This window comes from Lutjanus erythropterus, chromosome 5, assembly GCF_056507025.1.
Source record: "Lutjanus erythropterus isolate fLutEry1 chromosome 5, fLutEry1.hap2, whole genome shotgun sequence".
NCBI classification, from domain to species: domain Eukaryota; kingdom Metazoa; phylum Chordata; class Actinopteri; order Lutjaniformes; family Lutjanidae; genus Lutjanus; species Lutjanus erythropterus.
Window position 1 is genome coordinate 27,919,690 of NC_139321.1, and position 135,374 is coordinate 28,055,063.

The 135,374-nt window shown below is 38.4% G+C and overlaps 7 protein-coding genes across 8 annotated transcripts in view; 5 read left to right on the top strand and 2 right to left on the bottom strand.

Annotated features, from left to right (window-relative positions):
- sash3 (SAM and SH3 domain containing 3) overlaps window positions 1-3,033 on the top strand; it is a 14,916-nt gene extending 11,883 nt beyond the window's left edge. Inside the window, exons 6-8 of the mRNA XM_084719511.1 lie at window positions 39-251; window positions 665-809; window positions 2,228-3,033. Coding sequence (XP_084575637.1) covers window positions 39-251; window positions 665-809; window positions 2,228-2,511 — 642 coding nt within the window. The 3' untranslated portion in view covers window positions 2,512-3,033. The remainder of the gene's footprint in view (window positions 1-38; window positions 252-664; window positions 810-2,227) is intronic.
- A 6,780-nt stretch (window positions 3,034-9,813) lies between these two features.
- Window positions 9,814-49,373, bottom strand: zdhhc9 (zDHHC palmitoyltransferase 9). Of its 2 annotated transcripts, none has more exons than XM_084719513.1 (9): window positions 48,551-49,373; window positions 31,134-31,294; window positions 23,945-24,103; window positions 21,000-21,137; window positions 20,543-20,591; window positions 18,576-18,678; window positions 13,014-13,117; window positions 12,752-12,866; window positions 9,814-10,395 (listed from the first exon to the last, which is right to left on the bottom strand). In XM_084719513.1, exons 1-9 carry the CDS (start codon window positions 48,712-48,714, stop codon window positions 10,216-10,218), a joined length of 1,173 nt encoding a protein of 390 aa, XP_084575639.1. In that variant the 5' UTR covers window positions 48,715-49,373; the 3' UTR covers window positions 9,814-10,215. The 2 variants fall into 2 exon arrangements, with proteins under 2 accessions (XP_084575639.1, XP_084575638.1); XM_084719512.1 differs by having other exon boundaries at window positions 9,814-10,416.
- A 4,391-nt stretch (window positions 49,374-53,764) lies between these two features.
- Window positions 53,765-58,203, top strand: tyw2 (tRNA wybutosine-synthesizing protein 2). The gene is given in 7 exon segments (XM_084718287.1): window positions 53,765-53,923; window positions 54,117-54,285; window positions 54,376-54,574; window positions 54,664-54,814; window positions 55,453-55,562; window positions 55,799-55,956; window positions 57,796-58,203. Coding segments are annotated over 7 exon segments (1,248 nt in total). The 5' UTR covers window positions 53,765-53,870.
- A 3,215-nt stretch (window positions 58,204-61,418) lies between these two features.
- sytl4 (synaptotagmin-like 4) lies at window positions 61,419-79,050 on the top strand. Its single transcript, XM_084719515.1, has 18 exons — window positions 61,419-61,579; window positions 61,669-61,733; window positions 63,182-63,369; window positions 66,096-66,311; window positions 67,202-67,311; window positions 67,514-67,625; window positions 67,738-67,905; window positions 69,624-69,705; window positions 69,801-69,891; window positions 69,997-70,094; window positions 71,944-72,036; window positions 72,540-72,718; window positions 74,090-74,192; window positions 74,695-74,856; window positions 75,779-75,884; window positions 75,968-76,076; window positions 76,163-76,371; window positions 78,195-79,050. The coding sequence occupies exons 3-18, from the start codon at window positions 63,251-63,253 to the stop codon at window positions 78,335-78,337; spliced, it is 2,100 nt and encodes a 699-aa protein (XP_084575641.1). The 5' UTR covers window positions 61,419-61,579; window positions 61,669-61,733; window positions 63,182-63,250; the 3' UTR covers window positions 78,338-79,050.
- A 1,793-nt stretch (window positions 79,051-80,843) lies between these two features.
- Window positions 80,844-93,522, bottom strand: srpx2 (sushi-repeat containing protein X-linked 2). Its single transcript, XM_084719514.1, has 10 exons — window positions 93,248-93,522; window positions 88,383-88,460; window positions 87,797-87,988; window positions 86,909-87,085; window positions 86,466-86,589; window positions 86,256-86,377; window positions 85,324-85,503; window positions 83,923-84,056; window positions 83,716-83,837; window positions 80,844-81,051 (listed from the first exon to the last, which is right to left on the bottom strand). Exons 1-10 carry the CDS (start codon window positions 93,291-93,293, stop codon window positions 80,871-80,873), a joined length of 1,356 nt encoding a protein of 451 aa, XP_084575640.1. The 5' UTR covers window positions 93,294-93,522; the 3' UTR covers window positions 80,844-80,870.
- Window positions 93,523-95,694: 2,172 nt separating this feature from the next.
- On the top strand, window positions 95,695-106,125 carry tspan6 (tetraspanin 6). The gene is made up of 9 exons (XM_084719517.1): window positions 95,695-95,724; window positions 95,866-95,973; window positions 100,429-100,617; window positions 100,703-100,777; window positions 101,595-101,693; window positions 102,993-103,148; window positions 103,250-103,333; window positions 105,158-105,237; window positions 105,479-106,125. Exons 2-8 carry the CDS (start codon window positions 95,887-95,889, stop codon window positions 105,224-105,226), a joined length of 759 nt encoding a protein of 252 aa, XP_084575643.1. The 5' UTR covers window positions 95,695-95,724; window positions 95,866-95,886; the 3' UTR covers window positions 105,227-105,237; window positions 105,479-106,125.
- A 3,682-nt stretch (window positions 106,126-109,807) lies between these two features.
- On the top strand, window positions 109,808-115,344 carry mid1ip1l (MID1 interacting protein 1, like). The gene is made up of 3 exons (XM_084719518.1): window positions 109,808-109,943; window positions 110,892-110,997; window positions 114,077-115,344. Exons 2-3 carry the CDS (start codon window positions 110,918-110,920, stop codon window positions 114,636-114,638), a joined length of 642 nt encoding a protein of 213 aa, XP_084575644.1. The 5' UTR covers window positions 109,808-109,943; window positions 110,892-110,917; the 3' UTR covers window positions 114,639-115,344.
- Window positions 115,345-135,374: the final 20,030 nt, after the last annotated feature.

Here is a 135,374-nt window from a genome sequence, read left to right on the forward strand (position 1 = left end):
AAGCCTGCTGGTGTTCATGCGTCATCTCTGTCTTACAGAAAGGAGACATCATTTACATCATCGAGAAGCCCCCTGTGGGGACCTGGACCGGGAAGCTCAACAACAAAGTGGGCTCCTTTAAGTTCATCTACGTCAACCTGCTGCCTGACGAGAGCCCCCCAGCCAGGAGGAGACACCGTGACAGCAAGACCCCCCGAGGAAAATCCAAACCCAAAACCCTGGAGGAGGTGCTGGACAGCATCGGCCTTCACGTAAGATAACACTCTGATAACACTGTTTGTTTGTAACACTGCAGCAGGACTTGTTGTCACTTTGCATCATAACATAAGTTAGAATTTAATTAATCCAGAATGAAATTCTTGTGCCAGAAATTTCTGAAATATTACAGTAACATGAGAATAAAAAGAATAGAGTACAATAAAAGTAAGATAGAAAAAGAAGTGGCAGTGATGAAAAAAGAAAAAATGTTGAAAGTGATATTGAAAAGTAGTAAAAGTAATATTGCACATGATAATGAATGTAGTAATGGACATGATATTGAAAAAGTTTATATATTTATATTATTGTTCTCATCGTCCAGTTTTTCAGCTGTAATTCCAGTGACTGTTGACATCTAAATAAATGTTTGTGTTTATGTAAAAGTGTTTATGTTCTTGTGTTTCAGGAGCTGAGTTCGTTGCTGTCCATGCACGGTTTCCAGAGTCTGGAGGACTTTGCAGGACTGAAGGAGTCTCACCTCAACGAGCTGAACATCACCGACCCCGAGCAGCGCTCAAAGATCCTGAACGCCTCTGAGCTGCTGAGAGACTGTAAGTTTACATGCTGAGAAGATGCAATAATCTGTCATAATGATGCTGCTCTACTGGGTGGCAATAAAAATACCTCTAATCCAGAATTTCAGTCAGATCTGAGATAAATGTCCCAATAAAACACAGTTGGCTGCTGCTGCCAATCAGACGTCAGGTTTACTCAGTGTGACAAATGTGTCTTTGGGGAATACTTTATGTTTCCATCATACTTCTTCTGCCTCAGCTACATAATGAGGTGCATTTTATGGCTCGGTTGCAGAGTATTGCACTCAAAATTTGCAGTTAGGCTCAGTCGCCTGTAAGAAATCGTCTTTTCTCCTCATATCGCGGCTCATCTATGTTCCAGACAAATCATTTGACGTGATTTCAAGCCACTGGAATAACAGCTATATGCTGAATACAGTTTATGCATATTAGCGTTCTAATTATTTGTTTGATGGTACCATGCTTTCTTGTTGATTTCCTTGATCTCAGTATATCTACTGTATTGAGATATATATTGAGATCAAGCAGAAAGTTTTCTTAACTCAGTCTGACTGTGGAGGTGTTGTCAGAGAGGAGAATGTTTAATCAAATAGCATTAATAGATTTAATGTGAATTTCTCTCATTAAACGCATTTTTATCTTAGCTACACCAAGCTCATCTTTTGACTGCTCCAACAATAATAAACTGGTTTGGAGGAAATAAACCCATAATTCATTGTATTAGATGTGAAAATGTTCTGGCTGACCACGCCATTTCTCCTCGCTGCTTCTCTGATGTCTTGCTCCTCACCTGATATTTTCACATCTAACGCAGTGAATAAAGAGTTTATTTCAAGGAAACCTGAGTTTGTGACTATTGGAACAGTGGAGAGAAGAGCCAAAGTGTTTTGGTTAGTTTTATTTTGTCTGTCCAGTTTAAATAAAGATGAAAATGTTAAAATTAGTGATTCTGCAAAGGGAGTCTGGTATGGTTAGCAAGAGTGATAAACAGGTGTTTCTGGTTAAACAAAACATATCTTACTCTTTTAAAAATTTATCTCTGCAGTGATCTTTTCCACAATGTTGTCAGACACTTAAAACAGTCTGAGCAAAACCAACACTTGAGTGGACATACTTTGACGTTGCACAGGATTACACTGTCAAAAGCTCAACTGTTGCCCCTGTTATTTCTGTTAGACACAAAAACATGGGAAAACAGTTCAGGTTGAAAAATACCAAAGTTACCCCTCAAGACCATAAACCAAAATAAATAGTAATTTGAGCATTTACAGGATTGGTGGTTTTGTCATTTGTTCACACAGAGTCTGACTTTAAAGTTTCTCTCTGAAGCCGAACAAGATGAACAGTCCTCTCAGAGTCCAGGAGGAATTAAAAAGAGGATTTGTGTTGAGCTTTTACTGTATTAAAAAAGTGATTCTCTTTGCCCTGTGTAGCTGAAGACGAGTCTGAGCCAGAGGAGGTGGACAGATCTGGGGAAAACGCGAAAGAGCCGAGGGATTCAGGTTGTTTCGAGAGCTCAGAGAACCTGGAGAGTGGGCGCGAGGAGCCTAAGACAGAGGAGGAGGAGGCACTCAAAGATGAAGCATCAGAGGAGCAGACGCACCAGGAGGCCGTTGAAAAGGAGGAGGAGACAGAACAGCAGGAGGAAAACCAGACAAAGCAGCTGGATGCTGTGCAGGAGCAGCTGGAGGAGCTGACGGTGGAAGAAGGATCCTGAGAGGTGGTGGACAGAAATACTCAAACTTCTTTTATTGGTGGATCTCTGGGACTCTGGATGGACGTTTAATGCCATTAAACAGATCTCTTCTTCATAAGAGAGAGGACTGGTGACATAATGTTAAGACTGAAATACTGTGTGAAGATGAGTCTATTTTCTTCAGTGTGTTTGTGCTGCTCAGCAAGCAGCAGTTTCTCTTCATCTGCCACAGCTGGATTTGACTGAACATGTTATACTGTCTGAATCATGTTTGTTGTTGTTTCCTGAATTTGTGATGTAAGGTACCAATGAAGCATTTTAAAGTTTTCTTTCTCTTCGTTACGAGTCTTACATGTTTTTATGTTGTACACTCTGAATATGAATGTAAACTATTTCCAGATGTTTTTCATGTAACTTGAACTTGACTGTAATTTTCAGTAGTTGTGATTTTGCTTGTGTTACGAGGTACACAGTACACTGTCGTCATGAAGCTGTGACCCATGCTATATAACAGAATTTAAATAAAACTTCATTCACTGAGAAGTTGTTGCCAATGTAGTCTATTAATTTTTACAATTTTAAAGAGGAAACAACATTTTGAGCGTATTTAGATTCTGTATTGTGATACATTTATTATTGAAGTGAAACTGGATAGGCAGGCAACACATAACGTTGGGAGGGATTTGATTTTAATGTTATAAAGTGGGTGTCTGTCATGAATCTTATCTCTGTGCCACTAAACTGAATGATTGATGCGTGGATGTCATGATATTATTGGTTGGTTTTATCCCATCCATCCATAAATGCACTTCATTTTGTTTCACAGTAAGAAAACATGATTACATTTTCATATTAGACTACAAAGAAATAGATTTTTTGTACATTCTTTGGCACATATTATATATAGATGCAAAATATGACCGGGCATGTCATCTAAAAGAGTTAAAAAGGCATTTTTCATTTCATCTCTTCTTTACATGCTTTATCTTAAAGTGCACCTTTAAAATAAGGCATATAAAATAAGTGGTTCTGGAGAAGAAACTTGTGAAACAAAAGCACTGGTATTTGATGTCCTGGGGATGAAACTCAACAATCAACCATCTTACTGACCTGTGATTGGCCAAAGTCTCCTGTCATGGGCGAGATTTTCTAAAGCTTGAAAACAAGAGGTGGACCACTTGAGTTACATTATTTTTGGTGTCATTCAGCACAAGTCCCATTATATATAACTTTTAAGCATAAACTGTTCACCCCAGCCTTAACCATGTTAATGAAAAATATCAGCTAACTGGAATAAATATTATTATAAGTCTGTCTGAATGCTGGATAATTAATAGTAGTTAGTAGACTATAATTCTTAACTCATGATACATTTACTAGCTTTTTTCCAGATAATTCGATGCTGATTTTAAGTAATTAAACATGTTCACAATCTTAGTTTAGCTTGTTAGCATGCTAACATCTGCTAATTAGCCCTAAATGCAGCTGAGGCTGATGGGAATGTACATTAGTCTCTGTCTGTCTGGTCTGTGTGGGTTTTCATTCATCAAAAAAATGCATGTTATGGTTTGATTTCCTCTACAGACAGTGATCTGACAGACAGTGGTCTGTTCTAATTAGAACTGGAGGTGGTCCTTTGGTGCTGCACAGTGGCTGCCTGCTGCTCCAAACACTTAGGGTCAAATAAGAGAACTAATTTTTACTCTATCTCTGGCTACAACATACAATATTTAAGAGCAACTTTTACCTTGAAGCAAAGAAGGAGGCAGTAGGAAGGGTTTGCAGAAAACTCATTTCACTACACATTTACACTGATCAGCCACAGCATTAAAACCACTGACAGGTGAAGTGAATGACATCGATCATCTCGTTACAATGGCGCCTGTCAAGGGGTGGGATATTTAAGATGGACGTGAGCAGTTAATTCTTCAAGTTGATGAGTTGGAAGCAGGAAAAATGGGAAAGTGTGAAGCTCTGAATGACTTTGACAAGGATTTCCCAGTATGTAGTGTTTAGTACCTCCCATTAGTGGTTAAAGGAAGAACAACCAGGCTGCCCAAGGAGGGCGTACAAAATATTAGACAAGCTGTTTTAACATCATGGCTGATCTGTGTAACTGTGAATGTGCAAATAAATTTGATTTACCTTTTTATTTCAGTCTGGACCAACCGACAGACTGACAAATCATCATCCCTGCTAGCATGGCTAAAAAATATACAACATTTAACAGCAAATTTCACCTTGAAGCAAAGAAGCAGATTGATGCTGTTTCATCCAGCTGTTTGTGTTTCCTCTTCTGTAAAACCCTCCTGTCCCTCCCAGAACTGCACCCTGCAAAAAGCTGTTAAATATAAAGTCATTGTTTTGAAAGATGACTTCTGGAGAAAATTGAATTCATGCCACGGTCTGTAATCATCCAGGGGTACAAATATACTTTTATACAAAACAAGTGCTCTGTTGAATATTTAATAATACTGGATCACACAGAGCCTCCTCAGTGTTTCTCACCACTGCCTCCCATCTAAAGAAAACCTCTTTTAACAGGCAAATAATAATAAGACAATATTGTTTATTTACCAGACACATTGATCATGTAAAAAGAAGTGAAGTAAATTGAATGAAATACATATAGTCACAGTGTTGATACTAAACAAAGTGAACATAAATAAAGAGTTCCATCAGTGGTATATTACTGTATCTGTTTACATAATGCAATGTAATAGATTGATCAGAGCATTCAGATCTGATCACGTCATGGCATCTTAAACACAGGAAGAATCATACATACAAGAGCTCAGCTTGTCTGCAAACTTCTACAGTTTAAAAATCAAAAAAGTTCAACCGTCCCTTTAAAATCTGCTCTGAAACCATCACACAGGATTTCAACACAAATGTCCCTTCTTCTTCTTTTATCAAATATCAATCACATACATTCTGGCTTCTCGGTGACAGCAACGCAAAGCGATCAAAAACACCAAAACTGTCTTCAAACACAAAGAAACTTCAGGTTTAAAAACCACTCTGGATTTCGCACCTCTCATCAGAAAGTTTTCCAAATGAATACTCAGCAGTTACACTTTTTATTACTTCACAGAAACAATACTGCCACACACTTAACGGCCTTCATCAAACGGAGATGTGTCGCTCATCTCTTTTTCTCCTCAGAGTGTAGAGACAGTAAACACAGATAAAGGATTAATCTAGAGCTGAAACTTAGTGTATTAACTGATTAGTCAATCTGCAGAAAAACTGATTGTCAACTATTATTATTATAATCATTATTATCATTATTATAGTTATTTGTTCGCAATTCTTTCAGAAAAAATGCCCAAACCTTGCTAGTTCCATCTTTTCAATATAAATACTTCAATCTCCTGATAGTAAATAGAATATTTGGGGATTTTGCACTATTTCATGACATAATATAGACCAAATAATTCATTTTGAGGAATAGTTCAGCAAAATGTATTTTGTCCACCTAAAAAAAAAAAAAATTTCAGTTCGAGTGTACGCTGTATTTAAAATATTTTCACAACTTTACTTTGCCATCAGACAGAAAACCGACGTTATACAAACCAAATATCACTCTTTCTCTCTCAACTGTAGTTTTTACCAAAACAGTAATTTTACCTCACAGAACACCAGAGTTGTTGCCTCAGTATTTATCTTTTTTGTGCAACTGTGTGACTTTGGGGAATCCAAACTAAACTTTTAAAACAAAGAAGTCACACAATAACACAAAAAAAACAAAACAATAGATCGAGGCAGAAGTAGTCCAACATCTCCTGTGTTCTGCGAGGTAAAAAAGACTGATTTTGCAAATGGAGTTTGGTTGGTTTGGAGAAAGCAATACTTGGCTTTATATAGCAGCATTTTCCTGTGACAAAAGGCTGTATGACAGCAAAGTAAAGTCATGAAAATATCCTAAATATAGCGTCTACTTAAACTCATTAATTATTTTCAGGTGGCTAAACTACATTTTGTTGCTGACCCCGTCCACAGCAGTACACTGCTTAGCCTCCTACACTGGGACTCTTTCTCCAAATTGCAACAAAACATCCACAGATGAATCAATAATTAAATAAACTGTTAGTTGCAGGCCTAGATTAATCTTTTAGATATCTAAAAAATATCAGTCTAGAGCTTTAAACTACTTAATGGTTCAATGAAAATAAGCATACAGCTGCCAACAACCCAGCATCCTAAACTTCTCTTTCCACTCTTTGTTTGGCAAATAGTTTTGGAGTTTTAAAGGAGAAATTGTGACCATTTTGAGTCGTATAATAAATCATCTCGGGCAGATTTCAGAGTCTGATACAACACTGTTGACACACTAGAATTTCTACACGAGTATATTTCACAAATACTAACTCTGTCTCGCATACAACACAATCACTATTACAAACTCTCGCTATCAGCTAACATCATTTAAATACTAAGAATAAGCTTCACTTTCTCTCAGTTTTCTCTTTGTGTGGATGCTGTCCCCTCAAGCAATCTGTGTGCCCAAAACAAAAAATAAAATCTCAAGCCACATTACAGGCTGTGCTCTGTCTGAAATACACAGATGTGTGAAAAGAAAGTATCAAGTGTCTGTCTCTCTCTGACTTAGATTTCTTCTCTGCAATAACGAGACGGCTGCAGTGGAAGCGGCCTCAGCCTTGGGCGTACTGTAGGAATAACTCTCAGAGCGAAGTCGCAAGGAGAAGAAGAAGAAGAAGAAGAGAAGGAGTTGAATATGAGAGAGAGAGAAGGAGGCAGGAGGAGAGAGGACTTGGAGGAAGATCAGCTCTGGTGTGATTTGCAGGAGGAGGTGCTTAAGCTCACAGGCAGCAGAATTAACACTGGAAGAAACAAAAAAAAAAAAAAGCCAAAAACAAAACAAAACCTTGCTGCAGTCGTTCCTGCTCACCAATCAGCTGAGAGGTTTTCAGTACGTCTTCACCTGCTAAAACTATGTACAATTCAACAATGGCTTTTCTCAGTTTTTGCTTCACGAGGTCTAATTCAGTGGTTCCCAACCTGTGAGACCAAAGACCTCTTAAAATCACCATTACCAGCTGTGACCACTTTTTACCATCTCAGGTTATAGTTTTCAATCATTTCCAGGGTAAAATTCACAGTATTTCACAAGAAAAATGACATTTGTGGTATAATTTAGCAGAAATATGTTTTTTCTACTTTCCTATCGTTTTAAAAGGAATACTGAGAGATTTTGAGAAATACATTTTTTATTTCCTTTTTGCTTTGTTAGATGAGGAGATCAGCACCACTCTCATGTCTGTGTGTAGCCTGCAGCGGGTTAATTTAACGTAGCATAAAGTTGGCAATATGTGTCTGCAATACACACTTTATTAATAGCAATAAGAATATTGTTTAATAGATTGTTCCATAATTATACTTAAATACATTAAATGTAAACTGCCATGAAAGGAATAATGAACAGCCTGTTATATCCCGTCATACTGAAGTAGTTAAATTCAAAGTAAGGCGGTTAAACTCCATATTTTTTCATCTTCAATTAACTGTGCAACCCTAATGATCATCTATATCAATTGAAATGATCCATTTTATTATGATAATGATGATTATTTTCAGCTATATCATCAAGCCCTCAAATAAAGGCAACTATAAGAAACTGGAGGAAACAACCAACCTCACTCTGTACAATTTTTAGAAATACACCTACAATTATTTTGTTTAATCTGTACAAAACCCCAGAAAATAAAGTATGACTGTGCACAATAATCAAATGCAATGTAAAATTTTAGCTAGTGAGCTTAAGAGGTGCTGACAGGCTGATCACCTTTGGACAGAGCCAGGTTAACCGTTTCAAGTCTTTATGCTAAGCTAAGCTAACTGGCTGTGGCCTCATATTTACAGCAGACACACGAGAGTGATATCAATCTTCTCATTTAACTCTTTAACTCTCTGCAAGAAAGTGAATAAGCTTTTCCCCAAAAGTATTCCTTTTAGGGGTGTCACGATTCTCAAAATCTACAATTCTATTTTGACTTTCACTTTTAAAGTCACAATTTAATTAGGTTTTCTTTAACCCACCCCCAACACCACCCCCCCCCACCCCACACACACACACGGAGAGCGACGTCGTTGTTACACTATGAAGTTCTCACCTGCAAAAGGCCACCGAAAAGTACATGCTACAAGGGACAGTTACGCCATATTAGTTCGTCACAACGTGGCTAGATAAGCATATAGTAACAGTTACTGAAACGACTTGTATTGTGTTCACAGAAAATAAATTAAAAAGTCCCTGTTCATGCAACGTTATTGTGGCGTCCTCCTGCATTCTTCACAGCAAAGTTGTCTGAAATTTTAATTAGCACAGATAAATGTTAGCAGCGGAGACACTGAGCAGACCGCTAGGTAACCACAGCGACAGTGGAGAGCGAGGTCAATTAAAGAACTGGATACATCCGCGACCCTGTCCGCTGGACGTGTGCAAGTAGGCTGAGGTGGAGAGACAAAAACAAATATTGGGTGAAAATGATCCTGCTTTTGATTTCGATTATAAAAACTGGAAGCTCATTTCAATCCGTTTTTGATTTAGAAGTGAAATTGTGACACCCCTGATTCTTTTAATCATCTCAAGACCCTTCAGATTTGTCTTGTAGCCTCTTGTGGGGGTCTCAAACCTCAGGTTGCAAACCACTGGACTCATTAGTGTATAAAGGTTGGCATTCTCATTTAACACTGGATCAGTGGTTAGAACGGATTTCACGGTCTCTTTCTGTTGGTTAACCTCAGCTGCATTTAATGGTGCAACTGTTACAATAAGGCACTGTTACTACTAGTGTCTACTATCATCTGGAGTCAGGCCTTTTCTCACACACGCTGGGACTCTGGCTAAATGTCTCCTGGATACTTGAACTGTGCGTAAAGCAATTTCATCTATTTTAGAGCACCAACGTCGTACTACATCCTGGATTATATAAAAATGGAAGGACAGGCGTTGGTCTAGATCAAAAAAAGATGCACGTTGAGTAACAACAGTACTGAATGCAGCAATATCAGAATACAAGGTAGATTTGGACTTGCCTGGAAGGAGCCTTTAGGATATCTCAGCTAAGGATTTGCATGTCCTCCCCCTGCCTGGACATCATGTGTACTGACAGACTTAGAGCTGGAACCCTTCTTTCTAAACAGCTGCTTGTCCAGCCTTCTCATGTTTGCATAGGGCATGTAATGTGCACACAACAGAAAACTGACTGTATGTATGAAGGTTTATACATGTCCACAAGTTAATATCGTCTTTGCCAGACACTTGCAGGGAGTATATTTGACTGGCCTCTCACAATAATGCAGTTTTAAATGAAGAACAGAAGTAGTACTGACGATCAGAGCAGCCATCAAGTGACCTGCGGGGACGTCATACTCTGAGAGTTTGTTTTTTCTGCAGCTTCTCCTCCTGTGTGTCTTTTCCATGCAGTGTTCAGGAGACAGAGGAAGCTGCTGACTTTCCATTAAATCACTCCCCTCCTGCAGGAGTCAGTGTCAATCAAACCGCTCTGCAGCTACCGGAGGGGAGAGGAGGGAAGAGGAGGAGCTGCTGCAGAAGCTCTGCTCCTCTGGTGGAATGTAGGGCAGGAGAATAACCGAGTCACCTGCACGGAAATCAAGACGTCGATTATTAATGTTTCGGTTACTGACCAGGCATGATCAGCCAGAGGGAGGGGCTACGACGGGAGCCGCCCCCTCATGCAGCTAATGGGACTTGTCCTTGACGATGGATGTCTCCGCATCAGTCTCGGGTGAAGCCAGAGGTGGGACCTTTGTTGGAGGGAGCTCCTCTTTGGGGGAGGGGCTCTTCTCTGCTGAGTCAGCAATGCTCGGCTTGGCATCGTCAGGTGTGTGCTCATTTGGGATAAGAGGAGCCGTGGTTTTCTGTAGGCAGAGGACAGCATGCTGAAAAGACGCAAAGAGCCACTGATGACAAACTGAGCTGCAGCAAATAAATACATGCATGCCTGCAACAACCACACAGGTCTGTCATACTGTCCCAGAAATAACTGCAATATTCTCATTTTAAGGTCATTTCATGTCAGTGATGTAATGATAATATAATAGCATAATAATGGAGACAGCAGACAGAAAGAGGGCAGAGGCAGGGTGACCAGAAATTACAGTAAAACATGTCTCAGCAGAGTCTCTTTCTGTTTGTTAGGTTTCAACGTACTGTGAAAAAACACATAGACACTGCACCAACATCCTACAATGAAAAACCCAGCTCTTTACTCTGGCATCATTTTGGCTAAAACGCTGGTACAATATAAACAAATGGCCAATACTTTATATAGGCAGGATTATAACATATAACATTATAACTCTATTTTATCAAACATAAAACAAACTCATGAGACAACAGAATAACATGAAAAATAGGCCACTGGGTGTTGCTAAAACGACAGCAGTAGCTGTAATATCAATCACACCAAAGACAGTGTGACCAAAAATCACATTTCTTGGTTCAGGTTCATGGTGACTGAGTGTCAGAAGATCATATACAGATTTAAGACTTAAAACGACAGACTTAAAGAGAAGTAGAGGTTATTAAGATGTTATTAAGACTGAATCTATCCCATTTAAGTGTGAATTGCCACAGCACAGGGATTAAGTTTTATATAAAGAGTAAAAGTTACAAAAAGTATAATTAGATTCCTCTTCTCTTCCTTGCTGACTGACTGCTTCCTATAAATAGCTCCACAAGATATCAATTTCAGTATGGCTACTGCTTCAATGCAAAGGGATTCAGCAAAAAAAAAAAAAAAATGCTGCATTGTTGTTATTAATGTTACTTTCTGCCTGTCAAGAGTGAGAGAGAAAGTCCAGCTGCCTGACAGCATTTAGATGTTTCACATTAATTTTACAGAAAGGTCATGTTTTCTGATGACTTGTATCAGAAACGTATGCTCTTGACTACTAGTAGAATATGGTGACAACATCCATGCACGGCGTCCCTTGTGGTCCCACATTACAATCGTACTACTTTTATTTACTTTTTAAAACACAGGGGCTGGTTTTGGTCTGAACACCCAGGAACTGAAGATATTTAAAATTCAATGAAATACACTGTTTCAATATGAACTCATTTAATGAGACCCTGAAACCAAAAACCTGGTCTAAACAATTAATGAAGGTAGTTCATATTGGCAAAAGGATTACTTAATTGCAGTAAGTGGAGTAAACTATTTTCTTACCAACCTCAGGTAAAACAACTGGATTTTCCCTAAAAAACATTCTGCAGATATAAAATGTTTAAAACTATGATTTCTGCCATGCAGTTCTTAATAACATTAAAATTCTGGAGAACATATGAACCTTGCGGGGGGAAGCTACTTCAAAAGCAGAGCTGCCAATTATTTCACAGTGGATGACGCTGAACTCTAGCAAAACTATTCTTGGGAGAAATGTGGTTTGGTTAACTTAAGCTGTTTAGAAAAAGTAGTTCAAACTAGTTTGTAAAAAAAAAAAGTCAGATTGCATCATGTGATTCAAAATTATAACAAAATATAATAAAATAAATATCTAATGCCAGCAAGAAATGCCGCTGATGAGAAAGTGTGAAGAATGTCAGCTTTGCAAGTTAAATTTTACAACTTCAGATTCAAAATATTTTGCACATCCACCGCATGCAAAGGGGCATGACTGATCAAAGGAGGTTCAAACAGTCAACAACACAAAAAATCCCCAAAAAGTAATTTGACTACTATCACTATGCAAATATGAATTTAGTTTAAATACCAGCAAGCTACTGCAAAATATAGTTAGACTCCAGTTCAATTACATGTAGTTCATGACTCTCCAACACTGTTCATGTGGCAATGGAACATTTTGATGTCAACAGGATTTACAGCAATGCTGAGGAGAGTGACTCTGTGTTTTTATTTTAATATGCTAAAGTATGCACAGCACAAACATGGCTAATGATCCAGCTACAAGCACAAAATACAGTAACTGAACTATTATAAACAGATAAACAAGCACAACTATGTTAAGAGCCACAAAAAGGCTCCATGTGTCAGAGGATGGATTATCGATAAGAAAAGTGCTGTGCACTTAGAGCACACTTCTCCTCACACACATCCTTTCTTCTCTCCAACACTCTCTGTAATTGGTTTAGACTCTGTTTTATGTCTGCTCTCTATTCACCATTCTGCAGCCTCAATCTACTTTAATGGAAGTGTGTGAGGGGGGAGGGTACAGTGTGTGTGTGTGTGTGTGTGTGTGTGTGTGTGCTCACTGTGGTTTGTGGCACTGGGTTGCTGCTGCTGGAGGAGGAGGTGGAGGAGGGTGCAGTGGCAGTCATCGCAGGAACAGACAAATCGTCCTGCATCAGTCCTCGTCTGTCCAAGACGCTGGAAGACGAGACAAGGCGATCAGTCACTAACTGCATCCTGCTCATTACTCTCCAGAACGAACAAACATGAAAGAGAGGGATCTAAAAGTGTCATTTATCACAAGCACCGATACAGAACTTGCTGACAACAGTGGGGAGAATTTACCTCGGGTACGTCGGCCCACAGAGCACCTCACAGCAGTTTTTGATGATGTTCTTGTGGCTGTATGGGTTCTGGACTCTGTTCTTTCCCGACCAGGATCCTTTAATCTGAGCAAAACAAAATGGACACAACACTCACCACCGGAGCAACAAACCTTCAACCAACATCTCAAACACACCCCGGTTTGGTTACAATCTCGCTTAGTTCTCTTTTTCACAAAGATTTTCCCTCTGCTTCATACCTTATTCAAAAGCAGAGCTCCATTTTTAGATGTTATTCCCACAGGCTTGGCTTTGACCTACTAAAGAAGATCTTGTCAGGGATTTAATGATTCCTGGTTTAATGGGAACTCTATGTGCCAACGGGCGCCAACGAGCACAGCAACTACAGATTACAGCCACTTTAATAATTCATTGAAAAACCTGAGAATTCATACAAAGGATTCCCCAGCAGTAAAAACTGCACTGTACTGTATATAAACTCTCAGTATGCATTATTTAGCAGCTAACAAGAGGAACATTTTAACCCCTAAAAGTCCAGTTTTCCTATTTTGTTTTCCATATTCACATTCTGTATTGGCTTGTTTCATATTCATAGGATGTTTACAGTCAGTGAAATATTCATTGCTTTTTATGGCCGCACAATTACATCAGATGGGAATATTCTGAATGTCTTGTGCATCGTTTGTTCCACAAACTTCAGCCTGACATATTTCGTATCTTAAAACTTTAAGATCTTCACTCCAGCAGTGTTTTGTCCTGCTCATTTTTTTTTTTTTATCATTTAACCCTGATGTTCATCATTGAGCTTAAGTAGCAGCACCGAGTGCAGTTTTCAGAGATTTTTTTTGTTTGGCCCCTGGCTTCACCTCTCAGGTTACATACAGGTTACACTACCTGTTGCACATGGAGGACGTTAAACTACAGGGCAGAAATCTTTATGCCAGAAAGCCTTTCTCACAAAGTTGTTTTAAGATCAGCTTGTTACGAAGTTGCTGCCTTCTGCAAAGCACTTTGTAACAGGGATTTAGAAAGGTGCTCTATAAATAAAGATTATTATTATTATATTATTATTACACCATGATCTTTTCCTAAACCTTATCTAAGTAGTTTTGGTGCCTAAACATAACCAAAGTTCAATATATATATAGTTCAATATTAATATCAGAATAATGGATATTTGTGCAAAGACTTCCTCTTCAGTCATTGTTTACAGTCTGATCAGTAACTTGAGAGGTTTTAATGAATGACTGACCACATTTTGGCCAATCTCTCTCAACAGATATCTGCATATACATTTTTTGTAGTGTTTGTATACTATTTGTATTTCTATATTTGGTATAGTGTGTCCTTGAATATTATTCTTGCTTTTTATTTTAGTATAGTTTGTTCTTGTATTTATTTTCTGTCATGTCAGATATTTATCTCTAATATTATAGCGTATGCCAAGGATTATCTATCTATGAAGACAGATACATTTTATAAAAGCTTAATTCTCATCAAATGATGGCTGATGGATTCTAAGTTTGCATTTCAGCCAATGTGTTCAACTCAAAGGTCATCACTCAATACGTTTTGGACTACAAACAGAAACCAGAACTCGTCCAAAACCAGATACTGCATTCATCTACAGATATCTGTCTAAAGAGATTGTACCATTAATATGGAAAACGCAAGACCTAATTATTTAATCATATTTTTTTACGTGCTATATTAATTCAAGTGTAACTGTAACTAAAAATACATTTCACATTTTTTATTTACCAGAAAAACATGCAGAAGAAGAAAAGGTCGATTGATTGATTGACTTATATAACTGACCCCAAAACTAAGCAAACTTTGGCTGCACTGTTTTTAGAGACGAGTGTTTTGTTTTGTTTTGTTTTTTTTTAGTTGCAGCAGATATAGGTCAACAGTCTGCCCATGAGGCACTCCAGTACTGCTGCATGCCTACGTGTACTGTGTGTATCTGTGCATGTGTGAGCGAGTGTGAGTGTGCAGGAGGCACAGTTGACAGAGCATGTGTCATCCTAAGGGAGACCAGAGCAGCTACAACACTCAAGGTGCCTTCTCTTGTTCGCCCTTATTCCGCCATCTTTATCCTCCTCCTCTCCTCCTCTCCCCCTCTCGTTCTCTCACCCCCCCCCCCCCCGCCCCCAGCAGCAGTATTTCTGGCAGCGAGCCCAGCCCCTGCAGGTATCGATGCATCTATTATTAGGCCAATCACAGATATTGAAACGGCCGGGCTGACAGCCATTGTTTCAACTCCTGGAGCAACATCACACAGTAGGTGCACATTGCAGAGCTTCATTACTGATGAAATGAAAAAAAACGAGGCCAGCTGTCCCACAGGAAGGAAAAAGGGGAATTATAAATTAATCATTACAACAAAGTATGAGTGCACTCTCTTGCTTTCAGCCATCTAGAACCTCCCACCATCCCTGCTGCTGCTGCTGCTGCTGCTGCTGCTCTCTGCTTCCCATCAGAGCCTCTGCAGTCAGATGTGGGCTAACAAAGCCTCCAGTGAAGTATACACACTGTTAATGCTGGTGTACACAGACAAAATATACACCACCTGCATCCTCTGCTTTAGATCACCCTGAATATGTGTGTGTGTGTGTGTGTGGTGACTAATTAATGACTCAATGGTAATGAGATCAAGGAATCAATACTTGTTTTCCTCATTTAGCCTCTCAAGCTTCCTCTAAATGTAGCTGACAAGTCGAGAGCCAGAAACCAGCTACTCTGTTTTGTTCTTATTTCAGCTCAGTTCTGTCATCGGTTTATTAAGAATAGCAGCAATTCATGCATATTTTTAGATCATTAGACTGTCGCCTTGGTGAGCAGAGACTGAGAGTCCAAGTGCTGCTTTTAGCATTCAAAGCGTTTACCAGCCAATTTGTCATATGGCTCAGACGGAGCAGCAGAAAACTGTTCCTGCTGTATTATAGGCCACATCCCCCTTGTAAAGAGGGTTTAGTCTCCGTGTGGCTGAACTGGATGAAGAGAGGACGCATTAAAGTTTAAAATACAGGCAGTCAATACTGTTCTGTCTCATGTGAAGTCTGATTAAAAAAAAGGAACAAATGTGTTTTCGCTGCGGTTATAAAAAGACTTCCTAGCCTCAGTCAGGATTTTGTTTTCTCTGCTTTCTTTTTATTTGAGCTCGCCACAGTTTTCTGTGTTTGCTTTACTTTAGTTTACAATATAATGGTGTTGTTTAACAAGCTACAGTTTACCAGCCCTTTGTCCTTCTGTACTGAACCAGGCAGTGCTGTTGTCAAGGAAACAGCTCTGTAGTCTTATAAATTGTAATGTTTACACCTCTGTGGTGTATGTTTATCTTTCCACTCGTGTGAGGCCGGGCTGCCAGAACAATATTTACACACATATTCTTAAATCTTTATCTTCATTATGTATCTAACTTTGACAGCTACATTAATCTAAATCTAATTTCAAAACAAATCATCTTAAACACACCCTTCATCTCAACCCTTAAATCTGTGAGGACTACTGCACTAAATATCTGCGCTTAGGTGGATTTTCTTCATCTTTTCATTTAATGTTATTTGTAATTGATCAGAGTCTATTATGGCATTTAAGGTGCACTTATGAGTTGTCTGTTTAGTTCAATTAAAGCCCTCTTTTCATGGGACTAGTATTACCTGAGGACATCTAGTAATGTGTGATAATTACGGAGGTCGTCTGTGATCGTAATGCTGTGTGTGATCATGTGTTTGTAATTTGGAAAGTAAAAATTCCACCACTAATTACCATATTTCACCAAACACAGCTGTCCTGTCATAATAGTAATCCTGTGCGAATTGGTATCTCAGCGATTTGGGGTTTGAATTTTTTAAACATCTGTTTCTGTTGTCAGACAACTGAACAATTATGACATTAGATCTCAGATCATAAGATACTGAACAGTAGTAATAGCTATGAGATCAGCTATACTGACACTGATAAAATGAGTGAGGATGACAGAGGAAGTTAGCAGCAAATGTATATTTAACCTTGCAACAAATGCAAAAAGTGGGCAAAACAACTTTAAACTATGTTATTAATGTGGCTGCTGAAGAACAGATTGACTGACTTTGCTTAACCTGTTTGAATGAACCACACAAAACACAGACATGGGGAGTTCATTTCGAAATCACATGGGGTCATCTACTAATACTAATCCTGTGTGAATAGGACTTAAGATTTAAATAATTTTCTTTCTTGTGTTTAGATCATTTAGGTGGAAATAATGTTGGAAACTCAGGTGAGCATCACTCAGCAGTGACAAATGTGTGTGAATATTTGGGTCACAGTTCTCATCTATTTACACTTCATGTGTATGCCACGTCATATACCCCAGGCAACTTGTAGGATAGTTCTACCAAAAATGAAAATTCAGTCTTTATCTACTCACTCTTGATTGAGGGTAGGGTTTAGTATTTTAGTCCATAAAACACTGCTGGAGTTTCCCAGGAAAACAGAGTTGCAGGATCTCCCAAACAATGTAAGTGAATGGTGACCAGTTTTCAAACATAAAAAAACAACGAAAAACAAAAAAAACCCATAAAACACCTCCATATTGTTAGTCTGGTGTAATCCAAGTCTCTTCATTTTTGGGTGAACTATCACTTTAAAAAAAAAAAAAGCCAAATGCCAAGGCACCCAAGAAACATTTCAGTGCTTCTAGCCAGATGTTGAAAAGTTGAAATGCATGTGTCTCACTATATTGATATTTATAAACTACAGAGCTGTTCTGGTGTTTTTGTCAGTTCCCAAACAGCCTCATAGTACATTATCATCACCTCTGAGCTTTAGTTTACACTGGAAAAGCTCAGCATGTAAAGTCCAACTTGAAGTCTTAAAACTGGGGTAGACCATTTGCTTTTGGTGTCATTGGGCAAAAGTTTCAAAATAACCTTTAAATATAATGAAATTCAAGTGGCTTGAGAGAAAACTAGACATCTCCTCCTACTTTCGTCTCTGTTTTCAGGCTTTAGAATAATCGACCTTGTGACAGGAGAATATGGCCACTTACAGGTCGGTAAAGTACTTGATTGTTGAGTCTCATTCCCAAAATGTCACCATTTCTTGAACGAGACTCAACAATCAACCTTCAAGCCAACAATCCAAAGAGTCAGTAAATTTGATAACCTGAGTATGAGGTTCAAAAATCAACTATCTTTCTCCAGAATTACTACTACACCTATCAGAACCACCAAGACAAATATAGCCTATATAAATACAGTTCAACAGAGCATTTTTAGAATTTCAGCCACTGGAACAAAGATCTTTGATGGTAATAATGTCACAGAAAACCACCAAAGAAAGAGTTAATCTTGTTAGCCTGTGTGTTCATATGTCATGGTTCATTTGCATGAAAACAGTGTGAACTCTACACAAACTAGATGCAAAGTACAGCGCAGAGCCTCACAGCATGATTCAGACATCAAACCGTAGAAATGACAACAGCATTTGTCTGCAGTTTGAATGGATCCAAGGACAAAAAGCTTCAGTGGCTTTAAATAGAACACATTTAACTGAACATGCAAAAAGATGCACTCACATCCTCGTTGGTGGTCTGGTTGAGAGAGATCAGGTAGGTGTGGAAGCCGGTCAGTCCCACCACTGACCACAGGGTGAAGAAACACACCAACACCTCCAGCACAGTGAAGTCCAGTTAAGAAAACAGCAACAGATGTTTTCTGCCTGACACATGGTCACTGATTAAACAGTGGACAGCAGGTGATGACAAAATGGCACAATGACAATTGTGTAACATGATTACAGCAAGTGACCGTCAGCAGAAGGTAATGAAGTCTAAAAAAAAGGGGTAAGATCCAAAGGCAGGAGGTTTTTACCTTTTTTACTGTGCAGAAATGAAACAATTTTGTTCATTCATTCAGTATCCCCTGTTCCTGCTGCTATGAGTTTTTTGTAGTTTTTGATTTTGCTTAGTGAAAGGACAACTTATCTGATTCACCATAAAAATTCTTAGACAAAAGCAGCTTCTTAGTTCTAGCTGTTGATTTAGCCTCTAGCATATTTTATCTAGCTAGCTAGCTAATTAAGCTAACAATAGCTCCATGAGTTGGTTGACAACACTGTCCAGCTGATTTGATAAAATAACACACCTGATGGTTATATATATGTGCTATCATGCTAAACAACTGATGCTAAAGCTACATGTACCACACAAAATGTCAGTATCATCACCAGCTATTAAGGAAGACAATAAAGCAGTGTTTCTCAAACTTTTTACACCGTGTACCACCTCAGAAAATGTCGAGCTCTCTAAGTACTTACATTTTACCTCCACTTACTATCTTGCCATCCCAGTTTAGCTCATAACGTCTGGTAAACATGGATGGCTTGTATGCACACTGCCTCTACGACTGTGATTACATAGCAGGCTGACATAGCGGAAAGACAAAACTTATTTTAAAATTATTTATATTGTGTGTAGCTTCATTGGGACTCTTCTAGTATTTTGACAGCATTATGTTTTTAAATTAATTTATTTCATTTTGAAAAATACTTCTGACATTCCTCCATGTATCACTAGAGGGAGCTTGTGTACAACCAGTGGGACAGGAACCACAGTTTGAGAATCTAGGCACTAAAGAAACAGGCTTGTCCTTTCATTGCAGTGCGGAGCCAGTTTGCTCCAGTATTATGCAGTATGACAAAGAACATTTTTAAGATGGGACTGTGTAGTCCCTGCCTGGCTGCATAGTTTATGTAACTGCATTTTCAAACAATATGTTTTCTCTTTCGATGATATAAGGGAAAAAACTGACAGTCATTGAACTAACAACTAGTGGCAGAAGTGTACTTTTCTTTTCTTTTCTTTTTTCTTTTTTGGAGCAATGGGTGCTTGTTTTTGAGATAGCGAGCTGTCAGACAAATGGACTTTCATTCCAATATATATTTTCTGGACTACTGGGGTTTGAGAATAATGGGCTATTGGAACAACAGCATGGCACCATCTCGGGTAATGTTGGCCGGGGTTACTGTATTTCCCCCCAAACCAATAACAGCAGACCAGAGTCACTAATGTTAAGCTCCAACAGCAGTCAGGACCGCCTTCCACAAAGTGTGAAATTCTACAGTGTTTGAGCTTGTAACATAACAGCCTACAACCCCTAAAATTAATGTAGTTAGCTGTGCTCCTTGGACTGTGTACTAATTAGCTGTACATGCAAATGACTGCATCTTAGACTGTAGATGAGCATAATGTTTAATCCATTCCTCACACTTTTGCGCTTGTGTTTTTGGTTTTAGAAAGGCTAAGCAAGGACTCCACTTCATCATGCTGAGAAAAACTTGACAGGCCCGCTGTGCCTGGTTACGGATGCTAAGCTATTATTAGAAAGTCACCGTTCAAGGAGAGGTTTTGGTCATTGTTGGGGTATCGTACTTGAAGAGTATCCTGATGATTTTCATTTTCTATTCTCGGAAATCTGGCAAACAGAGCACTCACACAGCTGCTGTTTTTGTGGTATATTCTGTGGTCAGAGCTTAAAAGGATATGTTCCAGGTGTTTCCTTCAGTGCATTCAAGAAGCCATTATCCACTGAACCTGTGAAGACAGAAACAAGTTATTCATATTTTTCTCTACTGAAAAGGCATTATTCTTACACATTACCGCAGTATTAAGATAACAAGCCCTGAGCTAATTATCCTGCCTAGAAACACTCCAGTTTCCTCGTCTCTGTCTTCTCACTGTCTGCGTTGGCCTGAACTAGGAGGCAGGAGGGTGAGGATGAAAGAGGACTCATGTCAAGCTGTCAGTAGCTGTAGCGCGTCATGTCACACTCCAGGAAAAGTCTGGTCTGAATTAGGTCATAGTGTCGGCACATGTGAAGCCACACTAGACGATGCTAGTGAGGTTGTATAACCGGTTGTTCTTCCTGTTTTGCCAGATTCTTTTAAATCATCCATCCTGTCTGTTCCTTCTAATTGGTTGAATGACTGACAGAATACTCACGCATGACCACGTGGACGATGTCGAAGGTGAAGATGTAAATGGTGAGGAGGGAGAGGGACATGGTGAACAGGTAGAAGTAGCGGTAGTTCCTCTTGCCCACACAGTTGCCTACCCATGGACAGTGGTGATCAAAACGGTCTGCGAAAGAGAAAAAAGGTTGACGTACAAATATGTAAATTGAACCAGCGACTGAAACAGACACTTTTGAAAATCAAACAAGTTTTAAAAATACACCAGTATCAGCTGCAGCGTTTCAGTCAAAGACAGCTTTGTGCATCAACTTCTGTAAACCTGCAGTCTAAATATAGTGATCACTTCCTCTTCTATAATTTGAAGAGCCAGATGAAAACAGGGTAGTGTCAAACGGACAACAGAGGTAAACATCTAGCTTTACACTTTTCTGTACAGCAGACACAACGCCGCTCTCCCTGGATGGAGTTTCACAACAATACACAGTAAACACTGATGCAGAAACGCAAGATGTGAAATGGCTTGTAGATTTAAGGTCAAAATAAATGGGTCACTTTAATATTTACAGTGGAGTTGAGAAGGAGCCTTTTTATAGAATATAGTTTTCACAGTATTTTCTAAGCCAGGCTAGCAACATCGCTCCAGGAATGTCAGTGTCTGTCTGTCGGTTGGCTGGTGGGTCCACAAACGATTCATCATTCCAATGAACTAGATGGATTACTTTGGACTTTCATCTAGTGCACAACTGAATCAAAATTTCACTGTGTACACCTGAGAAACTAATGACCAACCTACGGGGTGAAAGTACGATGGTACGGTCCAGTACAACGACCTGCCATGATCACCTTTCCAAAAAGACAACAGCAGTTAGTTTTATCATAAATTTTCCAGTGTGTTTGTGCCCTGTGTAGACCTATGGGTTTTTAATCCATGCTGGAGGAAACTTTGCTCTTTTTCCACAACTGATCAGTTACTGCTGACTAACACCAGCTTCAGTTGCAGGTTAATGGTCTGATATCGAGTGCTGTGGGATTTTGGCAAGCAGTCATGTTTCATGATGTTCGGTTTTATTCCAACAACATGGACAGCAGGTCAAATATGCATCTTCCATGGGTCGTTCTGTACCTCCAGTATAATAACAGTATGGTGTCCATCTATGTTTCTGAAACACACACAGAGCCTGGAAGATTGAGTTTAATTTACTGTTCCTACACTTTCTATTTTTAAGACCATTAAGACCAAACCAACACCAAAGTGTTTTGATTTGTTTAAAAAAAAATGCTAAAAATGTCATCTTTCATTTTAATCCATATGTTGTAAAGGACATTTTGAGAAATTTTATTATCATCATCTCTTCTTTCATTTATGTAAGCAATAATAATTTAGTTGTAATTCTCTTTTAATTTCAACACAACAAACTGTTACGATTTTGAAAGTTTTGTCAACATTCACAAATTATTGTGAGGCACGATGTAAATTAATCATTCACTACACATGATCTGCTTTCTCTACACCATACAGGTGTTAAAAAAAAATGAATGTGTGTGTTCAGGGATGCATGAAGCTGTGAGCAGGAGGAGACTAATATGAAGCGAGAAAGACTGGAGCTGTAGAACTGGCATGAACTTCAGTCTACTTTCACCCCTGGATACCTGGAAAATGTTAACAAGCTAAACTAAGATGGTGATTAGACTAAACATTATACCTGCTAAACATTAGCACTGTCATTGTGAGCATGTTGTCATGCCGACGTTTGAATTTAGCTCAAAGCACCACAAAGTACAACCTCACAGAGCTGCTACAGCTGTACACTCTTTGTCTTGTTATACACAGTCCCTCTACCTATTTTTAGATTTCATACGGAGTACAGCAGGACAGTAATCCTCTACCTAGTTCACTCAATATGGACGTAAAAACCCTCAAATTACAGCTGAAAGCACTTTGCAAGCTTCATAATCAAACTAAATTGCCTTTTTGGTCATTTTGAATCACTGAAAAAAGACATGAGTAATTCAGAAGCCTGGAACCAGACTAGCACTTTAGCCCAATACTTATTGTTTTATTTCAACTCCTATGTGCTACATATGGAGCTAAAACTACTATCCAAATACTCACAGGCTATCGTGTGCATCAGACGTCTTATAATATATTAAACAGACAAGGCGCCAGGTATAAACAAATGTAATTTGTGAAATGGTTTGGCTGTTATTTTATTGCTGCAAATTCAGTGACAGACTTTAACCACCATAAACAACATCCAGTGGAGGAGAAAAAGATATGACTGCAGTAAAAGAGGGACTGAGGCGTGCTGCTGTGTCATGCCTGGACTGTGTGTGTGTGTGTGTGTGTGTGTGTGTGTGTGTGTGTGTTTGTACAGCAGGTGGACACAGATGAACCAGTGTTCACAATGACTGAGCGCTTATTCCCTCACTGAGCCTCCACTGTCTCCTCTCATATCGCCCGTGAGTCTACGCTCCCCTCAGACGCATTCCTCAATCATCAGAAGCCAAATCACTGTTATTCAGCAGGGCTGAGAGACGACACAGCTACACACACACACACTACAACACACACACACACACGCAGTTCAAACCGCCTTCAAAATTCAAAGCACATTCCATTAAAAAAAAACAAAAGAAAGAAAATCACACCCTGTTAAGTTTTTGTCCCATTTGTTTTAGTTTCCTAAAACTTTTTTTGCACCTTGTCTTCTCAGTCCAGCATTTATTTATAAAGCTCTAACTTTTATATTATTTAATTATTGTGACAAAAGAATGCAGAGAGGTAATTAAAATTGAGGCTACAGGAATAATCATCACGTCAGCAAGCTATTTTTCCCATAGACCACTGTTCACCTTTCTATTTCTGAAAAACTGAAATAAACCGACTTCAGTGAGCTGTCGTCTTCTCACTTTGTAAAGCCTTTTGTTTTGAGCATTGTAAGAACTGACGGCTGAGCAGAACAGGTTTCTCACCGACGCAGTTGTCACAGATGCTGCAGTGAGAAGCTCGAGGTGGTCGGAAGATCTTGCAGGTGTAACAGTACTTGAGTTTGACGATCTGGTTGTTGATCTGAACGTTGCGGATCCGAGGCGGAGGTCGCTGACCTGCAGGGACGTTCCCATTGGCGGCCTCTGTAGAGACAAACAACATGAAATTCTTTAGTAGGTGCTGGTAATCGTGGTCACACAAGAAATTATCCTGATGATGCCTACTGACTGTAAGATTTCAGCATTCTTATATGTTTATTGCAGCCATGCTGGGACACACATCTAATAAACTTGGGTACAACATCATGTTTGATGAATAGACTGTGCAATGATAACACAGAGTGAATCACAAGTCAGTATACAACAATATACACAACTTGTCTTTTTTTTGCTTATACTGTTCTATAATGTTTTTATACAGCATACACTGTTGTATGTGAACTTCAGCATAACTGTTAATCACTTTGTCTACCTCAGTCACCTTTTGTACAGATTTTTATACTATTTTTATTCTGGTTTTACCGCACATATTGCTTTTTACATTGTTTATCACCATGTCATCCTCTGTCATCTCATCTGTCTTTCTTTCATTATTTTTATTAAACTTACATTTCTTGTAGATTTTTATATTTGTAAACAGAATGATTAATGGCTCCAGGTAGAAAGACATGACTTATGAGTTTTGTTGCCCTGATGACTTTGAACGTACCTTATACCTTACCTTATATACTTATACCTTTGAAACTTTGAAAACATCATCAATGAGAGTCATCCGTGCCGCTATAGTGGTAAATAATATAGCTAAGCAAGAGTGTTTGCAAAAGTGATATTTATGTGTAAGGAAAAATCCAAAAGAAAAGATGAGGAGGAGGAGGAGAATGTGGACCCGGTTGTGGCGAGAGAAAAGAGGCCAACTTGGGATGCCAATTTTGCAAAGAGAGCTTGAGGTAATGTTAAGCATCTGTAGTATGCTAAGTATGCTAAAATGACTTACATAAACAAACGTTCATGCATGCCTGTTGGTTAGTTAGTAGACGTAGGTCATAACAGCAGTCACATTGTGAGATGGTTATCCTAAATTTCTCCCATGTAGCACTATGTGATATTTTGCCCAAATGCCAGTGTGCAAACTCTAGTTTTTCTTTTTTGACATGTAATTATCCCAGCCATGTCCTGAACAGTGGATACAGATTGTTACCATCGAACTGGAGGTTAGACTGAAAAATCATTTGTGCATCAGTCAATCTTAAAATTAAATATGGAACTCAATTCCAGATCAAATCTTAAAGGGTCATGGATGTCATCTTCTGTGTTTATATTGATAAATGTATTGTATCGTTTATCTCAGCTTAATTTTTGTGACTTAATGTCATATTAAATGTATGTATTTTGTTTCTTGAAAACGGAGCTGCTATGATGCAAGACAAATTTCAGATTTGTTCTGGTAGTAACAGTATAAATCAATCAAGTACTTTTGTCCAGCACATAGTATTTAACACATTTGGATGTGCATGCTTTTGTAAACTTTTTGATATCTGAATTTTCTGACAGTGTCAGACTTTTGTCTCAGGCTCAAGACTGTGACAAGAGCCATCTTTGACCCGCTCTCACAGTGTGACAGATTTCACCATGTTTCTTTCACACTGATCATCTTTTCTCTGGAACAGCCCAAAATCGTACAGTGTGTACCCGGCTTAAGAGATCAATGCAAACAAATACAACAACACTGCAAACGAAGTCTTCAAAAATCATAAACTAACACCTCTGACAACTTTTTAATGAGTATTACAAGCTTTACAAAAGTAACTATTTCTTGAAGCTCTGTTGCAATGGATTGCATTAGACTACAAAGGAGGGCTGCACAATGAAGCGGATATTATCAAAATCACAATATGGCCAAGTACAATATCCAAATTCAGAATTTTTTTTTCAGTGAAGGTAAAAAGTGTGACCACACAAAATTATGTCGTACTGTGCTACAGAGATGCCCTGGCCCACAAGTCCTGTTCTCCACATGTAAGAAAACAGGTTTGTTTAGTCCCCAAAAAAATGTCACACCATCATGATATTAATAGTTTTTTTCTGTCAAAATAATCACTATATGATTTTTTTCCCCATACCATGCAGCCCTACTGTACAATCTTGGTTACAGAGGAAATTATTCTAAAACCTGTTACCTAATCACAATCCAATACAACAACACAAAAACTAGGTCTTCAAAAATCATAAATTAACACCTCTGATAGTGTGTTCACACGTAACAAACACTATAAGCTTCACCAAAGGTACCATTTCTTGCAGCCCTGTTATACTGAATTGGATTACACTATAAAGGTGTTCACAGTATTGTGTTCACCTGCTGTATATTTCTCAACCAGGCAGTGAGAAATGTGAGATTCAGTGACAAGGACAAGAAAAAAATAAGACGTAAATCCTGACAGCTGAACCTTGAGGATGTCAGTGAATGACGACGTTGGCTCGATACAGTATTGATGATGCTGGATTTATGTGTAATCACTGCTGAGCTGTTAATATTATTTATCAGCAACACTATAGTGTAGAGTCCCGCTGCTCTATTGAGGCATGAACTAACCTTCCTTGCACTGAAGCGACCGTATTTCACAGTCGCATCTTTTGTTTCTGCAGCCAACAACCAAGTGAAATTCTCATGCATTCACTTTTCTTGGCACATTCAGATTTTTCTGATTATGTTGCACTGCAGGAGCCGAGAGGTTGGGGAGGCTGGCTAATGACCAGCAGGCTGCTGGCTGGAATCTCTCAGGAGAGAAACTGTTAGGAAAAAAAATCTACCATTAACATGCTGCAGCGAGGGGAGGCATGAACGTGGAGTTAATGGAAAAGAGCAAGCATGTTCATTTGACTTTCAGGGGATAAATTAAGATGAAAAATGTGGTATTTGTGGAAATTAAATTATCTGGACTGGGGAGAGCATTAAGAGATGAATCAAGGAAGAATACTACATAAAGTAAGATGCATATTTATCATTTGTTTAAAGGTCTCAATGGCCATTCTCTATTATGTAATAAAACAAAACAGTTTCTGCATTAATAAATCAGTCAAACTAGCAGGTTTACAAGGCTGTGTCAAAACCATCCAAAATACATTAACTGACATGAGATTTATTTTATCTGACAGCACAAACCGCCCTGCATTATGAATCTACAGGATGTTAGGATTAGTGGCTTTCAGGATAAACCAGCGGAGAATAAATTAATGAGTCATCACTCACGGGGAATGATGCCACTCCCTCGGGTAGCAGAGCCCTGTCTGCTCGTGGCATTATATATTCCAAGAGGATGCCTCTCCTCGTATTAGCATTCCCCCTCGGGACCAGTCGCTAACAGGCTGAGGGGACAGAGCATCGAGGCAGCGGCGGGCGGCTTCATCAACATGCCTGCCTCAGCCTCAGAATGAGATCAAACATCCAACATCCTGCCTCCTCCACTGGCTGTTATCTATTAGAATGCCCACATTCAGCAAACAGCTACTCGAACACATTGGAAACCATACTGTATGAGAGCTGTAAGTGTTGCATGGAGGGTGTGAGCTAAGTGGTTCGTTTAAACTGTTGCAGTGGATATTCTTTACATGTGGTCCATGTTAGCACTGACTGTGAGTGATAACGCTCCTATTATTATGGGAGATTTGCTGAGATGTGGAATGTGAAAAATTAAATAAAAAAAAATCATTTGATTTAAAGGGTGGGCCCATTATTTATTCATTTATTTATTTTTAGGTTTTTGTATAATTCTGTAGCTCCACAGTAATGTTTCTTATTAATTTAAATCTGAATGCGACCCTTCAAGGATAAGGGTTTACAGATAATGGATGGGACAGTCAAATCTGGGTCTAAGTATATATGTTATAGCATTGAAATGCTATTTTCCCAAGCATTTCTACAAACTTTTTCTTAACACATAATCTGACCTAGGTTTTTCAAAGGTTTAAAGGTTTGACATGTTGATACGACTCTCATATCCGTCTGGAAATAGACTGGAAACAAAGGGAAACAGCTCGTCTGGCTCTGTCCAAAGAGTTACATCATTATGCTCCTTTTACCCAAAGGAATTATGTATAAACAACACATCTTAATTGAAGGACTGACTGTGACGCACAAAAAACTAATCATGATGTCCATTAGATGATCGTATCTAAAAACATGTTTAACTATATTACTGACGCAAACAAAACTTTGAAAGCCTCCTAAATCATTTGGAAGTTAGATTTACTAGTTGTTTGGTGTTAGTGTTTGCATATAACACCCTAAAAATCAATCTGGGAGTGAGAACAGGCTTAAATCCTGCATCTTAATTTTTCTGGGTGAGGCATCTGGATCACAGATTGTGCCTTTAGGTAAAGCTGCATTCAGGGTCCAATCTGTAATAGAATGAACTGGTACGTTTTTTTTTTTTTCTTTCAGGTTTAATATCGATATAGTCACCATTCATTAGTAATCAAGGAAACAGATAATCAATTTTTTTTAATCGATATACATTTGCAGGGAAAACAAAAATCTTGGTATCAAAATTTAGAATAGCACAAACTCCAACACAAAACTATGTTGAAATACCTTTATGTTTAATTCAAATCTAACTTTTCAACATTCAACCAATCAGATTGTTGTGTTGTGGGCGGGACATTGAGTGAGACAGCAGACTGCATCTTATTGGCAATAAGATTTAACACACACACACACACACACACACACACACACACACACACACACACACACACACACACAGACAAAATCAGTCACTCCCTAATCTATAACTATACATAACATAGGATTTAGTATAAATTGTTTGCATTCAATGGCTCTCCTTTTTCCTTTGTTTGTTATCTTTGGTTTCATGATGACTGACAGGACAGGTGAAGGTGAAGGTGTGTCAGAAAACGGGGAGAGAGAGCAGGAGGATGACACACAGCAATGGATCGTAGGCTGGAACCAAACCCACAGCCCCAGCACATGGGGCCCATGTTCCAACAACTGAGCCACCAGGGACCCCTTGTAATGGCATTTCTTATAATTATCTGACTATTAAAAGACTAAGCAATCATTGGAAAAAACATAATCAAGAATAGATTAAAAAGATAAAATAATAATTAGCTGCAGCTGTATTTTCAAATAAATTGCACAGAGATTTCCTCATATAAACGTGACCAGAGCTCGTCAGACCACTGAGCTATTGTCATCCAGCGAGTGTTATGAGTCACAGTCATGATGAGAGAATCACTGGCTGCCAACCCATTCTCAGAGGACCAAGTGCCTCAGCTTTCTTATTACAGCCCTCCTCCGTCATGAGCTGGGACCAGTCCCCACCCATGTCTCTCGACTGGAGGGACAGAGAGCACGAGTGATGGCTGAAGGACACTGTCAATCTTTAACAGAGACAAAGAGCGAACACTGATGAGCGGCCACACAGAGACGGAGGGAGGGAGGAGTGTAAGCATGTACGCAGGGAGGACTGGTGCAGAAATATTGCAAATTAAAAGCTTATTCCTCCAGATACAAAGACAGTCTGGACAGCCCGGGGAGAGAACATAAAAAAGACAAAAACGAACCGCTTGGTGCTTGTTTATTTTTAGTTGGCAGAGGCTTTGTTGTCATCATTATACAGTGTATAGTTTGTTTTTGTGTAATGAGACAACAGGATCCCTTGTAATGAATGTGAGCTCTACCTTCACAGAAGAGCTCACTCAACCTTCAGCAACATAAAGAACAACAAACATGAATAAACCAAACAGGACTGAGGCTGTCTGCATATATACTGAAGTATTTATGCATCCAAAATACAAAGTTTCAGTCCACATCTCTGGCTGGATATTATTCCATACATAAAACAGCAGCCTAGAAGGTGATGGTGATGTAACAGCACATGAACTGAAATAACCATTTGTCCTCATGTTGACTTAACATTTAAATGGATGTAGATAAGGGATTAGTGCCTGGTGGCATTATCAGTGCTGATTGCGGCGTATAATAGCTGTGCACGCTTCGAGGTGAAGAGCTGGACTGTAATCACACTAGAAGAAGTGAGACGACTTCGAACTTGGTAAAAACCTTCAGTGGATCTGAGAATAATTGCTGAAGTGCATGAATGCCTGCTGCCCTGGCTTTACTCTTTTTCTATTATTATTAGCAATAAACTGACATTTTAGCAGATCCACAATCACAAACGTTATCATATACACATGTATGATTAAGAAAAGATTCAGATTGACACAACCATTGTATATTTCTTACTCCTGTCAAAATTCCAACTTTTGTATAGAAATAAAATATTATATATATTTTTTTCCATTTGATGTAATGGTGGCGTAGATGGTGCAGACATAAGGAATGTCATCATGGATTTGAACATTTCAACAGATTTTTTTCGGCACTTGAGGGCAATGAAAATAAGTTATGAACACAACATTGACATTAACACCTCTTATGCTGATATGGTGAACTTATTTATACATCCAGCGGTCACAGACAAAGATTTTCATTCGTTTGGAGAGCTCTACTTTTGTAAATAAAACACATTTTATTGGATCACTTTGTTTCATTAGCATCTTTAAATCTTTAAAGGTTTCTAACAGAAAAGTTGTACCCACTACTGACCAGTTCTGTTTTGTTTCTGTCCCTCCTGGAAACTTGTTTGTTTTACATAAAGCATGGAAAGAATATATTTACTTCAGCCAGGGACACAAAATCAGATTAACTGTTTACATGGTTATTATTTTCCTGTTGAATAGATTACTGGATTACACCAACCCTCTCAACCCAACTGAACAATCCTTCTGATCCAGCTGAATCAGGCCAGTCTTTCTTGAGATGGCATTTTTATTCTAATTGTGCTATTATTCTGCTTATTACTAGTGGAATATCAGGGTCCATGTAAACACAGTTTATGTGAGAGTGATGAGTGAATCAAAACAGTTAAGTTGCAGGCAACACAACTAAACAATGAGCTGAAGCTCACTGTAAAGCTCCATAAAGCCAAGAGCAGTTTGTCTTTACACTGGTCTGAAAAAAGAGAAAGATCTGAAGCCAAGTTTTAAGGGAAATATTGAGGAGACCAGAGCAGAAGTGGATCAGAAGATAAGTACACTGAAACTAAAGACAAATATTTCTAAAACTGCCTGTAAACAAATTCCTGTGACTCACCGATTTCCATCTCGATGAACGTGGCCTCCTCTGGAAGGGCCCGCGGCAGCACCCCGGGGTCACTGAAGCTGGTCCTCAGTAACATGGCCATGACGAAGAGGAAGAGGAGGACAGCGAAAACTGGGATGGCAGGAGACAGATGGACAGCCAGGTATGGACATCTGTAAAAAAAAAAAAAAAAAAGATTCAGTCCAAAAGAAGGTAAAGAGGGAAAACCTTTTTTTCCATTCAATGAGAGCTGTCAAGCCACAGTTTTGGTTTGGTTTGTTATTCTGTTTGGCCTTATTTTACGTAGGATGTAATAGAACTACAAATGAAACATTTTTGTGTCTTGCTTTGTCATGATTTTATCACAGTTCCCGTGGTTAATCGATTAATTGATTGTTCCATTAGACTGTCACAAGAAAATTAATCAGGACTTGTTTTTACAACATAATAAAATTAATTTTTTAAACATTTTCTGGTCCCAGATTCTCCAGTGTGAGCTTTTCTTTGATTTTTTGCATCATTTGATTGCCTTTACAAGTAAAACAAAAACATAACATCAAAACATACAGCTGCACAGTTTACAACTATTTATTTGGTTTACTTGCTTGGTACTTTTTGTCAATAATTCACATTATTGTCAATAAAATTATACTGTGTCAGTGTCTTTATTTGTAAACATTTCCACATTTCTTTAATTATTTTTTAGATTTTTTTAAACTCATCATCAAAAATATTTTCTTTATTATATCTAACCGCTGTCTATGTCTGGGTGGGTCCATTTCAAGCCAGTTTCCTGTAATGGCCTTCCTGCTATCTAGGGATGGAAATCAAGAACCGGTTCCAGATGAGAACCAAACTGTTCGATCCATCTGAACCATATACCTCCAAACAATGACATCAAACTCACGCTGCTGGAAACTTGCAACAACAACATTCAGACTCAGAGATAATAAAACGGTTGCACTGGCACTGAACACCTGTGTAGGTCTAGATTGTTTTCACATAATTGATCAGGAATCAATAAAGGAACTGATAAAAAATTGGACCCATGATGGCACTGGTATCAGTAAATCCCATCCTGCCACCCATTGCCAGCAGTGAGCGGCATTTTGATGGAGTGATTATCATTCTTCTGCATCACTTCAGTTATATTTCCCAGGAATTAAATGAAACACTTTTTGGCAATTATATATCCTAATAGCTCATTCAATACTGAATTCATTCTGTCTCAAAATGACTCTATTTTTGGACAACTCCAGAAAATACAGTATGTTCATGACAGGCATCTGTATGGCCACATTGCCACCAGCATGTTTGTTGCCTCAATTTGCTTTCCATAATACATGTAATTAAGTTTTTTCTTTTTTTTAAGATTAATTGAAGTGCGGTTGTATGAAGTACTTATCCATAGTCAGTGTATTACATACAGTAGATGGCTGTCAGCACGTCCCCAGTTAAGAGAAGCAGAGAGGGGAACCAGCATGGAAGCTCAGCAATGTACTGCTGTGGACAGAGTCAGCAACGAAACCTGTTTTTGGGATATTTCCGCTTTACTTTGCCATCAGCTGACAGCCCTTTCTGACAGGAAACCGCCTTTATACAGGCCAAATATTGCTCCGTCCAAACCAACCAAACTCCATCGGCAAAATCAGTCATTTTACTTTGCAGAACACAGGAGATGCGAGTCCACCACTGCCTCAATCAGTTTGTTTGTGATATTGTGTGACTTCTGGGAATCTGAACTACAAGCTACAGTGTTCTGTGAGGTAAAATTACCAAGTTTGCCTTTGGAATTTGGTTGGCATGGAGAGAGAAATATTTGGCTTACATAACAGTTTTCCATCAGAAAAGGCTGTCTGATGTCGAGGTAAAGCAGTGAAAATACTGTAAATACAGCATACTTGTAAACTGACATATTATTTTAGGTGGTACTTTTTTAAGTGCATAAAAAACATTTTGTTGCCGATGCTGTCCACAGGAGTTAATTTCTTAGCTTTCGTGTTAGAACTCCTCTCGGTTTCTCCAAACTGGGAGTGTCACCATCTTCTGTAAGCAGCTAATACACTGACTATCGGTACGCACCTCATACAACCCCATATTAAATAACCCAAACTGGGCAAATGTGATGGCGAGTACTCAAATTTTTTTAACATATTATTAGGTGCAGCCCTAGATTTAATGTCAAAAGAATCAAGAAAACATGACGACTGCGGACGCCAACCTGAGCAGAAATGGCCCTCTCAAAAAGACCACGTGCAGAGAGGTCATGACATGACAACATACATATTCTGAACTGGTGTTCTGAGCATAAGGTCACGAACTGCGAGAGCAGCCTTTTCTCTGGACCGTGCCGGAGTCATGGTCGTGAATAAATAACACCGTGCCACGCTCCCCTCACCTTCTGGAAGAGCGGAGACACATTAGCATAACTCCTTTAGCCAGGCCACTGAGATTAGAGCCAGCAGGGCCGCTCCACCAAAAAGGCCTGCTGCTCAGCGTGATAACAGATGTGAGCTGTAGAGCAAAGTGCTGCGACAGAACAGAGCAGCAGCAGCAGCACAAAGGCTGCTCCATGCAGTTATTAATAGTTTAACTGCACAGCCTCATCTCCCTCCCATGTGGCCCGAGATCATATATTCATAATGCAACACGGGTGTTGCAGTACAGGAATGTAAAAGTACTGTGCCATACATATACTGTACAGGACTAACTTGCATGGATAATGTCTGCTCACACAGACAACATACTTTCTCCTTCATTCTATTAAAGATGTAAATTCGGCCCATTGAAAGTCTGTGTGGACAGAACAAATGTTCAAAACTTTTCCTCTTTTCGCTGAAGTGAACTGCACATATTTAGTACGAGTAGAGCTGAAATAGTAATTAACTGAACATCTTTGGGTCCGGGACAAAACAAAAGTCACCTTTGACATTTTTCCACTTTTTCTTTAAGGGACCAATTGATCAGTCAAGAGAAACTCAAGAAAAAAAAAATCAGCAGATTAATAGATTAAAAAAAAGTCATCAGGCACAAGTAAGATGCATTCGTATGGAATGTAATATCCTATATGGACAGCAGCCATTTTTCTGTATCACATATCAGCCACAACACTGGATATACTGTGACAGAAATGAGTGTGACCTATAAATGATTTTGGGTGAACAAAAGTGCTCTAAAGCAGCATTAAGGCACAATTATGTTTATATCATTACCTCCACCAAGGAAGCAAATTTTTTTGTACCATTTCTTCGTCTGTGTGTCAGCAGGATCATGAAAAAGCAATTTTTCATGAAACTTGGTGGAAGGATGTAGCATGAGCCAACAGGGAACTTTGGAGCAGGTTCGAATCACGAATCACTTTCGCTGACATTGCGAGACGGCACATTCAACCTTGGTGGCCCTTCTATGACTGGTTCTGAATGTATGACCATTGTTAGATTAGTTAGAACTTGCACTTTTACACTTATAGCATTTTTTATTCCAAAACCAATGTGCTAAAGTACAGTACAACAAAACAAGATGTGCAATTCCCCTGGACTTTGGAACAACCTGCCCAAGGAGATAAGGCTTGTAGAATCAGTAACTTTTAAATCACTTTTTAAAACCCATTTTTATAGACTTGCTTATATGTGATCTTGTATTTTAAACAATTTAAATCTTTTTATTCTTTTGCTCCTTTTATTTGTGTTCATTTATATTGACATTACATGATGTCATCTTATTATCCATTCCATCTTTGTTTACATCGCCTAGACATTCTGTTCCCTTTATTTTTATTTATTCTTTTTTTTTCTTTAACCTTTATTTATTCCGGGTAGGTACACTGAGAGTGATGCTCTCTTTTGCAGGAACACCCTGATCACATTCACACAGTTACACAATCACACGTGGAAGCTGCCCAGTACAACCACAGTCTTATCTGCCGGCCACTGAGCAGCTCCATCGGAGCAGCTGGGGTAAAAGGCCTTGCTCAAGGGCACCTCAGTGGTGGTCATGAGGGAGGGGCAGGTGCTGCCTTTCACTTTCCCCACCCAGATTTATCCTGCTGGTCGGGGGATTATACTGAAGCACGCTTCTCTAAACTTTAGGCCACCACTGCTCCTATTTATGATATGTTTTTATTTTTATTTACTCTTATTGACATGTTTTGCTTGTTCTCATTTTCTGTCTTTTTTGGAAGCTTCATTGCCACAAAATGTCCAAAATGATAAAGATTTAGAAGATGTAAGCAGACTGCAATAGCTTTCGTTACTGATGAAAAAGAAAACTGAGAGCAGGGATCATCAGAATTTAGTGTGAACTGACTGATAACTTGCTCGACTTATCGCAGAGACTTGATTTGCTTGATTCTCACCGCACTAACTTGAGACTTGAAGGTTAAGACTTGAGACTTGCACATGTGCGACTCCCACCTCTCTTTCAAACTTTTTCCGTCACTTTCTTCCATCATTTGCGAGGCAGAGCCTACATTTTCCTCCTATGACACAGACCTGTTACTCTGACATCAGTGCGTCTTTGATACAGCTCTGCTTTAAAAACCACAGTGTAAATAAAGATAATTAATTTATTTGTTAATTCATCAAGCCAATAAACGCGTGTGGCCTATTTGGAAAATTCAGCAGTTTAAGTGGACTTTTTAATCTTTACTGCATAATCATCAAACCGCTGCCACCAGTGTTTTCTGCTGTTTACCGAAGTAGCCCGTCTAATGAGGATGTGCCATCTGTGCAATCAATGCAATTCCTAATGTGTTTTGTCATCAATTATTTCACTAATATTTGTCAAACACTGCAAATGACTCTTCACTCTCTACTCGGCAGGACACAACCTCCTAGCTGAGCATGCACACACACACACACACACACACACACACACACACACACACACACACACACACACAGAGCATGTGGGGGCAGGACTGATACAGAGAGGCTCGTCTCTATCATTATGTTTACATTGTTTTTATGCAGAGGTAGTGGTTTTACTCTATACAGCATAGTGAACCACAACTTGTTTGGGAGCTGCAAGTAATGATTATTTAATTATTGATTAATCTGTCAATTATTTTCATCCACAAAATGGGTGAAAATGTTGACCAGTGTTTTCTAAAGCCAAAGGTGACATCCTCAAAGATCTTGTTTTGTCCAAGATACAGAGATATTCAGTTTGATGTCACAGAGGAGCAAAAAAAAAAAAAAAAAAACATAAAATATTCACATTTGAGAAACTAAATTCTTTTTTTTTTTTTTATCTAAAAAATGTTGGATTTATATGAGTTTCCACAATATTGTCTTGTTTTCTCGTTTCATCCGCACACACAGCTGACAGGAAGTTTAAAAGGGAAGGCATGTATCTGACTTAAAAAAAACAAACAAAAAAACTGCCAGTCAGTCCAACATGGCAGAGAACAATGTTCACCTGTTCAGTCTCAGTATGTAGATGAACCAGGTACGTCAGCATACCTGAGCAGTGACAACACTGACACACACACACCTGCCGGACTGGTCTGAGCAGTTTCCCTGCAGTGTTTTTTTCCACACTAATGGAAACCAGGAGCAGAGATCAAATCAATAGAAGTTTCCACTGGACCAGGCCTGTGAAGTATGTTTGGCCCATTTGTCAATGCAGAGAGAGCAGCCAGTGGATTCAGACTGAGGGCAGGCAGTCTGTCGATGAAGTGTAATTCCCGTAATGATGACTGGTAGGTATTCGAGGCGCGCTCTATCATCGCTTCCCATCAGGCCTCCGCGTCCTTCCTGGATGTGACCATTTCCTCTGCTGTTGAGGAGCAGGGTGGTGCTGGCACTGTGACACACCATGTTCATCAGTCACAACAGTGACAGCAGAAAACTGGACTTAATCAGGCTCTGTGTCCATGCGGGAGAAATGTTTTCATCTGTGCGGCGATCAATCAGACCACCAAATGACAGTGACATGCCATTCCTACGTTCCCTCTCTTTCTACTCAACTTTCTGCTTCCCCATGGAGGCTCATCAAACACTAGGCCTAGTGCTAAAAACTGCATTTATTAAAGTACTGAACTTTACTTGTTTTAACTTGATGCTACTAGTACTTGTACTTCACAAAATTTCAATTTTTTATTTGGCAACGATGCATTGCACACAGTCCTGTCAGCCTGAACCTGAACAGCCAAACCCTGTTCAAAAATCTGGCAATTCAAAAAAGCTTTGCTTGATAGTCTATGTGAAAAAATGAACAAATAGTAAAATATTCATATGTCTATGACAACCTTTGCTACGATACCAAGACCTGGATGACTGACAGACATGTTTACACAATGTCACAACTTTTTTGGATTCAGGTTTACTTACTTTATAATATCAATATGCTTTATAATACTGACTATAATAATAAAAAGCTGACAAAGGCCATTTTGCCTACATTGGTAGTGCTATTACTTTTACACGTTCTCAAGAACATGTTGCTGATAATACTTCTATAATCACACACAGGTTTTTACTTGTATTGGAGTATTTTTAAATTGTCTTATTGCTACTTATACTGAAACAGATTAAAGAAATAATTGCAAAATTTGATGTTGCAGAGACCAAGATATTCTGACTTTAAATTCCTGTATGGGTGAAACACTGGATCCTACATTTCCCATAATACAAGTCAGTTGTTTTATGTTTTTTCATTATACCTTACATATATGCTCACATCTTTCAAACTTGACATCCAAAGTTTGCAGTGCAGGGTTTCTGTTATACATTTGTAGTCTCAAAACTGAAATGCCTCAGGTGATGTCACTCTAGTCATTTTTTCAGACTTGACAAAGCTTGTACAACTTCACAGGCCGCATCGTACCAACCACAATGAGTAAACTGATCTTCTTGTGTAAATTCAGTGGAGTGCCACATCAAGTAAAGGATCTAAATATGGCTTTCATCACTGACTGGTGGGAGCTACTGCTCAACACCCACACATCCACAAATCTGGAGCAAAACTTTCTGATTGGATTTTTTTCCTGGAAAAAAATTGCCTGAATTACATCAAGCACCAGAAGTACAACTCAGTAACAACTCATACTATTTACTAATTGGCACAGAGTGCGCTTAGAGTATATTTAAGGGATTTTTATATTTATTGTAACTTTGTTTGGACCATCAATTCAAAACCACGGAACAAAAATGTCTTTTATAGTTGTCTACTTCAGACTTAAGGCTCATTTATGCGTGGCATTAGATATGCATACAGATACGGACGGCACCTTCTGTCCATACACTGTCTTCATCCCACCCATATTTGTGCACTTTTTCTGAGAGCTTCCAGATGTGGACAAAAAGGCGTAGTACCACCGGTAGCCAGGGGGGGCAGTGTACAGTATATCCAATAGGCTAGTTCAAGTGAAACATGACCAAAGGACACATCAAAGAAGTTCTTTAAAAATAAAATATTTGTGATCAATTTCTCTCATTGGTAATATTAGTGGAAAAATAATTAACCGTCTCCTCCAGTGTCACCACATTTGTTGTTGTCAAGCTTGACTCTGACTCTTCATCTTTGGAGTAACGTTTGATTCTGAGTGGTGCCCTCTGGTGGATGAATTGCTTAACAACCATGCTAACATAAAGTGGGCAGTAATGGTAACATAATTTATAACAGATGCATCTATTTTTGGTCGTAAAGGAGGCATAAATGAGCCTTTAGAATGCAAATTAAGTGTGTCTGCCATATGCTACACTCCGCTGCTGCTATCCACTGTTTTGTTTACTAAAGGTGCCCCGACAACTGTCATAGAATCATTGAAGAGTGATCATTAGGCCTCGAGTTCATGGAAGAAAATGGATTGTTTATGGTTTGATGGAGGGATCAAATTAGCTGAAAAGGACAATGATCGCATTAAACATATAAAACAATTTAGTCACATTAGAGAGTGAAATAAGCTCCCTGCAGTACTGCTTATTCTGTATGGACAGTGTGAAGTTCACTTAGCTGTGTTTGCATTGTGTGTGTGTGTGTGTGTGTGTGTGTGTGTTTAGGGCATGTGGGCATTAGATGCATTAGGGCGTGTCTACTTTACTGCAGACTTTGATCCAGAGGATTTCCCCTCTTAACTCAGGATGACACGAGCTCAAAGATGAGAAGCTTCTAAAGTAAAGTCGGGTATATTGAGTGAATTAAAATCACTTCAACTTCTCAGCAATAAAACCACTAAACTCAGGATTAGTATGTCACCATGTCATGTCTTGGTGAGTCATGACATTCTACCTTTGTTGAACATTTCACATCCTTCCTTTATTAATACTTAACAGTTGTAAGCTGTTGCAGATCTGCGTGAATCATACTACAAATGAATTATGCACCGACTATGCAGGCAGATGGGCCTCAGGAACAGTCCTCCGTCACACAAACATCTGTACACTCTGCCTGTTTCTAGGGCACTGCTGAAAAAAAAACAAAAGCTCTCAAACTCTACTTGCCCTCTCACGTCCTTTTCACACACTGATAGAAAGCCACTCCATGACTGAACTTAGTAAATATTCTGATTTGAGGGCGATTTTGTCCTTCTGCAGTCCTTCTGCAGCAGAAATCTTTTTCTCAAGAGGTCTTTCTCAACTTTTAGCCCTTTTCTGCAGATGTAATCCTGCTTCTCCGGCCTCTCAAGTGTTACCATTACATTTGAGTCACAGAGCTATTTCTCTGTAAAATAAACACCAGAAGGTTGTTTAACAACATTTTTCACTGTTCAGAAGGTTTTTACAGAAACCTTAAAATCTTTTCTAACCATCTGGATGAAAAAAATTATTCAGTCTGCTGCACAATAGAAAAGATTTTCAACCTGTTTCTCAAGTTGTGACTGTGTTTCCTCGCCAGACCGGACAAATAACCTTATGAGCAAGAAGATATGTCATGTCTAGCTACCATCTTCGATTGTAATAGTATACCTATTGCAGAAAAGTATGGGCATATTATAGGTGAATCAGTTGTGCTTATACACACCACTACATTTATGGGGCAGCTGGTTAATTTAAAGAATAAGATTTTAAATGAAATGCATTGTTAAAAATTAAATCAGTGGGTCCCAACTTTTTTCGCTTGAGGCCTCTTCCAAAACATCTGTGGTCACTTGCGACCATTTGCCATGTTTCAGATGTCTATGAGTCGTTAACAACTCCTCCACACAGATTTCACCTCCAAGCTTCTCAGATTGATTCTTTTTCTTTCTTCCCAAAGTAGTAAAATTATCCTCAATTTCACAAAAACAGCCAAATCAGATCAAATTTCATTGTTCCTTATTTCCTTACACATCAATCATCTCACAACTCCTTTGATTTACCTGGTGACCCTTTGGAGGAGACCGGTCCCTCGGTTGTGAACCACTGGGTTAAAATACCTGACTGTATATAAAGTAGTTAAAACTAGCTTCACCTGGAGCAACTACAACAGTAAAATGCTGTTTCTGCACTGATGCGTCAGGATTACCAAACAATAGTCAGTGGGGGAAAGTTTTCCATTTTCAGTGAATACATTTAGCTTATATTACTTTTGTGCTTTTACATAAATGGGATTTCAAGTGATGGATTTCTACTTAAAGGCCCAGTGTGTAAGATTTAGGGGTATTTACTGGCAGAAATGGAACATAATGTTCATAAGTATTTTTTTCATTAGTGTATAATAACCTGAAATTAGATTTGTTGTGTTTTCATTACCTTAAAATGAGCCCTTCCTAAAGAGTCCACCATGCTGCACCACCACATTTCTACAGTAGCCCAGAACGGACAAATTAAACGCTGGCTCTTGATAACGGCTTTCCCATTTTTCACAAATTTCAAGGCCACCATAGGTTCTCCCACAAGCTAGGAAAAGGAGGGTAAGGCGGCATGTTTGCAATCTGCAAGCCAACTGCTAGATCCCACTACATCCTCCACACTGGTCCTTTAAAATGTCGTGTTTTTACTCGGCTGTATCTGGTACGTTTTCTTAAAGGACCAGTATGTAGGATTTAATGGCATCTGGTGGTGCAACTGCAACCACCTGAATACTGCTGGCCTCATCCTCCCCTTCCTATGTGAAAAACCCTAAAGGCCCTCTTTAGAGCCAGTGTTTGGTTTGTCCATTCTGGGCTACTATAGAAATATGGTAGTGCAACGTGGCGACCACCATGGAAGAGGACCAACACACTCCGTAAATAAACTGATCATTCAAAGATAACAAAAACATAAAAAATCTTATATTCAGGTGATTATATGCCTATGATATACATTTGCTCAGGAATATTTTATTCAATTTCTGTCATATTCTTCCAATAACCCTAGTGGACCTTAAAATAAAGGATCTAAGTAACATCCACTTGTTCTACTTCAACCAAAATTCAAAAAAATATCATGACTTATAATTAGAAATATTAATACTACCTTGCAGTATTTTATATTTTCATTCAAAATACCACATTCATTTTTTCCCCCTTTCCTCCATGTGTTTTAAAAAAAGAGCAAGGACATAGTGGATGTGAGTTTTGGCTACCTAGACTGGAAAATGCAGTCGCAGCTTGGGAAATGGGTCAAAAACCTATTTCAGCGTGTAAAAAATATTATTTTTTCATCCAGATGATTAATGGTGTGTTTATGATGAGTCTGAAAATATCTTCAGAACAGCAGTCAGTGTTGTTAAAAGACATTCTAGGTTTTTCAAAGATTGCTGGGTAGTTTTACTTCTCAGGAAATTTAATGCTTTGCTTTGTTACTCAAAATATGTAATACAGGCCAAAATATCTGACCAGAAACATGTCCTTTAAAAACTCTTTGGAAGTTGATGTATGAGTGAATTTTAAAAGGGGTTACACTAAAGCTCCAGAGGGTGTAATCTGTTTTCTGGTTTAAATCAGTCTTCGTTGTTATGCAACACTTAAATACCATATGAGAGAGATGAAACATGAGAGCCAAGTCATGGTCCCTTTACTGGGATTAAAGCTTGGATTACAGATGTTGCGTCATAGAAAATTCACTAAGTGAAATTAAGAATGATGATGATTTAATTTCAGCAACATGAAAAACGATGCTTGTGAATTAACAGCATAATAAAACAAGCAGCCACTTCCTCCAAGACAGCATCTTTCAAATCAAGCAGATGAAGACAAAGTGAGAAGAGATGTGAAATGTGCCTTTCTGTACGGTTCACGATGTGGTCAAAAAAAATATCACTTCACCCTCCACAGAGAAGCAGCCCTGTCCTCCTGCCAGGGAAGCTTCCAGAGAACAAAGCCTGTAGATCACTGTTACTGTAAATGGAGCATGGACTCTGAAAAGAGCATAAATCATGTTATTGCTCATTTAGCCAGGCCCAGCAGCCGCTTTCTGATTGGCTAACAGAGAGACAGGGTGGGGTTAGATGCTGAGGGAGGCTCAGAGGTCGGTTACAGGATCTCCTCTAACTGCAGCTGATCTGTCTGCAGAATCAGCCCTGTACTTCTCCTCCATACATTTTCACATTTTATGTGAGCCGACTAGAGGACAGGCAGGTCAAGTGGAAACACTGAATGCCTGTACTTTGCAGAATATGGGTTCTTGACTATTTTCAGCATTGATATTTCAACATTTATATGTGGGCTATAATCATTTTTAGCATTGATATTTGGTTCCTTTCAATTTTTTTGCATAAACATAGGGTTCTTAAGCAATTTATGCTTTTTTAGCGTTGAAATTGAGGCTCTTAACCATTTTTAGCACTGATATCTGGGTCCTTAGCATTGATATCTGTGTTCTTAACCATTTTTAGCTTTGATGTTGGGGTTCTTTATGATTTTTAGCAATAATATCTTAATTATTAACCATTTTTAGCACTGATATGGATATAGAGAGAGTGCAAACACATGCACAGGCAAATAGAGAAGGTCAGTTTGTAACATGCCCATATGCTTCTCTGGCCTCGTGGATCAGTATCCTGGGGTGGACAGACAGATGACACACTGTCCTTGTGTTCCAGTTTCTTGCTCCTTCAGCCAAGCTCCATAGGTGTCTATCCACATGCACATATTCATGCATACACACACACCACATACACATTTATGCAAACTGGAACCAAACCAGTGAACATCCAACTGTGAGGAAGCCTTGTGCGGATACATGTTTGGCAAACGACTACCAAAGCCTTTTATACATCGTGGGTAAATGTAATTATGTAAAATCCCATTTAAAAATGAGATCAGTGCATTTTAAATGGGCACAAAACCAACAGGGTAAGAGCACACAGTCCTAAAACTGATGCAGCCTGTAAAAGAAAAAACAGGGCAGGCCCTCTTCCTCAGTGAATAATTTGTTTAGTTGTTCCTAATGGGTCTTTCCATTTGTGTATTTGGCTGCTCGTTTCCGCAATTTAGCACAAATGAAAGCACAGAGAGGACTCCCTGCACGGGTTGCCGGTGGTTGGTGATGAAAGTGAGATGTCTGCTCGGCTGGTGCTGGATGCAAGCCAGCCCACGCCAGGACACTGCCCTCTCTGTTCTCATATCAATGCCACAGTGCGGCTCAAACTCAAGACGACACGTGAGGACTGGACCCTCTCAAACAATGAAACTACCTGACAGTGTATGTGATAGCAGAATGATGAACTACAGCAAAATGCACCAGCATTATCTGACACAGAAGCTTTGCTTCTTAAAATTAGATTATAATGATGCTGTGTCATGCATATTTTGTGTGCAATATATTGTAGTGCAATTTCTAATCAATCCTATGTCTAAAAAATGAGGTTTTTGATAAATTATGGACACTGTACTGTGTTTTGGAACACTGTGCTACTATAAATCATATTAGCTAGAGCTGTAACAATTAGTTAATTAATTGATTAGTTGATTGACAGAAAAATAATTTGCAACTATTTTGATAAAGATAAGAAATAATCCACTCTGTGTTAGCTGACACAAGCAGCCAGTTAAGAAGACTTCAGACTAACAGCTCTGTGAGGCTGTACTAAGACACAGTGGTGCTGTGAGCTAAATGCTAATGTCGGCATGCTAACATGCTACTTAATTTTCCACTGCTCGGTACTCTGTAAACATAGGCGGAGCTGACTGTCATGGCAATGTCTTTGCAGCATTTGGGAAACAGTACACACACACAGGTGTTTTGGTCTTGAGAGGCTGCAGCCTTGGTAGCTGTAACCTACACTGTACATTTACTGCCAGATAGACAACTTCGCTGCTCACCTTTTCCTCATCATCACTCAGAATGAGTGGCAGTCACTCTCTCTTGTTCAACCACACAATTACTACTCACACTAATAGGAGCAAGTGTACACTACTCTTATAACTGAGGATATGAAGGGATGATGCTCTTAATACATCTGCACTTCATCAGTTGATCACTGCGGGGTTCTGCAGGCTGCCATTTTGGAAAAAATTCTAGTCACTATTGATTGTAGCTTGGCAATTTTGACATGTCAGGCTTGTGCAGGATGTCCCATGTTGTACAACCAATCAGTGGTCTACAGCGTTCAGTATTGCCTCAGCTCGCTTGGAACCTTGGAGGTGATATCACAAAAAGTACCAGAATGCTGTAAGTACCAGAATGGAAAACCAAAAAAAAAGCGTTCGTGGAAATGTAGGTAATTGGTCAATGTTTCATGATGTTAACCAAGTCCACAATCTTAATTAAGTGTGTTAACATGCCAAGATTTACTAATTAGCACTAAACAGAAAGTAGCTTAGCGTTCAGGCTGATTGGGATGTCATTATTTTGGCTGGTAATTAGCCATAAACCAAAGGACAGGACAATTAAAATTCTGACCTTTTAATGGCACTAGATGAAAAGTCAGAGGTTCACCAAAGTGAGAACAGTTAATGCCAAACTGGGCATGGATGGCATGGATCTCTCTCTACCCAAATTTCATGGCAGTCCATTTAACAGTTGCTAAAAGTCCTGCGTGTAAGATTTACTGGGATTTATTGGCAGAATGCGATGGGAATATAATATAATATTCATGTGAATATTACATTCATACATACATTCAAGTATGTTTTCATTGGTGTGTAATCGCCCAAATATAAGAACCGTTCATATCTACAGAGCGAGCAGATCCTCTTCCACGGACATCGCCATGTTTGACCACCATGTTTCTATAATAGCTCAAAATGGACATGCAAATCACTGGCTCTAGATACGGCCTTACGCATTTTTAAGAGTTTCGCGGTCACCATAGGTTCTCCTTCACATTTGGAAAGGGGGAGTGAGGTAAGGTGTCTAATCTGCAAGCTCACCACTAGATGCCACAAAATCCTCAACACTGGTCCTTTGAGACATTTATTTCTGGGCCAAAGTGGTGGACTGACTGACTAACATTACTTTCCATGATTTTGCTGTGGGATATTATAATCAGACATTTTTCACTATTTTCTGTCATTTCTAAAAACAAAAATAATCTGCTGATAAAATAATCAGCAGCCCTAATCCTGGGTAAAGATATTCTATTCTACAATATTCATACCGAGACAGACTGGACTTATTGTGTTTAGTGTTTCTATTAAACATAGCTGTAAATAGGCAGTTTGTGAACGCATTAAACCTCTTGTGCAGAAGTCAATTACTCTGTCAGAGGTTTAAATCAGATATATATCAGCATGCCGTGTAATGGCAAGTTTGGAAAATTACCCCCATGTTGTCTTGGTCCAATCTCCACGTTAATATCCACCCCCCCCACGAGAGATAATTATGTTCCACTGTAATATGAACATAGTACGCTAACAACCCTCCAGCCATTAGTCACCGCAATGCCTCCTCTGGGCTGTGGACGCTCAGTGTGAGCAGTATCATCTCTCCCTCTCTGCTCCGAGCTGGACAACAGCTCTTTCTGTCCGGGCTCCGAGGAAAGCTGGAGGCCATTAAAGTGCACAGCAGACTAGAGATGGGAAGGGCCTGGCACTATGCAAGAGCAGCTACTTCTCTTCTCTGCTATGCTCCAAATCCATTTGGCCTGGTAGCTGCTGCATACACGCCCACAGTCAAGAGGGGTTACTGTGTTACAGAGCAGCATTTTCTGCTAAATCATTGTGCCTGATTTTTCAGGCAAGAGAAGACAGAGGGAAGAGGAGACATGTGGGACAACAACAGAAAATGAGCGCAGTCTAAATGAGAAGCAGCACCGCTTCATGATTATCATTTTGACTCATGTTCTTCATTTTAAAAACAATCCTCGCTGCAGCCTCCACTGACAGGATCTGGGTTCACATGCTGCAGCCGTGCCGACCGCCAGTGTTTGCAGTTCTAATGAGTCCATCGGGTTGTGCGAGTAGTGGGTTGAGACAGAACTGCTGAGACAACAGAAACAGGCAGCTTTCCTTTCTTAAAGCAGAGGAGAAGCTGGACAGTGAGGGTTATGAAATATTTAACATCCCAGTATGTGGTCAATCATCAACCATTTCTCTGATGAGGACCGAATTTTGAGCAACAAGACATGGATCCACCACGTCTTAGAGATTATCAAAACAAATATACACAAAAAAACACTAATCCAAAGAGTCACATAATGTTTAAGTACAAATTAAAAGCTTTCAAACATCAGACACTGATTGATAATATTCTACACACATCAGGTAGATCATACATACGACAGAAATGGTTGAGATGAGACTAAAACTTGGAGTTGGAACAACTAGAAGCGACTAAAACCAACTATTTTGGTAAATGATTAATACTTCCAGGGATTTTTTTGTGCAAAATACCAAATATTTGCTGGTTCAAGCTCGTTACATGTGAGGCGTTTACCATTTTTTGTCATATAGGTAGGTAGGAACCTGAATATTTTTAGGTTGTGGATAGTATTTGGACAAAACAAGCAATTTCAATGCATCACTATATACTGTATTGGTTTACAAGGTGGTAGTGGGCCTGTCACACATGACATTAAAAAATGACAGCTTGTGATGATTGGCTATGAGCAAAACCATAAAAATAGTATTTTTTCTCTCGATCTGGGTATAAAAAGGATTGAATGCAGGTATTGCTGTACTGACGAAGTCCATGGTCAATGACTTCAAAGGATCTGATACAAAGAGTGTTAAAATTCATTACTAACTCAAAAATCAATCAAAATTAACTTTCAATTTCAGTAATCGAAATCAAAGGCAGAATCAACAACCCTCCTAGTATTTCTTTTCCTCTCCACCTCCGCCTACTTGTGAATTCTGACGCATGTCCAAAGAAAAAAAAAACAACTCTTCAAAGACAACACAGTGTACCTTATGAACCATTATATCACACATGATAGTAGGGTTGGGTGATGGCTACCAAATTGGATTAAAACAATGTCCACACTGAAACACCACAATGGACAAGGATATCATTGCTGGGTCTACAAGGGTCTTTATCTCAGCACCGCACGTCCGTAACTTAGTTGTGTTTAAAAAGAAAATAATAAACAGAAGATTGAGACAAAGTGTCATGAAAACCAGCAACAGCTTTTCTGGTTTTGTCTCCCACATGACAAAAACTCTGAGGGGACACACTATCTCAAACACAGAGGACTTTTAATTCACAGTGTTATGATGGTAGAGGACTCAGTGGTCGATAACTGTCAGCCATCGGCCCAACTCCACTGTATAGATGATCTTTGTAAAGAAAATGATGTACTGTAACTGTAAATGTTCAACAGTTGTCAGGGCATAAAACCAATAATCTGTTGATATTCACAGATCAAGACAGGATAGTCTTACAATAGCATGGCCATCTTGAATTTTAAAAAAAGTCAAATCAATTTGAATCGTGAATGTAAAATCAATTGTCAAATCAAAGCGTAGATTTTGAGTATCGTGACACTCAAACTATCTAGTACTGACACCCAGCCCTATAGGGTTAGGATTTAGTATATTGCGATATATTGTGATATTGTGAGCAGCATGATCTATTGCTTTTAAATCTAATTTCAGGAAAACTGTCACAGTATTAAGAACAGGACACCATATATGCATCAAATCAGACTAGGGCAGCACACTCAAAATCTTGTTCTCTGGATGAAAGAAAAAACATTCAGTCAAAATGAAAATTGCAATGCAAAGATGATCATTCCCTTTCATCATCTTGCATGTCGCAGTTTCAGTCAAAAGAATCAAAATTACTTTTTTTTTAAAACCATACTGCGCAGCCCTAAATCTGAGTTTATAAAGTTGTTTTTTTTTTGCATGGAATCAGAACAGTGAAAATAGACAAAAAACACTGCAACCTAGGCATCAGATTAAAAAACACCACAAAATGAACCACTGCCATAAAAACATTTATCACGATACAGTGTTTCTGAGATTTGATATCATAAAAACCAAACTTGATATCGTGATGTTCAAGTGTATCGACACTTTCTTACACCACTAATAGAAACACTGGGGATTCTGGGAGCAGGACCACTGACTTCTGAACCCTGTCTGGAGCAGATCATCGTGGTTCATGATGATCCAGACGGAGGAAATGGAAAAGACTTACTCGAAAGCGAAGAAGAGGGCGCAGGTCCCGACGATGAGGAACAGGGTCAGGTAGAAGACTCCTTTCTGTCGGGCCATCATCACCCGACCGTCGCAGCAGAAAGTGTTTTTACCCGGGAGCTTCTCCCATTTTCGCACCTTTCGTGTTATCATCACGGCCGACATGGTGCCAGATCAGTCCTCGGCGCTTCTTTGGGTTAAAGTCAGCTGTTATAAACGACTCACACAACAAAACGGTGGGATAAATGCTGCTCAGTCAGTGTGACACAGTCCTTTGGCAAAAAACAAACGACTTACTCAGATATATTAAAGATTTCTGCACATGTTGACGGCTGTGGATCATTTTTTATCTTGGTTTTAAAAGTGTCGCAGTCACATCATCGATGCTTTCTAATCCATACCATGTCCAGTTTCTGCTCTTTACCGCAGCATGTCATCCTACAGTGAGGCTCCCACGCTGCTCAAACAATCTCTCGGTCCTCTCGCCGTCCTTATCGATATCGGGAAATGATCAGAAATTCATCCAAACGCTTGCGGCATATGTTTCCCAGCAGAAGCAGCTCGACGGTCCGGCCGAGGCTGTGACATCGGCAGAGGAGCGGACCTTGACCGATTGACATTCATATCATCTCGATAAATCATAAATGATCGTAGAGGCGAGCTGCTCCGTGTCCTCACACATTATACTGTGACCAGGCTGTTAGGCATGGTCACTATGCCTTCATTTAAATAAAGAAAAATCCTTCAGAAATGAGAAATGATCGCCTATATGGAGGCAAACGTGTAAAGCTGTTTGATGTGTTTTTTTTCCTGCAGGATGCCAGCTCTCGGTTTTAGTCAATGGCAGCAGGAAACACGCCTAGATTGAAATGTCTAATCTTAAAGGGGCAGGGCAGGTAAAAGAAGAAGGAACAAAGGACACAGATAAAGGTCCTATTTAAGATCACATTAATATGCTAAATCTGCAGCCTGTGGTATTATTTCCTCTGGGAGGAAGGTGTGGAGGAGTGTATTAATGAAGATAATTGGTTATAGAGAGCTGATGCATTAATCCCTCCTGTGTTGCTCCATGTGTAGTTTAAAGGCTCCAGAGAGCAGAGGTAAACACTGCAGAGCTCCTCACAGGAAATCACTTCTTACTACAAGACCATGGCTAAAATAATGTGCTCACCTTTGGAGTTTTTTACTGTGCATCGACCTTCAGTTTTATGCATAATGTATTTCTTGTGTTTCGTTCTATTTAGAGATTATTGATTTAGTGTGTTTAAAGGACCAGTGTGTAGGATATAGTGTCATCTCGAGCAGGGGCTCTTAACCTTTTGTAATGTGAGTCCTACCGCTGACATTAAGATCCAAACACCGATCCATTTTGTGGCACTGCATCCGAGGGAATGTTAACAAGCTTGTTTCTGCCTGATGATGTGTCTTATTGGTGTGATGACATTAAAACTGGTCACTTCAATTATGCAAATTTATTGCACATTTGGATATAAAAATAATTTGTGAACTAATTTTGTAAATGAAACAAAAATGTTTTTAATTTTATTCTAACCCTTTGGCCACACCACTGCCTCTGAGGCCCACAAGATGGTGCTCAGAGGCCCTCCTGTGGGCCATGGCCCAGTGGTTGAGAACAGCTGATCTCAAGGTGAAATTACAAACAAGCTTGCAAACAACTCACATATGGTTTAACGTTTTTTTAAAACATGTCTAATTGAGAGTATTTGGCTGATATTGCAATAATTGATGAACATTTTTGCATCATTATTGTAATTTTCATTGAAAAACATTAAAATGATTCTGTTGTCATTTTTGTTGGGATCTGTACAAAACAAAGATGTTTTCTTAAATCTGTACAATGTGATGTGTAGGCCAGGACATTTCTACAGCACGACTATACTGCATTTAAAATGGTATTTGACACACATTTTACACTTTAACACATATTGTGCCACCTCCTCGACTGTTCAGCCCCTCCCTTCCCAAGTGTGTAGGAGAAGCTGTGGTGGCCATGAAACGTGCAAAAAATGCAAAAGGCTGTGTCTAGAAGGACTGCAACTAACAATTATTTTCATAGTTGATTAATCGCTGATTATTTTCTCAATTAATAGTTGTTTGTTTTAAAATGGCAGAAAAGCCCAAGATGACATCCTAACATGTCTTGTTTTATTCAGACCTAAAGATATTCAGTGTACTAAACAAAATCAATATGTGTTAGTATTTTTCAAATAATGAATAGTATTGCCCCTACACATCACATGCTGGTTTTCACATATGAACATTTGAAAAGAGTTTCATTTCTGTATTGTGTAAAATTTCAGTTTCCATGCATGAAACAAATGTCATAGAGTATGACAGGTGAAAAAAACTGTGTGTGTGTGTGTGTGGGGGGGGGGGGGGGCGGGGGGCAAATTGCAAATGTGCAAAAGTGCTTTTGGTTTTTGTTTGTTTTAAACAGATGTTGGTCACTGTAGTGTGTTTATGGTCAGTTAGAAGCAAAATATATGAATTAAAATAAAAGTATAAGCTTTACCAGATGTAGATTTACAGTATTTACAAATGGAAATCTACAATTAATAAAAAATACTACAAAATGATGGCAAAATATGCACAATGTCTACTAGGGCAAATCTTAACAAAAGTGCCTTCATATTATTATTTAGTAGAAAATTTAAGTCTTGGATTATAATTTAACATACTTTACCTAAAACTGACATAAAGCCATTTAACAGATATGTTGGGGGGTTTGAATCTAGGTTGAATTATGAAGATGTCAAAAAAGTTGCTTCCATATTTCAGAGTTGAGATAATCATTAAGAGGTTATTGTTATTGATCTTGTATTAACGATATCTATTCTTAAGCAAGAAGTCCCTTGTGTTGTGTTTCATTTAGCAAACACCAGTCTATCTTTCAGAAAGCCACACTGCAGCCACCAAAGAAATAGTACGTATCTCAGCATTAGCCATTTTTGGGATTATAATTTACAATCTGGGTGGTTACGTGTTCATGATGAATACTAATAATGATATCTACACTGGTCACACAAGCTATATAAGAGCCCATCCTGCCAAGTCTCTTTGGGTAAAGACATAAAAAGTGATTATAATGGTTTCATTTTAGCTCAGCAGTCATGCAGCCATTATAGGCTCCCTGTTGCCACACAGAGGAGAGGAGATGGCACTTTATCAGACGCACAGGGGAGGACCAGACGATAAACGAGCCAGAGAGTGAACCAAACATCCTTCTCTCTCAGTCAGTCCTGAAGTTATAGACCAGAGGTGGACAAGTTACTGTACGCCTCCATCAGTCAGGATCCCTGCTGCGTTGTATCTATTCAGAGGAAGTCATTATTAATACATGACCTGTCAGATGTTGCTTTGACTAACCTGCCAACTCAGATTCAAATATACTAATGACTGCATGACAGCTAAAAGTCAGAATTCAAAATTTGGTGTCACTTTTCATTGCATAATTACAGATCAGGGAGGATGACGTTGTTTGATCGCAGAGCAGAAAGCTTATGACTGATCAGTGCAGCAGATAGATCAATTTATCCCCAAAAATGAAAACGATTTGACATATGAAAAGATGTACCGGTATATGTTTACCATAGTAACCTTAAATTAACACATATTCCAAGAACACATTAGCATAGCTCAGGAGTCAGGTGCAGTAAATGATTCTAAAGAAAGATAATTTTTTGTTGATGTTACAAGGAGGAGTGAGGTTGGTATTGATGACGTATATTGTGCAAAACAAGAGATGTAGTTCACTAAGGGGTTTCGCACAAAACTAAGCTAAACGCCAACAAACCTACCGCAAACTCTGACCTTTTTGACTTGTAAAATTATCCTTCAAACATCATAATTCATGGCATAATTCAAACAGGATTTAGAAAGTGTTTGTTTATCACTGTTGAGTACAGTTAATATTTTTCCTACATAAGGCCCCATGGGGCATACTGGAAGCAGAGGGACTTCGCCTCTCAATGAGACTCAACAATCAACTATCTTACCGACCTGTGATTGGCCAAAGTGCCACAACCTAAATTTTCTTTTTTAAATAATAATTTTATTGGGGACTAGATTTTCTAAAGCCTGATATTAGAGCCAAGATGAGGACAAGAAGTGTAGCTTTCTCCCAGACCACTTGACCACAAGATTTACAGGGATTTATTGGCAGAATATGCCAGAAATATATTCATAAGTATGCTTTCATTAGTGTATTATCACCTAAAAATAAGAACTGTTGTGCTTTTGTTACCTTACAATGAGCTGTTTATATCTAGAGGGGGGGTGGGTCCTCATCTATGGAGGCCTTCATGTTGCACAGCCAGGTGTCTACAGTAGCCCAGAACAGACAAACCAAACACTGGCTCTACAAGACATTTCAAAAGTTTTCAGCCACTGTAGGTTCTCCTACATGATTGGAAGGCGAGGGAGAGACAAGGTGTTTGCAATATGCAAGCTCACCGCTAGATGCCACTAAATCCTACACAGGGGTTATTGTCATTACTATTCTAGAGCCTTTGCCCAGTGATGTCAGAAAATAAACTGCCCTCCCCAGCCTTAACAGAGTGAATACCTAGCTGACTTAAAATCTCTGTATATCACAAAAGTACTTTATCAACAGTAGAGCACAAGCGACTGAGCGATTTGGGTTTTGATATAATACAAATCCTAAAATACATACAAAATTAATACATACTGCTGTACCTAAATGATTTTACTGGTCCCATCGGACACTAAGTCAAACTGTCTTCATAAATCTTTCAGTTTGACAGCAGTCACAAACTGCCAAATTAACTCAGTGATATGATACACCAGATTATAACTTAACTGACAAATGTTTTCCCGTTTTATTGCGCGGATCAACTGATACATCTTCGTCATTGTATATTAACCTTCATTTTTTTCTAAAAGCGTTAACCTGTCCTCGTGGGTTTTGAGCTGTTTGTCTCCATCTATCGACACTGGTGGGTAACTTGTAAATAGGTTTACACCTCCTTATGATTTAGCAAAAGCTGTCGGTATCTAACAAATATGTAACATCAATAAAGTGTGACAATCACCTTTTAATAATACATTACTCTTCTTCGCCGTCAGGAAACTTTAAACTGTGGCGGTAACCGGACCAGTTTGGTACAATAAAGTTTTTTATTTTAAATCGTCCGTCCTGAATAATAGTCCGACTAGAAACACGCGCTGTGTTTTGTTGAGGAGCAGTTACCGGTTAACGTTACCTGTCATTTTTATTTCGTTAAATCAGCACTCTTGAGCTGTCAAACATCAGTAGAGTGGATTAGTTTGTGTGTTTGTAAATGGACGGAGTGCCTTGCCTTCGTGTGTCGCAGTGTCAGGCACAGAAGTTCAGGTAATCAGTCATTAAGTGAGTGAATATATAAGCTAAGCTAGCAGTTAGCATGGGAACCTTAAGTTCTTAGACTTTGGCAAGAACTAAGCATTGAACATAGAAAGATTCTTTGATTAACAAGTTAGGCTAGATATGTTTACCGTGTCTGTCTGTGCTATTGTTATATCGTTTTTTAAAATGTTTTATCTTGCAGGAAATATCTACAGTCCCAAGGAGCTCTGGACCCGAGTTTGTGTTTACTGAAAGACACAGATGAGACAGTCCTCCTACCCATTTTACCATCCTGTCTGTCGCAACTTGATTTGCTGTCTCTCAGATCCATGGTGGCCTCAGACAGTGCCTGTGAAATTGTCTGGAGTCAGGTAATTAAAGCTGAGTTTCATCACAAATACTATTAAAATGTAGTACTGTGCTGCAGTTTTAAAGTGTTGTCTGTCCTGTTTTCACCACAGTCTCCTCTGCAGTTAAAGAAAGGGAGAGGACTGTCACGTGGTAACAAACTAGAGAAAATTCTCCAGGAGCTGTTGCAATCTCATGGTGAAAGATGGGCAGAGGAGCTGAGAGGGGACCTCCCTCGCAGTTTCCAGAGACATGGAGACCTTGTCCTGTTGCCGGACAGTTGTTTCTCCTCGCCAGTATGGAAGAAAATGGGTACTGCTCTTGAACTCAACCCCACCTTTAGTACAAAGTGTACAAAATAATTAATTAATTAATTTGTTTATTGCTTTTTACTTTTTCAGTTCAACAGCTGTGGAGTGCAGTAGCCAAAGGACTGGGGGCAAAGCGCCTGGCAAAGATGAGTCGAATATCCAGGGATGGATTTAGGTCACCTGTGGTGACAATGCTGTTAGGAGAGCACAGCTGGGTCAAACATGTGGACAATAAGATAAGGTAAGTTTCAGTCCTCATCACTCAGAGTCATTTATTTGCTGATGATTTGCTCACTGAATAGTAGAGCTGCAATTATTTGTAGATTGATCTATTAGTCATCAGCTATTAAATTCATTTCCAGCTATCTTGATCATCGAAAGCAGTGAAAAATACCTATTATACTATCAGATGCCAAAGAAAAGTCAAGTTCATAAGTTTGAACTAGAATATACTTCATAGTTCTTAAATATTTGTATGTTGATATTCAATTAATCATTTTATTTAGGCTTTTTTTTAAAAATAAAATTCAAAAGATAAAGTTCAAATTATCTGATTTTAGCTTCTGAAATGTGAATATTTCCTTGTTTCTTTACTCCTCTATGATAGTTAACAGAATGTCTGTGGATTTTGGACAAAACAAGACATTTGAAGATGTTACATTGGGCTTTGTGAATCAGTGTTCAATATTTTTCTGAAATGTTTTGACAGTTTATGGACCAAACAATCTGTTAATCAAGAAAATAGTAGAAATATTAATCAATAATGAAAACATGACTGAATGAAAATAATCATTAGTTGCAGCCCTACTGAAGATGTCTTTGACCTGTGAAGGATTACATTGAAGTATGACTGAAACATGTCTTCACTTGTTGTTTCAGTTATGAGTTTGATGTTACCAAATGCATGTTCTCAGCTGGCAACATAACAGAGAAGCTCCGGGTGGCCGAATTTGACTGCAGGGGGGAGACTGTGGTGGATCTGTATGCAGGTAAGATAACTGTGACAATATGTGACAGATTTTTTACATTGCTAAAGATATGGTATATAATTATTTTTTATTTAAACATCATCAAAGAATAAACAATAAAACAAATGTCCCGTATCATATAATTGTCATGTATTGTTATTGTGTCTAACCCATGTACTCTTCAGTAGTAATTAAACATAGTTTCAATCATGACAGGTTTGTTTATGTGTAATTATAAAAACTGTATCTTGCTTCAGGCATTGGATACTTCACTCTCCCATACCTGGTACACGCGGGGGCCAGTCATGTTCACGCCTGTGAATGGAATATCGATGCTGTTGAGGCTTTACGGAAAAACCTTGTGGCAAACGGGGTGTCTGACCGCTGCACTGTTCACCAAGGAGACAACCGACAAGTAATGTCTTTTAATATGGATCCCATTCTGTTGATAGGACACAGATTGTTTGCACACAACAACAATATTAGCTCAATATTAATTCAGTACTTCACCATCGGGATGAAAGCATTGACTTGTTTTTTAGTTCCCATCTCCACTGAAAATCAATTATTTGGTGCCTCCAGGATTTTTCTTAGTTATCTGTAACTGAAAAAAAGAGAACCAATAAAGGTTCACTTGGATATAAGGGTATTGCTGAGGTAATATTACAGTAATTAAATATTATAATGTTAGATTAGAGAAACTCAACTATTACAGTGTGTCTATCACTATTATTATATCACTTAGTCACCTTTGTAGAAGGTTTGCAGTGAATCTTTTATTCTTATATTTCAGTGGAAGCATATTGTGATGATACAATCATGCAATATCTTAATGCACAATTCTACCTTTTAAATCACATTTTATTTGAAAACACTGACAAATTGATCTATGAAACATTATTTTAAATATCCCATGTGTAGGATGTAGTGGCATCTGGCAGTGATTTTTCCGCTTTGAAACACCTGTAGGTGCTGCGAAACTTGTAAAAAATGCCAAAGACTGTGTCTAGAGCCAGTGTTTGGTTTGTCCATTCTGGGCCACTGTAGGAACATGAGAGTACAACATGGCAGCCTCCATGAAAGAGGATCTGCACCCTCTGTATCTCTGTACAATAAGATTCTAAGGTAACAAAAACACAATGATTCTTATTTTAAGGTGATCACACGCAGATGAAATCATACATATGAATATTCTTTTACATTTCTGCCATAATCTGCCAATAAATGCTCCTTCATATTACACACTGGACCTTTAAGATATATTTGGAATATACCTTGTACATTTTTGACCTCACACTTATTTCCAGTGTGATGAATATTGAATTGTTTTGTTTATTTCTCTGTGACATTAATGCCTTAATCTGGTAAAGAGATCAGTTATAACTTCTGTCAAGAGTTTGCATTTCAACCCTTTCTCAGATTTGTATGTGTATATTTAGTATTTCTGTAATTTATGCCAGTTATTTTCTTCCAAAACAATTTATGTGACAGAGACAGACTTGATTTCAAAGTCTAGAGATATTTTTTTTTTTGCAGAATCAAGAGTACACTTAAAATTGGACATGTTCCAAGTGCAGTCTGGTTGTTTTGTTCTTTCTCTTTGTAAATTCCAGGATAATTGCAAGCACATTTCTGTCATTACAGTGGTGGAAAACAATCGAATTGTTATTTTCTGAAACGTCCACAGAGTGCACCACGTTGGAGCAGTGCTTCTCAAACTCTGGGGCCTTGAGTCACTGCAGGGAGGACAGGGGGAATAATATGGAATTAAACTAAGTTGATTGAATATGATTTTGCAGGGAAAATAAATGAATGAGTTTGCTTCCACGCTGACCTCTGTTTCACTAAAATTCAAATTGGATCCTTTTTTTATTAATTTCTTCTCCCATCACTGTTAATGATTGATAAAAATGTGCAGTGGGAGGCATGAACCTCTTATGGCTTCTGAAGGGGCGCATGCCAGAAAAAGTTTGAGAACCACTGCATTAGAGGCAATTCAACATTCTGTATCATCTCATTTTGCACAGTACAAGTTTATTAGTTTTAAAAGCCTATCGGCCATACTTTGATCTGCATCTTCTTTCCAGCATACAAAATATTTCACAGGTAATATCAATGTAAATCATGGCCTTTAGCAATAGCCACAAAGTCAATATGCCTTGATATTTTGTGCACTAACTGTAGCTTTAAAAGTTTAATCGGCTCCATTACAAAAAACATTATACTGAAGTGCATTTTTACTTTTTTTTTTCAGCTCCAGCTGTGTGACATTGCTGACAGAGTGAACCTGGGTCTGATACCGAGCTCTGAGGACGGCTGGCGGGTCGCCTGTCGCCTGCTGAAGAGAACAACTGGTGGCATTTTGCACATTCACCAGAACGTTACCTCACCATTACCAAACACAGCAGCCATTCCAGCAATCGATGATGCCACCCAGAGGGTTTCTGGGAAGACTGCTGACAGGGAAGCGTGGCGAGCCTGGGCCAGTGACACAGCAAAACGCATCACTTCTCTTTTAAAGGACATCACTGGTGCAGCGTGGATAACAAACATCCAGCACATCGAACATGTGAAGTCATATGCACCTCATGTTCACCATATTGTGCTGGACTTGGAGTGCAGACCGTCCTGAGCTGAAGAGACAAACACAGATACTGGGTAGACACTATGGCAATCAAGATTTTAAAGGGATGGTTTGGATTATTTGAAGTGGGGTTGTATGGTATAATTGGTGATACTCTGATATAATATTTACTGATATACTGACATAATATTTTGCAGCTTTAACTCACTTTTCCTGATAGGAAATGTCTGTTATAAAAGCCAAATATCACTCTCTCCAAATCCACCAAACTCCATAGGTGAAATCAGTAATTTTACCTTGCAGAACACAGGAGTTGCTGCCATGATCTGCATTGATAAATTATGGCTTAATAGTTCAGAATTTTATTGAAACCGCAATACGGCCTGCTGCAGTTTTCATATCACAGGAGGGTTAAAGGCAAATATAAAATATTGTCATGCTTCAGAGATGCCCTGGCCCACACATAATATTCTACAGACCTAAAGGTGCTACAAGAGATTCTTGAAAGATACTTGATTGTTGAATCTCATTTCCAGGTCATCAGATACAGACACTTTGGACTGGTTACTCACCACCAACCCAGAATCACTTGTAGCAGCTTTAAGAAAACATGTTTGTTTGGTATCCCCACAAAAATCACACAATAATCATTTTAATATGTTTGTCAATGAAAATGAGAATAATGATGTAAAATTATCATTTGCTGAACTATCATCATACATTGATTTTTTTTTTTTTTTTTTTTTAGATGGGACTTTTTTAAGTTAAGTCTTCTGTGGTAGTTCTGTTCCCTGCTTCTCCAAACTTTAGGCGTACTGACCGGCCAGTACTACAGATATAACACAGACTATGGAGAAGTACCTCATACAACCCCCCTTCAAATAATCCAAACTATCCCTTTAATGTGACACTTTATTCAAGAGAAAGACTGTACGCTCCAGAAGTTTCCATTGTAACCAAAGCCTACACCAGCTGTTACACCAGTTTTTATAAACCTTTATTTATCCAGGGCAGGTTCACTGAGCACAAACGCCCTGCTGCCTCACACTAATGTAGTTATAATCACATGTGGAAGGTGCCAAGCCATACCACATCCAAAGCCTTATCTGTTGGCCACTGTACAGCTGTGGTTTAGGTGCCTTGCTCAACCCTATATGCTCAGTATCTCCCCCCCGTATTTAATCTCTAGACCCCTTGTTGCTCGCTGAAATGAAAAGCTGAAGACTGGAGATATGAATCACACCTACTGCTCACGACTCTCACATCAGTGTGCTGGTCACTTCTAAAACCAATATTACGACTTGATATGCTACAGGATTCATATATTTGGCATGGCCATGAGGCAGAGGCAGCTTGCTTTGCCCGAGGGCCACTTTTACTAAATGACAGGATGCCAGGGGCCAGTTGATAAACAAACATTAATTAGGCTGTTAGTGAATGTGTAGGCTAAGGGGTTACAGCCAAGGTACGTTAGTGAACATTTGTAATTTGGTGTAAACAAACTAAAAATTCCCAGTTTGAATCAGTGTATTTTCATTGTGAATTAGAAAATGATCTGCATGAGTATCACTGCTGTAATATCTACAAAAAATTTGAACAGAAATCATATAAACACACAGTTCTACTCTGCCTTTTCAATATATCTTTGGAGCTTGAGAGGGCGAACGACTGTTTTTTGCAAAAACACATGCTACATACTACATGACCGTGTTGCTTCTGAGCTGTAGACAGCTGACAAATGAAAGGAAAAAGGCTGAATAAATGAGTGGAAAAACAGAATGCAGATGCTTCCATACAAGGATCTCACTGAATGGTTTCATGAGTATGGAAGTTATGTGAATCATATGATATGGCCCTCACAGTCATCAGGTGAACAGCTATGGGAGTTTGGACCCTAATAAGGGAATATCTTCTAGATGAATGGTGTTTATCCTTCCAGGAGAAATCCATGCCAAGGAGCACTGAAGCTGTTCTGGTGGCTGGTGGTGGATCAACACGTTACTAAGACAGTTAATGTGTTTGTTTTTTCCCTTTGTCACCCATCTGTGTCCGCTGCGGAGGTGGTGAAAGCACAAAATCTGCCTTAGCGCCAGTTGCCAAAAGAGCCATTTTCAACAGACTCAGCTGGATGTTCTTGATGGTCAATAATACTTTAAGGTTTCCTCTTAAGTGTAGTATTAATCATCTGAAATACAAAGTCAGCAGAACCATCCAAAACCAACTCTTATCCATTCCCAGTCAAGCTTGACACCTCAATCTGTTAATTCCTGGAAGCACCTGGTTGGAGCTGTAAGCTAAATGCACATTAATTTTTCTTTTTCTTTTACCTAAAACGAGTTCTATTGTGATTATATATATATTGTATATGTACAGCTGTATACTACTAACCTTGTATGGATGTGATATAATTGTTGTCATTCTTGTATGGCCTGGCTCAGGTTAAAACGAACAAATACAGAGAATGAATTCCATAGAACTGACTTCATCATCCTGGGAGAAAAGATGGCATAAAAGACACTGCTGTGAAGTAGCAGGGTAGCATAGTGCTGCATAGTTGTTGTGCACTTGCCTTATTGATGCCAGCATTTTATGTCATATGGGAGGCCTAGTCTTAGAGTCTGGATATTGTTATATTATATTCAATAAATGTTGTCTTTCTCTGCTTTTAAAAGCTGCATGTACTTTTAATATTTTGTGAAAGCACCAGTAGTCATCCCCAAAAATATGGTTGCAATATCAATAAAAATCGATATTGAGGCATTTGGTCAAAAATATTGTTTTTGACATTTGTTTTTGTCCATATTGACCTCGACCTCAGTGACATTTTAAGATAGCAGAGATTTGTTGTAAATTAGCACCACCTCAGGAAGACTTGCAATTACTTTTTATGAGAGTAGTTAATTTGTTTTACAATGTAGTTATGTTTCCACATCACTTTGCATACACCCTGACAATAAACAATGGTATAGTCAGTGAGGGAACTACACATAGAAACCATCTGTAGTGTGTTTTTTGTTTGTTTGTTTTATTTTGTTTTTCTCAACAGCATTAAATGGTTCATTGTATTTGTGTTGTATTTCTAATATTTACTATTTTTCTTCAGAGGCAAGACAAAGTAAAAGCCCTTCACTTCCCGTTGTTCAAATTTCTGCTCTCATTAAAATAAACTCACCTGTTTGTTTGCGTGGGAAAAGGGGAACTGGGCTGCTTACTGGACTGTTCAGTGGGTTAAATTTTCCACATCCAGCCCTTCTGCGGTAAATAAAGCTGACTAAGGAAATGCACCTGTCATGGAAAATGTGGAGAGGCGCTCCTCTCTGTCTGTCAGCCTGCTGCAAACTTTCCTTACCTTCCGGTACTCGGGACTCCTCTAACACAAGTCAACAGTTTTGAAGACGGGAGGCAAGGAGAAAAAGAAGTGGCACGGATATTATGGTCATAACCGACGAGGAAAGTGAGTTTACAGGCAACATGCGTCAACTTAATTAACGCTAGCTAACTTCAAGTCTGCTACTTTTAACCGTTTTGTTGTGTTTCTATCAGGAATATCTGGCTGTCACCGTGGTGACGCAAGCCGTTAGCAGGGAGAAGTCGACTTTTAACAGCAGGTGTGTGTATTTAATTATCTGTTATTTTGTATTGTTAATTGTTAACCGGATTTCAGACTTTATCAACGCAGTAAAATGACTGAGTAGTTATCCCAAACCTTTCGCCTTTACTTTACAGTCGCTTGAAAGTAAACTGTTTGTCAAAGACAACATGGAGTGAATGTGGAGTAACGTATTAACGTATTAATTTAAATTTTCAGTTGGAACGTTACTTGCGCCAACGTTCGATTCCGTCCGTTAGAAACTGATCACAAATCCAACAGCTCACCGCGGATTGGTGATTTTAACAACTGTCATCTCACACACTATCTGGTGTCTTGGGATTAAGTGTTTGTTCAGTTAATTCTGTTAATGTCATTTGCAGTTTACAAAAGCCTCCATGCTTTAAGTAAACTACGGCACCTTTTCAGCTTAATTAGTTTTTAGTGCACGATTTCCCTGTTCACTGTTCCCTATTCAAGTGTTTGTAAAAGATTATTGCAGTATGTCTGTCATCTGGTACAGACGCATGCGCCATTTCCTTGAAGGTTTAGTTTAACTTGACAAGTTGTCTTGCAGGTATATTATCCGATCCCTGCGGCATTTAAACAATGAGGAAAAAAAAAGGTGCAGGTTTTGCATGCAGGGTTGAAATGCGGCTTTCCCACTGATTAACCACTACACATTTTCACCTCACTCCTATTTCCTTTGAGGCTTTTCAGCTGGAGCATAGAGTTTCAGCTGGGAACACCACTGAGGACAAGCTTGATGTTGTCCTTTAACAAATGGTTTAAGCTTCCCAACTCCACCCGGTTCTCTGTATCCTTAGAGGGTGGGAACCAACCAACTTAATGGCCAAGTTCATGTTGTTTTTGCCTGTCCCATTTAAAACAACCTTTCACCCGGGCGCAGGCTTTCTGTGGGATTTTAAAATCCTCTAGCATCCTGGTTCCTATTAGTCATTTATCATTTCTGGGAGTGCACGGTTTGGCCAAAAGGTTCCTCCAGAAGTGTACACTAATTCTTGTCCTTCCATGAAATGGAAAACATGCTTCAGTTTGTGTTGGTTTTGTGGTTATCTGGATTCCCACAGGCAATCATTTTTGACACACAAAGAAAGAGGCTACAACTAGAAAGCCATCGCTCAAAAAGTTGCTCAGAGTTGCATGGGGGCGAGCAGGAAGACAGACACATCACTCAGTCGTCTATAATTCATTTGATTAGGATCACACAACTTTTTCATCCCATCGCCGCACAGCATCCTCAAGGTTCCTCTTTTTACTCAGGTTGATTTACATGAAGTTGTAGAAAAAAACAGGCTCTGCAGTAGTTAAGAGTGCTGCTTACCTCTGTAGGTGTGTTTGATGTTTAAGTCTGACGTTCTTTGAAATACAAGTTTTGTCAGTATTTAATCAGACTCAGAGTTATTACAGTCTCAGTGAATTCATTATGTTCTGTTTTATCTTTAGGAGACCTTCTCTATGTGTTAGAGAGCAGGGTCAGTTAATCTGCGCTGAGGGTTTTTGGTTAAACGCGCCATGCCCCAGGCTGCAGACATGATCAACCTGGGCTTTCTGTCTGAGGCTGAGCAGGAGCTGATCCTGGAGGTGCTGCGACGGGACGAGGACCTGAGAAAAGCTGAGGAGCAGCGTGTGCGGTGAGAAGAGAGCACTCCCTGTGTGAACTGTACTAAATGTTTATCTTACTAAGAGATCAGAGCTGTGACAATTAGCCAACCAAAAGGAAATTAATTACCAACTATTTTGATAATCAAGTAATTGTTTCAGTGATTTTTCAAGCAAACATGCCAAACATTTGCTGGGTCCAACTTCTTAAATGAAAGGTTTTTTGAAAGTATTATTTTTCAGTTATTTAGATTGTGTGATTTAGGCTCTTGCTGCTTGCAGGGCTCATTATTGAACCTCAATACTTTTTGAATACTGTCCAATATGTGTTCATAGAATCAAGTATTAAAAAACTGTCAAGTATCAGAGGCCTGGTCAGATTTTTAGCCTTGTTTACTTATTTGTGGATGAAGGCCAAGATATCTGCTTGTATTAAGACACTGCATTGAGAAGTTTGACATATTTCGCCAAATAGAAAAAAAGGGAACACCACTAAGGTAGTGAAAGTAAGCATAATTTTGGTATCAGTGGCGATACCCACTTATCTTATTGGCACTGGTATCAAACGATTCAAACAATACCCTGCCCTCGTTCCTGGGTGCCAAAGACAAATTTACACTAGAGGCCCTGCAGTGGACTACATAGATACAGCAAAGCTTATCTTAATATACAGGTTTTTTGTGTTGCAATATGCTGCTCTGAATTACAGCTGGGAGAAAATTATCATTATTGATAGAATTGTGTATGATCATATTCTGTTTTCATTTACAAGAATCCGGCAAAATTGGTTTTTGAATGATTTGCTTTGCTTTTGAAAAAGAGGTTTGTCTGATGTAGTGTATAACAATGTCAACTTTCTTATTTTTCTGAGAACATTTGCCATATTGTGATGCATGTTGGGGCTGCAACGTACAATTAATTTCACTTTACCTGGTGATTATTTTGTCTATGAATTGATAAATTGTTTGTGCTATAAAATATCATTAAATAGTTTAAAATCATCCTAGTGTCCCTGAGCTCAGAGTGACATCTTGCTGTTGCTATTGACTGGCTGTCTGTTTAAAAAAATCCAATACATTTTATATCCAGGAAGACTATAAAAAAAAACAGCAACTGTTCACTTTTAGAACACGAACAGAAGCTCGAACAAGTAAATTTTGGGTATTTTCGCCTTAAAAATAAATTGTATCTGCAAATACTGTTGTGTTAATTAATTAATCATGTAATTATTTCAGCTAATGTATCATACATCCTAAAATGTGCCCTATAACACATTATTGTACAATATGTACGATCAGTGTTAACCATACATTCATTTATTTGTGGCAACCGGCCACAATCAAAACATCAGCCACCACAAATTGATTTTTTGTTTTTAGAGCTGTGCACATGCCTGTCTCGTCTTGCCCTGAAGGGAGCTTTTGATTTGCAAAACTTTTGCAGGATTTGTACTTGTTTCTGTTAAAATGATCACTCTCTGGTGATCTCTCGTGGGTCTGGGGTTCCTTTCTTTACACGACCCTCTCTGTCTGTCTCACTCTCAAATTCATGACAGCGGACCTTTCAGCATGATGTGGTTTGAGTCGTGGATCCACCATCCATGATTGAGAGTGAGAGGAGTCTAACTGCACATTTTCTCCACAGAGATAGAGCCTCCTGTTTAATGTATTTGCCTACTTGTGTAGTTTTATAAAAGCTTGTATGTGCACCTGGAAAGTGTAGATGTCATTCTTTACCACATTGGTTTAGATTGTTTTAGGCGACATCATTAACAATGAGCCTGCTGTACATGCAGCTCACTGTTTGCTGTAAATTGAATCGTGAAAGAACCCAAAACACAAGCTGTTCGTGTTTTGTGACTTTATAAAACATCCTGCTGATGAAGAAGGTCAACAGATTAGACACAGACAGTGCAGGAGAAGGTAACAGACAAACAGAGAGAGGCAGGAGAGAGGTGCAGGTGTGTCATGGGAGAAGAGAACTGAAGAAAAGAGCAAGAGAAGCAGATTAAAGTTTTACAGTAGTTGTAATGATTAAACAGTCAAATACAGTGAATAACTGAGCAGAAATAAAATGAGGAAATAAGAAATAAGCTACTAGAAATGGGGTAATTTTTTCTCGGTTTTCTTCTTCACTAAAGTACTTCTATAGGATCAATAAATCCTGGAAAGAGTTAATTTGTGCATAAATAAACAGTCCTGATCATTTTTACTGGTATTTCTGCCTCACCTTATATTATGTTGATTATTGGAAACATATGTTGGATATTTTATAAATGAGGAATAATGCAATAAGGCTGAGTTAACAGGCCATCTCATGTTGGACACTTTAGCCTGCTTCATAATTGAGACATAATAAGTGCATTTAGGTGTAATGAAAGCTGTACTGCACTGTAAATCTTAAATTTGCAGAATTTGTTCTATAGTCTTTTATTTATTTCAAACAAAACTACCTGTGAGCCACCTGTGGGTCATGACCCAGTCACTGGGAACGACTGTTTTAGATGATTGGCCACCGTTTTTCCCAGTTACTATATATGTAAAACCCCAAATTAATGAGGTTTATGTCATTCATCTAAGTGGGAAATGTAGAAATTAGGTCATCACTAGGTGGAGTAGCAGAACTTGACATAAGGTTGCACCAAAAAAGGACAAATTACAGAAAAAACTACTATATTTAAAGTAACTTACAGACACTAGGTCACTTAAGTATCTTTTCAAATGAGAACGTCTGAGTTTTTTGTTTTGTTTTATCTTAGGAAGTTGAAGACGGAGTTACTGGATGTGAAGAGGAAAGGGGCCAAACGTGGCAGTGGCAGATACAGTCAGCGCAGTTGTGCCAGATGCCAGGAGCCTCTGAGTCGACTCACTCTTTTCTCCAGCCAGTGTAAGATGTGCAACCACCACGTGTGTCGCAACTGCCGAACAGTCCTCCCCGAAGGATCCTGGCTGTGCAGTGTGTGTGCCAAAGAGTCGTAAGAGAGTTTTGTTTATATGCCCCTTTAACTTGCCATAAGAAATATTATGTCTGGATCAAATCAGTGGGTCATTACCCATGGAGTCAAAATAAATTACAGTGCCCATGTTCATGGTAATAAAGGAACATGACACTCAGCTTAATAGTGCATTTACATGGACAGTCATTTTTCACTATTATTCTGAATATGAAAACATTCTGAATTTGATGCAGGTCATGTAAACGGCATGTTCGTTTTAGATATTCCTAATTAGTCCTTATTCACAGTGTAACATTTTCTGTTGAAGTCATTTTGGAAATGCTGATATTAGTCCTTTGGACATATACATGCTATGTATTTGGAATATGCGTCCTATTTAGAGTTTTTACTGTCAGCTCTTTGCATCTTAAACAAACCAACTATCAGTTTGTAAGGCTGGTGTAAAGTTGCATTCACAAAAGAATCACCTACATTTCTGGTTGTAGGTAGAAATGCACCCACTTTTACACATTATGGATTTGGATATACTTTTGTATGCTGTGGATATGATATTAAAACAAAGTAGTTCTGGTAGATTTTACTGTTGAAAGAAAGCATTTCTGACATGGAAATGTTCACAGAAAGCTCTGTGGATTATCATGACTAACGGGGTCATGATTCTTATTTCCAAAAACTATAGGCCAGTGGGAAAATATGTGTTTTTGATTTTGGGGTGAACTGTCCCTTTAATTTAAACTATGTATCTATACAACAATCAAAACATCAGTTTAAAATAAGTTGCAAAATATTAGTCAGCTCGCAGTATGATGGGTAATCAATAATCTTTTTTAAGTTTCTCATTTAACTGATGAATTAGTATAAATGCTGTTCAATTTAGACCTTTAAAAAGTATTTGTATTGGTTTGTAGGGATCTAAAGAAGAGGACAGGTGACTGGTTCTACGATCAAAGGGTCAACCGTTTCTCCACAAATCCTGGACACGACCTTGTGAGAGTCTCCCTGAGAAAGAGGCCTCTGTGTGAGTACAGGAAGAGGAAGTGGGTATCAGCCGTTCAGCCAGGAATGTAAACAGCTCTCAGCCTGGCCGAATGAAATGTCCACACAGGAATGTTTTCCAGTTCAGCAGTAGAAGTACAGCAATGTTAAAAACTTCACTAACTTGATAGAGTTCTGTTCAACTGGAATGGAAGTGTGATTCAACTTTTGTTCTCTGTATATAGTGAATAAACGTGAGACGACAGGAGAAGTTCTGTTGAGAAGTACTGAACCAAGCCCAGATCTCCCCACTCCTGTACCTCGGGCCAGGCAGAAAAATCAGACGACAAATAAAGGGTGTGTGGTCATTCTTCACATCGGTTTGTCAGTTTTAGTAATTTGTTCATTTCTGGATTTCCTGAACACAGGTTAAGGCTATTTTAACCTGTCGTCATATTTTGTTTGACAGTCATTCAAGCGAAAATTCAGGATCAATCACTTCAAGGGAATCATTGGAATCAAAGGAGGATGTTTGGTCAAAGCCGACACGCAGCGACACAGAGTCTGCAGAAAACGCCAGTATAATTAGCAGTAAAACTGAGTCTGAATCTGGCCGTGTGACCCCGGAGAAACCAAGGTAAACTCACCTGTAGTTCTTTTAAAGGTACAAACACTGCCTGCTAACTTCAAAGCAACATTTGAAGCAGTAAATCTAGTGTTTGTCCGTCCTCCCCCACAGCTGGTCAGGACACTGCACTAGTGGACTTGAAAATCTTTTAACTACCAGATAAATTAGTAGTCTGTCAATTTCAGTTGTACAGCACCAAATCATAACTCCTTTGTTAGGGAACTTCTCATATAGAGCAGGTTTACACGTTAATCTTTATAATATTATTTACAGAGGGACAAAAGTTCAGACTGAGAGAAAGCACCAAGGCAACTTGCAAGGAAAAATTTTTAACAGGCAGAAACCTCGAGTAGAACTGGACTTAATGGTGAGCTGCCATCCACCACGGCGGGTTTGATTGAGAGAGGGAGAGGGAAAGAGTACATACAGTAGCCCAATGCAAGTTCCACATAAGGGTTTAATTATTTCTTACATTTATTTTAATATGTTTAAAGTAATAGTAATGGTAGTGGTAAAAATAATGTTAACAGGTGTAATTAGAGTTACTGTACATTTGGATTAGATGACCTCCAATTCTAGATGTCAGTCATTCCAGTAAAGACAAAAGCGTGATTGTGGAGACATAATTAAAAAGTCAAAAATATATAATTTAGGAGTATCTTTGTAGCCAAATGGTTACTGCACGTGCCACATAATGCAACGCCGCCATTTGAATTCAAGCCACAGGCCGTTGTTGCACGTCATACCCTCTCTTTCTCCACATGTCTCCTGTCTGTCTCTTAGCTGTCAAACTGTCCAATAAAGGCAAAAATACCCCCACATCTTTTTAAATGGCATTGAAGTTGCAGAATATGTAGTTTTTAATAAAGATATGGGAGCTGTGATGGGGAGATGTGCTTACTTGTTCACGTGAACTTTTACTTTGCAATTGTATTGTTATAATGGACAATAATAATTAATCAGCACAGTCAGTGTCATTATATGTAAATGGTTACTGAATTCTCTGAAATAAAGAGAAAAATCCAAAATAATGAACAGGACAGCCCTCCAGTTTAGATGATTATTTTCATTATTGATTACTCTGTCTATTATTTTCATGATTTATTGTTTACTCTTTAAAATGTCAAAAAAATTCTATGAAAAAATGGTCATCACAATTTTCCAGAGCCCAAAGCGGCTTCTTCAAATTGCTTCTTTTCTCTAATCAACACTCCAAAACCTAAAATTCTTAATAAATGACAAAGAAATGGAGCACATCTTTATATTTAAGCCAATGGAACCAGAAAATGTTTGACATTTTTATTTGGAAATGACTGAAATGATTAATCAATCATCAAAATAGATGGCACCTAATTTTTTTTCAGTCCATGAATAGACTAATCATTGTAGCACTACTCCAGTTTAATTATTAGCTTATGCAAGGACGTTTTGGGCTTGGTTATAACACTGTCCTGTTTGCACACTGAGGAAGGTCATCTGCCTGAAATGTCCATACATGAATAAATAATGTTGTTAAATTGCTGTCCTGCTTGTGGTGTGTACTGTTAATGTAAAATCCGCAGATGTCAGACAAAACCTGCTGTGACGTCCCCATTGTCGGTTTCAGGCTAACTGGGATGAGGATTTAGATGCCCGTTCACACACATCATTTGAAAAACACTATTTTATATGTATTTGAATTTAAAAAGGTGTAGCCATGATTAATAATGATTTGTGTCATCTCACAGGAGAGAGGATGACTCAGGTCAGCCCAACCCAGCAGGGTCCACCGTCCCAGTCAAAGCAGAAGCCAACACAGAAGCTGACAATGTACGATGCTCTCAGGTAACATGATCATGTTTCTGTCTTGAGCCATTTTACCTTCTTTTCTCTGACTGTAACTCCTTTTTTTTTTGTTATTTCAGGCTCCAGAAAGAAAAACAGTGACTTCGAGCCCAGAGCTGGATGTTGATAGACTCTTTAAGAAGAGTGTCAAACGAGACCCAAGGCCTACTGGTTTGTCTCTTTGTATTAACATGTGCTGTGCTGTTGGTTTTCTTGCAGAATCAAATGAAAACACTGTGTGTATTACAGCCTAATTACTGATCTGTCTGTTTATAGCAGAGTGTGTATCAACACTGGACCTGCGTGATGGACCTGACTCGTCAGAAGCCTCGATGGGCAACAGGAGCCGTTCTGTACCAGGCTTAGATATAGACGTAAGTAGATCGCGGTCGGCACTGTCCCAGTTTGGAGAAGCAGGAGTACTGGTAGAGGAATATAAGTAAGTTGCTGTGGACAGGGTCAGCAGTATAATGTATTTTAAATCTCTCTCTACCCCCTTTCCTGTCATGTCTTCAGCTGTTCCTATCTAAAATAAAAAGGCAAAAGCCCAAAAAAATAATCTGAAAAAAAATCTGAAAAGATTGTCTAATGACAATGCAAAGTGGTGAAAATCTAAATTTACTCGTTCACTCAAACGGATATTGTTTTTTTGTTTTGTTTTTAGGTGGTTAAAATATGTTTTACATCATACCACCCGACTTCAAACTGTTCCTTTAATGTTGAATAAATAAACTGAAATGTCTGGAAGTGGATTTTGCCATATTAATTTAACATCGGCCTCATTGTGGGGATACAAAGCTAATCCTTCTTCCATTTCTTTTCTTTGTGATGTTGTAACTTTTCAGCAGCCCCAACACTACTGTATATGTCAGGCAGAGGTTTTCTACATGTCCAAGAATGATAGTACATATAGATATGAAGCAGTAGTAATAGTAAAAGGAGCAGAGCACCAGTTAAAAAGTGAGATTCATGCTCAAAATGAAACATCTTTAGTGGCTACATTTAATTCTGCTTCACTGAGTCTATTTTTGCCTCCTCTGTGGTGGATTATTTCCTGTCTCATTAGCTGAGCATTACTGTCAAATGAATCAAGACAGAAGCCCATCCAGCTGATGTTTCAGTTTACTTAAAATGTTTTTGCTATTTAAACGAATTTTTAACTGTTTATGAAACAGTCTCACTGTAAAAGAGGTGGCAAAAGTACCCACATTTTCTACTCAAGTAGAAGTACAGATACTTGTGTAAAGAAAAAAAAAAGACTGCGGTACTAATACTTCTACTAAGTACTAATTCAACTTCTTTACTCAAGTGAAAATGTATAGGCTGAAATGTACATAAAAAAGGTGGGGAGGTGGAGTAAAAAGTAGGACTGGACATCTGAAGGACATTTCTACCAGCTGTCTCTGTGCAAAATTAACTGAACCTCATGTCATATTAATATGAATCAAAAACTATTAAACTTAAACCATTGTAACTTTATATAAAAATTAAAACACAATATATATTGCAATATACATACAAAGAATATACACTGAAACATTATGATCCACACAAGAACACATTTAATTACACTGATAGAAACACCAAGGAATCATTTTCTGTTATTGTCCCATCCATTTAAGTTGAAATCAGTCTTGATGTTGGAAAGGCAGCAAATAAAAAATATTCAATAATTCCCCTCAAATGCATTAAAAATAAAAAATAAAAAATAGGTCACAAGCCTGTTTTGCAAATGTAAGGAGTAGAAAGTACAGATATTGGAGTTTAAATATAGGATTTAAAAGTAAAAAGTTGTCAGAAAGATAAACACTAAATAATAGATACCTGAAAAATCTTAGTGGAGATTTTTCTTTAAATAATTTTATTTTTAAGGTTATATTTTGTATTTATGGCCATGGAAACACTAACACTTTTCTTCACGGGTTCCTCCAAAATCAACAGAGAATGAACGTTCCCTGTAGCTGTTTTAAATTTACTGTAATTGTATTGGCTAGTTATGGGACTTTCAAAGCCTGTCCTCAGTGGCCTTTTTGACACTGTTGGTGTTTTAGGATAGATTTTTTTTTCAGTCATAATATCTAACTGTTACACAAAGAGATCCATCTCTTGGAAACCATATTTGTTTGATTATTTCTTTAATCACACAATCCTTATTATGGCTGACAAACAAAAGCCTTCCTGTGTGTCTGATCAGCTTTCTAAACATTTATTTTGATGTTGCAGGAAGACGCAGAGGAGGAGGAAGATATCGACAGCTTGGTTAGCTTTCATAAAAGGACAATGGCTTCGAGCTCATCCAGCCTGCGTAGCTCAAAGGTAAAGTATTGATATGTCTCATATTAGTCCTCTAAAGATGCTGTGAAGAGCAGCTCATTATGTCTCTCAGTCAGAACGGAACTGATGCTCAGTAATCTGGATGAGCATCTATGACCTCAGGATATCCTCCAGCGAGTTAAGAAGTGTGAAACTGATGTGCTGAAGTCTAACAAAATGCTTCTATAGTTACCAAAGCCTCAGGGAGAAACAAAGCTGAGGCCAACATGACTTTCATGCTGTCACTCTGGATTTAGACAGAAGCATCCTGATCTCTAAATTGTTTGTTTTATCCCTGACATACTTTCTGTTAACCCTCCAGTATATATTTATTTTGTATGATATGACTTTTTAATCTATGATCTGCAGCATTAAGCCTTTAGAGCATGTCTGTCCAAATGTCTGACATTTGGATATCTTAAATGTCAATATTTGGTATTAATGAAACAAAGAAAGGGCTCGTTAATGATTATTTATTCAGTTCAGGTGTATGTCTGTTTCTGCAGAGCACACTGGGCAGCATGATGAGTATTTACAGTGAAGCAGGAGACTTTGACAGTGTGGAGGTGAGCGGAGACGTCATCTTCTCTATGACCTATGATGAAAACACCCACAGCCTCCAGGTCTTCATCAAGGAGTGTCAAGGGCTGGCCTGCGGCGATATCTCACGGCATCTGTCCAACCCGTAAATATCATAAACTAGCATAATTGTAATGTCAAGCTTTATGAGGAGTCCAGCTAACTAAAATTAATTGATAAAAATGAAAATGAATTGTGTGTGTGTGTGTGTGTGTGTGTGTGTGTGTGTGTGTGTGTGTGTGTGTGTGTGTGTGTGTGTGTGTGTGTAAAAAAAAACTTTTAGAAACTGCTGCATTTTTATTAAGTATTACAAAAATATGTTAGTCACAGAAACAAACATTTTCTTTTCTCTTTTGTCTTTCTTGCAGTACTTGAATGGTAAAGTGGCCCCAAGCCAATTTGAGCTTTAGACCCCTGTCTTAAATGATAAATACCTGTGTGTATTTGAGTGCACATGCATGAGGCTTGTAAATTAGCACAATTAACGCCCCAATAATACCATATGAGACTATGATTCCTGCCCCATATATCAGGAAGTTTATTCATGAAAAGAGCATCAAAGAGAACAAAAAGAACTTAATGAGTTTGGAGTTTGACGTCCTGCTTTCAGAGATCCATAAGGGAAAATCTGTAATTTAACAGCATCAGCAGTGGAATTAAAAGACCCGCTAAAGAAAAGAAACAGGAAAAGCGAGTGCTGTTAATGTGATTTTACTTGAGGGTCGGACTGTCACTGAAATAAAGAAGAAATGTTGATATGAAAATGACTTCAAAGAAAAAAAGGACTTGCTGCAGTCGCAGGAAAGGGCAGTCAATAACTGCAGCGGGAGGAGGGGTTCAAGGGGAAGTTTTCATCATAGACAGAGTGAGGATGTTGTGTGAGGAAGAATAGCAACTTCATAAACCTGCATGTGAAGATATACAGCCAGTACACCTGGCAGTAGGTAATAATGAATCATTGAATGAATGATGATAGGAAGGAGGAGGATAAGAAGATTTCCAATTATTATTATTTGAAATGCAGTCAGACAGGATAATATCAACAGAATTATGACGATTTATTGTGTCATTTATTTTTCAAAGTCAAAATATCTTCAAGCTAATGAAATATACAGTCATTAGTGAAAATCTTTATCAGATAATTTGTTATCATAAAGCTCCACTAGTTAAAGCACATAATTTGATGTTTGCTTAAACTTTGGACACGATTATGGCTCTGAAACACACACATTTTTCTACTGCACACATCCCCCTCAGTGATGTTAACACAGCTTTGATCAGTGTAGATAAGAGGTTACTGTGTTTACAAAGTCTCTATAATCACATCCCAATGGTGATTACTTGAGCTTCACAGGAAACTGAATGTCAACACATATTTTTCTCAGCATTTTTTAGTCAGGAAAAGCAGCAAATGGCCAGTCGCCCTGCCCGGGAGGGGAAACGCTGCCTGACATATCTTTCTGTTTCTGTCTTTCAGTTATGTCAAATGTTATCTACTTCCTGACAAATCTCGCCAGAGCAAAAGGAAGACGAGCATCAAGAGAAACACACTGAACCCCGTCTACAATGAAACGCTGAAGGTGATGGTTTTCAAGTGGCACCTTGCTAACTGAATCTGTCGACCTTATCCTGTTGACTTAATGACACTCCCTGATTAGTGACCTTGTGCTGTGCCTGCTGCAAATAATGACCACACCTACAGAGACCTTAAGATTGATATTGACTCTGCAGATTAGAATAGCTGTTGTCAAATATTGATTTTGGTTCAGGTCTCCAGTGTAGAGTCACTTTAAATACAGTGACAAACCAACCCGCTGCAGGAAATTAGCTGTTTGAATCAATTAGTAACAAATGAACGCTCTGCTAGTTTGGATTTGCTCTTTAAAGGTTAAAAAGAAGGTAATCACTTTAAAAATTTTAGCTGCAACTTTCAATAAAAATCTGAATCCATCTTTTGCTTTAATCTTCATTTCATGACTTATTTAAACCTCCTATCACAGCATGAAAATTATCTAAGACATTTTCACCACTGTATCAGGATTGAGGCAGGTCTTTGATCCATCCCGTCTTCTCCTCCAACAGTACTCCATCAACCGTTCTCAGCTGTTCACCCGCTCCATGTTGATATCAGTCTGGCATCATGGTCGCCTCAGCCGCAACGCCTTCCTAGGTGAGGTGGAGATCGCTCTGGACTGTCGAGACCTCAGCTGCGCCGACATAGACCGTGTAGCTCTCATGGGGAAGGTAGAGAGAAACTGAATTTATTTTACTTGAACTGCAATGAACTCTAAGCTAAAGGTGCCCCGTGGAGTTTTCTTGTAAACAAACAAAAGTTATGTTTTAATCCAGTTTTACTCACCAAAACGTATCATGTGTAAATTTGCATTAAATCTATTTTTAACACTTTTTAGAGGCTGCATGCTAGTGCACATATAATACCCTAAATTACATAGTTAGAAGGCTAATTTGGATTTAGGTTTTCAGTAGCTTTAAAGCTGCCATAGGAAGAACCTGTGTAAAACATGACTCTCTCTCTGCTGCCTCGTATCCCTCATGCCCCTCCCTCATAAAACCACAAGTTTGAAAAGCAGCAGAAGAAGTCAGTTGCTCTGTGAAAACAGCCAGAACACTTTGAAATGACCTGTGACTGGCCAAAGTCTCCTATCATGCTTCCTCTCAGATCACAGTTATTTTGGATTTTTTGGGCAATGATTTCAAAAATAAACAGCCTTATATACTTATACTTACATATATACTTACACACTGAAAATCAAGGATGAGACATGCAGTGTAAAATGATCAGCTGTTTATAACTGTCAGTTGTCTGTCGATGTAAAGTTAAGCCCGTTATCCTGAAAACTAAAGCTCACTGATCTGAAATAGGAAGCATCAGGTGCAGATATGAGTGAACTGTTAATTAGGATATATTCAGCCACTGCACGCTTCCTAGTTATATTTCTTATAACCAGTTTATTAGTTGTTATATTGTTAATACACTTAATTTTCACACTCAAATATGGACATTTGTATCAGGCCTAGAAATCCAGATTTAGACCGGTTTTAGTGTGGAGGCCTGTATCTTAGTGGGAGTAACTTGTTTGCTGTGATGTTTTTTGTGTTTCTTGCATTTCCTATATACAATGTACTTTTGATGTACCTTCAACAGGCCGCCTCTGCTTTGCCGACTTCAGCTTTTGCTCAGTACAAAGGAGAGTTGGTGATCTCCTTGAAGTATATCCCACCTAAAAAAACAACAACTGAGAAAATCAAAAGTAAGACTATGATAAGAAAGCTGCATTCAGCTCTGGCTGTGTTTGGCTAAGTCTTCTAAGTGTGTCCTTTGTCTTCTCCTCAGGCAAAAAGGCAGGGACTGAGGAAGGAGGAGAACTGCACATCCTAATTAAAGAAGCAAAGAATTTGATAGCAATGAAACCAGGAGGAACATCAGATAGCTTTGTAAAAGGGTTGGTGATAAATGTATAATCTCACTGTGTTTTTATACCTGTATTTCTCTTTTCAAGACTAAGACTCTGTGTTTGTGCTTCTGCAGGTATTTGTACCCAACCAAGGCAAAGAGCACAAAGAGGAAGACTCCAGTTGTGAAAAAGAATCTGAACCCCCACTATGACCACACATTTGTGTACAAGGATCTGGCTGTGGAGCAGCTGAAGGTGATGTGTCTGGAGCTGACGGTGTGGGACAGAGAGGCCATGTTGAGTAATGAATTTCTGGGAGGAGTCCGCCTCAGCTCAGGAAAAGGTAAAATAATTCAATAAATCCTCATTTATTTTATTAATTTCATTTTTTTCCACCTGGCTTTCAGGGCAATACTATGAAATATAGTTTTGTGTTAGTTACTTTATGTGTCACAGTTGCTGTTCTGGGAGATCTTGCTAGCCTGCTTCTCTAGTTGTAAATGGAATAATCCACTTTTTATAAACAATACTAAGACTGGAGGTGTGATTTTAGGCCAATTTTTCACAAGCTTAGGGTCACAACCCAAAATGGATCACATGGATCATTTTTATAGGGTCCCCAATTAGCCGAGTAAAATGCATACTGTATTTCCTCAAATACTGACTTTGGCCTTTATTTACCTCAAATGCAAAAGGGAACAGACCCACAGCTGAAGCACACTTGTGTTAGAGGCAAGGATTTATCTCTAAGTCCTCCGTTTGATAAGCGTAGCTCCATATGTTGTGGCAGACAGTGTCAGGAAGCAGCTCTCAGCTATGGCAACCACAGGAACATTCAAAACAGGGGACAAGGACTCTAAAAGGCTGAAGCAAAATACAGCCAGAGTTAGACACTCTAGTTTTAACCAGTAGCGGTACAGTTCTTAAGTCACACCCCTTCAGGTGTGTCCCATGGGGCCTACGTTCAGAAAAAATACTAACAGTAGTTTATGGCAAAAGACATGTTTTTTAATATTGTTTCAACTGTGCCACAAATTACACGTTGTTTATCAATTTAAAACATAATTTCAAGAAAGTAAGTCAAGAAAGTCTCAGTTTCCTACAGGTTTGTTGTAATTTAGTTTTACGTGAAACTGCTTAGTGAATTACATTTCTTGTCTTGCTCAGTATACATCACAGACACCAGTCTCGCTCCCCCTTGTAACATTATCTTACCTTAAGTGTTTTATCAAGCGACTCCTGGTCCTTTTTATCAGTCGTGAAGAGAAAGAATGAGTAAGACCCACTATTGTGTGACTACATCCCAGTATGAAAACACCCAGGCATCGTAGCTTCAGCAGCTAACATTAGCTTTTGGAGGGAGAAAATCATGATGCTCTGACATTATGCTTGGATGATGTAGCTGAAAAGTCTACGTCTAAGTTTCAAATCGGTAGATACTGATAATTATCAATTATGATAGTGAACCTCTGTCTTGGGGTCTTGGTTCTAATGTAGGGCTACAACCAATGATTATTTTCATAGTTGATCAATTGGACAATTATTTTTTTTGATTAATCAATTAGTTGTTTGTTCTATAAAATGTAAGAAAATGGTGAAAAATGTCAGTCGGTGTCTCATTTTGTCCATAATTCAAAGATATTCAGTTTACTGTCAGAGAGGAGTAAATAAACTAGAAAATGTACACATTTAAGAGGCTGAAATCAGAGATTTTTTTTAAATTGCACAAAACTGATTAATTGATTATCAAAATAGTTGGCAATAAATTTAATAATTGATTATTCAATTCATTGATGCAGCTCTAGTCTAAGTAATGTATTTTTCTGTTTGTAAAATTTGCCATGTTGGGCATTATTTTATACCTTGGTAATAGCACTGGGGTTTTGGGAGCAACCTTTTACCTTTTATGTGGGTATGAATTGAATTAATCTTCATAAAGAGAGAAAGTACCATATCTACTCTTTTCTAGTTGAAATAGTTTCATTGTCAAAGCTTAATTGCCTTTGTGAGAGAGATGTGCTTAATTTTATATTAATGCTGAAGCACCCACAAGGCTTCCATGTTCTTTATCCTGTGTGAAAATTAAGAGAGCAAAAGGAATTTGTCGTTGATAGTAACAGACTCTGCACTAATTCTGCATTCACTGTGTAATCTTCACCCCCGCAGGCACTGTAAAAATAGGAAAAGAGGAAGTGGAGAAGGACTCAGTTGGAGAGGAAGTCAGTCTGTGGGAGAAGATGATGCAGTACCCAGATTCGTGGGCAGAGGGCACTCTCCCACTGCGCTCCACCATGCAGAAGGGCAAATGAGGACAGCACAGGCCTGCACCCTCAAAAAATGACTGTCATGGGGAGAAACTGTGAGGTCAGAGACAAAAATGAAGTTTTTTTATTTTACTTTGCAAAATTATCTGACCAGAAGCTTGTCTACTGAAGTGTATCAGCACACATCCGATTGGCTGTAAGCAAGACACACATTTCCTTGGCCTGTTGAACACTAAACATCTGCATACACCTGCTTCTCTGTGTGGGGTTCATCTTTAGCACGACTCCCCTCAGACTGCAGACTGTTGGAAATGTGTCAAATTATCACAATACTAAATTCTGGATTTATTTTAGAGCATTGACACAGTCATTTATGTTTTTATAATCAGGATGTATATATTATTGCAGTTCAAATTCATGCACAGCACTTAACACAGAAATGGTGTCATAGGTGTCACCTTTTTCTTTTTAATTGTGTACAGAATTACACATGGATGTATGTGGGATAACAGTTCTTTATAAACTGGTATTAGACACAATTTCTGGTGTTGCATCCAACAGTTTATGCTTAGTTTAATCTGTACTACTGGATTTTACATTAATACTATCATAAAAAGTATATTTATATAAGTTGCATAAATATTTGAAATTATTAAATGTGTCTATTTTCAGATATAAATGTAGATTTTTAACTTTTAACTCTTCATCAGAGTGTGATCAGAGTCTGTTCACCCAATAAAAACTGACTAAACACAAGACATGCCTGATTGTCTCAACTCTGTATTACTTTCAAATACCAGCTTAATTAGAAAATGATCCATCCACTGGAGTGTTCCTCAGTAGTCTTTTGTAGAAGTGGTCGTGGGTTTTCCCATTAAAGGAACAGTTCACCCCAAAATCAAAAATACAAATTTGCCCTCTCACCTGTAGTGCTGTTTACCCATCTAGATTGTTTTGATGTGAATTTCCAAGATGTCTGCATTCTTTCAAATGTAATAGAAATAGATGGCACTTCGGTTGAGGTGGTCAAGGAACCAAAAAATACATCTCTCCATGCAGAAGAAAGCATGAATGTATGGTGTGTTCCATTTACCACAAAGATAGGAAGTCCGAGCTGGGAATGATATCACACCTGAGTTGACCACGTTCCAGTACAACAAGTCAGGGGGGAAAAACCTTTTTGCATTTGATAACAATGGATTATGTGGTATCTTGCATATGCAAACATCATAGCTACGTCCACAAATAGAACTTGGACAGTGCTGTGTGTATGACAGGTTTGATGACAAAAGACAGGACTGCTAGTTAACAGCTTTCACTACTGTTCATGCACACAGTAGCCATCTTGCATTTTGAGGTTGGGGTTGGTGACGTTCCTCCAACTTTCCAAGTCAGAAATCCTACTTCAAGTCGTGTTCCAGTTGAAATTTCCAACTGGGAAGTCGGAATTTCCAACCTCAAAGTGTTCCAGCTGCACTACACCAAAAGTAAACAAAAAACGTGGCTTGTTGTTAAAAATTGATTAGTGTCATTAGCTAGTAAACAGACAACTGAACACTCAGCAGTGCAGCCTCCTTGCATAAACAACACTGAGGAGGCACTGTTTGAGGTAATACACCACTATACATTTCATTTTACAGCATCCAATAACATCGGCGAAATATTTTGGCATCAGTTTACATACATAAAGAGTTTTATGTATTATTTTAGGCTTTGATAGGTGCTGCCATTGTTGTGTGATGTCAGACAGCTGCTTTCCCATCAAAGAGGTAGATGGATTTACACCAAATTCACAAGTAGGAACTCCACCTTTGAGAGGCATTTCATTGTAGCTTTTCTAGTAGCGGGTCAGTAATTTTTGAGTTCCAAGTTGCCTGGAACGCAGCACTGGATGAGAGATTACAGCTCAGCCGAGGAGGATATCATTAATGTTTACATCCTGCACTGTCACGAGCACAATACTCTCATCCACGTGTGTACATGCACACTTATTTCTGCATGGTGATACGGTTGGCTGCTGTAGTTCAGTGGAACAAAAATAGTTTCTACATGAAACTGCTCACAACAAGGTCTGTGGATTATCTTGAGTGCCATGTATTTTCATTACACTGGAAAGAAGGCAGACATCTGCAAAACTCACGCAAATACAATAGATGGATAAACAGCACTATAGGTAAGAAGAGAAATATGTTTTTTCAAATTTAAATATTAGATGTACTAATGGACTCCTTGACAAAGATGCTAATCCACATCATGCATCCAACCTTTTTGTATTACGGGTATTTCTTCGTTCTAACATGTTTTACTTAAGCTTGTCTGCTCTCTTCTCTGTAGCTGTGTGTAGTTTTTTCTGGCCTCCTCTGTGTCTTTCAGATAATTTAGTATTGAGAAAACAGTGCCAGCACTTCAGTGTTGTATAATGATCACATTTAAATATGAGGAGCATGGGCCTCTTGTTCTCTTTTCCCTCCTCTACAGTCCCTCTGGACCTGGTTTCTGGTTGTTTGTCCTTCTTCCTCTTCTTGTGCTAGTAAAACTGATGAGTTTATCACTGTGGCAACCAGGGAGGTTTATTAAATTAGTCACAGAAGTCTCTTCGGAGCTCCAGCCTCTCTCGCTCCTCCTCGTCCAGCAGGAAGCTGTCGATGTAGGAGAACAGCTCGTCAGACGCCATCGGGGTAATGAAGCGCTCTCGGTCCAGTCCGAGCTCGTCCAGCAGCACCATGCTGAAGTAGGACCTGGAGATTCTGAATGCTTGCCTACAGAGGGACACAAATCAGCAATTAGATTATTAAAGGAGCCATCAAATACGTAGATATCAAAAGAACTAAAGTCAGTATTTTTCTAATAATAATGGATTCAATTACTGTGTATTGTGAAGGGAAATGCTTGAAGTGACGAATCTACATTTAATTATCAGCCAGTTACCCTCAACCCTACGGAGCTTTATAGTACTTCAGCACATTATTTTATTTTCTAGGTCGGTAACTTTACTGGTGTGGCGTGGAGCTTTTAGCAGCTAAAAGGCCAGATATTTCTCTCAGGGGCTGGTGGTGACCCAAAACTGAGCTAAAAGAAGATGAATATTGGATTTAGAATCATCAGGTGGCCAGAAACACGACTGCAAATGGATGTTAATGTCCTCCTGGATCTGCTGAAAGTGTAAATAAGCTGTTTGTCTAAATTTGCCATATCAGCTTTAAAGATTATATGTGATCAGATGCAAGATTAAATCTATTAATTTTTAATTTTAAGAAAGAAAAGTATTCAGTTGGCCACAATACTGAAATAGGTCTATTATCACTCCATCAGGTTAATATGACAGTTTTAACCACCTAACACTAGATGTGACCAGAACTCACAGGATAACTGTCCCTGTTACCTGAGCGTTTACAATCATCCCACCCATGGACAGCAATTATATTTGTCAGCTGTTCAGCACCTAAGACTTGCCAATTGCAAAATTCCCTGCTGTGGCACTAATAGAGATGATCTTATCTTAAGTAATTAGATAATTGCCTTACCAAAATGAGGGAGGCTGGCATATCTTTCCACACATCAGTATAATGTAGATGAGAAATCTGTTTTTTACAAATAGGTCATACTCAGAGAAAACTTTTCTGTCAGCTACCAACAGCTGACTTCTAACCTTAAGTCAGATAACCAGGTTAAGTTATAACCAGGAAACACAGTTTTTAATGTTAGCTATGATAACTTTGCATTAGAGGTCCTAGGTAAAATTTTATAATGTTAATGTTATAACAAGCTTATTAATATTACCCTAACATTTGAATGCTAAGCAGCTGATTCCAAGCCAATCAGGTGTAAGCGCAGAGTAAACATACAGCATGTTAACAAGGAGAAGTTCTTGTTTTCACACCTAAATACCCTAAATACCCTCACTACCCTCCACTATGTTCACCAGCAAGATGCTAACTTTGTCTTTCTGCTGTTTGATGCTGAGCACGTAGTGTACAATTTGTTTACCAGCTAACTGCGAACAGAGAGTGAATCAAAAAAGTAAAGTCAAACCAAAATAATAAGCTGAAAGATGCTGGAACACTCGATGTACACAGAGTAATGTTGACTGTCCCTGTCTAAGGTGTCTGTGGGTAACCATAGTGACAGCAGCGCCAGAGGGCATAAAAGCGGATGTTGTGCCACGGCCAGGCTGTATTTTTTGCCGGTTTGAGTATGAATGAATAAAGAGTGCACTGAGGTGTAGCCAAAAGTTGCCGGCCTGGTTGATCCCAGCAGCTAATACAGCATTTGGCGTATTCAGTAGTTCAACTTTAATCATAAATTGGGTAAAGTGGAATTACCTTTTAGAGTTTTTACATTTATTGATTATTGAATGAGCAAATTGGCACCTTAGCCTTTGTTAACTAGGCAACAAAACTATGGAATACACTGCACAAGGTTATAAGAGATAAAAGTTCTGTAACCATTTTTCAACAACAAATGAAAACTTATTTATTCAACACTGCCTTTAATTGATGCCCTTATGTTTTACATAATTTAATTCTGTTTTTTTACATATCTTATTGCTTTTAGTATACATGTTCATGATTTTTGCTGCCTCCTTTACTTGTTATTTATTATTTATTTGTCATTTGATTGCTTGGTTTCCTTTCACAGTATTTGCACTTGTTTTAAATTGCTTGTTTTTATTCTCGTCTATTTATTGTAAAACAGTTTGAGCAACAGTCCAGGTGCTATATAAACAAATTATCATAATAATAACAGCAACAACAACAACAATTATTATTATTGTAATATCATTTGACAAGCCCTTAAGAGTGTCCCTGTTTAAATGAGTAAACTTCTTTGTCTACTTATACCTTGTCTGGTTGCCTACATTTCCCAGAGTGCTTTCTGTTAGAGTCAAAGAATGTGCTGTAAGAAACTGCCGTCACTCAGTGGTGGGTGTCAGTGGGGAGACGAAGGAAGAGATTTTCCAGTCTGGAAAAACTGAGCAGTGCCCCTTACTCAGATTGCACAGTTGGTGGAAAAATCTATATCTCTGCCTCTTCTGAGATGAATTAGTCCATATATGTATGTGTCTACGGTGCAAAATGAACTTTAAAAGAATCTCACTGATTCTCATAAGATCCAGAGCCAGATGTTTGCTATTGATGTTCTGTCAGTCCTGTCAAAATCCCATTACCACTACCCTGGAATTATGTTACTATTTTCAACAGTCTTAATCTTTCAAGTGCATTTTTACCTTTTAAAGTCAAGTCAGTTTTATTAGGAGGCTCCTGACATTTAAATAGAGTGATGAGAAACAAACACCTTATTGTTAATGACAATGGGAGTCATTTAGAGCCACTTCGGGATGGATTTTTCAACTAAATGAACTTATTTTTCCTAGAGGGAATCATAAAACTGCATAACTAAGTGATGAAGTATCTCAGTATTACCTCAAACCCTCGATGACTTCAGAGCTGAGCAGACTCTCTTTAATGCGGCCCGTCTCACGAGGCGGGGAGCCCAGGAGCTCAATCACAGTTACATGTCGCAGGTCTAATCCACAGTCTGATTTCTGTTTGGAACAAGGAAGACAGAATTTGAGAAACTGACATTTCTGGGGAGATCCAGGTGAAGTCGGCAGTAAAAAGTGTCCTCACTTGTATCATGATGTTCTGCAGCTGGTAGTCAGGGTCAGAGATGTTGGGTGCAGACAAGATCAGCAGCCTCCTCTTTTCATAGAACTGATCCAGCAGAGCAGAGGTTGTCTTCACATCTGATTTAACCTCCATCGCTAACAAACACACAAAGTCACAATCCTGCATTTATACTCTCTTACTGGACACTATTATGTTTATGCAGCAGATTCATGAGCATGATTTAGCCTGCAAGAGCAAGCTAAGTCACCTTTCCCATTCTTGTTTTCTGTGTTTAGATACACTGCATGCTAGGCTCAGTTGGATTAAAAAGAAAACCAGATTTTAAATATGGTTAAGAGATGTTGCTAGGGGACCTCAAACAGCAACATATAAAATTACATCACAAAAGAACTAGTTTTAGCGAAATGCCGGCTAATAAGCTAGCTAATGATTGATTAATTAACTAGCTGGTTAGCTGGTGCTTTGATAATATGTGCTATCAAAAACCTAGCTGGCTAATCTACATCAATTGTTACCTACAACTGTTTGCTACAAAGCAAAATGCAAGCTAACTAGCTAGCTAACAATTGGTGTAGATTAGCAACAGGCATATAAAAGAACCGAAACTGGGTATTGTCACTCAGCCTTGTTTCCAATTTTTCTTAGTGGCCACTCGTGGTATTGCAACAAAAAAATATCTCTGTAGCCCAAAAAGTATTTTCCCCATAAGCAACAATTATAAAACAGTCGTCTGCAAAACTGTTGAAAGGACACCTCGAGCTGCAAACAAGGGGGTAAACACTACTGTGCAAATTCAGTGGGCCGTATAACCAGGGAGTACACCTTTTTTTGGCGAGAAATTCTCAGGGGACTGAACGGGCACCATCTTTGCGTCCTGTGTCTAGTTCATGTAATACATCAATGAGATTAGCTGGGTATCTAGAGCAGCCATTCCCAAACTTTAGAAAACCACGACGCAAAATCTCTTAAAATCTTGTGTGGCCACTCAAACCTTATGAGATACATTACAGTATTAACTGTACTGTTAAACTAGGTCAGATAAATTAAGAATAACACATAATTTAACTCCTATGGCTTTGTTTGATTGATAAATCATAAATATTTTATGGTAAACTTATGAACTTATGCTTGAAACTTAAAAACATTTGGGAATCGCTGATCTACAGCGATGCTCACATTAGCTACTTATGATGTGACTATATACATGATATTTTTACAGTTCCCCCAGCAACATCTTCATCATCATTCAATCATCTTCAAAATTAGTTTTTTCTTTTCAACATGGATGAGCTGAGCACATAGAATATCTAGGTACAGGAAACAGGGAAGGAAAAAATCAGCTGAGTTTCCAAAAGCGGCGGGACTTAGGAAGGGTCTATTGGCATATTCATGCAGACTCACGAACACACTCAGCAGGCCCTCCATCCCAGTTGCGGTTGAACTGGCAGACACGACTAGATACGCCCCTCCGTTCATATCCTCCCTCACAGTGATATTCACATACTGCACCGTAGTTATTCCCATCAGAGGAGCAGGTGAGGTAGCCATGAAGAGGTGGATATAGAGGCGGACATCTTCTCACTGGAAGAGGAACACAGTCGAAATAAGAAAAACAATCCTGTAAGATATAGTGGCATCCTCAAGTTAAAGGGACAGTTCATCCTAAATCACAACTACATAATTTTCCCCATAGGCAGTATAATAAATGGTGGACATGGTCTCAATGATGTCATCCATAGATTTCTGAAGAGCTGTTATAAAGCTCACAGTGGGGTGGCTCTGGCGTTTGTTTGCATCCAATGAAATGCTTTTTCAGACTGGACCGAAGTATTTCTGGGTGACGGCCTCACTGTACAAAACCACAACTTTAGGAATTTATTCATATTATTATATTGGGAACCAAAACTTCAGTGTTGCCTATTCCCTGTTGTCAAACTGGCATCCGTTCGTCTCTGACGCTGTTTTGGTCCCATGTCTGGCCGTGTCCGCTCATTTTTCAGCCCCAGAGGTTGCCACTTGGTCAAACCTCGGCCAAGAAGGATGCCAATAATGTTTGTATACCCCACTATCATGAGCACGAGCCCCTCATCCAGGAGTAGATCCACACTTTCTTTTGAGTGCCATCTAGTTCTGTTATATTCAAGAGAAGGCAGCCATTTCTATGGATGATATCTACAAAACTTTGCAGCTCACATCAAAACTATCCAGACAGATAAATAGCACTGCAGGCCAGAGGAGAAATATATATTTTTGACTTTGGGGTCAACTATCCCTTTAATGTGAAGTATTTCAACTCATGCTATAAGTGAGAAAATTAAGATTTGGCAGCTTACCCTCAACACGTACAATAAACTTGCAGGCAGCTCTGTTCCTGGCTTGATCATACACTTTGTATCTGATAATGTTCGCTCCCTCCTTAAAGTCGGTGCCTGGCTCCTGGCCCACTAATATCACGCTGCAGAGAGACAGTAAAGGCTGAGTGTTTAATTCTATTTTAAAATTAACAGGAAAAGGAAGCAGAGGAAAGGAAAGGAACGGCATACTCAAGTAATTTATCAGCTGTGTCTGTCGCAACAGGAGGGTCCCAAGACACCAGAGCAGTGAGTTTTCCAGGCTCGGCGACCTTGAGTCTGGACGGAGGGCACTTGATCTTTGGAGGATCAGTATCTGAAATAAACATTTGGAAAATTACAACAATATTGGAGATTTTGCAGGAAGGAAATTCATTGTTTTTGAAGAGTCTAACTGTTATATAGAGCAGAATATGAAGACTGAAAACAGCAGTTGTGGATTCAATCCAAAGACCAGAGGAGCAGGAAATATACTTGTTTTTGTTTGACTGAGAGACTAGACACATGGGGGATGAAAGAATAATGAAAAACGGCACTGGAACACAGATGGGTTGAATTTAGGTCCATGTAAGGTAAACCTGAATTCAACAAATCATGCACACAAACGTTTGAGTTTAAGCCTCTTTGACATGCACCTGAACAAACTGGCTGTACTCCGCTCCATGAGCCCCCGTGCTGGCAGGTGCGTGAGTGTTCCCCCTCAACGCGATAGCCGGGGTCACAGGTGAAGTCACACCTGGAGTCGACCACAAAACCATGAGTGCAGGTGTATCTGCCGTGTGGGATGAGGTGCAGCACATGGCAACGCATCCCTGAAGGAACATCAGCACAAAGACTGACAGTTTGTTCAGAGTTCAAATAATCACAGGTTCAATGTTTATCTCCATGGATAAGGCTGGTGACCTACTGTTTTTGTTATTGTCCACAAATCTTATAAAAGACTAAAACCAACAATGTGTGTGTGTGTGTTAATCTTTAGGGACATTTGGATTATTTGACGTGGGGTAATACACTGACTATGCATAAATACCTCATACGGACCCACTTAAAAAATATCTGAATTAAATCTGAATTAAATCTTTACATGTGGGTCATGACTTGCTGGCCACTGTAGGTTTTCGCAGCTGTTACTCAAACACCACTAAATAGTGCATTTGTTGGGGACTACTTTCAGCAGCGGATTGATACACATTTTGTGTACTACTGAGATTTTGTAGCAGCAGGATGGTGTATGTGGTATTGATTATAAACTACAATACCCATGTTTATGGTTATTCAAGAAAGTATCAGCCAGGGCAACAATGTGTGTTTTAACAGATTTTAAAGGTATACTATGCAGTATTTGTGGGTTGTTGTTTGTAAATGCAATATTCAAAGAGAAATGTCCCAAACACATTAAAATAGTGAGAAAACCAGAAAATACAGGCAGAGGGCAGTGTCTACAGATACAGTCCATACATTGTTCTGCACATTATACCTTTAATTTCCTCACATGGGAATTTAAAATGTCAATTTGGACATACTGCGGCAGTAAGCAGTCCCAGACCACCGTCGGTTGGCAAGGCATTGGATCGACCTCCTCCCCACCAGTCGGTATCCTCGATCGCAGCTCAACTCACAGCGGGTGCCCAACGTGCTGCGGTAGGAGGGGCCTCGAGGGGAGTAGCAGGTCACCTCACCATTGGTCAGACCCGGAGAATGACACCAGTATGGGTCTGCATTTAAAGAGTAACCAAAAACAAATGTGTGTGAAGCACTGATGGTGGCGAACAGGGTACTGAAGTGTTAATCTGAAAAACACTGAGATATCCCAACTACTTCTGCACAAAATATCCATTTGTATCAGTATATGAACCCAGACTCCAAAAAAGTTGCAGTAGAAAATATAAATAAAAACCGACTGCAGTCATAAACTTTATTAAAAATGTGTTCGCATTATAGCAAAGCTTCTTATTCTTGGATACCAGAGGTATTAAAGTAATAGCTATCAGTGTAAATAGTGACAGCAAAATCAGTGATAGTGGACAGTAGTACTGTATACAGTCTGGTAGTATACTGTATATGTTGTCATATCATACACCCCCAGTGACTGTGTTTTTCCATACACACCTTTGTAGTCTAGCTGAGGAGTGGAGTCTTCTTCTACAAAGTCATTGTAGGTGTCATACACTGTGGTCCCAAAGCCAGCTGAAAAAACAAAACACCAGTCAGTCAGACGTGGAAACAGCAAGATGTCAGACGCCAAACATGGTTCTCTGGTCAGGAGGATTCTTTAAAGGGATAGTAGATGGTGCTTGGCAGGGTATTTAGTCACCTAAATGAGTCAATATCAGTGTAAGTGTGCACTATATTCAGAATATTTTCACGGCTTTACTTCAGACAACCTTTTCTGACAAGGAACAGTTGTTACATAAGCCACTGTATCGCTCTCTCCAAAGTAACCAGACTCCATCAGCAAATCACAGTGATTTTTAAGGGTGTTCCTGGTCTTCTGTTGCCTCCATCAGTTAGTTAGTTTGTATTATTGTGTGGCTTCTGTGTTTTAAAAGGTTAGTTTGGCCTCACCAAAGTCACACAATAACACAAACAAACTAACAGACTGAGGCAGCGATAGACCTGAAACTCCTGTGTCCTTCAATGTAAAATTACTGATTTTGCCAGTAGATTCTTGTTGCTTTGGAGAGAATGATAACTGGCTTATATAAAGGAGTTTCCCCATTAGAAAAGTCTGTCTCATGGCAAGGTAAAGCGGTGAAAATGTTCTAAATGTAGTGTATAGTGTGCTTAAACTGATACTGTTTTTTTTAGATGGACCTTTTTGTTCAAGGCTAAGGTCTGTTTTGCTGCTGACCCAGTCCACAGGAGTATATTGCTTAGCTTCCTTCCTGGTACTCCTGCAGCTTCTTCAATATACTTTGTGATAAGCATGAATATTCCAGCTTTTTGTCCTAGTTCACACCACGGTGTGTTCACACAACAGAATAAAACAAACTTTGCAAATCAAAATAAAACCACACACTATTGATAAGAACCTCATGCAAACTCACTTCACAAGTTCACAAACTGACCTATCCCTTTAAGCTCATGTATCAGGAGTGTTACAGTATTTACAAGTCATGTGGAGACAGTCTGGCATGGAAATGTTTCTCCACACACAATCTCTTTTCCTTAACTTCCTTTCAGGTTTCCTTTAACAAAAGTTCAATAACATTCCTGTCTACAGACACCTGGATTTGCAATCAGTGATTTTACTGGAAACTCCTTTTAAACCTGAGAGCAGGGTCAGAAAACATGGAACATTTTGTAAATGGCATTAAGATTTCTGTTAGCTTTTCTGAGCACTGAGAAGGCATGTTTGTACTTCATATTGTAGTGTTTTCTGGACCTCATTATATACACATCAACAATAACTCCACCACAAATTAGGACAAACAGCATGTTCTCATTACTCACTTGGAAACTGTTCCTCTTACTCCTCATGTACTAAGCGGCAGGGCTTGCATACTGTACTATGGCCTTTGGCCTGATTTTTCTGTGTCTGAATCAGTCTTTCTGCACAATAAATTCTTTCACTCTCATCCTCCTCTCTCAGCAGTTGTGGTTCAGGCATATTATCCCTGTTTTTTAGATCCCAAAAGTGAGTGCCAGACTTTCCAGTGTGTCAACCTCCACCCGTCTCAGTCAAGTCTAGTTCCTGTGCTGTTTCCTCTCTGTTCTCTGGCACCAACAGCTGCCCTCACATAAAGTTCACTCTAACACCATTTCTAATAATAATAATGATGCACCACATTAGAACTGGAAGCAGCTTCAGATTGTTTCAGTGAAGTGTGGATTGAACCATCGTCAGCGTTTTTCTCGTAATGAGCCAGATGTTCCACTCAGTAACAGAGGAAAAGTCCCCCTCACAGAGAATTAGTCACAGAGGAAATAAACAAGCTCTGCTCATCAGTCTGATGCTCTGCACTGCAGGACTCAGGTAGAAACAGACATCAAGTCTGTCTGACATGCAGCAACATGCATATGGCAATTAAACATCTATTAAATGTAGCTGAAACTGCTGCAGTGCTGCACCATTTTATGTTACTTTATACGTGTACTTCACTGTTTCAGAGAAAAGTGTTGTACGTTGACTGACAGCCATGCTTTCCAGTTTCTACGTTCTAGTTGCTCCCTTCAGATTAAAGGAACAGTTCACCCCAAAATCTTCCTGTAGTGCTATTTATCCATCTAGATTTTTTTTGTGTGAGCTGGCGATATCAGCCATAGAGATGTCTGCCTTCTCTTAAATATATAATTGACCTGGTGCTCAAAGTGTCAAAGAATACATTTGAAAAAATCAACAGCGACGTCTTTGCTGTAGAAAGAAAGTAGTTCCTATATGAAACTGTTTATGACAAGGTCTGTGGATTATCTTGAGTAACTGCGTCATGATTTTTGGAAAGACGTTATTGTTGAGAAGGCAGACATCTCTTTAGATCTATAGCTGATATCTCCTCACACCAAAACTATCTAGATGAATAACAAGCACTAACAGTCCAAATGAAAAAAAAAAAGATTTTGAGTTGAACTGTCAGTTTAAAATTTTACACAAAAACATACAGGATGATAAACTTGGAAAATCTAATTCACTGTTAAAGATTAAACCAGAGGTTTCCTGCCAATCTGGTTTATGATGCCTTAGAAAAGGTAAGGCTGCAACCAGTGATTATTTTTATTATTGATTATTCTGCCAGTCATTTTCTTGATTCATTGTTATGTCTTTAAAATGTCAGAAAACACTTTCCCAAGCAAACATCTTCAAGTCTCTTGCTTTGTCTGATGAACAGTTTACTATCATGTGCAACAAAGAAAAGCATCAAGTATGAGTCACTAGCTTGGCATGACTAAAACAGTTATTTGATTATCAGAATAGTTGCTGATTCATTTTTTGTTGTCTGCCTAATCATTGCAGCTCTGTCTTGTCATGTTTCAGATATCTGTGAGTTGTTGGTATCTTCACCAGAGAGACATTTAACCTCTAAACTTCTCTCATTTCAATAACCGGTTGAGGTTCAAAGAGGTTAAACTATCCAATATTTCATGAAAAAAAAAACAAATTTTGAGAAAGATAACAAAAAAGTGAATACAAATTTGTGTGGGAGAACTGTTTTTTGTCTTCCCAACTCTATTATTCATGTTATGACTCTTGTGAACCTTTGAAGGGGCCCAACCCTTAAATTAAAATCACTGTAGACCTAGAGTTATGACTAACAATTATTTTTATTACTGATTCATCACTGATCATTTCTGCCAATAACTGATTAGTTGTTTGGGCTGTAAAATGTCAGAAAGTGTTTCCCAAAGCCCAAGGTGATGTCCTCAAATGCCTTGTTTTGTCCACAACCCAAAAATATTCAGTTTACGGTCATAGAGGAGTAAAGAAACCAGAAAATATTCATATCTGAAAAGCTGCAATCACAGATGAACAAAAAAAGATCAATCAATAATCAAAATAGATGGCAATTAATTTAAGAGTTACAACTAAACTCAACTCAATCAACTAATCATTACAGCTCTAATAAAGTAATAGTACATTGATTTGATAATTCTTTTACTTTCACTGAGTGTGGTTTTGAATACATGAGTTTTTTTGTTACGTAGTATTTTTCCATTGCTGCACTGACACTTTCATGCAAGTAAAGAATCTGAACACTCCTCCAACCATTTCCAACTACTGAGTGTGCAGAGTACCAAGACACTGACACACACTGTGCATCAGACACAACTCACAGTCCAGACTTTACCACAGAGACATGCTGCTGCAGCGGTGATGAGTCAGTGCAGAGAAGGTGTTCAGCCTGTTGGAGTTACCATGTTAAAGGCTTCATGTATCTCTAATGACAAAGGCGAGGGGAGCATCCTTTCAATCACTCTGCGTTATCATCTGCGAGTGCTTCAGGGTGGATCTCAGGTCTTGTGATTATCCTGCAGGATTAAATGAAGGCTCCGGCAGCACACTTGGTCCCACGGGGGGTCTCCTCAGTAATTAACTGGCACTGATTGGAGCCGAGCTGTAATTAAACTGAGTGGTCAGCAAGCAGAGGAGCACCTGAAGAGGAAGGCAGCCCACTGGCCAATCTGCCCCGTATATCTGGAATTTGTCCAAAAAGAAAAACCCCTGTAAGATGTCCTCACTGCTGAGACAATTCCACTGTTTTAAAGGTCCGGTGTGTAAGATTTACAGGGATTTACTGGCAGAAATGTATAAAATACTCATGAATATGTTTCCATCTGTGTATAATCGCCTGAAAATAAATAAGGAATAAAATAAGGAATAAAGGCTTTGTTAAATTAGCTGTTTATATCTACAGAGGGAGAGGGTCCTCTTCTTTGGGGGGCGCCATGTTGCACCTTTATTTGCTAATGATTGAAATGATTATTGTTTTTGATTTCTTAATTGCTCCATTTCTTTCTTTCTTACTTTCTTTGACAATTTATGCACATTTACTGTTAACGTTACATTGTTTTTGTCATGTAGTCTTCATTTATTGCTGCCTCTGAGCTTTCTTGATGATTTTACTAGTCTTTTCCTATACGTCTGTACCTTGGCACTACTGTGAATGAGGTGAAGGAGGACTTTCCGAGGTTTTTAAATGTTGTGAGATGTTGTGGAGGAGCTGCATCATCCTCAGCTCTTCATGCCTGAGAGCAGTGGGCTCCTTTTCCATTCAGCCTCAAGTGGCCTCAGAAATTCAGCACATCTGCATCTAATACAGCTGTGATTACTGTTGAGATGAAGGTATTTCCCAACTGCAGGGAACGATCTGGATGTTTGTGTGACTTGTCTCTCTGAATACAACTTTGGTGAAAACCTGATGACATTTTGTAGGCATCTGGTTAAATTAAAAACAATCAAAACATCCACAAACACAGTCACGTAACTAAAATAAACTCTTTGATAGCGTTTTCTTACCTGTTTAGACTCATGAACTCACCTGTGAAGTATAAAATGAACAGAGCAACAAAGCGGCTGAGGAGCATGTCTGAAAACGAGAAGATTAAACTCCTGGAGGGAGAAAAGAAGTTTTTTTTAAAAGCGAAGGTTGGTTCTGATCCAGAGTCCAACAACAAAAACAGAAAAGTTATAATCCAGAGAAACTTCACAACTAGTTTGACAAAGTTAAAAAGTTAATGATCCCCGCTGAGGACATGAAGCGCTCCCGTCATGACCAACAGTCTCCGCCGTTTGTGTGAATTCAGGATCCTTTTAGTTCATCATTCAGGTCAGAAACCACTGGGTGGCGCTGTCGGACACATCGTGTGTGTTTCTTCCCACCACTGCATTAAACATGATGATTGAGCCTTTTTTTTTTTTTTTTTTTTAATATAAAACTACATCCGCCCTGCAGCTCATAAAACCAGGCAGAGGGTGAAGGTTATTATAGGCTGCAGATGATAAGATATAAACCAGTTCAGAGGAGTCATTCTTTCTAACATGGCATCTTAACGAATGAGTGTAAATATATTGATTGTGTTTATTTCCTCTGATTAGAATACCAATATAATCCTGTAGTGAAGGTTGTTGTCACAGTGTCATAAATCACAAGAAGGACAATAATGTATAATGTCCTTTATGAATGGGTCACTTTTAAAAATCATCTTTATAAAAAGAAACTATTCTCTACATTTACATATTACAAAATAGACAGTCAGACATAACTTAACATGACCGTTGAGATGCAGCAACACACATATGGCAGTTAAACATGTGTAACTTCATGCAACTACATTTACACTGCAGTGCTGAGAAGTAACAGTCTAAAATCCAAAGATACTCAGTTTGATGCAGACGATGGAGAAGTGCTCAAAGTTTTTAAAATGCACAGTGCAAGTCTCTTTCAAAAAGGACAAGACTGCAACATTTTAAATTTTGATTTTGCACAACCTTAGACTGTGCCTTGGACTTCTGAAGGACATTGTGACTGTGCATTTTCTTTATTTAGACCACATTTCACCTGTATGAGTGCTTCACAAAGTGGAATACATCATTTAGTATCATGAACAACAATGAAAAGCATCAAATACTATATTGTTGCAGCAATATGTAGATTAAAAATGTTTGCCTATTTTATTTATTTATATATTGGCTTAAAATAATAACTAAAACAAAACTGGTCTTCTGTTGGCTGACTAATCATTACATCTCTTGTCATATCATATCTGAGTTGTTAGTGCCAACAAAGAGACATTTCACCTCTAAACTTCTGACATGGTTTAATTTCAACAACTGTCAGAGGCTCATGATTTAACTGTTTTGAAAAGCAATGTAATCACATGTAAATTTACTTAGAATATCTCCCACACAAAGTCTAAATGATGTACAGTAATGTTTTAATAAACTGCCGGAGGTGAACATAATTTCAGAAAAAAACAAGTTTTGAAAAAAGAAAAAAAATTTTTTTCATGTTTAATGTATGAGGCCATGTTACAATAATTTTATTTACCCTGCTGATGTAATTTAGACCAACAAGTGTCACACCACCAAAGATATAATACTTATAAAGTCAGACAGTATGTTACAGGAAATTAGACTATTGCCCTCAAAATAAAAGCATCAATTTCATCAAGTTTAAAAAAAAAAAAAGACTTCCTGGTAATTGTGGTTTTAAAAGATCAAGCCAGGGGCCATGTCTGAATTAGTTGTTAAAAGGAATTATTTCCAGATTTTGGCAAGAAATCTGGTATTTAACCTGTGGAAGCTCACTCTAATTAATAGAAGGAAAACATATGGTAGGGATGAAAAAGGAAATATACTCATGTTGAGTCAAAATGATTACGGATTTCATACATTTTTGAACGAGGGTCAAAATATTCATTACTAAGTCAAAGATAGAGAGTCAAAATCTTGACTTGATTCAAATTATAAGATAATCAAAATAATGAGCTTGTACCAAACCATATTTATATTGTACTATCTCATAATTGGACTCCACCAAATCTGATTTACTAAACCAACTTTAATATTATATATACACAACTATCTGTAAGTGCAGTATTTAGGCTGCTCTACTTTCCACCACTTTTAAATGTAGTAAATATAGTGTATGTAATATAGTATAGTAAAAAAGCATCATCTTTACCAGCTTTAATATTCTGCATAACTATATTTTTGCATTTTAGGTGTGTGGTGGTATTTATACTTTTAAATAAAAGAAGATAATGGAGTACTTCTTTCACCTCTGTTTTGAAGAGTAAGTCTTTTTAAATATTCCTGCTCAGATCAGTCCTTTGTGTTTAAAATGAAGCAGGAAGTGTTTTGTGGTTTTTGTGTGTGGACTGTTGCTGCTGACCTCACACGCTGGTTGAAATCCAAGAAGAAGAAGAAGAAGAAGAAGAGTGTTGCTGCTGACTTGACTGTGGTGTTGTGTCTCTGCTCTGGACGCTGTTTGTCTCTTCAGGAAAGTGAATCTGGGTTAGTGACGACACTTCCCCCTCTCTGTCTCTCTGTCTCCCGTTGGATTTATCCCTGAAGTTTTTTTTTTTTTCCTCCCTTCTCGCCTTCAGGGCGCTGTGTGTGTGTGTGTGTGAACTCAACTTTTCTCCTGCTTTGCAGTTTAAAGTCAAAAACAGCAACATGTCTCCACCGTCTCGACGGCTTCAGACGAAGCCGGTGATCACCTGCCTGAAGACTTTCCTCATCTCTTACAGCCTCATTTTCTGGGTGAGTTTGTGTGCTGACATGTAATATGGGGGACAGACAACAAGCTAAACGAGCAACAATGGGCTAAAAGCAGCGGTGGCGGCGCTGCCAACACGGCTAACTAACTACATCATTTCCTCAAATCACGACAGCGACTCACACGTACACGCTGAAATATAGTGATTTAATGTACACAAGTGAGACGTGGAGCTGATTTATTGTTGACATAAAGAGCCACTTGTTGAAAACGCACCGACCGTTGGAGACGTTGGAGAGCAGATGTTCAATCAACGGTTCAGTGTTCGAAAAACTGCAGTTAACGTTAGTTTAAAAAATATATACTTCAACCAGTTAAAACTTTAAGCCATGAAATACTAAATTATCTGCTTAAATTAATGTTTAGCACTCATTCTTGTTGTTCTACAAGCTATTATTGGTCGATTAATCGGAAAACGAATCTGCAGCTTTTTTTGATAACTGATTTCACACACACACACACACACACACACACACACACACACACACACACACACACGCACACACACACACATTTGTTTTTATTTATTTATTTTTCCAAGATGACAGCATAAAACTTGACAAGTTAGATGAATACAAACAGACATACAACTGTCACACAACAAATGGGTGAAACCACAGTGCCAAATTAATATGGAACACAAGGTCGAGGACAAACCTATAATAATGCAGATACAATTTCTAAAATGATTTTAGCAAACATATAGGTGCAGTTAAAATGACCAAGGGAGCTATTTTCTCAGTCATTTAAAATCAGCATGATCAGGTCAGCCAGTTTCAGATCCTTTTGTAAATTATGGATGAAGGATGAAGGAGCAGCATATTTAATTTTATTTAATTTTATTTTTTTTTGCTGAGTTCTGTTCTCGCTCTCAGAGCCAGCATTTGTAGAATATCACGAGAGCAAAGGCCATATTGTTTTGGGTTTTGTGTAGAAAGATAAGAAGGAACCAGGCCAAGAATAGATTTATATCTAAAAAATCAAACAACCAACGTGAGAGCGTTTAGATACAGTAACATTTAATTTTCCAGCTTTCCTAGGAACAAGGGAGGTTACTTTAAAAATGTCTTCCGGTGCTGTTACCAGTTACCTGCTAAAAAAAATGTAGTCAGTAATGTAACAGGTAACAAGGCTTCAACTAATGATTATTTTCATCATCAATCAGTTATTTTCTTAATTAATCGATTAGTTGGTTGATCCATGAAATGTCAGGAAATGGTGAATATGTTGATCAATCAATATAACAATTCATCCAAAATAAATACTAAAAACTTAATATTAATATTTCAATATTTTATTTTTCACCATAATCCTGAAAAGTAGACATATAACGCACATTAGAATAATGATAATAGTGCCATATTTTATATTTAGTCTAATTTTCACCCCATTTAGAAGATCCTGTTTGTCAGATGCCTGATCAGAAAGTACTGGACCAGGCAACTAGTAACCCTTTTCATTTTCGATTAATCAATTGATTATTTTCTTGATTAATAAATTAGTTGTTTGGTCAACAAAATGCTAATAAAAGAGGAGTAAAGACACCAAAAAATATTCATATTTAAGAAGCTGAAATTTGAATCTGAGAATTTTTATTTAAAAATGACTCAAATCAATTATCAGAATAGATGCAATAGATATTATAGTCAATTAATAATAGATAAGTCATTGCAGCTCTAAGTGTTTTATGTTCATTTCTAAGTTTATTAGTTTGTCAGGCTGCTCCTTCTCTTGTTGTATGCAGTTCAGTGGTTTACTGATTGATTTAAAGGCAGAAAACGGTGAAATCTCCACCCAGTGAAGCATTTTTTCACTAGAGGCCATGGGAATGAATTGGCAGCTGTGTGTTCACTGTGCATGTATATCATTCTTTATTTTAAAATTGTAATACTACTGATAATCCCATTTTAATAAATGCATCTGTACTATGGTTACACCTTTTTTATCTGTAACCGTAAAAAAGTAATCTTTCTTTTTTTTTTTTTTGTATCCAGATTATGTAATCCCATTACATGTAATCCATTACTCTCAAAGCCTATCTAGGAATTGCCCATGGAGAGAAATGCTAATGTTATTGCTGATCACTATTAGGGCAGGGCAATATATTGTTTATATATCAATATCATGATAGATAATCATATTAGTTATTGTTATATTGTGATATGGCATGTTGTCTTTTCCTGGTTGTAAAGGCTGCATTACAGTGAAATGATGTGATTTTCGAACCTTCCAGACTGTTCTAGTTGTTCTATTATTTGCTTTTATTCACTTAGTCATTACATCTGTATTACTGATGATTATTTATCAAATTTCTTGTTGTGTTCATATTTTGCGACAGTACTTTTAGTCAATTTACAACAGCCCTGATAGCAGTGTGTCTTGTTTGTATCAGTCAGCAGTGTTGTTATCAGTCCTCCTTGGTTCTGACACTTAACAACAGTTTGAAAATGGTGTTAGACCCACACGTGGTGCCGATTTGCTGATTGCTAAATAGCTAAATAATGCCAAAAACACTACAACACTTTTCTGTGTCTTGAGGCAACATCATGTCCAACCAACTGCCTATAAACCGAAAAGATATTCAGGTTTATTGTCACATAAAAGATAAGTTGCAAATTCCTGTATTTGAGAGGCAAGTATAAGAGAATGTTTGTTATTGTTATTGTTTGCTGATGAATTTTCCTCCGATTAACTTGTTACATAATCAACTAATTTGTGCAACTTTAATTTGATGCTTTTCTTTGTCGGTTATGAAAATAAACTTAATATCTCTGCAGTCTGGACTGCTGAGCAAATGAAACAAGCGATTTACATGACCTGTGGGATATTATAAAGAACATTATTTTCTGATATTTTAATAAGAAAATTATTGATCAAGACAGTTATCTGTAGAATGATTGATAATGAAAACATGCGAGCTGCAGCAGCCTCTAACCATAAGCTAGTCTTCAGAAAAAAAATAAGTTAATCTTTGTACCAAGCAAACAGCCATCTCAGTCTGCTGCTGCTGCAAACACAAAGTTCAGGTCAGTGCTTTTATCTGGCAATTTATTGCTCTCGGCTGGTTGAGCTGATGCCTTCCCTCAGGCTAATGACTTCTGTGGGCAGTCTTAAAGCAAAAGATGCTGAGATGATTAAACCTCAGGCTGAGGCTGCTCGGCTGTCCCAGGTGTGTTTTTACTAAAATGTTGACAGGTAAATAAATCACCTGCTGCATGAGAATCGGCTGTCTCATGACTGACACAAGGGGAAGGAGAGCTTATCAAAAATATGGTGATTGTGAACAATATTAGAGGCTCTTTTACTCGGTACACACTGTGTGTCAGAGCTCAAACTCATCAGCTTCTCTTTCATTTGCATTTCCTCCCCTGAGAACAGGAAGATTTAATAAAGGAAGTCAATGAGGGAAACTGTTTTTACTGGATTCAGCCCCTCATGGTTCTTAATTACAAGTAATCCTGGTATTTACCTGATTCAGTGCAGATTACTGGTCTATCTGAATAGCTATGTATGCATGATCGCAGCATGGTACACAGCAAAACTTGATATTCTTAGAGCTGTGTTTTTTTGTGTTTCCACTCAAATGATGGAAGAAGGGTTGGGTATCAATTAGGGTTGCAAGCAATAGTGAAAAATAGCCATTATTGGGGTGGGGGGCAATTAATAAAGATAGCTGCTGACCAGATTTGTGTTTAACTAATAATTTCAGCGTACTATTTTCATTTCAATTAATCTGCCCATTGTTCTCTCACTTGATGTTTTCCTGTATAAAAATATCAGAGAATAATGAAAATAGTCTATTATCAGAACTCGGGGTTCAAACTTGTTTTTGCTTTGCCAGCAGCCCAACATCTCAAAATTCTGTTTTAAGATCAAATGTGACAAAAGAAATAAGCAGAAAATCTTTATGTTTAAAAACCTGAAACCAGGAAACTATTTGAAATATTTGCATGATCTAAAAACTGGTTTCACTTCAGAACCGGCTTCAAGTTTGTAAAAATATCCATATTTATTGAAATCCCCTACCTAGTGCCAAGATATATTTTGTTTTGTTACATTGTGTTATACTGCGTTATGTAGTTTATAAAATGGAAAATTTTATTAAAAATGTGAATTACATATGTAACCAATCTGATCAAATCTTGTATCTTCCATGTTTTTCAAAAAAATTTAGCTCTTAAACACAATTATTCTCCATTTTTGTTACATAAAATCATTGAAAGCAGAACCTAAATACCGTGGCTTTAGATAAAGATTAAAAAGGATTCTGATATGACAAAATGCGTCTTAACTCCAATACTTACTAGTGTGTAATTGACCCGGTGGTTTTGAACCTTTAATCTTGGGTTTTGTGTCAGAGAGACGGCCCTAACAAACCTGTTCATCTCTGTGTTTGGCTCTTTGATGCCGGCGCTGTCTCATTCTGCTGTCTTCTTCAGTTCACAGGCGTGATCCTGTTGGCTGTCGGGGTGTGGGGGAAGGTGAGCCTGGAGGCCTACTTCTCGCTGGCGTCTGAGGAGAGCACCAATGCACCATATGTCCTCATCGGGACTGGAGCCACCATCGTTATTTTCGGACTGTTCGGCTGCTTTGCCACATGCCGCGGCAGCCCGTGGATGCTTAAACTGGTCAGTGAAGATTGAGTTAAGTTCCCTGAAAAATTCCCATCAGATGCGACTGTGTATAACTGTTTTCTTTGTGTGCTTCCTTCAGTATGCCATGTTTTTGACCCTGGTGTTCCTGGCTGAGCTTGTGGCTGGAGTCTCAGGATTTATTTTCAGGCACGAAGTGAGTTACTCTTCCAAAACATTAAAGATGTCCCACCTCAGTTTGGAGAAGCAGAGAAGAGCACATGGAAGCTAAGCAATTTACTGCTGTGTCTGTGTCTCCTAAAACATATATATAATTTTAAGCATATGCTATATTTAAAATATTTTGACAACTTAACTTTGCCGTTGGACAGCCTTTTCCAATTGGAAACTGCTGTTATAAAACCCACATATCTCTTTCCCCAAACCAACCAAACTCTATAGACAAAATCAGTAATTTTACCTTGCAGAACACAGGAGTTGCTGATCTACCACTGCCTTGATTGCTTAGTTTGTTTTTGTTATTGTGTAACTTTAGTGAATCTTAACTCCATCTTTAACACACCAGAGTCACTCAATAACACAAAAATAAACAGTAGCGGTAGACCAGCAACTCCTGTGTTCTGCAAGGTAAAATTACTGTTTTTGTCAGTGTAGTCTGGTTGCTTTGGAGAGAGTGATATCTCAGGCAGTTTACTGTGGAAAAAGGCTGTCTGATGTGCACACAGTGTACACTAGTGTAAACTTAAACCGGTACTGTTTTTTTTGATAAAATACATATTGCTGCTGACCCTGTACACAGCGGTTACCTTCCTACATAAGTACTCCAGCTGCTTCTCCAAACTGGGGGTATGTTGATCCCCATGTACTGTAGGTAATACACTGTTTATGGATAAATATCTCATACTACCCCACTTCAAATAATCCGGACTATCCCTTAAAGCTATTTAAAAAGTGAATCACATCAGCTCAGTGAAATATATAATCTTTTTTTTTTTTTTGTTTGAATTCACCAGATCAAGGCCACGTTAAGTGTTGCCTATCAGAACGCAGTGACAAACTACAACAGCACAGACAGCAGCAGCAGCTCTGCAGTGGACACCATCCAGAGGACTGTGAGTGGGAGGCTTTTCCATTACGCTAATGGTGTTACTCTTATCTGACTTTGTTTGTGTCTCACTGTACAAACCAAAGAACTGTTGTTTAAATAAGGACATGTTACAAGGGCAGAGAGGTGCTGCTGTACTTTCAAGCATGTTGCTCTCTTCACTGCAGGTGTTTCCCCTATAGGCCGGTCGAAAACATCTGCAGTGACATCACACATTGAGTTGTGGCAAGAAATCTAGAGAATCTAGCTGTTTTGTAATATTTTTTGTTATATTTTGTTTTGTTATATACACTTTTTCACCCGCTTCAAGAAAGTTCTTTTGTAAGTTATTTATTTATTCAATTAAAGCTACTACAAGGAGTTTTTAACTGACTATGAAACAGTCTCAAATTATGACTGATGCCTCTATATGACCTACAAAAGTTAACAGAACCATTAGGGAGAAGATTAGCTGTTTCTGTGTAGTTATTCTTAATGGCTGTCACCATGTTAATCAGTTAAAAAGAAACAGGAGATTTTTCTTCATATAATTTTATGTATTTTATTTTAAGACAATTGGATGAAAAAGAAAAAAAACATAAAGAAGATAAAGAAAATATCCCTTAAATAATTCAAATTATTAGATTTACAGTTACCGATACATTTAGAAATTGAGATATCCATGTAACAGAGCATATTTAGAGTTTTTACAGTCCCACTCTTCATTACAAAAAGTCTTTTTCCATTTCACATTGTGTTCTTTGAAATGTTTTTTTCTAAAAGGAACTGGCTTTACAATATTCAGTTTAGTTCTTGATTAAGTTTTAAAGCTATAATATGTAATAACTCTGCATTAAAATGTCTAAAAATGCTAGACACATGTAAAATATTTTGTTAAGTTGTAATTCCGAAATATTTCCAACAATGTTCAAATGCCAAGACAACCATAATTTATTTAAGGTTATGGTGCATTTTCTGCCAGTTATTGCTAGCTAGTTGCTAACACTCCTGGGAAAATACAGGATATGTAGGACAAGTCAGAGAATGAGAAAGTTGTTGAACATGACTAAATGAAACGTGAATAAAACTTAAATATTACCCATAAACAAGATAGATAGATTTTCATCAGCTATGGTGGTTGTTTAAAAGTGAAGTAAACAACTCCCATGATCCCACACCCCTTCACAATGTCATCAGACTATCTCTTTTGTTATTGTTTTAATGTGAGAGAGACCCTAGCAGCAGAACTTAAATATTGTAAGCTTAAATATAAATATTTTACTTTAACAGAATAATTGTAGTTATTATAATATTTGTTTCCATGTAGCTGCATTGCTGCGGAGTGAAAAATTACACCGACTGGAGTGAGACAAAGTACTTTAAAGAGAAGGGCATCCCGATCAGCTGCTGTAAAGACAACACCAACTGCTCACCGGAGACCCTGCGTGACTTGGACAAGGCTGGGAAAGAGGTGTACACAACGGTGAGTTCACTGCAGGGTAATCAGTCTGGTTCAAGGTTCAAAAATGGTCCAACTTTGTATGTAGAAAGCTTTAAAAGTTACTTAATTTTTCTTATGTTTAGGGCTGCTTCGCACTGGTGACTAATGTGATGGAGGCCAACCTGGGAATCATCGCAGGGATCTCATTTGGAATTGCGTTCTTTCAGGTACACCACGTTAATCTTTTAGTTACTTTGTCTCAGAACAAATGGGATTATGCTGCACTTGTTGTGGTTTAAATCAGTTTGTTGTTTTCCAAAATTGTATCTTGTTTTTGTAATTTTCGTCATCTTTCCTGTTGGTTATGGAAACTTTTAACTTTTAACTCAAGTTTCAGAGTTTGAATAAGTTTTAGTTTTGTTGGCATAGTGGTTGAAGACACCGTCAGTGACCTTTGTTCAGGTTTGGCAGGTGACAGCTGCTGTGTGTCATTCTTTCACTTTTTCTTTTGGATTTGAAAGTCTTGTGCAGCTGAATTCCCTGTGTCCTCCCTAACTGTGATGTAACAGGCAAGACATTTAGGGCAGACGAACAACAACATTAACATCGACATTAACCATGATAAACAGCATGGCAATAGCTTTATGCTGACACACAGACACACACACCGGAGACGTCCTTGTAGTATAACTGCTAGCTGAGCTACAACACAGTGACTCTCTCAAAGGGACATAAATATGCTTCTAGTGACTGTCAAAGCTCGACCATCCTTCCAGCAGTGATACACAGAGTCTGACAGCAGCTGTTCATGGCTGGTTAGTCACTGCAGTGAGTGGTGGTCACACACTCTGGGACCAAGAGGTCACACCTCCTACAGTCATTCCCAGAGACTGGGTCATGACCCGTTTTTTGGAACACACATTTGCTGAAAGACGAGCAAGCAAAAAAAGAGAGAAGATGGCGGCTTCTCATACTTTGGGGTTTTCCAATTGTTTCCAATGATGGTCAAACACAGAGAAATCCATAATTTATTAAAGGTAATGGTGCGTTTCCTACTTTTCACTAGCTGCTATAACTTCTGTGAAAACACAGGATAGGTCGGATACACCAGACAGCCCTATGAGTGGTCAGAAACTTAACATGTGCATTGTACTGAACTGAGTGTGAAATGTATGCTGTAAATGGTGCCTCCATGTCCACAGTCCATTAGTGTCCAAAAACTCCAGTTATTGTTCATTATAAACTATTAGACACCCTCCAGTGAAAATCCTGTTTTTATAACCTTGTTTACACATCCATGTGGTGTTTTTCATGTGTTACAAGACACATCATGGAAAAAATAAACAGTAAACACCATGTCTGACTATCTCCTGCTTTGAAACTAGAGTGAGCAATGTCAGTCTCAAAAAAGTGGATTAATTCAGGCTGGGTGTATGACGTCATAAACCTAAGGAACCAGTCCTGTTAATCGAGGGGGTGGCGCTACACATGTCACTAGCGGTGATGCCCAGCCCACAGGAGAAGCAGGATGTAGCTAGCTGGGGGTTGGAGGCTGGAGAGGGTGGAGGCTGTTTGGATATTAATAATTCCTGAATAAAGTCCAGATGTAGAGCTATATGTAATTTTAACAGGGTATTTGATCTTATTTTGCAAAGACATATCGAGACACATTTTTTCACTTCTTGAAGAGCATTTTATATCATTTTATAATGACTGGAGGTGGATGTTAAATGTCTGTTATACAGGGAACAGAGAATGAGGTTGTCACAGTCAAGATAATGTGACTGTAAAAACAAACGTGACCACAGTAACATGTTTCTTATCATCAGCCATCACATTGAAAGATTAAGTACAGCAGGTCAAAGGTGAACCTGATAATAGCTTGTGTACGTGTGTAGTTATTTATAGCCTGAGCAGTAATCTGGTTGTTTTATACACTCCAATGCACAGCTCTAAAAAAAACACAATTTCCCTTTCATACAAGAAGAACAAAAGTTGGTTTGTTGTATTTTGATTATAATTGTGTTAATGTTTTATCTTTTGTGTCTCAGCTCATTGGGATCTTCTTGTCCTGCTGCTTGTCTCGATACATCACCAACAACCAGTATGAGATGGTCTAACAGTTCTACAGGTGAGGCTTTGCAGTGGTCAAGTTATTAAATATGGGGGAGGTGAACAGTGCAGTTCCTCACTGGGAGACTAAATCATGTTTTACATCACAAATGAGTACAGATAGTACTCAGCACAGATCGTGAGCTGGAAACTGCTGCATTGAATTAATGATCATCCAATGTTCAAATGCAAATTCAAAGTAGCTGTTTTCATGCCGCTGTCTAATAGCCTGTCTGATATGTTCTCGCGTGTCTTTGCAGGTTACTGATGGGCAGCTCCTGATGCAGATGCAAGTTTGGAGAATCTCCTGTGATTTTAATATTGTGTTTGTGTTAGTTGATATTATTTTAGAGAGGGAAAAACACCCACTGCTTCTTCTTTTATTCAGTCTCACCAATGATAAACGAGCAGAAGTGAATCATGTTAAAGGGACATTATCTGCAGTGTAGTGTGACCAAAAATAAAAAGGGAACTGGACATTTCAGAGAACATTTGTTACTCCTAGAGTTTAATTAGTCTAGATGTCATTACAGTTGTCAACATTTCCGTTTCTTGTGTCTTTGTATAGTACTGCCTTATTTTTGTAATTTTTGCTAAAATTAGTCAGTAGATGAGCAGGTGGTCTAGAAAATAAGCTGATAAACTTCTCTTCAACACTAAGTGAATTTCTGTGTGAAAACCATGTAAGCCTGAGAGTTGGACAAGAGGTCACCAGCCTGAAATCAAGTATTGTGATTTACAGTATAGGCCAGTATTTTTTAAAAACCTGCATTAATTTGTGCCAATTAAAACCGCCCAGCCAACTTCGGTATCAGTTTTCAGTGTTAAATTGTTATTCTTTTTGTGGATGCATGTGAAATACTTGAAAAAAAATAAATAAATAAAGATTGAAGTATCTTTAACAGCAGGGATTTGCATGCAGCTCAGGTTGTGTCTGTCCCACAGTTGTTTGTGTCTACACTCATCTGAAATCATGCAAAAAACAGTCTGGCAGAAGAAGATATTTTGGCAGACAAACATGACTCATTGAGGCCTCGTGAGGGATCCATACAAAATACAACATGTGAAAGGAATTTAGTTTTTCAGTATGCAGGACAACATTTAAGGATATGACCATTTTTATTTAGATTTTGAAACAGTGTTTTGGTACTAGTTGGTGTTAATTCACTTTGATTATAAGCAGTGCGAGCCACTGTACATTGCCTGGGGACAAACTCAGGTTTTAAGTAAGCATGTTGGTCAGGGGTCATGTTGGTCTACTCAGTACTAAAACAAAGTTTATTTATATAAATGAAATTAAATCATTTTAATCATTATGAAGATTCTTGTTTACCAAAAATAAAATAACTAATATATCTGGATTATTCTGGGTCTGGCAAAGTATAAAAGGGAATGTGGGGATGGACTTTATTTTTGGCTGCTGTGTATTCTTTAACAAAATGTTAGGTTTTGATTGCTAGCTAAATAAAAACTAAACATTATTTTGTTTTAGAGCTAAGAACTAAAACAATAGCAAACCTTACTTTTTCTAGCTTGCTTGAAAGTTAAAATGTTACATTGTTCTCCAGCCATCTAAAAGTTAATCAAACATTACACTGTTTTCTGTCTAAAAAGAAAAAAAAAGCTACCTATCTAAAATGTAATCCTACTGATAATGACTAGTCAGATAAACTCTGATTTTTCTTCTTTTGATAAAAACTTAGTGGAGCAATATGACCAAATCAGAGCCGGTCGGCCTCATACGCACACTACGCAAGTTGCGTAGCCCCACGAAGTACGGAAGTGCCCCGCCTCTCCCTCGTGTCAAAGCGGGTGTCAGTGTTTACAACTTTACTGAGAGGATGAAGGAGAACTAAAGAGAAAATAACATATCGAGAGCGAACAGAATGAACAGTAATCGGGTAAATTTGTGTTTCCTGATCTCCAAGTTTGATATCATTCATTCACAGTAACGTTAAGTTGATGCTCCTCCCTCTGTCTGTCTGTCTCTCTGTCTGTGTCCTGCTTACAGACACATCCAGGGCTGCTCTGCGACTTTGTGTCTGACGGAAGTGAGAATGAAATAAAACTACTTTATTACGTTTGATGACTGACAACGTGCGGCGGCGTTTATAATCTGTAGCAAAGAGAACCGCGTCGCGTGTGACCATCTGCGCGTGCGCACTTTCCAGACTATATATGGACATGATGTTACTCCTTCAAGGTGGAAGTGTTCAGATCCTTTACTAATGCAAAAGTACTAATGTCACACTGTAAAAATTCTCCTCTACAAGTAAAAACATTCACAAAACTTTACTAAATTAAAACTACGGGAAAAAATCAATTAACTGACTAATTACAAGGCATCAGACCCAAAGCTCAGTGTTATGTTTTAGTATTTTATATATTCTAAAATTTCTTATTCATGTCAATGTCAATATTCACTCATCTGAAGATAGTCTATACAATAAACATAGTTTTTTGTACCTCGTTCTGTTCTATATAGATCTTATTCATAGTTCTTATTCTTTTACAGACAGATGGAGCAAACTGTTAAAAAGGAGGAGGGAATGTTGTGGAAGCACTGGAGTGTGACTGTGTGCCAAATGGTCTACATGGTTCTCCGGTCAGTTAGAAGGGCCCCATAGCAGAATTTTGCTTAGGGCCCCATGGAGGTCAGGACCGGCTTTGGGTCAAATAATAGACAATTAAAAATGGACAACAGCAACTGGAGTGAAAGAGACTGATCATAAAACTCAGATATGATGAATGAATGTGTCCCTTAACTTCTTCTGTGGAACTTATTATTTCACTGAAGTCATCTCAAAAAGGCAGCAATTTGAAAAGTTAAAACTTGATCAAGTTTAAAGTTAATACTACCTGTACTACTAACTATAGTACTAACTGTAATCTAGATTTAGAGTGAAAAAATTTAGTAAATTAAGGTTTAAGTTTAGTTTTTCTTAATTCTAAAATAGTTTAAATGTTTGGTGCAACATAATTTAAAGTTAAACCATGATTTAATCAGGCTTAAAAATGAATCCTTGTTAGTGCAATCCAGCCTAAAATTTTTAAGGAAGAAAATGATGTCTGGGAACTGTGTGACAGTTACAACAGTCTCATGAGCTCTTTACAGTCGGTTTTTGATAATGCAGATGTAAAGACAAGGTTACACTAATGTAGAGCAGAATATGACGACCAGAATTCACACACACAGCTAATCTTTCACAATATTTATGTATCAATACATTGTCCAGCTGTAATTGTTGTATTCTGCCATTGATGGAGAGATGGGATTGAAATGTCTGGCTTTGAAACAGAGACTGTAACAGAATCCTGTAGTAGCAAAACAACCTCAATATTTTAGTAATATGCAGCAGGTCCATGCTGACAAAATAAAGCTCAACACAACTGAGTATAGATTAACTCATAAACTTTAAGAGACATTGTTGGTTTGCTCATGTGTCAGTTGAAGTGGCCTGACAACCCACACACTCCACAGTGTTGCACAATGAGGTCTAAAATAGTTTCCTATATGTCCTATCTGTTTATTGTCTGTACTGTTAGTACACAGACTGCAGCTGTGACCCTCCACCATGCATGAGAGGTGGTCTGCTGCGTACACATCACTGCAAATAACACATAAATTAACCTGAATGTCTCCGGAGGCCTGGAAGGTCTGATTGATTGGCCACACTATATGGTGTTCACTTTAATGAACACAGTAGATATCTAGTTATTGATGAGATATTTAGTTACTTTTAATACTATTGGGAAATGCTTTTTAATCCATGACTTCATAAAAAAAAAAGTTTCCAGCAAAGGGGTCTCAAAAGAAATTTCAAGTGTCAAGAGATGATTAAACAAGGTTGGTGAGTGAAACATATTTTTGCAAGACAATTTTTTTGTTTTTTGTTTTTCTACAATTTGTATCAATCATTACCCTTTTCTGCAAATTATGGAATAATTGTACTTCCACAATTAGTGGTGGAATGTAACTAAGTACAGTTCTTAGGTATTTGTACTTGAGTATTTTCATTTTATGCTACTTTATACCTCTACTCCCCCACATATTGGAGGCCTTTGTTGCACTTTTTACTACCTTTATTTGACAATATTAGTTAGTTATTTTGCAGATCCAGACTATTAATACAAACATTATTGATTAATCCACCCAGCAGTGTATAAAGTAGTTTAAATTAGCACCACCTTTACTAGCTGCAGCGTTGGGGATGCTTACACTTAAATGCATCAATACTTATAATCCAAGAATATATTGTTATTTTGACATTGGACATTCTACATAATGAGTACTTTTGGTACTTAACTTACATTTAGATGCTAATACTTTTGCACTTTTAATCAACTCAATGACTTTCACTTGAAACAGTATTTCTTCACTGTTGTAAAACTGTTTTGTTTTCTGGAGCATTTCAAATCGTTCTAGTGAACCGCTGCTGTTGTTGCTGTCTCACAGCACATATTTTGACTTGTCATAGCAGGAAAATTACAGGTGTGACCAACAACTAATCAATGGGAAGCCAACCAGCACACAGCTACAGCGCTGCCACGCCCCATCATTGATTGACTTCATTAAATACACCTGCTGGGACTTGCTCCTCTCTCAGCACTGCTGTTTGATACGTGCAGACTAACCTGAAGGGTTGATACCTCAGTGTGACGGATCAGTGTCACTATTTTATTTTAGAAGTAGCAAGTGGAGAATTTTCAAACCAAAAGCATCTGGTAAGACCAACATCTCCCTCAGAATACTGAAACACTGCAGTGAAACTGAGCATTAAATACACTTAACAAAATATAAATGTGACCTTGCTGCTTTGCTCCATTTTTTAAGTAGTTGAAGTAGAGATAAAAGATTTCTTCTGTTCAGACAAAAGGTTTATCATTGATTCTTTTTTTTTTTTTTTTTTTTTAATCTGTTAGTGAGTACTTATTTGCCAAGATAATCCATCCACCTGACAGGTGTGGCAGATAGAGATGCTGATTAAATGGCAGGATTATTGCACAGGTGTTCCTTAGACTGATTACAATAAAAGACTAATGTTTAATGTGCAGTTTTATTTTGAAAAAAGACATTTATTAAGGACTGAACTATGGATATTTTACAGGGGACTATATGCAGGGGGGCAAAGTCTGATGGTCCCTGGATGGTCCCATTTCCTGCGATGGGAAGTTATTTGATTTCTGTGTGTTGGTGTTCCTTTAAAGTTAGGATTCACCTAATCTAATTGACTCAATCAACAAAGGCAGCTAGCACTAGCACTAGCCAATCAGAGGCAGGTCATGACTTTGTCCTCCTAGGGGTAAAGAAGGTATCTGTAGCCTTATGAGAAAAAGCCGTAGTTCAGTGCCTAATAAAGGTTTTTTGTTCCAAGATAAAATTGCACATTTTAAGTGACTATCAGACTGAGTTGCTCATGTCTGGTGTTTTTTTTTTTTTAATGCAACCTTAGTGTGAACAGTCGTATCTGAATTCCTGCAGCTTTTACGTCACTAGCAGCTTTAATCTTGTCACAAGACTCTTGCAGTGTTGGACAGTACTGTATAACTTAGTAAGACATTATTGTAATTTCATTACTTTACCTGGTAATAAGTAGTGCAAAGGATTACAATTTCCATAACGGCAATAATATTAGATACTAATCCAAGTTACTGGCTTACTTTTTGACCTAGGCAGACTATCTTATGATGACGCGTACATGCTGCACGTCACATCAGCTGCCAAAAACCTAAACGAAGGCTGGAGGATAAGGAAGAGGAAGAGAGGCCTATTCATCAGGTGGAAGTATTGTCATTACTTTGTTTGTTTGGCTCCACCACAGAGAACATGTGGTGATGAATCTAATCTGAAGGTCACACTGAGCGAGGTCAACTATATTTCTTTCACAGCCAACATCTGGAAAGCTAACAAGCTTTGGAGCGCAACATGGCAACCATCAAGGTTCAAAAGTAATTCAGAGAGATAGTAATATGAGTAAAGTAACTAATTGTTTGATACCAAGTAAAAAGTGAAGTTATTTTAACAATCCCACCACACCCGGCTCAGACTCCACATCCATCATCCATCTGTAAAGAAGTAGCACCCATTGCTACCCATCATTTAAAGATTCCTCCTCGTCCTAGTTATCATCTACTCATGGATTTGCTGGTTTCTACTGCACATCGACTTTTAAATGAACTGTAAATAGTGACTTTCGTGGACTCCATGCTTGCTTCCATATGAAAGCTTGTTACCAAAAGGAAGTGCTCACTAACAGATTTGAACAAAACTGTGAACAAAATAAGGGAAATAAACCATCTGTGAGCACAAATTAAGTCTTAGATTTTTTTTTTTTAACTTAAGCTCATGAAAAATGGGAGCAAAAATAAAAGTAGTGCATTTATATTTTTGTGTATATGTGCTGTGACTGACATTAATAGGTGTGTGTTCAGAGGAGATTTATTCACCAGGTGGCAGTGTTGTGCAACATAAACGGAGGCAGCTGTAGATACAGTGACAATGGCGGTACAAGATGTTCTTTCTAATCTGATTTAAACAGGAAATCCTGCACCATTTCATTTTTTTTTTTTTGATGCAACTCCAGGTAAACTCTTCACCTGCGACATGACGCACCGCCTGCACCCAGCAACTGTGTGCAGACTTGCATCAGTGTTGCCTTCAGGCCACAAACGGCCTGGAAAAGATGAGGAGTAAATAGGGTGCAGCTAATTGCTGACAAGCCCTTGACAAATACCGTTGACTGACAGCTGTGATCTGACCGCCCATTGGTTGATTTAGGATCAGATGCTATGAGAGACCGCCCACATCCTTCACACTGACCAATCGGCTTGGTAGAAAAACCCACGAGGGCGGTCCTGGTGTTTGTCAGTCCAGTCCTGCCCGGCTTGCGCGGTATAAAACCCGGGTTCAGCTGCTAGGCAGTGGGGAAATTTTCACTTTTCTTCCCGGCGGGTGATGAGCAGAGCCTGAGGAGACTTGGTTTATCCAACCAGCACGCCAAAAAAAGTTTGTCCTCAGGTTACCTTGTGGTTCAGGTCAGTCTCTGTCATATTTATTATTGTATTAGAAGTCTGAAGCGAACAGTGTGCAGCACTTCCCACCAGGAAGTCAAGGTCATATTGATCTGATTCAGGCTTACAATGCGGCAAAATGAAAGCAATCGGGTAGAAATGGAAACATATTCTGGGTTTTTTTAGGTTTAAAAGCCTGGTTATGCTCTGTGGATGAGATGAGAAACGAGCTGACTCTGTTTCATCAGATTTCCAGCTGTGTGTGTGTGTGTGTGTGTGTGTGTGTGTGTGTGTGTGTGTGTGTGTGTGTGTGTGTGTGTTGCGGGGGGGTGGGGGGTGATGAATTGGCTGCCTTTGTGTCCATGCTGCTGCTGCTGAGTGTGTAAACCTGTTTCAGTGCACCAGGTCTGCATTTGGCTTTGCTTCTGTTGCATTATTGCTGCAGTCTTAATGCACCCTCCCTGCATCGTCATCCAGTATTTTTCAAAGGACTGAGTGCAACCTTTTCACTGCTCTCTGTATTTGTCTATCTTGTCTCGCGATATTTTTTTTATTTTTTTTATTATTATCGTACAGTTTATCAATGCACGTTTTATTGTTTTATTTATTACTACTAGGGTGGGGCACTGAGATTCCAAGATAATACTTGAAGGGAACCATTAATTTCAATTCTCATCGTTTCCTGCATAAATTTCACTCAGGCTTGTTTCATATTCAATAGTGTAATGCAAACATGGCGGTGTCTAGAAGGGAACCTCACACCTGCAAAAGATCTTGCAAGAGTGATCATTTTAATCCACACCTTAATCATTCAGTGTGTTTGTCTCTAAACCTACCCAGATTTAAACCACTGTGTTGTCACATATAAAATACTTAAACTAAAATTAGTTTGTGCAATTTGCTCAATGAAGAAACAACACGTGCAAATAAAGGACACGACCCTGCAAACATGCATGCCTCACATGCCTATAGACATGGAAGCTGAATGCGTGTCTGCCCATCTCCTAATGTAGTTGTCTTGATAAAGCTACTATAAGGAACTTTCATATTTTGTTTTTGGAGCCCCCGGTGAACAAAAGGGGTGGGGTTTCCACCATAAAATATAAATTCAACAATAAAATTGTCTTTGCCTGTGAAGAATTTAAAGAAAAGCTTGTTTCATCTGATTTCAAGGAGAATCTGAGTCAGTGGCAGGCATGAAGAACTGTAAATATCATATTTTTCACTGATGGTTTCGTTTGCTTATGTAGGTTGTATGGAAGCGTTGGTGTTAAATTGAGACTGTTTCGTAACCATTTAAACTCCATGTAGTAGCTTTAAATCATGATTCTAGGATTATTCTGTTACTCAGCCGTTGCCGGAGCAAGTGAAAATTGCAAAAAGCTGTGCCCTTTTTTGTAAAATCAAAGACTACTTGATCCAGGGAGAATGAAAGTGCACTCTGTTCTGAGTGTTGTAAGTAACTTAAAAAAAATTTACAAAAAATTTAACTGTTTTATTTGTGCATGATGCAGTGAACGGGAGGCAAACCTTGTTCTTTTCAGTATCTGACAATTTAAAAATATAAAAGTTAAAACGGAGTCAGTTCATTTAGATGTATGTGTGGTGTTTGCACAGGGAACTGCTATGATTGGAACTTGCGGAAAGCTATAAAGTTGTGCTAACTGGTCGAAATTGCAAGGTTGTGCAGAATTTGTGAACATTGGTTGAGCTGTTGCGACCACAACTTCCTGACTTATTTTATTGCTTTATAACGGAGCATCCCAGCCAAAGTCCTTCACATAGTTGTACTTTTATAACTGGTGTCAAACATCTAGAGTCTCATGTTTCCTCTCCTCCTCCTGCAGATCAAGCAGTTCTGCCTTAACAACCCACCTGCCAGCTCCACACTGCAACAAACGTAAAGCCTTCAAGATGATGCAGATCAACAGCGACTCCGCCAGCAACAAGCATTCCCTCATCAACGTCATGCACCGCTTCATCGCAGCTGCCAACAACATGGATGAGACCATCATGGTGCCGAGCTTGCTGCGAGATGTGCCGCTGGAGGAGCAGGCGGCATCCAGCGAGGTGGAGCGCAACAACAACAACGAACCGCCGTGTCCCAACAAGCAGCGGGACATGTACGAGCACTACCTGCTCCTCAAGTCCATAAAGAACGACATGGAGTGGGGGCTGCTGAAGAAGGAGATGAGCAGCGGTGCCAGCTTCCTAGAGATGGCGGTGAAGCAGGAGGAGCAGAAGCCCGTCACCGGGGACCTGCTCCTGGACGACAACTCGGACCTGGAGCACCAGTTTCACTATCACCTCAGAGGACTGTTTGGAGTTCTGTCCAAGCTCACGCTGCAGGCTGACCACCTCACCAACAGGTACAAGAGAGAAATCGGAGGAGGAAACTTCACGAGATAGAAGTCGCTTTAAGTTTTTTTCTTTCTTTTCTCCCCTCGGACTGCTTGACTTGCACAATGGGATGTGTTGAGAAGGGCCCTGCCTCTTCCTAAAACATCTCAATGGACAGTGAACTGACCAGGGTAACCACTTTGTGACTTCTTACTCCTGAGTAGCAACACTCCAACCTCCTCTTCCTTCCTTGCCACCAAACATCCCTGAAACCGGTGACGCCTGACTGCACGTGTCCCTCCGCCTGTGGAGGTCGGCACTTCGTGCTCAGGTGGAGGTTTAATGAAAGTCCAGATGAAGCACAGCTGTGGTTTATGCAGAAACTTGCCCTCCTTTTCTTTTTGTCCTTTGATTTTCATGAATTTGTCACCAGATTGTGTGGAGAAGAAGGTTTCTGACTGTAGGAGAAATTGAATGCTGGTTATTCTGTCCCTCCTGTAAAATATAAACGATTTTAATGCTGAGCTGAAGGGCTCTTTATACCTGCAGAGGTTTTAAATATTTCCATTTGGTATTACTGTAACATGGCGTGCCTTGACTTTTTGTATGCCCTCATGCCCTGTTCAGTTACCTCCCCATTGTCTGACTGCTTAAATGGTTTCATTGAGGTGTTCATGATGAAATGATTTCATTTGTCTGTCCTTGGATATTTCAAAAGCAATTTTATATTGAAGCAGAAATGCGTAAACCTGAAATAAATAATTGGAAACTTTGACACTGGCCTCATTTGTCTCTGAACAGGAAGGATGTGATGGGTGTTAATGCCTCTTCCTCTTGGTAGTGCAAAAACAATTTTTTTCTAAAGCGAGTTATGTAAAGGCCTTATAGCTGTGCAGGAAGGTGTAACAAAGCATTTTTACATGCAAACAAGTTATTTGACTCACTGTTCTCTTAAGTAGTTCAAGTAGTTCTTTATGTAATGTTAGCGTCAAGGGATTTAAAAGTCTTTACAGAGGATTTACCTAAAGGAGAAGATGGGAAGAGGTCATTGCTCTCAAGTACAATTTAACTGCACACCCTTTTCATATCACTGTTTTATGCAAACACACTGTTGTGCTCATAGGCAAATCACCTGCTGTGTTTTTGTAGCACTTATTAGAATATCCTGCCTCCCGCTTGCCCTTCAGGGTGCAGTAAAGCTGATTTATGTTTTTTTTTTCCCCCAAATGTCAATGCAAGTTAGCACCACAATAACATACTTTTTTTTTAATCTTCTAAACGAAGCATTGCAATTAAATACCTATTTGGTTTTCATTATTTTCCACAGAAAATGGTTATTACAAACCGAATTCTTACAACTCAAAAGTGGAATGCTAAAAGTGGTGATTTCCTCACAATCAGCTTGTTTTAAGATTAAATATGCAGGTCTATTCAATTACTGTTAAAAAAAAAAAAAAAAAAAAAGCCAGATTAGAAAGAAAGTAAAGTGCCAAAGGACCGGATGTTTACTTTACATCTATATCTGACCTGAAAAGTAAGTACTTTAAATGTGTAAAACAGTCCACCTTTTTATTTTGTTCCCCACTTAATTTTCACAATTAGGAAATAAACATTATGTGCAAAAGTACAGAAAAAATTACATTTTTAATTTTAGATTAGAAGCTGCTTATTTTAATAATGCTGCATTTAATGTCTTTTTAAAATTCAGTTTAACTCCTAAATTTCCTTAGATTAAACAGTCTTTAAAATGTCTCTTGACAAGTATTTAGCTGAATACTTGCTAACTAGCCAGCTGAGCTACCATTGGCTAGCTAGTTGCATCTGATAGCTAATGTTAGCAAAGTGCTGGCTAACTAGCTTGCTAAAATACATTTAGCTATCTAGTTGCATCAGATGACTGACATTAGTAAAATGCTAGCTAAGTACCTTGCTAAACTACATCAATCATTATCTAGCTAGCGAGCTTGCATTTTACTTAGACTAGCCAAGTTAAAAAAAAAAAAAAAAAAGAAAGAAAATTTACCAAGATTTGTCTGGGTACCAATTTTGCTCAACTGTTATTGGAGTACAGAGAAAAAAGGGGCAGGACTTAGAACAGGGCAATTAGCCTAATAATAAAATGGTTATCTAATAATGTAAACACACATAAACGTGTAAAAGATTTTGCTGTGGGATTTGTAAAAGCAACATAGTCACATCTTAAATTAGCTGGCAAATTAGCTAGCTAGTTAATCCACATCAATTGTTAGCTATCTAGTTAGCAAGTATTCAATCATTAGCTAACTTAAGGGGAAGAAGAAAATAAAATTGACCGAGATTTAACCAGGTACCAAGCTTGCTCAACCGTTACTGAAGCACAGGATAAAACAGGGGCAAGACTTTACTATTCACTTGTTATCATCAGCTGTATCGAGAAAGACCCTGGTACAAAAACACACTTCAGCTGCTGACATTGACTTTTGAAGGGAGAAAGTCATGATGTCACTTGTGCACCTTTCTAATTCTTTCTAATTACTGATCTTCACAGTCTGATACTTGAATTGTTAAAATTGAATAGGCCCAGCCTATACTGTCACACACATTACGTGTCAAGATGTAACACACCCTGTCCGCACGCTGCCTGTTTCTGTGGTTATTTATTCTCCTTTTGAAATTAATAACTTTGCCGACATTTTCACCGTCCACTAATCAGCTCAAACATTGGGAACAACAGCTGAAAAAGGGCTATAACAGCTGTAAAGTGCACTGACCCATCGGAGGTGATAAGACTTTATTTGGGTGAGACAATAAACTTGATAAAAATAAAATAATAAATGGCACCCTGGCACGGAGGACATGAACTTTAGAACCTCTGTGGGAGTTTGAGGAAATTTTGAGAATATCAATCACACATTTCTGCAGCTTTGTCACGTTGAACATGATGGCAGCGGAGTATAAATGAAACATTAAATTGATATATCTGTTGCTCAAACTGGTTGCCCCCACCAGCTGCCACATCTATCCATCACTGAGTGAAACCCTCCCCTTAGCAACAGCTCCGCCAAGAACAGCCAATCCGATGGCAAAGGTTTTTTTCCCCCCCCTCTCTCCCTCAAAGGCACAGCGGTGATTAAGAGATTGAAGTGTGATGAAGGGCATCCAGGAAGAGAGTGGAGGACGGACATGGTCAAACAAGCTGGTGCTCCTCTGACCAGCAGCAGCGAGGACGCCACTGGGGATGAGAGTTTGCATAAAAAGTGCTGTGTGAGCCTTGTGGTGCGAGGCTGCACTCCTCTTTTTCCACTCACAATGGGCCATACAAATGGCTGCAAATCAAAATGGCTGTGCTGGTCAGTGTGTCTGAGCCCACTCAGATAAACTGGGTCAACCACACTGGTGACAGCTGGCCAGACAGCCAGTGAGAATAGAAACGGGGTTCCCATTCTTTCAAGATTTAAAAGGAACACAAAGAGTTTTTAACTGTTATGAAACAATCTCAATTTATTATTGATGCCTCTATATGACCTACATAAGCAAACAACACCATCAGCGGGAAGATTTATATCATACAGCCTGAAAAAGCCTGTTTACATTTTCCCAGTTAAAGTTACAGCATTAAAAACAGGCAGGGGCCATATTGCAGAAATTTCCTATTTTGAGTCTTAAGATAGGGAGGGTCTAAAATAGCATTTTTCCAACTTTGGTATTACAGAAGCAAACCCTAACTATCTTATTCCTATCTTATCTTTCATCATCCAATTTTATCTCTGCCCTGACCTAAACAGTGTTGTAGCCATGGTTTTTTAATCATTAAAATAAACTGAAACATAACAGAAATGGAGCAAAGACAACTATGGGCACAGACAAGTTAGAGGTTGTTCAAGATGTTCTTTTGGGGAATTTTACAGCAATGCTAACTTTGGTGATAAAAGACAGCAGATAGTCTCCAATGTAGCATCCATTGTGTAATTAAAATGATTATAAGTACAACAAACTACTGAGTTGTCATGAGGATATTACAAGTTAGCTAACACTATAATTAGCCACTGTTAGCTGATGCTGCTGCTAGCTAGCACTACCACGTAGACTTATCGTAGAACTAAACAGAGCTTTGCTATTCAGCCCTGCTGCCCATTTTTTCCCACTAGCCACCATTGTAAAAGAGACATCTATAAAAATGATTGTCAGGAAGCCTCGAACTGCAAACAAAGTCAGCTCAGGCGTTTTACACTTTCCTCGAGCAGAAAAAGCAATTTAAAAAAATCTAAAAAGTCTACGGGCCAAACAGAACTGCGAGTCAGGAAGTTTCTGTAAATTGGCTCTTGAAGGAGATTTTTTTTCTTTTTACATTATATTTTGTGGTTATGGCAGAAGAAACTCTACGAAATTAGCCTCTAAAATCGACACCCTTTTAACTGCTTTAAACAGGTCGAACTGAAATCTACAGAGTAGGGCCACAGGTACAGTCAGCAATCAAATCTACATATTTACAGGTAATTGAGGCCTAAATGAAAGCAGACAGCATTTTGGAAAAATCTGCTTAGTTACTCAGATGCCAAGCTCAAAAGATTGATATTCTTACTGTTCACTCTCGATGGTTAGCTTAGCTTAGCATAAATATAAGCAATGGAAAACAGAAGGTAACAAAATTCACCTAACAGCACCTCTAAAGCTCATTGATTAACATATTATATCTTACTTGTTTTGTTCACACACAAACCAAAGTGTAAAAATAACAAGTATCTGGTTTATGTGTGGTTATGCATCAGACTGTTTTTTGGCTCAGAGCAGTTTAAAACACTGTGAAATGGTTTTAATCTGACATTTTAGCATGGATTACAAAAACTGATGAAACATGTTAATTAGTGAGCTTTAGAAGTCACCTTTAGATAGTGGCAGGCAAACACTTTCTCCCTGTTTCCAGTCTTTATGATATGCTAAGCTAACCAGCTGCAGCCTTCGATTAAAGCCCTATCAGAGTGATCAAGCCTCTTAATGAACTCTCTACCAGGAAATTAATGATTGTAGATAATCTTCTGATTTTAAGAAAAAAAAAGAAAAAAGAAAGATACTTGTGTACAACAGTAAAATATTTGTTTTGAGACATATTTCTCACAGTATGAGTCATTACGTCTTAAATAAATGGTTTAAAGTTTTTCATTGTACACTTTAACCAAATAAATCTCAGAGGGGGTGAACCTTCACTTTGATATTCTGTAATGCAGCTCTGCCTGTCTGCATGCACACGTCTCCCAAGTCACATTGAGAAACCAAGGAACAACCGCTTACACAACCGCTCAGTACATTGCAGATTTGAAATGGCTCCAGAGTTGAGGAGGATGTGCTGTTTCACTGTGCACAGCCACATACTGTTTCAATGTCCATTTTCTTAAATGGTAAATTATAAAATTATGTGTAAGATATTTATAATGTAAGATGCTTTATATGTCATTAAAAAAAAAAGACCCCTGCTGTAAATAGTTGTTTGTGTGTCTGATATTTTCGTCAGAGCTCAGGAGTTGTAAGGGGGGTTTCAGGTTCAGTGCAATGTGACCAACAGATCTTGGGCCATGGCAGACATTTGGTGTTGAAAGGCCTCTTGAAACTGTGTGGTTGGCAGGTCTTTGCCCCACCCGGCCTGCCAGCATGAAGCTGCGTGATCACAGACTTGGCAGACAACGGCACCGTCTGCTGTGCCTTCCCTGGCCGTGCCAGTACAGTGTCTGTTGCTCAATGACTATAAACATCCTACCTGACAGGGATAAAGCTGCAGACGTCCAGACAGAGTTTATGATTTTATGAGGAGTCAGGTCCAGTCAGTCTGATACAGATGCTGTAAGGTGAAGTCTGAGGTTCAATAATGTGATTCTAAATAAAGATTCATATCTTTTTAGCAGTAAAACTGCACTTTCAGCAGCAACATCCACCTGACTGCCACACCTATAACCTGTTTGGTGTTATCACCTGGTCACCCTGCAGTATTCTGCACTTTTCTATGGGAACAGCACTGCTCCCTGAGTAAACACCTGGGTGCATTCACTGTACTGTTTGCTTTAATATCCAGGCACGTTTCACTTTACCTTTGAGCTAACTGTGAAACCAAACACACAGAGATGACGCTCAGTTAATCTGGATAGAACTGAGACAATAGCTGTTTAAAGGTATAATCTGTAACATTTTCCGAAAGAAAACATTATATAAACTCAAAGAGCATAATCACTTTCAGTCATCGCTTACGACGAATTAGTAGTGTGTGGTGGTGTCTGTATGTGCAGAGACTCTGCCTGTATTTCCCTGTTTTTTCTCATTGTTTTGTTGTGCTGGGATTTTTCATCAACCCAAAACGTTGTTATTGAAGTCCTGATGCGTTTGTGAACAGCTTGGACAAATCCCTCTTGACCCTACCTTTAACATTAACTTTTAACATTCAGGTAGTGGTGGAAGAAGTATTTACTCCATTGTGGCAATACGTATTATAGTATACGTATTAGTATTATAAGTTACATATACAGTTTACTTAAGTTTTTACTAATTATTATGTAAAATGGTCCCTATCAGTGTTTTACTATTATATATGATGTTTTTGGATGAATATTACTGCTGTATTATGTTGCATTTTACTGCTGTAGACATAAAGCCATAATATGCAACATTTTCGCCAAAAAAAATAATGTATGTATATACTAATATAAACATAGTTCCTTTCAGTCATCACTTATGACCAGCTAGAAGTGTGTGGTGGTGCCTGTATCTGCAGAGAACTGCAGAGAAGATTTTCTGATTATTTAGCTCTGCTGGGACGCTCAGGACCAGCCTGATCTTTCTGCATCTTTCTGCTGGGTTAAGAAAAAGCTTGGACAAATTCTACAGAGTCTGCCATTAAATCTGAGCTACTTTTTAATTACTTTATATACTGTTGAGTAATTTAATCCACAGCAATGCATCATATTCCGTAAAATCTTCATATATTTATAGAAAGTCTAAAAGAAATCTACAAATCAGAAAAATGACCCTGTTCTCAGCTCTGTGACAAAGTGTCTTCCAGCTACTTCAAGAGGGTTTAAAGCAGGAGAATTTTCTCAACCTTAACCATTCAGCTTATTTTAAAACCTTAAACTTAAAATCACCATATTTGGAGAATAGTCTGTTAAGTAACTAGTTGCAAAACCTGTGAAACAAATGTAGTGGAGTAAAATGTACAATATTTGCTTCCAAGATGCGGCAAAGTAGAAGTATGAAGTTGTCCACTTTTAGTAATAAGTATTGAGATTTCTGCTTCGTATGATGAGTACTTTTACATTTTGAATGTAGTACTTTGTTTTGGTTATTATTCCTACGTTAGTATGTTAACATTTTAAACATTAATCAAGACTTCTGCATTAATCTTTGATTGTGGATTATAGTAAATAAATTTAGACTTAAGTGTCTTGCTTCAGGTACCGAATATTTATATGAGAAAAGACACTCTATTTCACTGTCTATGGGAATGCCCAAAACTTTTTGAATAATATTATATAATATTTGTCACAGATGTTTAATACCAAAGTCCTTTTAAATGTCAAACTGTGTACTTGGAATATATTCAACGGGCATCAAAACAGACTAAACTTCTCGACTTTGGACTTCTCCAAGCCAGGAGGGTTATTGTGTTGGGGGAGTATGAACACATCATCATTAAAAATGTGTGTAAGGTTTCAGACTGTATCAGGGTGGACAAGACTTTTTAAAAGACTGATTTATGGTACATTGCTCAGGGAAAGCAGAAAGACTTTGTCCAGATCTGAGAATAATACATGAATATCATGAAAGATGGAAATGTAGGCTTTACCTGAACATAAATACATTTAGTAAATGTAATAAATGTTATATCAGCACAAGTTCAGTGTGTGTGTGTCTCTGTAATGTGTGTATTTCTGGTCTCAAACTGTTGCTAATGTATGTTAGTTGATGGGATGAAATGAGAAAATGACATGTTATGAAAACAGGTGACTTCTTTGAGGTCAAGTGTCTGATACTTGAGAAGAAGTGGTCTTACCAGACTATAAAAAGAATTTAATTACTTTATACTCAGCTGGGTAGTTTAATCTTAGTGTGTCGTATTTTATTACTTGATTATACACTCAGTGGTGACTTTATTAGTTTCATGTATGCAATTAAACACCAGCACTGCTAACAACCACACTAATAAAAAAAAAACAAAAAAAAACAAAAAAAACATACAAATGATAAAAATGAGAAAATATTGTAAACTCAAGCTTCACTTCCCAGCTTTTTCCCAGAGCCAGGAGTCAGGTGGTTGTTTGTAATAATTGAAAGCTCCAGAAAAAGTGTGTGAACCTTGAGTTTATTATATTTTATTACTCTACTTTATCATGCTATCAAATCGGTTTAAGTGTACTCTATTTTTAGAATATTTTCATTGCTTTGCCTTGCTGTCAGACAGCCTTTCCAGAGGGCAAATTGCCACTTTATAAGCTGTCATACTTCTCTCTCCAAAGCCACCAGACTCCACTGGCAAAATCTGCAAGTTTAACTTACAGGATACTTGACATGCTGGTCTGCCGCTGCCTCAATCTGTTTGTTAGTTTGTGTTATTATATGATTTTGGTGATTTTAAAGGTTAACTTGGTCACAATAACACAAACTAACTCACAGATCAAGGCTGTGGTAGACCAGCATTTCCTGTGTTTTGCAAGGTAAAAAAGTTGTTTTAGCCCATGGAGTTTGGTGGCTTTGAAGAGAGCAATATTTGGCTTACTTTACCATTTACTGATGGTAAAGTAAAGCATTGAAAATAAACACTTAAACTGTTGCTTAAAAGTTGCTAAAATACATTTTGCTGCTGACTCTGGCCTCAACAGGACATTGTTTAGTTTCCTACAGTGGTACTCCTGCTGCTTCTTCCAAACTGAGGGCAAGTCCACCGCCATCTAGTGTAGGTAATACACTGATTATTGATAAATACCTCTTACAACCCCACTTTAGTGTTGGTTTTCTTTAGAAAAATATTGCTCTTCAACGTACCTTGGAACTATAAATATCAAATAAAGTAAATACAATAAATGTAGTGCAGTGGATGTATAAAGTAGCATAAAACGGAAAAATGCAGTAAACTTGACTTAATGTATGTAGTTACACTCGATCAGCTAACCTTGAAGGGGCCTCCAGTTGGTGTTTAACATGCCTCCAAGGAAACTGTTGCTTGAGATTAAAACAGGTTTGCTGTTGTGTAATATGATGTGATGTGTGTGCGTGTGTGTGTGTGTGTGTGTGTGTGTGTGTGTGGCCCACATGCGTTGCTAGGCATTGCCATGGAGTAAAATTGTCTCATGTGAAAGAAAGACGGTGAAGAAGCCCACATCATTGTGCACAGCGCCGACTCACAATGTGCCGCCTTGTGCTGCAGACATAATGAGGACCAGCACGCTGCTCCCTGATGTTATTAACATTTCTGTGTGTTTGACGTCTCCCTAACAGCACAAGAGCTGCATGGTTTCAGTAAACATCCATGAAGAAGACGAACTTCTTTCGAAAGTTATTTCTGAGGATCATATCATAACTCATGAAGTATTTCCTCCAGCTGTTCATGACTTAATATTATATAAAGTTTTATATCGTGTGCTTCTGTTAAGATAGTTAATAGAAGTATGTACAATATGCATCTAGAAACAGATCAATCACATACAAGGAAGTGAAAAAAAGGCCTTGTTTTTGTTTTGTAACTCCATGTTAACTTTATACTTTAATCGGTTAGGATATCAAAATACAACCTGTCTGTTACTTTTAACTTCAATCACTAGCTAGTACTGTTTTTATTGTGATTTGAAGTGTTGCTCTGGCATAGAGGAAGTGAACTTAGTTGAAGGTGGCACTTAAATCAGGAACTGGGGCTTTCTGTGAACAGAGGCGAGTTAAGAAACTTTTCTGTTTCCTATGTGTCAGACTGGGGGACAGTCATAAAGAGAGGGAGCATATTTGTACGTTCATAAAATAACAAAAATATGTTAAGACTGAAGGTTAAGCCCTGGTTCTCAGCAGTAATAAACTGTAAATTATCCTAAAGTCCCAACATGCCATTTGCACACCACACACACCCAGTCCAGAAGTGTGCATGTGCAAGTGAACATGGCTCCAAGCTGAGGATGTACAGTCAAGATTAAGACTAAAAACATGGTGTAAATAACATTATACACATCAACCTGACATGTTGGGGCTTTAGGAGACTTGGATTTCACCAAACAAGCAATATAGAGGCGTTTTATATTTTTATTCCGTTGGTTTTTTTTTGTTATGCTTGAAAACTGGTCACCATTCACTTCGATTGTTTGGGAGATTCTGCAGCGCTGTTTTCCTGTGAAGCTCCAGCAGTGTTTTGTGAACTAAAAAACTAAATCTTCAATCAGCATGAGGAGATGATCACTGAATTTACATTTTGGGGTGAACTATCCCTTTAAGTAAAGAGTCTGAATACTTCCCCTACTGGTGCTGTGCACCAGTAAAGGCTATCCTTTATTATTTTAATATTTGAACAAGACTTTTGTATTAACCTTTGATTTTGGCTCAAATGACTGTAACTTTCAGTCCAGTGTATTAAGTCTTAGTGTCTGGTTTTAGATGAAAGCTGCAGTCCAGCCTTTCAGCCACAGCTCTGGTTAAGTCTCAGATATGAAACTGGGAACACGATGTTCTTTAAGGCGGAGGCTTTCCCTCTGAACCCCTACAACACAGAGGCACCACCACCCCTCCTCCCTGTTTTCTCATCCACTTTAATGATAAGACCTGGACATGACTGATAGCTCTCTGTTTTAGGGAAAAAAAATCAATCTGTGTATGCTGTTTGGTTACAAAGTGCTTTTTCACTGGCGAAACTCAGTCCACTGACATGGGAAGAGAAAATGCTGAATTCATTTAGAGCACAATAAAGCCTATTTTATTTTCTCACAGAGGACAAGACTGGAATCTACCCACGGTGTTATACTTGCAGACTCCGGAGAGCATACCACTCTGCCATCTCTGCTGAGTGCCACACCACAATCAGTATGTGTGCACGGCGTGCAGAACATATAGGGGAGGAATGTACGAGGTTATGTAAGAGGCGAGTGGGTGTGGAGTTCTGCTGGAGCAGCTTACAGCCTGACACAGAGTGTCTCTGAGAGCGAACAATCCCCTCAGCCTGCCCTCGTCTGCTGCTCACACCCTTAATTCAATCCCTTTATGTGCTGCTTATGTAGGTCAATACGGCCTCCTGTTGTGCACACAATGTACACACGCTAGGGATGAGGTTATAAGATAGTTTCTATGCTCAATCGGTCTCAGTTTTGATGCGCATGTCTCCAATAGTTTTCCAAAGAAGATCTCTGTGAGTCTTTTGTGTTTGAAGCGCTCACTGTAAAAGTATCATTAACTCAGTGAGGAAATATTCTGTTACACAAAGATCAAGTTCAAAGATGGGTAGAGTAAGTAGGATGTGTTCAATCTGCAAACTCATCAGGATGTTAAAAACCAGCATTCTGGGTTGATGAAACGTCCTGAATAGATCAAAATAATGAGAAAAAAAATAAGGAAATACAGGCAGAGGGCAGGGTCTCTGCAAATACACCACCACACACTTCTAGTGTCTCATAAATGACTGAAAGGCATTATTTATATATGACTTTATACACCGTTTAAGGAAAATGTTGCAGATTATAGTTTTAAGTTAAAATACAAAACTGTTACAACATAGCATTAATTATACTTAAAGTACCAAAAGTAAAGGTATTCATCATGCAGAATGTACCTGTGCATTTCAGAATGAATATTGTATTAATTTATTAATTAAGTATCCCCTGCGGCATATTTCACTTGGATGTATGAAAACTGGTGAGCACATTTCAAGTCCAGACTTACAAAAAAGCCTCAAAAGGTGGATTCATATGTTTCTTGGATGGTCTCAGTTCCCAAGATGGAAGGTCACTACTTTATTATTATCACTATATATACTATAATTCTGACACCAAATGAACACACTATTAGAGGCGTATCCTAAACCCAATAAGAAGTCAGCCATTTTGAATTTACTGTGCAATTTGTGTGCAGTTTTTCCATTTCCAACAGAATTTATTCAACTTCAAATCGGGGCAGTATAATCTCAAGACCTTTGCGATGTTAAATTGCAGAGTCCTTGGTGTTTCGTTAAATGGCGTGTCTGTGGTGTGGCGTTTCATTTCTTCAACAAATTTCCTTGTTTCGTCATGAAACAGGTAGTTCTTATAACTTCAGTGTACATGGTCCAATCTGTCCCAAACTTAGTTACTGATTACATTTTGTATTATTAATCAGAATCTGCAAAGTAACTAGTGACCAACGTCTCCAGATAAATGTAGTGAAGTAAAAAGTACATCTCCCTCTGAAATGTAGTGGATATAAAGCAGCATAAAGTGGAACTACTCAAGTAAAGTACATCAAAATTGTACAAGAGTATTTTTCACTTCTGTATATAATATATATTTTAGAGGTTGTTTGTATATTTTGTTTGTACATTTCTCAAATTTTTATTCTGGAAGGGATATTGTAACTATAGATGTCAGATAAATGTAGTAAAATAAAAAGTGTAAAGTAAGTAAAGTAAAGTAAAATACAATGGTATTACTCCAGTAAACAAGTATCTCAACATTGTGCTGAAAGTAAATGTGTTTAATTACTTTTCTCCAGTGGCGTTGTGCCCATAAAGCAATCTGTTCCTCAGTTTACAGCGATTATCAGGTATGTAGGTGATAACAATCAGGGTGATCCCTGGCTGCTGAAATCCTCTGCTCGCAGTGACACAGTCAGTGGGAACCACAGTGAGATAAAGAGGGGAGTTCTCCGCAGGTCAGTGCCTGCGTCCAGCTCCGGCTGCCTGCTGCATTTAATCTAATCTGCAAGACAAGGGGTGAGACAATGGGATGGCTGTGTGTGTGAGTGTGCTCACTAACATGAAGCCCTCTATTGTCAGCGGAGCTTGTGGAAACTCATACGATCTACAGAAAACACACTGATCACATTTCCAACATCAGAGGGTTTATTATAGCATGAAGCAGGAAGAGAGGAGTTTTATGTTTCCCAAGTGTTTTCTGTTTGTTTTTCTTTTGTGTGATGCTATGCGGCTCTGGGTATTTGTATTTATTATTATTTTCTGAGCATTTACTCTTCTTCATGTAGCTAGAAACACAAGGTGAAGCACAGAGTTTGTCAAATTTAATAAGATTTCATACCTGGGCAGCGGAGCTGTTAAAGGCATGTGCAGGCTGGCTGAGATTGTGGCACACAGGCAACACTAAAGCTGCATTCACACCAAATCAGGCATTGCAGCAATTAGCGCAGGGTTGTGCTGCAGTTTGTGGGAGTGTGGGCGTGTTTATTTGTACTATGGAACATAACCACAGTGAAACAATCAGAAAATGACCTTTCATTTCTCTGATTCATCAGCTTTCTTGTTACTGTCTCTCCCTCTCTTCATTCACTCTCTAGGTCACTCAACCACTGCTGTGATCTCTGTCTCTCAATTAAAGGGACACGAACCAAGGGAAGCTTCTTGGTGTCACAGTTTTGTAGAATAGACTGTAAACCAGATGCAGATGTCAAAGCTGGGCACACGAAACAATCTATGAAAGTATCATGTATGTTTGGTCCATGAGCTCTGCATGGACAGTTCCTGGTTTCAGAGATACTTCACTGTGTTTGCGGTCTGATCTGAGCTGAAGTGTAAGCACAGAAAGAAAGAGAAGAAGTGTTCAAACAGAAAGCAGGAGTGTAAAGTTTGAACTTTAGTTAAAAAGTGCTGCAGGAAGTTGAGTTGCCAGTTTATATTTATGGGGTGAAAGAGGTTGAAGAGTAAGAGCTAAGGTTCGGTCAGTGGGCTCTTACTCTGCAAACTACTTCAGTGCTTCAACTTAAACTGCTACTAACATCTCCAGCAGGCAGTTTAGCTGCTTTCAGCTCTTATTCTTCAAATACTTTCTGCTCTTGTGTTAAAACTGGCAACTCAACTTCCTGCATCTCTTAATAGATTTCACCTTCAGTGTGCATTTTAACTGGTTTCACCTGCTTTCACTATAAACTGCACTCATAAACTGCAACTATACAATATTTCAGGTGCAAAAAATTAACATTTTTAGACACACACTTCAACATAAGAATCAACTGCTTTCAAATATGACATTTCAGCTTCTTTCATGTCTTTCACTTTAGCTGACAGTATAACTGCTGCAGTTCTTACTCTTCATATGTTTAAGTGCTTACCTACAAACTAGCAACTCAACTTCCTGCAGCTCTAAAATTAAAATTTCACACGCTTTTAGCAATTACACTTCAACTAACTTCATTGACACTTTGACTCCTTTCAGTGCTTCAACTCCAACTGACACTTCAAATTATTTAGGGTGTTCAACCTCAATTTACAATCCAACTCCTGTAAGAACTTAAATTTAAGATGGAAATCCTATGCAATATTCATCATGCAGCTGACAATTCAACTGCTTTCATTTCTTTCATATCAGCTCACTGGCTTTCAGAGATATGAGACGAGATATGACGCTGATATTTCAACACTTCAGCTGACAGTTTAACTGCCTTCAGCTGTTACTCTTTAGTATCTTTTAATGCACACAAAGACAGCAGACATTTCAGCTGACACCTCCACTCCTTTTGGTGTTTCAGCTTAAGTGAACACTTCAACTCCCGCAAGACCTCCAGCTTAAATTGCAAACTTAAACATTTTAGGACACGTCAGTCTTTTTGAATGTACACCTGCATTATTCAATGTTTTCAGCCTTTTCTAGTTTACCTAAAGGCAAACTGTGCAGACTCTTCCCCAAAAAAACAATGCATAGACTCATACTAAAATAATCCCTCTCAGTTATCAACCACAACCCATCAGCTGGACCTTAGTTCCTCATTTTTCAACCCAGAACATCTGTATTTGACGTCCTGGGGATGAGACTCAACAAACAGCAACTGACAAATCCTACTTCTTCTACCTTTAACCTTGATGTGGCTTTTAAATACAAAGTGCAAAAGATTTCACTGCTATGTCTGGGGACAGTTTCTTGCACAAGTGCAGGCTGGCTGAAATGTTGGCTGCAAACAGAAGCTGGCTGTCTGGACAAGGTCAAGCCCCTTTACGACATAGTGAGGGGCAATTCATGACAGTGTAATTTTCCCCCGGGGTTATATTTAGAGCTGCAGGGAAACCAGCACGCCAGAGATAATGACGGAATGAACACCATTTTAGATGTCTTCATATTAACAGGAACAAAAGACATTTACCACACTGCATACAGTGTCGTTTCAAAGCTGCCATGATTTATGAATATGTTTAAATGTAGAGCAACAGACAGACATGCAGCAGACTCCTGCAGACATTCCCTGGCTCTGTAGAGAGAACATCTAAATCCTGCTGATCATAACAAAAGAGAGCTGTGCAGTCTCAGGGGACAAAAGCGAGTTTGATCTGTCTTGAGCACTAAAACACCCCCCAAACATTCAAAGGACAACTCAGACAGATTGCAAAATTTATTCTGGCATGTTTAAGATTCTGGTCAGCAGTCGACAGCAAGCTGATTTCAATGGGAACTGAAAGAGAAAAGAAGTATCTAGGCAGAGCTTTAGATGCAAGTTAAGTGAGCAGGACTTCCCCCTTCTGTGGGCTTTTGTTTTTCTTTTTTTTTTTTCAGAGAGGACTGTTACATAAGCCAAGAGAGACAAGAGATGTCCTCAGTGAACCCAAGGCAACACAAGAGGCATTCGGAGGAACTACTAGTCATTTTCAGAACAAATTGTATACGGTCGGACAGGAAATGATCATTGACAACCTGAAAAGACATTTGAAAAATGTTACAGAGTGTTGCTCCGGTTGGATTGAAAGCTTTGGTAAAAATCAAAGGTTTTTGATGTTCAGTTCAGTGTTCATTTTAACATATATAAAGTTTTCGCTCACTTACACACACTTTTTACTTGATTTATAATGTGCTTTTGGGAACATAAAGAACATAAGGAAAAGAATACGTGAGGACATTGCAACACTCCTACAGGCCGGCGAGCCTCCCTTCCTCTTTCCATGTCAGTCAGTCAGTAGGTCTTGTGCAGACTTGCCCTCATTTTCATCCAATCAGATGCTATTGCCCCACAACAGAGGGCCAATGAGCAGCGAAGCATGGCAGAGGCTTGGTGAAGAGGGCGGTCGCAGAGCTCAAGTACTCCATGTATGATGTAATAACACTTGATTTACAGGAGAGTCAAAATGTTCTTCCCGAAACCTCTCATGAAACATGATCGCTTCACTTGGAACGGCATGAACCATCTGGATAAAGTTTTTAAATATGACAAAAACAGGCAACTTTAAACTTTTAACACCAAACTCCAAAGCATTTTTAATGTATTTTAGAGCCAGTTCTTCATCTACAGTTTTAAGTAAGAAGATAAAAGATATAAACATACTGTAACTGCTGGGGGGGTGACTCTCAGTCGCTGCAGTGGTTGAACTGTAGTAACCTCATGGGGACAGCACAGGTTACACTGTGGTTAGAACCATCTGTACCATGGGGCCCGCGAGGGGCTACGCCTCAGCACAATGTAACACGTCTGCGTGTCACAGTCGCACTGAGACATCAAACAGAGACCCATATGCTCCAAGGCAAATGTAGAATTACTTTATATCACAGTGGCTTAGATGTAAAAAAAAAAAAAAAAAGAGTAGAGACATTTCAAGGCATCTGTCTTCACTAGGTTTTTAAGTTTTGAAATAACTTTTGCTGACCTATAATCTTTTGTTGAGATCATTTACTCTTTTGATAAACTTGAATCTTAAGTTTTAGAAACCCGCAAACATTGTCCACAGTGAGCTGCAATTTTTCATTATTTGGTTGCAACTGAAAAGATTAAAACGATCAAATTATTCACTTTCACTTCAATAAGTTTACTCAACATTATTGAAATACTTTTTTTTTTTTTCAATTTCTAAAACTCAAAGATTTAAGTTGATGTAAAGAAGAAAAGCAATTTATAAGTTGGTAAAACCTTTTCAAAACTTAGGAGTTTGAGTTGTGCTCAAACATCAAAAATCTATTGAACTAAACTGCCTTGAAATTTTGAGTTTTCTCTTTTTTTGAGTTTTATTTTTACAGTATAGTAGTGTAGTGGCAAGAGAAATATACTGATGTTTGATTTGCATTCCTGGAAAGTTTTAGGTATCAGCAATGTTAATGTTAATAGCTCCAAAGTGGAAGGTAAATACAACTTATCAATAAGTGTGATTTAATGGCACCTTTAGGTAAGTTTTAAAGGGACATTTCAGATTATTTGAAGTGGGATTGCATGAGTTCCACTGTAGGAAGCTAAGCAATATACCGCTGTGGACAGGGTCAGCAGCAAAATGTATTTCAGCCACTTATAAAAGATCCACCTTAAAAAAATCATTGTCAGTGTAAGTGGACACTATCTTAAGAATCTTCACCTTACTGTCAGACAGCTATTTCTGATAAGAACAACCAACCAAACTCTTCTGGCAAAATCAGTTATTTAACCATGCAGAACACAGGAGTTGCTGGTCTACCACTGACCCTGTCTGTTAGTTTGTGTTATTGAGTGTCTCATCTGAATCTGAACTAATGTTTCAAAACACAACAACAAAAAGAAACTAAATCAAGGCAGTGGGAGACCAGTACATCAATATTTGCCTCCTATCAGAACAGGCTGTCTGATAGTGAGGTAAAGTGATGAAAATACTGCAAATATAGCAGTTTTGTTGCTGACCCTGTCCACACCAGTACATTACAACAGTACTCCTGCTGTGGTACCATACTGAGTGTTGACCTCCATCTGCTGTAGGTAATACACTGACTATGGATAAGTACCTCATACAACCCCACTTCAAATGATCTGAACTATCCCTTTAGGCAGCAATGCAGTTATTTTAGTGTCATTCTTGTAGGTAACTGATACGTTATTTAAACAGACGAATATTCTCTTATTGTGATGGATAATAATGTTACGTTCAGGGAAATTTACATGAGAATTTTATGTGTATATCAAATGTTTGTGTGTTTAGTCTGACAGTCAAGTTTCCCAGCGTCAAGAGTTTCCCTGCAGGCCAGTCAGAAGTCATAACATGTTTCACATGATGCCTCCTCCTGATATTTAGCTCGGCATTACGTAACAAGGCTTCATCGTGTCTTAAACAGTAACGTCAGAACAGTGAGAAGACGCAGATAAAAGAATTTGTAGAGACTAAGAAGCTGTCAGCGTTTGCCTTGTATCTTTGGAGGCACCTTTGATCCTCAGAAATAGCTGCTGACGCTTGAAGTGGAGTTATTTCTGTAGTTGAATGCTTTTTTAAAGATAATAAAACTATAATATAACGTGAAGTGAAATATTTGTGCCTGTGAAGTCACTAGTAACTAGAAGTGAGGCTCAGTGAGAAGAGAAACAGGCAGCAGATTGCTCCTCTGAGTCTGAATATTTATCAGAGTCACTGTCATTGGTTCCCTCTAGTGGATAAAATAAAATCAGACCACACTGAATGTCTGAGGACAACATATTAATTCACTGAGCCTGACCATTTTTTCTTCACTTTTTAGACAACAGTTGAAAAACAACCTCAACTTGACGCCACGTGCTGTCCAGCTTTGTTTTGCAGATTTCTGCTGAATCAAGCAGTTTTTTTATCAGCAGGTTCAGTTTGCTCAGTTGTCTTAGAAATGTACAAACTTCACATGATTCTCAGCACCTCAGCATGTCTCTTTCACGTTGGCTTTAAAGGAACAGTTCACACCAAAACCAGAACCAAAATGACGTATATTTCCTCAGGCCACTACATCCAGTTAAATTTAAGATTTTTTAAGACCTAGCGTACATCACTGGTAATCAGATCAATGATGCTCTGGTTTTGTAGTTATTACAGCACGATAAGTACAAAGTTTCCCAAAAACAGACTTTATAAAAGTAATGTTAACTTCATAATACAGTATTGAAGAGACATTTAAGTCATGTTAAGGTCTAGAATTCAGATTACTTTTTAAGTGGCCACAGAAACCTGTTATAACACCCTCTTCAAAATTTGAGAGTTCCATCTTCTTATTATTGTGTACAATGTAGGGCTCATATGAACAGTTTGAGTATTTGAGTATTTTTAATTACTGCTGTAACGGTTAGTTGATTAAACAATTAGTTAATTGTCAGAAAAGTAATCAGCAACTATTTTCAAGATACATATTTTTCCTCCTTCCTGTCGAACTATTTTTCAATCTGGATTGTTTTGGTGTGAGTTGGTGAGTTTTGGAGATATTGTCCGTAGAGAAGTCGGCCTTCTCTCCAATATAATGGGACACAGCTCGTTGTGCTCAAAGCACTAAAAATACATTCTAAACACTTAAAAGCAATGTCTTTTTCCAGAAAACATGACTTGGCTATTTCAAGTTAATTTACAGCAAGGTCTGAGGAAAAATATGTACTTTTGATTTTGGGGTGAACTGTCCCTTTAGTGTTAAGTGTGCATGTTAAGTGTTAGTTCAGTGAGACGGTTTCAGTGAACCTTTGTGTCCATGAGTGATATCTGTAAAATCTGAACTTCTGTAATAGAGAGGGCTCATAAAGTCAGTGAACTGACGCAGTAAAAGCAACTTTTTTAACGGTTTAGTCACCAGAAGCTGCTGGTCATTCCAGACCAGGTACAGCTGAAGCAGCAAAACCTGTGGGTGGGTGTATCGAGTCAGGAAAGGTGTGTCTATTGTTTATGAATTCAATGTTTCATTTGGAATCAGCAGAGGACAAAACCATCTCAAAAGATCTGCTGATATAAACTGCATGAAATAGTTGAAACCTCAAGACCAAGTGAGTGCAAGTGGACCCTGAAATGAGACTGTTTAGTCAACATTCAAATCCTGCTTTTTTTATTTCTGGGAAGGGAAATCACTGTGGAGAATAAAAGTAAGTACATCTAAAAAACAAAAAAAAAAGGACAAGAAACCACCTTTAACAGGTGCTGGACCAAACAGAAAATGTCATGTCAGAAAGCAGAATCTGCTTTTTAAACTTTCTATAGATGTTGCAAAAATATTGTCATATATATGTATATATACATACATATACATATACATATGTATATACATATGTATATATATATATATATATACATATGTATATACATATATATATATATATATATATATATATATATATATATATATATATATATATATATATTATATATATATATATATATATATATATATATATATATATATATATACATATATATATATATAGGGGAAGTGCTCACTAACATGAATTTTAAACAAAATCGTTAACAAAATTTGAGAGAAATAAACCTTCTGTGTGTATAGAATAAGTCTGAGATCTTTTACAACATCTCATGAAAAATGGGAGCAAAAACAAAAGTACTGCATTTATATTTTGTTGAATATATAAATGCATGTATATGAATATATTAGGGATGTCACTATAAACTGGTATTTTTAAAACTGAAATAATAATATAATGATAATAACACACAATAATATTGTGTAAATGATCCAGTGCCTCTTAAACATAATGTATGCTCTGTATGTGGTGAAAACCTGACATTGTGACAGCGCTGGTATATATATGCATATAGTGTATATGTATATATATAAATGTACATACATGGCAACAGTACATAAAAACCATTGTGGAAGTAGAGAACAGTGTGCGGATTCTACTTTATTACACAACTTACTTGTTTTATTTAATCTTTTGTTGTATTTTTCACCTTTCTTCGACGTCCTGACAGTAGAGTCAGACAGGACACCCAGCTGCCATTGAACCAGT

Coding starts and splice junctions, on each gene's coding strand:
- zdhhc9 (XM_084719512.1), bottom strand. CDS start 48,714: ATGTCGGCCGTGATGATAACACGAAAGGTGCGAAAATGGGAGAAGCTC. Junction 24,104..31,133: donor GTTCATCGAGATGGAAATCG/GTGAGTCACAGG, acceptor TTGTCTCTACAG/AGGCCGCCAATGGGAACGTC. Junction 12,867..13,013: donor TGTGGGCCGACGTACCCGAG/GTAAATTCTCCC, acceptor CTCGTCTTCCAG/CGTCTTGGACAGACGAGGAC.
- sytl4 (XM_084719515.1), top strand. CDS start 63,251: ATGCCCCAGGCTGCAGACATGATCAACCTGGGCTTTCTGTCTGAGGCT. Junction 66,312..67,201: donor AGTGTGTGTGCCAAAGAGTC/GTAAGAGAGTTT, acceptor ATTGGTTTGTAG/GGATCTAAAGAAGAGGACAG. Junction 70,095..71,943: donor TACCAGGCTTAGATATAGAC/GTAAGTAGATCG, acceptor TTGATGTTGCAG/GAAGACGCAGAGGAGGAGGA.
- srpx2 (XM_084719514.1), bottom strand. CDS start 93,293: ATGCTCCTCAGCCGCTTTGTTGCTCTGTTCATTTTATACTTCACAG. Junction 88,461..93,247: donor GTTCATTTTATACTTCACAG/GTGAGTTCATGA, acceptor TTGTTTTTTCAG/CTGGCTTTGGGACCACAGTG. Junction 87,086..87,796: donor TGGGACTGCTTACTGCCGCA/GTATGTCCAAAT, acceptor ATGTTCCTTCAG/GGATGCGTTGCCATGTGCTG.
- tspan6 (XM_084719517.1), top strand. CDS start 95,887: ATGTCTCCACCGTCTCGACGGCTTCAGACGAAGCCGGTGATCACCTGC. Junction 100,618..100,702: donor GCCCGTGGATGCTTAAACTG/GTCAGTGAAGAT, acceptor TGCTTCCTTCAG/TATGCCATGTTTTTGACCCT. Junction 101,694..102,992: donor TGGACACCATCCAGAGGACT/GTGAGTGGGAGG, acceptor GTTTCCATGTAG/CTGCATTGCTGCGGAGTGAA.
- mid1ip1l (XM_084719518.1), top strand. CDS start 110,918: ATGCTGCACGTCACATCAGCTGCCAAAAACCTAAACGAAGGCTGGAGG. Junction 110,998..114,076: donor AAGAGAGGCCTATTCATCAG/GTGGAAGTATTG, acceptor CTCCTCCTGCAG/ATCAAGCAGTTCTGCCTTAA.